Source organism: Puntigrus tetrazona, chromosome 7 (assembly GCF_018831695.1).
Source record: "Puntigrus tetrazona isolate hp1 chromosome 7, ASM1883169v1, whole genome shotgun sequence".
Classification (NCBI taxonomy): domain Eukaryota; kingdom Metazoa; phylum Chordata; class Actinopteri; order Cypriniformes; family Cyprinidae; genus Puntigrus; species Puntigrus tetrazona.
This window is the reverse complement of record NC_056705.1, coordinates 27,256,492-27,363,238: the sequence shown is the minus strand read 5'-3', so window position 1 is coordinate 27,363,238 and position 106,747 is coordinate 27,256,492. Positions and strand designations below refer to the sequence as shown.

Sequence of the window (106,747 nt, the reverse complement as noted above, 5' to 3'; positions counted from 1 at the left end):
TTTTTTTTTACTTTAATTTGCATAAACACATTTTAGATATCCAGAAACATGTCATATATGCTGCATTACCAAAATCTACATCTAAACTCTAGTTCAAATTCTTTAGTGTCATGTCCACTAAAATGAAGAACAAGTTAAGTTTTGTTGTTGTTGTTGTTGTTTTTTTGAAGAAACAAAGAACAAGCTAAGGTCAAACATGTTGAATAACCGATTTGTTTCCTAAGGCACACAAACATATTATCCAACGGCGATTAAAAGTTGGAGGGGTGTTCAAGAAGTGTCCAGCAGTGGCAACCACAGACCACAGCACTTCCGAGAGATGAACTGCAACGAAAGACCCAAGTGACTGTGCATTTGTGCAGAACTGTCAGTTTAAACATTCAAGCTCAATGCTTGCTTTGTATGTCCACAGATCTAGCGCTTCCAGCCCGACCTCACGGCAATTCGTACATATTTTATGAGGTGGCTAATTCATACTAATTCGTATGGCCTCACTCGTACAAATTCATATGATTTTTGCTAAATCAGACATATTTTACGAGGTGGCAATTCGTATGAATTTGCATGAATGACCTACACCTAACCCCGGCCCTAAATCTATCCATCACTGCTTTCAGACAAATCATACAAAATCGTACAGTGAGGTCATACGAATATGTACGAATTAGCCACAAATTTGCCATCTCGTAAAATGCATACAAATTGTTCATGAGACTGTGTCGGCTCTTCTGTTTCCCTGTTTGAATGCTAAATACAGACTTCTGCTACCTAGTTAGACATTGGCTGTCTGTCCATTGTGTTCTAGTGCAATGTTTTTGCCTCAGTTCTTATTTGTGGATATTTTATCATTGACTTGATAACTTCTAATAATGTTTAAACTTTGCAAAATTAGACTAGTAGGTTTTTTTAAATTATATTTCTATTTCTATTTAATTATATTTCTTTGATATCTTAATTTTCATTGAGCCGTGCATTAGGGTATAATTCTGGAAAAAGAAAAAATTAAGACATACATACTGTAATTTTACTAAACAAATGGTTTGCAATGCAATGTGGATTGAAACACTATTACAACAAAAAGTTTACCAGAATACATAACTTACGACTTACAATTACTTTAAACCCTATACAACTTGTAGTAAAGTGTGCGATGGCCCTCCCTGTTGTATGGTAATGTGTATACATAAGCTTTAAACAAACTCAGCATTGATTGGTCAACATTTTTCCACTTCAGTTTAACAGAATATCTTTTTTTTTTGTAACAGAACATTATAAGTAGGCCTAATAAAGAAACACAGAGTGCTTGAACATGTAGAAATAAACAAAACTCAAACAATTTAACAATCTTTTGAATTTTATTAATACATGGTACATTTTAGGAGTCCCTACATATCATGCAAAAGCTGCATTACCAATTCTACATCTACTGTACGCTGTGTTTCTCAACATCAGAATGTGTTTACTGACATGAGTCTTTTTTCAAACATTCATGTTGGATAACAGATTTGTTTCCAAAGACATTTAGATAATAAATGACCATTTTAGCAATCATTTTTATGAAATATTACAGTAACTATGACAGTAACATAACACACAAACATATCATCCAGCAGTGGTTAAAATTTGGAGGGGTCTGTAAGATTATGTTCAAAAAGTGTCCGGCAGTGGCAACCACAGACCACAGCACTTCTGAGAGATGAACTGCTGTGAAAGAAGTGACTGTTCAGCAGAATTTATGCTGTGATCAAAAAGAGTGAGAGATATAATGTGCACGACAAGGGCCAAATGTCTGTGGCTTCTTCAATTTGATTTTGCAAGGCTGAGGAAGATCCCACCCAAAGTGTGTGACGGTGAGGACATTTCCCCCCTTTTTCAGTCCTTATAAGTGCTGAATGTCAAAGCAAAGGCATGGATGAAATTATTTTCTTTACTGTTGCCATACAACCTCACGGTGTCAGTTTGCACACCTCCACCGCGACGCGAGGCAAGTACAGCACTTGGCTGCAGGGAACTTCCATTATGCAACATAGGTTTGAACAACTCTTTGAGGACATACTTGCTTGTCACTGCCAGATCGCCAGTGGCATTTCCTCCTGCTGCTTGTCAGAGTGGAATGTATTGATTCAATTTAATAGTTTCAATTTACTGTGGCTAGGTCTGTCTTCTGCTGCCAGCCGCACAGCGTGTCATGTTCTCTAACCTTTGCATCACATGAACGTACACTTATTCAGACACAACACGCTTTGACGAACGCACCCTTATTTCCAGATTAGTGTCTACAGCCAAATGAATTGTTGAAGGGTAAAATAAATAAACAGAGGAACGCTGAAGAAAGGCTGATACTCGCCTTTGGCAGCATGTTGGCTGCTTGCCCCATTTGAGAGCCAGGAGAGGTCATTTAAGGAAATGGTGTGAGAAAAAAAATAAAACGAAAAAGGTAGCAATCGCTTTTTTATCTTACGCAACAATCTGAGCTCAAGCTGACTTTAAGATAAACATCACTGCATAGTGTTCCTGTAGCTGAATCAGTGCTGCATAGCACTAGGAGCTCAATGGTCATGAGTTTAATGCCTAGTAAATGCATGGACTTAAAAATAACACGTACAAATGCAATTTGAGTCTGTCAAATGTATGAATGTAAATGTAGCATATAGGCCTTCTTGCTGAAGGTCAGTGCCGGAGACCAGAGGGCTTGTAACACTTGCATTGCAGAGAGACTGTATTTGACTTTAATGAGCCAAATGAGAGGAGAGGAAGCTTGGGTCGAGTCCAACTATAACATTAGTCTTCACCATTTGCCCTTTTTCCACTCTCTGTGCTTACATTGAGAAGAAGAAAAAAACATTGCTTGCAATAGGACAGACCATGGGTAATAGGCTTGTTGGGAAAAGTCTAAGAAAAATGAAAAGATTGATCTTTTAGAAAGAAATTTCTCAAGCTAAAGCAAGCAGTAGCTGTTGACACTAATGCCGTGGATATTGTGAGCCCCTTGAAGCAAAAAGATTTCCAACAGAGCTTCTTCCACTGCTTTAAAGGTCACTCGTTACATTGTGATTCAGAGTAACTGACTAAGACCATTCTGACCAATGTATACAGCCCAAATATGACGTTAAAAGTTCATACAAACATGCTATCAGGCTCTAGAACATTCCTCAACAACTGCGGGCAGAGTTTGTACACATCGCACGAAATGTTGGTGGAAGCCTGCTGATGCCAACAGAAAAAAATTCATCAAATGTGCGTAAATGTTTTGGTAACCTGAACCTCAAAGGCTTTTGCATCACAAGGCATATTTTGTCAATTTGGTTTTGTTTGTTTACAGAGGTTTCAAACTAGTTTCAGGCCCCATTTGATTATGGCATTTATGAATGCGAGAACATGAGTGTTATTCCCCTGCTTTTTCGCTAATGACGGCATCGAACAGACGTTGTTTATGTTTGAGCTGTGCGAACGTCTTCTTCGGTTCAGCTGTAATGGTTCTGATATTATTCCAATAATTGTCTCTCGTTTCTTTTTAGAGTGTGGGCTTTGCCATTCCTAGTAGTCAGTGCCCCATGCTTGGGAGCATGAGGTCTGTTTTTTAAATTCTTTTTAAAGAAAATCCTCTGAGGAGAAGGACAGGTTCTCTTCAAGAGCCCCGCTGGTCTGCTTCTTGGAAGTGTGTGTCTGGGGAGGCCAGGCCTCTCATTAGCTCCGGGTTACAGCGCTGCCTCCCTGTTTGGCTTCCTCGAGCGTCTGGGGGTGAGGGAGGGGTTCTTGGAGAGGAGAAGGGGGTGGGGGGGCAGTAATCCCAGAGAGAGGGAATAATAACAACATGTGCATTTATATCCTCGTGTAGAGAGTGGGATTTACCTAATTCAGACCACCTCAGATCCTGCTGTTCGTCTGTCTTCTTCAGCTCTTTTTCTTTGATCATTTGAACGTTTTGACCTGCTTCAAGTGCCACACCAGTTTGCTTTTTGTGTTCTTATAACAAAAGTCATCATTTAATTTCACATCCTGACCAGTTTACAATAAGTAATTTTAATAAATCGTGTTAGTTCCTGCATGTGAACTAAAGTTTTTACACTCAACATGACTGTCATTGGACAGAAAAAAAAACATTACTAAGGAAATTTTGAATGATAATTTATAAATACACTGGTTACCCAGTGGAGAAGCTGTCATTTTATAAAGCGATTAGCTGTTTCTTAAGTCAGTGCACTGATCTTAATTTATTAAAGCCTCTTTTGTTGACGTCAGTCTTGTACCAAAAGGCAACGCAATCCCTTGAGTCCACACTTTCATGATGTAATGCTGCTTTGATGGTTGGGTAGAAGTCTGCTGCAGATCTTGCCTCAGTGCTCAAAAGAAGTGGGCAGTATGGATAGCGGCCCCAAAGTTTGAACTGTTGCAAAAAAGTCAAATGGGACACCCAGTGGTCCTACGGAAAAAACAGAATGTGACAGTATTGATGGCAAATATTACTAAATAAAAGTCATGAGTTTATCTGCACTCAACAATAATAACGCTTTTTGCACAAAAGTCTTGAACATTAAAATCATGTGACTAATGTCATGGTGCAGCATGATTTTCACTATTCATTGCTGTAGTTGGGCGCTGGATACAGATGTGGTGCACCGCCATGCATACAAAAGAATGCGTTAAAATCATATAGATGTGGTACAGCAAAATTATAAACACAAATTTTCATAAAGTTTTGTTTTGCTGGTGTTTGAGGCTTCCTTTAAGGAGAAGGGCTCTGATAGTGATGGCATGCAAAGTCATATAACGTAATTTATGAATCTTAACGTGCCAAATTGGCTAGTGTGTTCTCATGCATTTCCCGCCATGCTTGATTTTCACCCACGTTTGGTGGGTTGGCTGGTGTTTCTGTTACCACTGGTGCGATTTATAGTCCAAAAATGAACAAATTGAACCTTATCTTAATTTTATCTTGAGTTTGGTTTGCTTGCATCACACCCCAGAGAACAAATTCCTTAATGCAGCCACAGTATGTAAAAAATCTGTCATATCTGTCACAGACCTGGAATGATCCAAATATTGCACTTTAAGTTCTTACCACATCGTTAAAATGTACAATATTATGATGCTGAATAAGAGCTGGAGTTGGAGAAAGGTCAAGTCGGGTGCATTCTTGACCGTTCCTTCATCGAAAAATTGAGCTCTGTCATGCGAAAGGGTGTGAGTTTTCTTTCGCCAAACTGTTATAACAATGAATGCATGCAGACTACTCAGAAAGTCGGAGTATCCAGAATCCATCTGGCCCTGAGCCAGCTTGTACAGCTGTGCTTACCCTTGTTGTGAGGTAAAGCCACTCGGATCAGGCGGCAGGGCGTGTACTGGTTGACCCATCGTCCCAACAACCCAAGAGCAGCCGGCCAGCAGGGCTTCCATCCTCTATGTCCCTAATCACCAAGTTCCTTTCCAACAGCAACCTCCGCTATGGAATTGCAGGGCAGCAAAAATAATAATAGCTGTTTTTCCCATTCTGAAAGAGGAGCCTTGCATGAGATTAGGCGATGGGAGTGTAAAGTGATCACAGAGACTCTGGTGCTCTGTTTTTCTTACCCTTGTAATGTACATACACCCTTAGGCCTGTGCTTCTCCTCCCTGACCTAATTCTCAGACAGCGGAAAGGAGGGGGTAGGAAGTGAAGGAGAGCAACGGTAGGTCACAGAGTACAGGCTGAGAGCGACTCGGGTGACCAATGAGTGACGAAAGCATCTTGTGTACAGAGATAGGATGGGCTGGTGTGAAAGAAGAGATCTGCAGACATGGAGAAGATAAGCAGAGTTATCCTTGGTTTCCACACGATGCTTCACCTCACATGACCCTGAGAACTACGCTTGGGTCGATTAGCTGCCTATCGCCTCATACATCGTCTCAGTCGCTTGTGGCTTCCATCCAGGCTGTTTTGTTTCAGATCTCCTCAGACGTTTTGCAAGGGGTTTAGGTCAGACTGGCCTGACAGATGCACTGATGCAGGCTCTTTTCTCTCCCATCCCCTGGAAGAGCGGGAAAGTGACGATGACATATTTAATCCATTAAAGGGGAAAAAGATGTTTACGGAGAACGCGGACAGGAGTGTGTGCTGTTGCAGGGCAACTGCATATGTCAGTGCTCACGCTCACATACGGAGCCAGACAACTTGACGATAGGCAAGTCCTGGGAGATGGAATTCAGTGTGAGGCTGCACGCCTTATTTGGAATCATCAAGTCCTCTGGTTCGGCAGAAAACGTGGAGAAAGTGAGGATAAAAGGAAGAAAATGTTTATTTGCGGTGCTTAGATCCCCAGGCGGTGATATGAGGTGGGGAGGCATTCCAGCAGAATGAGAGATCGTAGGTCAACAAAAGAACATGATGAACAGTGTCCAACGGTTTTACAACTCTGTCAGTGATGCAGGCACAACATAATGTTTAGGCAAAAAGCATACTAGGTGGCAAATACAAAACCTGCTAATGAATACTAATGGTTTTGAATGTTTAAAAAGTATAATGAAGGAAAAACTGAGGACACTACGAGAGTATTGATGTTTGGGGCTTACAAAAAATGTTTTTGATAGAGTAAAGCATACAACAGTTGTGTTTTGAAGAACTAATCTGATATAAACAGAACCGTTTCTGTTAATGAGATCTGGAAATGTAAAGAGGTTTTCTGGGATCTCATTCCTCCTGCTATAATTTTGTTTTGAGTGTTGAGCCGATCTACCGAGCAACTAAGAGAATATGAAGGTTTATTGGATAGGTGCATTATAAAATAGGAGGCCAGGTTAAATATGGCCCACTGGGAGCTGCAACACTTTAAAATGGTTCAAGATTGCATTTGGAGACTCTTAAATGTCTGAGAATGTTGTGGTTTTGCTGTTTAATGAACTTAACATCTTGCTCTACTTCAGGCAGATTTGAGGAAGTGCAGAAAAGAAGTGTGTGACAGAAGCTTTCTCACTGCACTGAAGAAATGTGGAAAAACAATGAGTTTACCCCTGGCTGCTGGCAGCGAAGAAGCCATGTGGCTTATGAGAGAAAAAGTAAAGGTAACAAATAGCTCTCACAACTAATCTAGTCCTTAAGTTAACCATTTCAGCTCGCTCCCCCACAATTTGACAAGATCTACTGCAATTTGGAGTAATTAAAGGAATGCTGGGCCCAGCTCCCCCTCACTCTGATTTGTCTCTATAATCAAGCAGCAAGTTCCTTTGAACTCATTAAGTGCATTTAAATGACCACTGTCAGAAATATGTTTTAAACTGATGGCAGCAAACAAGTGTAAGTACAGTATGAGCATCTGCAACCTCTTCGTGTTAAATGCTAGTGTGATATATCTTCAATCTTCTGGGTTTTTTTGGTTGACCCTAACCCTAACACTTACCTAGTTAAATTCAATAAAAAAATTTTACAATATCTTACACAAAGACAAACATGTAAAACACTGTTGATGGGGCTAAGGGACACTAATAAGAGTGTAAATTTATGCAGAATAAAGACAAAAGAACATTAATGAGAGGAAATTGTCTGTCTTACACAGGACAGCAATGCGCATAAAATATGTTAAATATGTCTTTTTCTTTGACTTTAATTCTGACCGTGTCATTTTCATGTAGCTTTTGCAGAACCAGTGCTCTAGATTGTGTAATAGCAGTGACATGGGAAGTTTGTGATGATGGGTAGACACACACACACACAAAATAATTTATTGTTGAGTAAGATTTATCCCAAGCGTGTATAATTACATAGTATGATTTATATTTAAAATCACATGCAGTACAGTTGTTCGTCTGCTTCTCTCTTCCACTACATTTCTGGTTTACTCTCCAACTGTCCTCTCCAAAAAAAAGAGCAATCTTTAAAATATGCATGTTTAGTGCAAAATTAAGCATGGTTCAGCCCTGTAAAGGAAGGAGAGGGGAAGAGCATGTACACATAATTTTAACGAGCTTTCCTTTGGGATGGGATTAGCTACCAAAATGGCCTCCTCTGACGTATGTGTTTGATTTTGCTCGCTGAGGCGTCCATGTTGCTCTCAAGGCGGAAATGATCGGGGCAGATTAGACTGCCCTGAACAATCAGCTTTAGCTGCTTCAGAGAAAACATATGGGAAAGACTGTGAGAACCTCTTAGTGTGTTCACCCTCGATCACAGACCCTCCAATGAGGTTCACATATAATGTACCGATTCCCAGTTCATTTTTTTCTTGGCACTTTTGACTATATTTGGTCAGCAATCCCCAATTTGACCATTTATTTGACAGCTGTGACATCCGGAGACATTTCATAAGTACATTTTATTGAGTGCTCATTTTTGTCTAAACGAAAAGAAAACATGTAAACAAAATTCATCAGAATACTTGACTATTTGACTTGACTAGGATAAAAACTGAGCTGAGCTCAACAATAAAACTACTGTCTTCTATAGTAGCTAATTGAACTAAATTGAATAAACCCTGAACTGACTCAAGCTGTTAGAGCCTGAATACTCTTTTCCATAATCGATTCTGTTATTTTGCTGTTTATTATAGTGAAAACGTTTTTTTCTTTACTTGGCTGTCCGTTTAGAAAGTGTTTTTGCTTTCAGATAGTGTAGTTATAACATCTACCAGCAGGGCCTAATTAAACTATGTTAACAAAGCTTCACACCTTGGGTGTGTTGGAAATAAATCCTATAGAATAACTAGGCTGTTACTGAAGGATTGAGAGGTCAATTGGATACAACAATAAACCCGCAAGCTGGAATCGTTGTTGCACATTTCTAAATTGAAGAGGGTGTTTATTAAAGACAAAGCCTCAAAAACCGCCTGATTATGGGTCATAGAGAGGTGGAAATTGTGATGAAAAAAAAACTGACTGTTTACACAATAAGTGGACTTTGGGAAAAAAATAAAATGGTAAAAAAAAAGCAGAAGCGATCCAAGTACCACTGATGGCTCAACAGCTAAAAGTCCCATTTGCATGACTGCAAAATTCAGATACATAAATTCCAGTCTGGTGGCAGCCGGGCTTAATTAATGACTCTGAATAAACGTTTTAGCTCTCAACATCTGTGCATGCATGGCTTTGGGTCCCGTTTCAGTAGTCTTTTACATAGCAAGACCTCACTGCACTAAGTTTGACTCTGAATGTGTGGTTATTTTGTCACTCTCTCATCACATGATTTTGATTTAGTTTTACAGCCTTGCAGCCACAAGCCACAAACCAGAAATAACACTCAGGCTGAATGACAGTCATACACCATTGCCAACTCTGATATGACAGCACTTGCCATATGAATAAATAAAAGGTAATTTGACTCAGGAATTATTAACTTTGACAGGCATTCAAACCATTCCAAATTATTTGAGGATGGAAATTACCTTTTAGTAGGCACCCGTAGTACAGTGGGCATGGAAAGTCGAATATCTAAATCAAACACTGCAATGAAAAGTGGGACATATGTTGATTTAAAAAGGGGGACCTAAAAATTAAGAAAATGCACATGATCACTACCGCTTTCCTGTTCCAATATGGCCTTTCGTTGTTTTTACTTTCCTTCATTTCTGTCATTTAATGTTTAAAAAGTAAGCAAACAAGAAATGTATGACATTTATTCAAACATTTACTTTGGAGAACACAAGATATGGAAAAAGGTATTACATAGGCTCATAATACACCTAAATCTAGTGATTTCCAGTGATTTATAAAATCCTGAAAAGCATATTTGTCAGACCTGTTTTGGTTTTACTGATTTGTGTCACAGACAAAAAATGAGACATTCACAACCAGTGTTAGCCAGATATAACTACTGAAAATACAATATATCTTGAAGAGAAATAAATAAATGAATCAATATTTTGGTAAATTCGATCCAAGAGGTCAGACACACTTTAAACACAAAACTCCAAAATAATCCAGTAGTCCCAGTGTAGCTTTCCCATTCCGTATATTCTCCACACGTTAACCAATGATTTTCATCATTTTTCCTCTTTGTTATTTTAAGTCAATACCCACTCCACTTCGCTGATTCACCAAAAACAAACAACTGGAATTTTAATACAGTTGAGTCTCGATGAATCATTTTGCACAAATGATTGAAAAATGAAAAATGTTGTGTAAAGTACCAAGCTATGAGCTGTTTATGCATTTTAATGGTGCTTGAAACGAGATACCCTGTATGAGCCAAAGTTTGGGTTTGTTTTCTGCTGATATAGTTACGTATGACATTGTAGTGCGCTTCTTATTGTTTGGTGGATGGATGCACTGTGCATTATAATGTTAACAGTATCCTCCTCTCTGATTACAACATAAAAAAATGTATGAAAACTCAGAGAACTGTGTCAGCGGAGACTGGGTGACAATAATAATAAAAAAAAAACAAAACGTAGCCTGAAGCAGCGTTACGATATTTCTGCATTGAAATGGCATCTTCTTTCTGACTGTCCATTGTAAAGCGTTCTGTACTACACAGTTAACTGGAATTTTATGAATAATATTCCACACATTTCTTGTTTTTGTCTGATTTTACAGCAGAACTACATGCTGTTCTATTTAGTGCTTCAAAACAACACATTACAATGTTGCATAAAATGACTCGGTTTACATAAAGCGTCGGTTGGAATAAAACCTCTCATCACAGCAAAGCTTAGCATCAACACATTTAAAATATGTCGTTCCCCTTTAATGAAGTAACTGAAAGTCAGATCATCAGTGGCATAAACTTCCCAGTCTATCCATCGAGTTGCCAAAAACATGTTTTTATATGCCATGGTTTTGACAAGCGGGGAGTCTTGTATTGCCATGACTTTTTTTTAATATACACTGCAGCTTGTGGTCAAATTTGTCACTTATTGTGTATTGTATAGAGCGTGGAGGTCCAGCTTGTTTCAATTAGCTGTTGCAGCGGGCTGTTTCTGATTAAATCCTGGCAAAGCCAAGGTGATTCCTTTCTTAATGAAAAGCACTAGGGAGGCCAAATGCAAAAGCCTGGTTATCAAAGAATAATAGCCCGCCTTGAAAAGGTCTCTTGCTCTCATCACACTTCCCAAGGAGTTTCCCTCCATGTGGCCCATATAACAAATGTGCCAAGTCTGTGCATGTCAGATGGATGAAGGGGTTGCTTGGGGTTCAAATGAGGCTGCGCTCTCTGTTTACCTGTTATCTCAGTTACATAGTTACCAAATACTGGCCCGCGTTTCTACACTGCATCATCCAAGGAGTTTTGTTGATTAGGTTTTTTTTTCTGACTCTAGATTTATGGATCATCTCTGTCTCCACGTAGATAAACACGCATGGAAGAGGGAAGCCTTAACACTGACTGTTTCTAACATGACGACTGTAACTTCACTGTACCTCTTCTCAATGATATGTAGTTTTATTATGGGATACAAAGATAGTTCGCCATTTACTGTATCTCCGTGAGCTTCAGGCAAAATGAAACATACAAGCATAAAGATAGTTTCATTACCTCTAGGCTTTAAAAAATAATGTGTCTGCACGATGCAGCAAACCCAGTTTGTTTTTCTTCATGCCGTGCAATGAAAGCAGGATGCATGGATGGCTCGCGTGCAGTCGGTGAGACCTCACCCTGCAGATGAACGGGAAAACAATGAGCTGATCAGAAACAGGATGGTGCCCTGTGCCAGTGCCAGGCCCATGAGGGACCCTTGCCTGCTCGACCGGTATAACAGACCTCCAGTCAGAGAGGTCAGAAGGACGACTGGAGGTACAGCAGTCCTGACACATCACAGGAAAACAGAGAGGGGCAGACAGGAAGTCAAACAGCTATAATAAGAGGGAGATATTTATGAATAGATGAATCAGCAGTAAAAGAAGGGAAAAAAATACATGAATGACGTCTCAGTTAAGGCTATTAGAGTGGTACCCATCATCACACATGCTAGATGTTTTGGATTTATTATTTCCTAATCTTATTTTTTTTGCTGGTTATTCACACCTCTTGTCCAATAAATCTTCACAATTCATTCACACAGGCAAGAAGTTCGTAAAAAGTTACAATTACCAGTGTAGCGACGAGGTTAATTATTGTCTCTGAGACCGCAAAGCATGTACAAACAAATGCTGAATTGTATGAGATTCCACAGCTTTTTGGCTTATGCCTTTCCTTTTATAATTAAAGAGCTCTTCACAAGTCACAACAAACACGTTTTGAAGCATTCGCATGCAAATAGCATGAACCCATTTACCATAATTAAAATCCATTTGTTGTCCACATCCTCCACTAAAAGCTGGCTCGTTTAAAAATGATCCAAAATCGAGAACACAAACACTAAAAAGGCTCTCTTCTCCCAGAGAGGGAAACAAGAGGATGTGCCGGTTCATGCAGTACATACAGCGGTGTGAAACACCAAAAAAAACATCTTGAAACATGTTTTTAAAAGTTGACTTTACACATGGTGCAAGAAACTGAAAAGCTGCAGAGCATGACAAGATGTGCAATTAAAAGTGCAAAAGACATGTGACGGAAAACACTTTCAAAAAATGAAATGCAGTCAAGGGTTTTTGTAAATATGAGGTAGTTGAAAAATTCTGGAACCTTACGCATGAATGTGTTTATGTGAGACTCAGAGCAGTGGAATATTAAAAAAAATATGTTTTTTGAAAGTTTAAATTGAAAGTGATGACATTTGTGGCTGAGTATGGTGTCCTATGTTCAGAATTTGAGTAGTGTGTTTTCAGAAGCAGAACCTGATTTTATCAAGTGCGGCAGCAGAACCTGATTTTGTTGAATTCGGCGTGTTCTTAGATCAACATCGTTGACCCTGGAGCAACATTATGATTAACCAATCAGATTTAAAGAACCAGATTATAGTTTTTCATGATGTTTATGCTCACAGCCAGTGTTTGGTGGCTGTACAGCAGTGTCATTCATCTATCATTTCCTCTGGCATTACTCATGGGTAAGGTTAGGTTTAGGTGTAGAGATATGGTCAAACTCAGCAAAATCAGTAAGTGCAAGTGTGGCATGTTCCTGGATCAACATCTTTGTTGACCCTGTAACAATATTATGATTAATATCAAATTTGATTATTATTTGATTATAGTTTTAATGACGTTTAGGCTTATAATCAGTGTTTGGTTCTTCTTGTACATAAGTACATTCTTCTATCATTTCCTCTGATTTTAGGGAATACTCGTGGGTAAGGTTAGGTTTATGTGTATGGACATGGTAAAGACTAAATTTGTTAGATTAAAATGTTGTTTCTGGGTCAACAATATATGTTGACCTGTGGGAACATCTAACTCCCCAAAATCAGGACATTTTCAGAATGATGTGTTATACAGTACACAAGATGTATACAGTACTTCAAAAGAAAGCAATAGTCAAAAGTAAAAACACATTCTGAGTGAACAGCCCCTTTAAACACCTCTCATTTTTATTTCAGCTTCTCACACATAGGTGCTACTCTCAAATCAGCCTGGATACCCTGCATTTGTTTCCATTCCCTAAAAAATGGATTCTCATGCACAGTTTGAGGCTAAAAGCCTGGACTCTGATTTCCAACACTGCTGTGCACACAACAGATTGTTTTGTGGAGAAAATAAAAAGCTGACAGGGATCGGGTGGGTGATATTTATAAGGTCACGGATGGCTAAAATTACTTTTGTTTAGTATGACAAGGCCAAGAGAAGGTCATTAACTGGAAAGGTTGTTAGAAACATCAAAAATCTACTAGTTGCTCTTGGACTCATTTAAGACAGTGGAGATATTTCACTGTCAGGCACTAAGCAGAAAAACACCTTCAATCATGTTATTTTAAGCATGAAAACAGCAGTAGGTAAGAGTAACATGTTCATTTGTTGAGTTTTCTGAGAACAATGTGAACTTGGCTGAGAAACAAATGTCGTATAAACATCTGAGTTTTAAGAGAGATTGTATTTCATGAAATGCTTAACACGTGCAACCATCTTCATACTTTCATATCTATTTTAAAGTTGTATCAAAACATTGAATACCATCAGTTTAACTGCAACACTGTTGAGGTTTTCATCCAGTTCACGAAGGGGCTCTAAATTCCCTTGAGGTTCTGAACGCAATCAAATCAATAAAACCAAGCAAAAAGGCCTTTAACCTGATTGTAAACATGGTCTAACTCGGCATAGATGCTCAACAGCTGGACTTCCTAATACAGTTATGGTAAACAGTGGGCTGGAATCCATGAGAAAATCCTTTGGCCTGTTTTGTTGCAAGCTTTTATTTAGGCTGAGAAGAAGCCAGTGGTCATGCTCTGGACAACAGCTGCCCTGAACTGCATTACAGTGGATACTCTGTTGTCTTGTCCCTCCAACCAAAATTGGACAAAGAAGTGCTGTTCAACTATAACACAGACTTGATGTGCTAAAAAGTCCCATGGTCACATTCTTCTCAAGTACAGCCAACCGCAATGAGTGGTCTTGTTGCCCTCTCCAAAAAAGCACATTGTTATCTCACTTTTGTTGGACTTTGTACAGAACCCAGTTTTGGACTAGGTTAAAAAGCCATAGCAGGAGGTTTAGTGACGGATGAATTCACCATGACCTATTGAGTTATAAGCCACCGTACTCAGCGTGACTGTTTAAGGATTTATCACTCTCAGCTTCTCTAGAGGGTCTTTTAGTGTAGCGTGTAGTAACAGTACGTACTGAGTGTAGTTCTGCAGTATGAGGGTCATTAGGAACATAAGTTAGTAATCATCATTCATCAAGTTATGTGAGACAAGTGTTCATCTGTATTAGCAACATAAAAATAGGGAACCTTCAGTTTTAGAGAGTAACGTGACTGAAGGGAATTAAACGGGATGAAATAAGCCAGGCAGCGTGTTTGATCTTTACAGTCAACTCACCTCATGCTGGTATTTCCTACATGTAGGAATCGTGATGTCGTTTTCTGGAACAATATAATACAAAATTTACTGGCTTTCTCATTCATTTTTCTTCTCGACCAGTATATCCAAAGCACTTATGTTTGTTATGAATAAACATCTACTCTGCAAAAATGACTTCCTTACTTCGTATTTTCATCAAATACACATAACTAAAAAAGACTGCAGTTTTGCAATTTTGCAAATGTATCTTGATTTAAGCAATTTTAAATATGTTTAGAGGAAAACAAGACCAAAATACGTAATAAAATAATTTAGCTTACCCATTTATAGTAACACTTTATTTTAGGGTCGATTCATTGCTTATTAGCATGCATATTATCAGAATATTAGCCATTTAGTAGTAATTAAACACACATTAATACCTTGTTCTTCACGACCCTATTCTACATCCTTAATCCGACCCAATATGTATTGAGGGAAATGAGAGTCATAGTTATTAGTGAATTAGTGTTCCTAAAGTGTTACTAACTTTATTTTTAAGGTGTCGTTGATGCAATGTAATTATATATTTAAGTGCAGAGGAATATTAATTACCTACATGTGCTTACTATATGGTTAGAGTTAGGATTAGAGTTTGGTTTAGGTTTACTTGCATGTAATTATGCATCATTTATTTTTATTGTACTCCTTAAAATAATGTGTTAAAGTAGTTTTGGGGTCACCCTTTTTTGGGGAACAAATTCTCACTAGTAATAAACTATTAGCTATACACCAATAAACTTGCTGCTTATTAATGGTTGATAAGATAGTCGTTAAGTTATGGTATGTGGTAGAGTTAAGGGAACTAAAATATGGTCATGCAGAATCATCATTAAAATGTGCTTTATAAGTACGAATAAATAATAGTGAGAATTAGTCCCTGAACTAAAGAAATACCTATAAATGTTCAAAGTGCAGATCCACTCTAACGGCTTGCATCGCCCACAACCCCTCGCACGGTGAAGCCAGATTCATATTATGGTTCAGAAATACAAACGCAAATAAAAAGAACGACAAACGTGGTGGATGTGTATAAGCTACTTTATAGTGCCTGTCACGAATGCAATTATCTGCCGAACAACATAGACGGTAGAGTCCTACCATGCAGCATGCAGCGCACGTACAGTATTGATGTGTTTTGATTTGTGCCTCTTCTTCACAGAACCTGACCTTGCAAACCGTCCAAATGTCTGCTCATATGTCTGCACGCTCCTGTCCCTGCAAAACAGCCTCTGCTATGGCAAAAGTCGTCTTATAAACAGCAACCGACACGGGCCAGGAATGAGGGCAGCTTTCTTCTTACACTCTGCATAGGAAGACCGACTTCCATCCTGGACTTGTAAAACGTACACTTTGGAAAGCCGCCATTTAAATGAAGTTGTTTTGCACTACAAAGGAAGGGAACGATTATCATTGGGTTATATATTACATGTCATGTATATACATAATTGCATGCGTGTCATGTGCGCTGTCATCTGTTGAATGAAGTTATCATGCTAATCAGCTCTCCATCAGCTGCTGTGGTTGTCTTGGCTCTTACGCTTCTGCCCTGACAACTGCCGCTATTCCCTCCAGGGACATAAATGTCTGTGTTGAGACTCAGCTACATGCGGTTGAGTGTGATTTATTTGCCATTTACAGAGAGCTCTTAAGGTAAAAGGAGGTGGTGCAGCGGTGCAGAATCAGTGGGACTTTCCTTCGAGGCAGAGGTAATAGTATGGAAAACCACTGTTCCCGCTGTGAGGGCTGAGGGGAAAGCTCTGTGTGAGCTGATGTCATCCACCAGGCATCCAAACAACAAACTGCATCCCGTACTATTGCGCTCCAGCCCAGCATCTCCCTGACCTCATGCCGTGTTGTTTTTATGGAAGAGAATGGCAGAAAATAGCTCAACTAGGTCAGAACACAGGACTTGTTTTCGTCGTGGACTTCCAGCACAGGTCGAGACATCCGATACGCTCGCTTTTTTTTAGCGCATTGTGCCGAACGGAGAAAAGTTTGCAATTAGCAGATGCGTTACGCCACAAAATAATAAGAAAGCTTTATTCAGAACATGTGTGCCATCATATGAGAAAAACAAATGAAGTGGTGGGAAAAAGCACACACACACACACACACACACACACACACACAAAAATGCCAACTTGTCTCAACCGCTGTCTCAACCACTGTAAAAACATATAATAACGTTTTGGTTGAAACGTAACCATAACATAACACACATGTCATATGGTTTATGACCGAATTCAGGGTGAAAAGTGATTCGTTTTGAAGGATGGTTTAAAGAAAGGCTTCTAGTCAGTTCTATGATCAGTGACATCACCGCCTCATTGTTTTCCCATGTGACCCATGTTTCAGCACTGTCCGTCAGGTCTGTGCACCACATGATTAAATAGTCCTATCTTTTCAAGGCCAGTTTCAGAGCAAAGTTTCTTCTCTTTTACTCTGTGCATATTACTGCTAAGCATGTTTCTTTGAACAGCTAAATAAACACCTCTGCATATGTATTTACATGCATTTGGGGAGCAGAGATGACTGCAGTCTTTTATTATTTTGGATAACATTTCCCGACTCTGTGTTTTGGGTCAATCGCTGCCTAGAACTAAAAAGTCCGCATGCTATCAGACATCTGGCTGACCCTCTTATATACAGGGTGCACGTTTAACTTGTGCCTGTTCTGTGTGGATTTACTTCCAGTCCCTACCATGCCTACTTTGAGAGTCTTTATTATTCTTTATTGCTTATTTACCTTTGTAGTGCATCTTCTTCCTTATTTTTTTTGTTCATATACAATGATTCATGAAAATTATACATCATATAAGAGCGGAGCAGATTTACGTAGGTGCAATTATGTGTGTGTGTGTGTGTGTGTGTGTGTGTGTGTGTGTGTGTGTGTGTGTATAATCTAGCTGCTCCGTTCTGCTTAGAAATGCTGCAATAATAGCAAAGTCATGAATTCTGAATTCTGTGTATAATTCACAGAAAGACTGTCAGACAGTCTAGCCTATCAGTATTGCGAAAGTCATCAGTTTTCCTGGGGCCTATCTTTCTGAGGTGAAAATCTGGCAAATTTCCTGAAAAGGATCAATAGGTTCTATTCAGAAGGCTTATTTAGATTTGTTTTAATGACACATACAGAGTGAGAAAAAAAGAACTAGAAGAAATCAGATAATAAAATAATAATAATAAAATCATAAATTAAAATAATAAATAACTGGGGAAAATAGTAAATAAATAAATAAGCAAACTTTAAAAATAGGTGTTGCAGTAAACAAAATTCAATGTATATTTCATTTGAATGTGTTCGGGATGGAAAAGAGTTAATCAGCGAAACTGCACATATATGCCAAAAATGGCTTCCAACATTTTTTGAAAATTTTGAGAAAGATGCACTTCGAAAGTTAATGTTATTACACCATGGAGTCAAAATATTTAAATTAGATCTATTTAGATTTAAATAGTAATGTTATTAAATAGTAATGATTATTTAAAGATTAATTAAAGCACAATTAAGCATAATTTGAGCAAGAGAAATCTATTAAATGCCACTTATGATGACCCCCATAAACCTCATACCTGAAAAGTAGAAAGTGGCTAACCATTATTCTAAGTAGATAATCCTAATTCTAATAATGATGCATGATTTTATTTTAAAATATTACTACAATATAAACCAAGCCCCCACTCACCCGCACACAGACAACATTGGTTTAAAAGCAAACAAGATAAATTCAAATATTGACCTGTCCTTTTCAAACATCCCAGTTCCCAGGCCTCCTCTGCTTTTTGGCAGAGTTATCCAGCAACCCCAGAGTTCATCTTTCTACATTAGTTAATGTTAAACTTACTTTTACATAGTCCAGACCGTCACAGACGAAAGTCAGAAGTAACAAGCAACATTTGTTTATTTTACATCAGATTTATGAAGGCAAGTCATACAACAAAAAGCCAGTTTTTCTCATTTTAATCACTGCCAAATGTTGATTTTAATGATTCTTAATGTACCAGAACTCAACAAAGTGAGATGACACACTTAAAATATATGTTTAACGAAACATAAAGTAGGTCAGTTTTCATTTATTTATGTAATGTACTCTAAAACAAATGGTGCTAAATAGCCCTAAAAGTGGCTCATTGTCTTGTAATCATTGGAGAACCTCTTTAAATACAGTTTAACGTCTATATCTTTAAAGGGCTCATCGGATGCCCATTTTACGCAACTTGATATGACTCTTTGAAGTCTTAATGAAAAGTCTTTGGTTACAATTTCTCTGTCAAAATCAGCTCTGTTTTCATCAAGCCTTTGTAGTCCATGCTACTTTAAAAGCTCCGCGGACCCGTCCTCTCTTCCAGTGATGAGCAGTGCTGTTTACTTTACCCATGAAACTGGCTAACTAGCACGTTGCGTCTTCAGCAGTTTAGATGTCGGGAAGAAATTAGATATATTGACATATTCATTATTACATTCAACAACAAAGACTTTAATCGCTTAATCAGAGATATCTTGTCCTCCCCCTGCACTGGAGTCGACACAATGGCAGACTGATGAAAGCTCACTCAGGACGGGTCTAAAACCGTCTCTACACCGTACGCAAGTGGCACGGCCCAACAAAATACAATACAACCTATATTGCTGTCTATACGAGATTGAGACCTCTGCGGAGCAAAAGTGAGGCGTTTCTCTATTGCTGGCCGTTTTCAAACTGCTGGGCGTTTCTCAATCATGCAGTCGATACGATCCCCCTGAACAAACCCTACTCCTAAACCTACCTTTACTATGACGTCAGCCAAACAGGTAACATGTGGCAACTCCCATTACCTTGCTGCAGAGACCTACGCTTGGTCTGTACTGGATGCGGCGTGGTGCAACAAATTCCCGACCGAAAATTAATGCTGCATTCTTTCTATGACATATTGACACACGGTCATTTTGTTGCGCCCAGTGTAGACAGACGATGCTGTGCGTGACAGTTGTCGCTCCACACTGTTGATATCAGTCTGCCATTCAGTTGACTCTGGTGCAGAGGAGGTGTAGACATGGTGTAAGGTAAGACGGTCTTGTCAATCAACTATCGTGGGAGGGGCCTGTGCGAAACTACATCTTTCTGCCAGGAATCTCAGAATGGACAGATTTGAGAAAGAAGATTTTAAAATAGGCATAAAAAAAAACACTGTGTGGATCATTATAGGATGGATGTATACACACCTTATACCAGACCTTTGTTCATCTTGGAATATATCCTTATGGTGGGCCTTGGTGGTAAAAAGAATGAGAAGCATGTTATCTTCAGGAGATATACTGTATTTTAATGTCATTTTTTATCCTTTCCCCAACTACTCTAAGGGACTATAAGAGAGGTAGAGGACTTTTAAAGATCCATACGAGGCATGACAGGTTCTTTATATATAGAACTTCAACTACCCCAAAGAACCACAGAAGATTCAATTTGTGTGTGTGTGTGTGTGTGTGTGTGTGTGTGTGTGTGTGTGTGTGGATAATGTCATAACTGTTCATTTGTACTGTTAAATTGTCATGTAATCTGTACTTGTAGTTGTACAGAACAGTTGTGATCAGCTAAGTTAAAAATCATCATAGGTTCTGCTTCATTAGTTGAGAAATTTGCTTATTGTCTTTTTATTTTCTTTGTGACTTCATATGAATATATTCCCATAGGAAAACTTTGCTTCCACAGTCTTGTATTTTTTGCCTCACTGAGGAAGATTTGTTTGTTGGTAAATCAATGTCAGAAATACATTAAGAAAAAAATCCTTAACCACTAAGCGTAGTTCATTCTTCATGTTTATGGTAGTCTTTACTCAAGAATGTTATGAGAACTTCCATTATAAGACTTCAACGAACCATTTTTCAGGACCATGGACAGCACACTGAAATCTACCAAGGAAAGGGAAAACGGGAAACGTAATTTATTTGAGATCTAGAAGAAAATTAATAATGCTAGAGCCGATTCTTCCTTAGATGGAAATATGTTTGACATAATACATGCAGTCTTTTAACAAAATCCAAACCTACAGATTATCATAGTGTTTACACCAGCTGCTCTAAATCATCTTAATCACTCTCTCTCTCTCTCACACACACACACACACTTTTTAAATATTTGCTTTATTATTGTTTGGATGTGTTACAATTTAACATACTAATTTTAATATATTGTAAAATGATTATTCATGTAATATCAAAGCTAAATTTTTAGCAATCATTCAGTGTCAAATTATCCTTCATGTATGATGATTTTCTGCTAAGGAAACATTTATTATTATTATCAACAGTGTTAAAAACACTAGTGCTGGGTTGGCTGACACCACGATCAGTTGTGAGTTAGCAAGGTGCAAAACGGCCACAATGCAAGCAACTACTGTCTGATAGTGTGGTTGGAATTAGAAGTAGTTGGCTGAACACAACTTGCTCAAATTTCTTTGCAATGCATGGATCATTCTATAGTTTTGAATTTGTTGGGGTAGTATGTTGTTTTAGCAGTGCAAGGCATTTGGAGAGAGGTAAGAGAGGAGTGGCTTACATACACAAAGGTCAGTAGAGTTTATGATTTGTGCCACCTCCTCTCTGCAGCCCTGAGCCTATAGAGGTTCAGACAACCAGGGGACAACCAGGGGACAACCAGGGGCCAGAGGAGGTGGTGCGTGCTGGTCTGGATAAAAGAGGGAAAAGTTGTCGTAATAGTCAGTAGCTGTACGACACTAAACCGTTGAGCAGTAGCGTGTGCAGATAAAGTCCAATCGGTTACCTGATTCGTGAGTAGCTGTAGTAGACACTCACTTGATTCAAATGAGGCATGCAGAGTGTTGAAGTCAGCAGCCTGGGGTTTTTCTAGGTGCAAGTCACCGAGTAGTACCGGAGTACAAGCTTATTAACGGATGAGCATGAAATAGAGCCTGTGTGACTGGAGCGTGTGACTGTAGCGTGTAGCAACTTGGGTTTGTGAAAACGAAGGAGGTCGATGTAAATGTAAAAAGTCTTTTTCCGAAAGACAGCATGTCATATCCAGAAGGATAAAAATATTAACCACAATGTAGAGAAATGTTAGAGGTGAAACCCTCGAGAAACACAAAACATGATTAGCTGTATAAACCAACTTGATTCGAACGGTTACAGGTACAGACCTCAAATACGCCTAAATACGACCATTACAAAAATATAGTTTTCCTTAGCAAAAATAGACTTCATGGTTCCAGTGTAAAGTTCAGGACTCCATGTTTGTCACAGAAAAGATGATTAGTGTTTCACTGCGCTTACTGTCTGTGTAGCTTTGGTGTTTTGTTCAGAGAAGAGAATGATCCAGATGACTCTATGTCAATTCTGAGCTGCCAAAATGATATTACTGAAGCTATTTACACTTGATTTGACGTTCAAGGACACAGAGTTGTATAAGGATTAAGACAATTTTAAAACAGCTTTAGCAAGGGCTATAGGGAAATAATTAGTACGCCTTATCACAGTTTAATGGAAAAATGGAACGAGTTAAGAAAACATTGCCAAGAATTAATACTTTGTGGCAACAGATTTATTGCCACGGTATCTATTTATTTTTCTCAACACAATATGCATACATGCAAATTTTCTTCCAAGGCTTACATTTTTTTGTTTAGTTTGGGACTGAACCCATTACACTGGTATTGCTCTACCTAAAAGACCAACAGGAATGACTCATAATGCATATTTTTTGGATGCACCTTTAACTAAACTGCAAGAAGTCTTGAATGAAGGGCATGAATCTTGAAGGGCATTTACATTTGGCAGCAACCATGTCAATATAAACGGAGTGACCGAGCGTAGAGATCACTAGGAGTCAGGGTGTATGTGTGCACGCTTTTATGACCGTCTATGCTTGTTACGTTTGTGCAAGTGTATACAAGTGTGCACACGCACATTTGTGTGTGAAAGTTCAGAACCTGCCCCTTTCTATCCACGTCTACTCTATGCACCTTTTCTCATGCACGCGGCATCATGGCAGCTTGCCTTGTGCTGCTGAGATCTCCACCTGTTTGAGTAGACAGGATGTCACATTGAACGTCCCGCATGCTTTCGGACACATTTGGCCTTTTTTTGCGTAATAGGGTTACGCAAGACAATGACGAAGGTAAACGCGCTCATCCCAGTGCGGTAACGAAGAGATCTGTGCACACGCAATATAATACAAAGGCTGTCTTTGTCATTTAGAGTAACAATAATCATTCATAAGAAAGGTTCACATGACCAATTCAATTAAATACAAAAGCTCTGTGTTTGTGTAATGCCTTTGATGACGTACGTTGTAAATAAGCAGTTTCATTCGCTGCAGGATCAATAGATGAAATCTCAAAAGGCCTGCAAGACAAAAGAAGAGAAATATTAGTAAAACATTCACAAAAAGGGTCATTCGTACGAGGGAATTTAAATATGACTTTCATTTCGACCACCTAGTTTGCTGTAAATAACATAATAGCAAAACATCAGAGAATTACTTTGCCAAAATAAAAAAGCTTTATAAAACACTTTAGTTTTATAATGTCAACCTACTTTTAAATGTTTTATGGGTGCATACATTTTATATAGCAGTTTGTGACTCACTTTTTTGCTTCCAGTTTGACTGTGATTCATTTTGATAATGTCAGATCATTTTGCGATCAATTGTTGTCAGCTGTTAAATGCAAGTACACAATTAGATAATACGCAATTAGGTCAACCATTTACCAAGCAGTGCTTTTTCAGCCTGCGGTGTAAAATGGTTTTATTAGCAATTAAAGAAAAACCACTAAACAGGTAAGGTGAAAGCGTCTGAATAATTTTCGATCCCACATTTTTATCAGTTTTACTGCTAGCCCAAAGTATGAAGAATTTTGGGGTATAATATGTCACTTTACTTTATTTTGGTATTCTCACTTGCACAAATGAACTATAGTATCCTGCACACACTAATAAAAAATAGAAAACAATTGCCTAAATCTAGTGTCTGAATAATTTTTGGTTTGACTATATATAAAATAATTGTTCTTTTGTAATCTATTCCCGCTATAAATAGTCTTTATGTTCAGCAGCCATTACTCCATTCTCACATAATCTTTCAGAAATCATTTTAATATGTTAATTCAGTGTTTAAGAAACATTTCTTATTATTTTCAAATTTTAATGTTTGTAGAAGCTGATTTAATTTTTTTTTAATTAATGGAACATTCACAAGAACCAGATTTATTATATATATATATATATATATATATATATATATATATATATATATATATATATATAATATATTTATATTTTTATTTTATTTTTTTATTCTAAATGTCAAAACTGTTTCACTAATTTCACTAATTATTGCTGAGAAATTGCTGAATAATTTCTATTTAAAAAACTCAATTGCTGAACCCAAACGTTTGAATGCCAGTGCATATATTCATATCCATATGTGTTGAATCATTTTGTCGTATTTTTAAGATCTGCGTGGTATATAAGCTGCGACAACTCATCAACACATGCTGATGGGAACCGATGAAAGGTAAAACGACTAAATGTTTTGCTATATTTTTGGAATAGCTATATTTATAATTGCGCAGACTTGTAAAACATTTCACAGCTATTTAGCGGTCGCTTGTTTGCTTGTGTCTGATTTCTGGCTTTGCCTTCACATCAGAGAGCAGATATTTTGCTCAGTGGGACATCGGTAGTTGCAGCCTTCGCTTCACACAATAGACCGAACAACAGGCACACTGTGTCAGTGTGAATCTGTTCTTCCAGACATCTTTTGAACAGAAGCTTGTGATGATCTCAGACACAAGCACCATCATCCCCTTCACAATTAACCTGATTCTGTACACAGTTTTTATACACAACGACCGCAAAGAATATAAATCATCCGGCTTATGTACACAAAAACATCCTTCAGTTCCCACGATTCAACATGTACGTGAACAAGAGTAGCACAACGGATAAACGACAAAGCCGATCGCTGATAGATTGAAGGATGGTTTCAGCTGTCATAGAAAGAACTAAAGAACGCCGGAGCCTTTGAAGTCGAGCCTTCAGGTATCATTCCTGTTCTTTCCCCCACATTGTTAATAGCTTCACAAACCTCAGGCTTTAGAGAAAACAGGCCTGTCCTCGAATCACATCTCAACCCCTCCAAGTCTTACATAAACATCCCCAAGGCACACAGTCAGGCAAATTAATATCTGGCATTTAGCTTTTTGCAAATATTCATAAGGTATGAAGAAGACTGTTAAGAGCAGGTCTGGGCGTGTGGAGTTTCCGGGGGGTTTGGGGTGGAGCGAGACGCGTGGATCAATGGGGTAACAAATTAAAAACGCTGCTGCTCCCGGATCACGGCATTTATCCCCTTCATGTTACTTTAAACCCGTGTGACAAACATACGGAGGCCTGCAAATGACATGAGGAACGTAAATTAATAACCTTTCTTACAAAAAAACCTGAGGCCCATTCTTTCCGTTCGGTAAAATTACACTTGTGTAGGAATTCGTTCTTAAATTATGCCAATTTTATCACCGTTGTGTCTGGGGCTTTGTAAAAAGAAGACATTTTATTTATCGCGTCTTCGGTTTTCACAAATGAAAATGAATGGGAACCGATACTGTTTTGGACCGTACTGGTGTCCATTGCACAGACAAATGCATTTTTGGAAACATCTATACACTCCGCAGAAGAAAGGAGGTCATGCAAGTTCGAAACAGCGTGAGGGCGATTGAATGATTGATATAGGTATTAGTATACTGGTACATTTTTTAAACTGTAGTTGCACACTCTTTAACCACATTTTCCCCACTTGCAAGAGACCAACACCTACAACTAAACCTCGAGGGCACCGAAGATGAGGCTCGCCTTTTCATAATGCACAGGTGATGTATATTCCGCGTGTTTCTGAGCTGACCTATGGCATTTCGTCAAGGTTAGTCAGCAAATCATCAAGAGTTAGTGTTCCCCAGCCTTCACCCTTCCCTTAGGGCAGCCAGGTCACTGCCTGTGTACGTATGCACTTGTTTTGCTGCTCCAAATGCATTCCAAAAGCTATAGACTCATCCACCTATTTTAGATTAGGCAACATGCAGTAAATTAAGCTTTTGAAAAAGTGAGTCAGGACGACTTTAGAAGCTTCCATTGACTTTACTTATAAAAGGAGACATAAAATTTTTTGGTACATAGCATCTACATACATAAGCAGAACAACTAAAAAAAAGATAATATACAAAAAACTGCCAGTTGTGCATGTAATCTTTCATTGGGACTGAATTTTACGGGTTACATCAAAATAAATAACGCCTTAATACAGTGCCATTACTTAAAGAAAATGTTTGGCGGCTCAATTTGCATGACTGGTCATATCAGGGTCAGTGACAACGTCTTATGAGACTATTCATACATATTCAAGTATTTTTTAAAGCAAAAGCACTGGAATACTATGATTGTAAGTTGAAAATATGCAAGAGGTTATTGCTGATTTTCCCTTTAAAAAGATTGTTCGATTTTTTATTTTTTTTTGTGTATATGTGTAAAATACTGTCTAAATAACAGTGAAGACGATTTGCAAAGATAAAATGGCAGAAACTCAAACCAGAAGCAGGAATGTTATGGATACAATATATGACACCTCAAAACATGTCAGACTGCTCTTGCCCAAAGTCCAATTGCAGATGTCCTCAGATATGATATCAGGTTGATATTTGTGTGACGTTTTCTGACTTCCGTTGCAATGCTACGTCATTTGATAGCAAAGGCTTCACTGGCTTCATTCTCCAGGGCACAGATTATGGATCTCGAACAGCCAAGCACAGATACAGTTTTTCCTGGTTGAGCTCATCTCCAAACAACCAGTCTTACTGAATTGTCTTTTGAATACAATCTTATTTTTTTTTCCTAAAACGGAAAAACTCTTTAGCAAACTCCTTTTGAGTCCAAGTTAGCACCATAATGTTATCCTATTTAGCAGTCCATAAAAAATAGTGCTGTTAACATCAGTCCTTGGCTTTGCACAGCCAGCCAACATTTTCCTTACTTTTTTTTTCTGTCTTTATGCCACATGTGTGGCATTTTAAAGGTGCAGGTAAAGGACTCTAACCTCGACAAATTCATTCCTTAAAATATGACATTTAAAATAGGGTGCAAGCGACACAGAACCATAAATGCTTTTGCACATGGCAGACTTTTGACATTTGCATTGTGGCAGCTTCCTCAGCATCAGTTCTGGGCATCCCCGTGATATTCATCAAGACTGCATTCATCTCTCTTGTCCCGTTACATTCACTTTCAACGTTAACTTCTAGTGTTTCGAAGGCTGATAACACACAGAGTGTTCATAATCTGGATTTGAGAAAGACGGTGGGCGAGTGGTATGACTCATGAAAAAAGTGCCTCTACTGACCAAGATTTGGCTATAATCCCTTGTTCGTTCCCATTTGGGAAAGGTGGCCATCATTTGTGGGACGTGCTGATCTGAACGTGCGGAAGGATGGCAGGGTATCTGCTGGGAAGGGTCATGAGGGGCCGGTGGAAGCTGGCTTGCTCCTCGCCTTGGATTTTCTCCACCTGCCTCCTAAACTTTCTGGCAAGCAGGATGGACGGGACCCCTCTCCTTAACCTCTGGGCAGCCTTTCTTTGCCATACTTCGTATTTGGAATACTTCACACCAAGAGGTCCTCCTGGGATGTCCTGCAAAACAGAAGAACTTGCTGTAGATCGTGTAATTCATTGACTCTGAGGTTTTGAAACGCAGGTTGTGCTACCAACAGAACGGTCATGGGCTTAACTGAAGAAACGTGTATCTCGAATGCATGCAAACTTCAGTGCGATTACGAATGAAGGACAGCTAGAGATCGAACGTGGCACAGACATAGGCTACTCCAGTACATTAAACACATCCCAACTACAGATAGGCTGACCTCTTATTTATTGAACAGGGTGAGAGAAACAATGCCCTCCTGGACTTACAGTGTGAACGTGCTGTTTTCAAGTGGGGCTGACTATTGTGTTGTTATCGGGTTGTTTGTTTTTGTTATTTTCAAATCCAAGCCACGGCCAGCTGGCCAACTGTCTTGCCAACGCTTAACATATTTCCATGCCAAGAGCACATGGCACAAAAATTTGCCAGAATGCGGCATAACACTTGTACTTGTTTTGGTGCTTGGAATAATGACATCATTGCACATGCTGTCCAATAGAGTTTTATGGTGTTACCATGGGCTTTTGTTTGTGCAGCTAACTATCTCTCTCCCTCTCTCTCTCTCTGTCTGTGTTGTTCCTACATCATCTTTAATGCAGTCTACACGGCTTTCTGATGATCTCTGACATTTTCTACGCGCTCAGCGGTTCTGAGAGTGGAGACGTGGTTAATATTGATTTTGGCGTGATAAAAACAGGCCGCGTGTCTGACTAGCCTGTCTAGTCTGAGTCTGTGTTTGTGGGTTCAGCAAAATCATTGTGCTGGGCTTTCGACGGGGGGAGGGGGAGATAAACAGCTCCACGTACCTTGTGAAGAGCCTGCGATACCGGGAAGGCCTGCAGCAAGCTGGAGGAAACATCTCGCTCGGACTTCACAGGCTTCGCGCAGTACTGCTGCAGCAGACGCAGCTCGCAGCTCCGAAAGCAGCATTCTTCCACGATTCCTCTCTGAGGACGGCGGCTGTTTGATCTGTTCGGCCTGCCTGGGTGGGTGGGGGGAGAGAGAGAAGGTAAGCGATCAACTCCGGGGATCCCCTGGAAAGCGACCAACGCTACCAATTCACACCCTATTGTTTATATTTCACCAAATCCCACATGTGGCTGCTGGCATGTTCCTAGGATTTCTGAAACCCGAGACTGCATCAACAGATCCCTTCTTTCTTTCCCGTTGTTCGTGACTCCCTCTCTTTTTTTTTTTTTTAATTTATTTCTGGCAATACTGCGAGAGCGATTTAATGAGGACTTTAGAACGTCACAAAGAACAGCACGCAGAAAAGCAAATATTGCTCTGTGTTCCCAAGGATGTGTGAATAACTAGCAAAATGGATCCTCTAACCTTGCCATTTGCCTACTAAACAGAGATAAAAGATAAAGAACAGCAGGAGAGGTACAAAAGGGGGAAGTCCACCGTCATCTGATAGGAACAGGGGACGAAAGGGAGAGAGAGAGACACACACAGAGCAAGAGAGAGAGAGAGAGAGAGAGAGATCTTTTACAAAACAGCTAAATAACTTGCAGACACAAATTCCTTGTTTTCCCAAAACACTGACATTTAACAGCAATTAACAGCACTAATGGCTTTCACTGGGACTACTTGCTAGAAAGCAATAAGAGGCACGTTTCCTCACAACAGCCTCATTGTGACAGTCATTAGTGCACATGTAACTACACAAACAGCGATTCGAGAGACAAGACAGATGACAATGCCAGCCCGTGGCTACTTCTACAAGACAAACAGCGATGCAGACGTTAAGAATTCCCGACAGCCACCGCACGGCACTGTAAGAGTTACACTTACTGATATAAAACCCATCTTCTCCGCACACGAACTGAAGAGTATCCACTAGTTCTCCACCGCAAAGGGTCTCCCCTGTCCTTACGGGGGATGCGACCATGAACAACGACAGAATGAAGAGTATCAGCGAGCGCATCTGTGAAATGAAAACACATTTGAGCGTGAGTCAGTTCATAGATCCGTAGGCAAACCGTATCGTTAAACAGAGGTTGCTGACGTGATTGCGCCGATTTGAATCACGCGAGATAAGAGCGACACGAAAAGTTCAAGTAACTGCGGAGACGCCGTTATCCTTATCAGCGATACAATCAAGAAACGGCTAGGCGCTTAAAACAAAGATGACTCTCTCAACTTCCCTCGAAGTTTTACACGTCGTCATGAATATCCCTAAACGCGCGAACGCGTACTGCAACCTCGGTCACGTCATTGTCACTTTCTCTTACCGTTGTTTGTTTTTTCCCCGTTTTTCGGCACGACGCACAGAATAGATGGTAATCATCCATGCTAGGCGGTTTGCGGGAAACGACGTTTACTAGCTGCTGCACTAAAGAGTTGATTTGATTAATTTCCAGTCTGTTGCATTTCTTTGAGTGATGCTTGTGGCTGTCTCAAAGTTCAGAGGACAGGCAAGGCATATGTAGTGAGAGGCAATTTATACTAACACCCGCCCCTCGCACCCCCAGCTCAGTAGCGATGGCCGATTCGTGAACGAATGATTCTTTTGAGTCGGATCTTTTTCTTTTTTTTTTAATGAACTGGTTGAACCGCTGCACAAAACCCGACCAGAATCAGTACATCGGATTAATAAAGGAGAACGATTCTCGAGTCAACAACTCTCCGACTCGTTAAAGGAGAACTTGTTTTGTGACAGTTTAATAAACATTTAACGTTAGCATTTCAACCAAGATACGAGTTTTACCGTTGTTTCAGAATTCCGCAAATAACACTCAAATCGTATACAAAATGACAACAAACATTCTCATGCAAACATTTAGAATATTGGACGCTTTTATTTGGAACGCTTTACGTGATGACGTAACGAGTCTCTCTCTTTAGATCTTTCTTTGAAATAAAATGTTCAAAAGATCCGATTCGCGGAAATGAAATTCCAATTACTGCCAGTCCGAGCACTGTCCATGTGAACCGAACTGCTCTTCTCTATAATCGGGAGTATTCTGCAGCAAACACTGCCCTTAACCCAAAAATGGGGGGAAAGGGTTCAAACTTAATATTCAGATTTTCCCGAATTGTCTCCATCGCTGGCGCTGTATAAATACGGCAGCACGCGTTTTCCGCTCGTCCGATTCGGACGCAGATGAAAAGCCGTTTTATTAATCCTTCTAATACAGAATATGGCGTTGATGCCAGAACATTGTGAAAGTGTAGCGCTCACTACTGGTTTATGTCTGAACGCACACTCAGCTGATGGAGTACCTGCTCACCAATGACGAGGCGCATTCTTAGTCAAATAGCCGCCGCTTTAAAATACCTTTTGGCAACAGGTCAGCCTAAGGAATTTTAATTGAGGGAACATTCTTCCAGCTTCTCACCATAACAAAGGGGGTTGCAATCGCATTCCAGTGAATGCAGACAGACACAGTGCTGAAATTTCACTCTCACGCGACAACAGCGTTGACCCTTTGTGCGCGCGCGCCATCTCATGCGAAAACCTAAAAAGGATTTATCCTTATCTTTAAAAAGCAACTCGATCCGTTTTACACGCCGATTACGAGCCAGCTGTGAACACAGTGGAACGGATATATTATTTTGGCGCGATAAAAGATGCGCACAGAAATGAACACCAGTATACGATAAATAAAGTGCTAGGTGGAAATGAATGAGCAACATGTCCTGGCATGCCTCAGACTGGACATAAAGCAACTTTGGCAAAAACACATTCATTGTCTGTCTGGAACATCGGACACTGTCATGCAAAATGTGCTCATGTTACCTTCCTCTAAAAGTGGAAATGGCTTGAGCTGGACATATAATTATTTGATATTACAACAACAATAAGCATGTTTAATCTTGTCAGGCATTTATAGCCCACGTTCATAGGTACTATTTTTAAAAACAGGCGAAGCTAAACAGCCTGTTATGATGTATTAGACAGGAGACAACATCCACAAAGAAAAAAAAAACACTTAAACTTAATGCTAGCTACCAATCGATGCAATGTGTGATTTTTATGACATTGTATCATGAGAAGCACACTATAGCACGCTCTAGTGGTCCAAAGTGATAAAGCCAAGGTAAAAAGAGTTACACTCGACCAGATTCCAGTTAAAATGAGGCAATGATTCAATGAAATTAATTATCCTCTAGATAGATTTATGTGATGTTATGTGTGTTTTACAATTACAAGATGGCAATTAAATACACAACCTTACAGTGATCCATGGGGCATGCTGTTTTTGACGTTTGGCATCCTCTGCCATCAAGAAACTTCTCAGGCCTCTGTTTGCATTCCTGTTGTAATTCAGTCACTCTCTAATCCTTACACCACACACCCTCTTACTCACTAGCGTATTACTGGGTCAGCAATGTTTGCCTGCGTAATAAAACCATTACCCTACTTCATGGAAGTTCTGTAAACTGAAAAAAGGAAGAAAGAAAAGCCATCATTCTATCATATGTTACTATGCGATTTTGCAGGTTACATATCTCGCTTGTCACCAATATAATGTTTCATCATAATAAATATGACATCTCATTACGTAATGAGGAACTAAGCATGAAACAAGAGATTGAAACCAAAAAAATGTGACATTACTCCCCCCTCCCCCTAAGTGTGACTCGCGCCGTATAACATCCAATGGGGAGAGAGGGTGGGCGGGCTGCCCAGGAGGCTGATACGGGACAGAGTACCAGGAAGCCTCCAGGGCTGACCAGGAGTCTCTGGGGTGGGGAGAGGAGCCGTGAAGCCTCATTTATTATCCATAAGAGGGGCACTGGGGGCACGTGTCCTTTCGGCCTTCCATACGGCTCGCCGGCGGGCCTGGTTGTGCCGCGAATGGCAGCAAGCTTGCCATAGGCGCAGCAGGTGCTCGTGACTTCGGCATGGCTGCTGGCGCTCTTGACTTTGGCGTGGGCAGGGGAATTGTTGGGTTGAGGAGGATGGTGGAGCTTAGGATAACTTGAGGAGGAGAGGTAAAGGAGGAGAGAGTGGGGAGACGAGCGGCAAACTCAAAACATCTGGGGAACACGGCTGGAGACGAATGAACATAATTAGCTCAATGAGAATGGGAAAAACCAAATAAGGAAACACAGGAACTGAACGTGAAACAAAAGAAACGCACAGAGTCAGTGACAGTGGCAACATGACTGGCATTGTGAAGAAGCCCATGTCATTGATAAAATCCCTGTGTTGTCTCTAAGTTGTCTCCTATACAAGAACCATTTGAAAGAGAACCATATGAGACCTTGTTTGTCTTATATCTGTTTTCCACAACCATACTAGCCCCAACACATTAGCTTGAGGTTGTATGTGATTGCCAGGGCCATGGCTGGTGAGGAGAAAGGTGGCCAGGGTCAGCGGGAACGGCGCTTTGCCTCGTCACAAGTTTTTCATTTGAGCAAGTTTTTAAGGCTTTCTGATTAAAAGCGAAACTTTCAAGTGAAAAAAGACGTCAAAATTCTGTACTCACACGCTATGTTCTGTGTGCAGATTATGCACAGAGAGCTGTCTCTGATAACTGGACATTAAAGCATTAAGCATTGTTTAACCCTTCAGTCATTTCTGACCGGAGAATTTTACATTTAGACATATGTGAACACAAAAAAAAGTATTCGAAAAAGTCTTTTGTCAGAAATGACCGACCATATAGGAAATTAATGGCAAATGGCAAGAAAACAGAAAATGCAGATTTTTTTTGGTTTGTGTACAATCTATAAATCCCCAACACTGCATTCAGAGTGCAAAATCAACACACACACTTGTGCACACACACACACACTCCTATGACCTGGTGGGACTATACCATAGCAACTATGTAAAATAAATTCAATCATTCAACTAAGAATGCAAGTGAAAAAGTGGACAGCAACGAATGGGTTATACTCTTAAACATCAGGAGTGTAAAACAGGTCCATCCGCTCACACACACTCGCAGACACACACATACACAATTATAAAGTCTAATTAATTGGTATGGCTATAACCATACAGCCAAAATGAGTTAGAAGACTAAAATAAGAGTTTAAAATCAAACCAGACACAGAAATGTCTTGTTTAACAAAATGCTTTTGTGTGTGTGTGTGTGTGTGTGTGTGTGTGTGTGTGTGTGTGTGTATGTGTGTGTATACACATATAAAAACCTATATAATAATAATACAAATAAATAAATAAACCTTGACAAAAAGCATTCTTTAAGAATGCCTAAATATATACATTTAAATCCATAACCACAATAAAAGTAAAAAATTATGAGGCCTATTATGGCAACTAGTGGTTACACAATGAAATTACACGTTTTCTCTTTCTTAGCTAGCACCAAGAGGTGCTAATCTGCATTCATAAATTCTATTTTAAAGGCCTAGTGTCTATTTTCATCTGAATTACTGTACAAATTATTAACATTTTTGTTTACAAATTAAAAACACCTTTTGTGCTATTTGAATTAGACAAATTGATCATAATTATTGAATACATATTAGTACCATAAAATGATTGAAAAAAATTCCTCATCACCTGATCATCATATGATGTAATACTATTTCTTCTCATTTCCTTTTCCTTCTCATGATTTTTAAATAATAACAAGTAGTGTTTTGTCTGATATAATGATCTGAAATGCCTGCAAAGTACTAGAGCAGACCACAGTTGCTATGGTTACCTAGTCTAGTCTGGTTCAAACATTTATTTTTCTGAAAAATGTCCCAAACATATTGTAATCTATTTTGAGTCAGGCATTTTCCATGAGTTTAAAACAAATTATCAATTGACAAAGCAGTGTTATTTCAGATCATTTTTAATACATAAGACCTAAACATTTTAATGCACCAGCCTGCATTTTTTTTGTAAGTTTTCTCAGCAATTAATTTTTTTAACAGTCTTCACACACACAAGCATGGTTCTATATTGCTTACGTTTAGGATTACATATTTCAAACTTCACATAACTCTCTTACTCTCACTTTCTGATTTTACACAGTTCTACCATTAATGTGACACAAAAATTAACAGTCATTTTTACCTCTGTGTGTGTGTGTATATATAAAATAAAATAAAAAATCAGTTGAACATAAAAGATATTTTGAAGAATGTGGGTAGTGGTGCTCCTCATTGAATTGTTTTATCATAGTATTATCATTTAAATGAGCATGACATTGGTTAAAGTAAATTTGACAAAAACACAGTTTTCTTTCATTTATCATTATGCGACACGTCACAACACAGCAATTCAGCTTTTTGCCTTCAATGATCAGTAACTCAAAATGTCTGCTTAGCATGCTATGTTAATAAAAAATAAAAAAGAGTGCAGATATTTGTTTTTTATTGACATAGATTCAAGTGCTCAAAGCAAACCACATCCTTAACATATTTTTTTCCACAAATTGTATTCCTGATGTCTTAAGAGATTCATTTTGTGATTGTTTTGTATTATAAACCTATATTTTATACTGTAAAGCTGTCTTTAATGTTAACATTTACACATTTAATACAGTTTACTTACTGTGTATACAAGTTGTTGTTGTTTTTTTTAAATGAACTTACATTTAAGAAATACTGCACGCAATTACATCTGTAATTTATTTCTGTAATTTTATTTCTAATTACACGGTTGACCCTACCCCTTAAATCTATCTATACTACAAAACCTGACATTAACCACACTTGTATCCTATCTCAAAGCAGCAATAGCATAAATACAATAAATACATTGTACTGCATAACTGCACTGTTAATACATTAAACAGGAACCGAGTTTAATTTATGCAGCCGATGGCTTTAATAAGTCAATGACTGCGGCAACTTATATATCAGTGGAAAATAGGAAATGTAATGAAATTAAAATAAAAATTGTTTGTGAAAGTAAGTTATGTTTGTGTTAGGTTTTTCTTTAATGAAGCAAATAAGTATGTATTTATCTGAATAATCTTATCAGAAAATTGTCTGTATGAACCTTCATTGTTAAAAAAAAAGTCTGCGCTATTTTATTACAGACCAAACATGAATAACTGAGAAAAGCAGATTCCATTATTCACATTATTATTGTTGTTGATAGTATGTTTAATGCTTATCCTGAATTTCCAAATAAATGTACATGTAATTTGAGAGGACACCAATGAATTACTTATTAACACATTATTAGGAGTACAAAATAAATAACTAAGTTTAGAATACAAGAGATATTTTTTCCCCCATTTTTTTTTTTTTACAGTGAATCCACTCAAAACAGAACATAAAATATGATGAAGAAATGAAATAACATAAAATAAAAATACATTTACAGTTAATGTGAAAAAGCCTCTGATAAGCGTTAACACAACCCACATTAAAATGTGGTGACCTTTCAATACCGAATCAACACAAAACCAACCCATAGAATTAGGTTAAAGCGCGAGCAAAATAGATCATAAAAGAGTGCACACTTTTGTTAATTCGGACACCTGTCACCCGCACGATCTCATCTTTTCCTTCATTACTTAATACTGAATCTGAACAACTGTAAATATCAGAATGCAAAAGGAAAGCAGCGTACTGCTTGATTTCTAAGCTCAACACTTCAGCCAAGCGTTTTTTATGCTCCTTGTCAAAAGAAAGTCATCTATTGAAATATCTACGAAACTGTACATCTCAGCAAAATATATACTGAAAGCAAAAGCAGTCGTGGCATTGAAATGCAGTTTTACTTCAGATCACCTGCACTGAACTGTTCAGTTAAGACGTATGTTAAGGCACCAGCAGAATGAGATTCTTACGCTCCCTGCCTACTTCTCTCCTTCATATGCTGCATCTCACAGACACATGCAAACAAACAAGACAACACAAGCACAAAAAAAAAAAAAAAAAAAAAAAATTCAAGCTTCTCTCAATACTGCTTATATATAATTAGGGCGACACGAGTCATTAAAAGCGTAATCCTTTCACCAGTCAAATTACTTCAGGTTCTTTGTGTCAAGCTGAAACAGATTCAGCATATCAAGCATTGCTTGCCTGATATTATTTCCAAAGCGATGAGAGTCCTGAAGAAAGACGAGATGGAAAAAAGAAGATTAAAAAAAGAAATCACCAAGCATTCGAGAACAACGCTAGGGACATTATTATTCCAAATGAATGGGATATCATATAAAACCTTTGACAATAAAGTATAGTTTAGATCTTTTATGTTCAAGTGATCAAATCATCGCTTTCTGGGAAACAGGCACAAAGTGTCAATAAATGAAAAAACAAAACAGAAGAAAAAGAAGTCACTGTGGCTCTTTTTGTATAGTTGTAAAGTTTTGGGAGGTAATTAGAGCAAATTATTTTGATTACATACTTTCAGAATGACTTAAAATGCAGTGTGCAATGTGATTGGTCCACTGCTTAGTCCAATTATCCAATCACGTTTTCTGTTGAGTCGAAGTCACATATGTTTTTGGTTGTTTATTCAGTAAACGCGTTTCCATCAGAATTTATGTGCATGCCTTTTCATCAATAAAATTCAAATATTCCTTAATTGAGGACATATGTGGATTTTGACATTTCCACCCAGTTTTATTTTTAAGTGATACTCAGAAATTTGCATTCAATTAAACATATCTTATCACTGTCACTGATAATAAAAAAAGCATCCGCATTTTCTGTATTTTCGGACAGATTCTCTGCTTGTGTGTGTTCTCACCGTCTCTGGACTGGAATGCTTGGAAGAGATGTGGAAATTGACGAGTTTTTCGCCAACAATCACATAGGCCACACCATAACCGTCATCTGCCACCTACCACAGTTAAAAAAAAGAAAGACCTTGCATTCAATCATTTTACCAAAGCATTTTACCACTAGCAGGTCATGAAATCTTTGGCGGACTCACCGGTCCAAAGCCTCCTCCGGTGGTCACATACTCTGGGTGATTCACCAGATCAAACAGCTCCGCCTGCTGAAAAGGAGTCTGACTAGTGGAGAGTCTCCAAGGCTCTGACAGCACCTGAAGAGACAGCACGTGGGAAGTTTTACATTCAAAAAAAATGTTGCTAAAGAGAATCAGCTACATTACTCCTAAGGCAAATGCACTCATGTCTTCAAAAGCAAAAATGTCCGATATCATTAATTTGTCACAGTAAGAATGCTAAAACCCACCTCCTGGAGGAATGGGGAGTCCTGTCCAAGGTACTTAGACACTACGTAGAGGCAAAAGAGATGGCGGTCAATGCCCTGACTAGTCATGGCCAGTCTATACATCTGCTGGTGTTTCTCAGCGGCCTGGGTTAGTAAACGAAGCTTCTCTTCTCTCTACAAAATAACAAGAGAAGAATCAGCAAGCTGTAAAACAGTGACATTTTTCAAACCTTAAAAGCCAGTAGATACATTCAGCGTTGAGGAAAGTTACTCTCAAAAGTAACGCATTACAATACGACTAGTAAAGTTACTTGGTTACTTTCTATAATGAATTGTGAAACTTTAGAACGAACTTTACACCTGAAGGGAGCTTACATATTTGTCTTTTAACAATGAAAATCCCAAAGGTTTTAGTTTTGACAATTTTAAAGGACTTTTCACAACAAGTGAAATACGTAAGCCTTAAGGCTAAAGGAAGTGCTTCTGCACCTCACTCCTAATTTTCAGCAGAGCAGACGTGTCAGTGAATAAACAGAAAAACAAAGGAACTTGCTTTATTTATTTGAAAAAGTAACTTTAAATCAAATTTAAAAGTAATGCGTTACTTTACTAGTTACATGTAAAAAACTATCTGGTTACATAACTCATGTTACTTGTAAAGCGTTTGCTACAGCGTAAAAAAAAAAGCAAATGCAAATGAAATAAACACCTACTGTACTTTTTTGTGCTGGTATAGTAACTAATCTTAATGCTTCAGACCGGACAAGACTGGTCTCAATTTTATAACAAGTTTATTCTTAGGTCAATTTATTCTCGATTGAGGTGTTTCTGATCAGTTGATAAGACTTTTAAATAACTTTATTTAATAAATCATTAATAAACATTTATATATATATATATATATATATATATATATATATATATATATATATATATATATATATATACACAAATATATACATACATAAGGATTGATACATATATATTCAAATAGCTAGAAACCCTAGCTAATGTGCTTGTTAATATTTACTAATAAACTTCTAATCAATACCTAAACAGATTCTTATTTCTAATAAGTTAATATCCTTATAAATGTCATTCAATTTTTTAGTTTATAAGATCACACACTTTTGTAGAGTGCAGGAGTTTTGTAGAGTGACTCTGGTCTTGTCTAGTCTTGAGTGCTATAACACTAGTACATATCAAACTGCCCTCCACTGCAGGCTTTAAGGGATGTTTTTGGCATGGTACCGTTTTGTTGCTGATCATGGCACGGACAAAAGCACAGGATTCCATGGTGCAAGAGCGCACAGTTTCTGTACGGCCTTCTCTGTATAAACGTGTCATAGATGCCTCATACGTCAAGCAGAATTTTCCTTTGTCCTGTACAATGAAAAAACAAAGACATCACGTTACCTGTTCAAGTGAACGATAAGCAGGCATATATATACGTTTCAGATGTTCAGTGATAAGAGCGTTCACCCTATAATGGGCCAGCTGCAGTGCAAGCTGGATGAAGGCATCAGGACTGATCTTGCACTTCTTGATGAGGCCTTTCCCAAAGTCACTGAAGGGGATGATGTGCGAGTCCACATCATCAGCCAAAGCCACGGCCACAGACAGAGAGTTAGCGATCATAGTTTGGCACTGCAATGAAATACAAAGAACTTCAAACAAATCAATGTTCCGGTTCCTTCATATCCACTCAAGCAAGATGAGGAAGTTGAGCTGCTGTCAGCATTTTTACTGCGCAGTGTATCACACCGACCTCAGTTGGGATGCTCCACTGGAGTCTTTGAGGTCCGGGAAGATTAGGGTGAGGTTCTCCTTTACAGTGGCCATCTGCCGTGTAGCCCAGCTTAACAGGGTCCATCGAGAGCACTTGCTTTATGAAAAATGCCATCAAAATTTACATGAAGAGTGGATTAACATTTTAGATATATACATACAAACTAAAAGTGAAATGCAACTGATTTAAACAGTGGAAGCTTAAAGTTGGTAAGTTTTTATGCTCCCCTGCTTTTATGTCATGTTTTATACATTTATTCATGTATTCATGTATTGGCAGAGCTGTATTTTTTATCAGCCATTATTCCAGTCCTCAACGTCACATAATTCTTAAAAAAATATTCTAATATGCTGATTTGTCAATAAAAATAAATCAATAAAAATACTTTTAGTCAGGACAGTGTGATGAACAGAAAGTAAAAAAAAAATACTTATTTGAAAAAAGATTTTTTTGTGCTCAGAAGCTATATACATATACACAAAATATATATAGATTTTTACTTTTTAAGGCTATGGTCTTAAACTTGTGATGGCATGGCACCATTTTTGATAAATTGCGTATTTTCTATTTATTGTCTCTTGGTCCCATTTCGTCTTTTGCCATTTTGAAGCAGTACTTACAACTTGGTCACAATCCACCAGCGTGAAATAAGGCTTTGTTCAGGAGTGTGTATATATATCTTAGCGTATGTGTGCATGTGTACCTCCCAGAGGTGGCCAACGATTGGAGCATCAGCCCAGCTGTGTTCTGCATTAAGGCCCATGGTTCCATTCTTGAAGACAATTAAGTTTATGGACTTATCAAACCACCTAAGGGAAAACGATGGGTAAAAAGTACATGTTGTATAAAAGCTACTCTGAGGTGCAGTCTGACAAAAACCTTTTTAACACATGCTATGGTTTGTATCTCACCTGTCATAACACTTCCCGTGGAGAAGTGATTTAGCATAACGGTCCAGGGTCTCCACAGGATTTGCTGGATCATAGCGCTGCTCTGTGTCATCCAGTGTAACAAAGAAAGCTGCCTTCTCCACGGCATCCAGAGACTTCTTGTTCTTGCCGTGTCTGAGGTAGGCATTACGGGCGCATGCCCAAGGCACTCTGAGGAAGACAGATACAGACAAGCTTTTACTCCATCTAAAATACTTTTGACTGTCTAGTAAAAAGTAGTGAAATAATAGTATAAAAATAGAAGATGTAAAAAGAAAAACGACGCTGAAACTTTACCGTGGTTACATAAAACCAGACAAATGAATGACAGGAAAACGGTAGCGTCTCCTGCTGTCGGGATTGTTGTGAATACCTGTCCCCTGCGGTGAGGGCGGCCAGGGTTTCCTCTCCAGGCTGCGGCTCTGAGGTGTCAGCCAGAATCCTTTCCATCTGTTGCTCTATCTCCCGTGGCAACAATAACCGCCCATCATAAAACATCCATACTTTAAAGTAACGGCCTCTGTGATACACCACAATATGCCTGCTGTCAGACATGTGCTGAACTGTGTCTACAGTTAGATGGAGGGAGGAAAGAAAGAACGAAAGAACACAAGTCACAGGCGAACAACTACTTCGAACGCTACATTTATACATGAAGGTATTAAAAGGTTTTGCACGTAGGCAGTGAGCTCTAATGAATATAAATGAAAAATGTATACCTTTCAAACATTCAGGGTCATTAAATGCATTAAACGGAACATTAATTTGAAATCATTTTAGAGATATTTATATTTCATGTAAATGCTGCTCTTTTGAACAGAAATATTAGGCAGCCCAGCTTTCAACAGTGGTAATATGTATACTAATATGGCAATAATTGATTAAAATTGATTAAAATGTTAAATAATATTTTGAAACATATTACCATAGAACACAATGCTGCTGTTTTACTATATTTATAATACATTCTGCCTCAGTAAGCATAAAAACATTCATCTTTCTGACCCAAAAGGTCTGAGCAGTATACAAAACATTTATACATGCAAAAAATACAACAAATGGGGTAACAAGTGATCAAGGGAGGAAGGGAGGTGAAAGTTAACGCTGAAGTGTGTAATTTGGGTTTCCTAAAAACATCTTACTCTGTTAGACAGTCCCACTGGGATATCAACCCACAAATTACTTATTAGGGGTGTAACGTTTCAAACTACTCACGGTTAAGTTTGCATCCCGGTTTTGGTATAGTTTTGTATGTTTTGTATGTTTAGAGAACAAACTATATTGTCGAATAAAGTAAACCAAAAAGAAATCTAACTAGAGGCAACAGTACAAATAAATACAATAGCACAGATAGCAACATGTGCTGTATGGTTACGGTTATAGATATACAGTATATAAAACTTGAGACTGTTACACCCCCAATGACTACTGAAGTGTCTCTCTCTGCATTTTAAACTAGAAAAGTTTAAAATGCAGGAAGTATTTTAAAATTACACACATCACAAAGAATGGTCCTCTATTCAAAGTCACAGAGCAGGAATGGGTGTGTGAATTAGATCAAGACCTGCATCTCAGTACAATAAATGGAGTTCAGCTAACATAAATGTGAATGTTTTAAAACGCATGCACGAAGTTGAATGCAGATCTGTGGCGCTAAAGGAATCGGTTATTGCATTTCTCAATATAAAGGGCTAAATAAAGGCTTTGTTTATATTAACCGAAGACGTGGTATGGCACATTACACTTTAACCTAATACATTACGCAACAACAATATTCTTCCAAAACAATTAATCCACGCCTCTGGAGTATTTCCATCAGCAATCATAAGCTTGCTATGATAAGCTAGTTATCTTTCTCATTTGCCGGTTGAGTCGTGCACGCCAAGGACAGCTTTGCCCTGTAACTCGAGTCTGCCGCAAAAAACAAACTCCTTGGGCAAAGACCGTGTCAAAGTTCAGTACCTGTTTCTATGCCTGGGATGCGACTGGTGTTGAACATGCGCTCATATTGGGACGAGCACATAGGGATGGTGTTTTGAAGCATAAGCTGCGAAGCAGAGAGGAAGAGGTCAAATAAAAGATGAAGGGAGGAACTAGTGACAAACAATGCCAACGGATGGGAAAAGGGTCACAAACCACTACTAGACCAACTATGCAACCATTAGGATCTAAGAAGACTGGGGAAAAATGACGTTATGTAAAATAAATGGAAGGAAATGGAATGAACTGCAGAGAAATTTTGAGCGGCACAGCCCTGTGTCACCAGCTGGTCATTGCATTACTGTGATTAAGAACAAACTATCAATGGAACTGCTTATGAACATATACAGTAACGTGTCTATTATACACCGCTAATCGAAATTAACTGATGACACATGACCAGTGAAGTAGGCACAAGCTGGTCTATGGTGCACAGACTGGCTATTCTTACCCGTCTCCTGGCCTGGGACGCGGCATGTATTAAATAGCCGCTCCCACTGGGCAGAACAGAGTGGAACGCTGTTCATTAGCGCAAAAAGCTGCACCATTTTGACCATGTGATCAGGAGGCATGAAATATAGAAACATTAACAGAATTAGCTAACTATATCAATCACCTTAGTAACAGGCCTATGGTTAGTTGAGGCTAATAATTCATTTGTGATTGAGGGCAGAGGTTATGGTGTTGGGCCATTAAAGTCTAAAGCTGTAATTCTTTTTTCATTTCTCTGTTATGGGGCAAAATGGCAAACAGACTCATTAATCTAACTGTTTACTTACAAAAACTACAAATTATATACCGTTTTCTTTATAGTAAAGACGCGGTAGAAATGTGGTAGTTTTTCTAACCGGTTTGATTTGAGCCCGGTCCAGCTTCCTCCTGTAAAGCATGATTGCATGAATGACGTTGCCGGCTCTTGCTGATTGCAGATGTGTGGGAAATGCATAAAGAAAGTCCTGTTTGGAAGACAAAAAGTTTCAGAAACCAAAAATGCATGTATAATCTAATTGAGACTTGAACAAAAATACGATCTAGTCAAATTCTGCATACTGCTACAAAATATGCAGCTGAAATGATCTAGCAGACTATTATATACCTAGGTAACATACTGCACCTTGCAGCTGCACATGCATATGAAGCTGGTAAATACTATTTCTTTACCATAACATAATAGTTGCTGTTAACCATGATTGGCCCACGACCTCTCAAGTAGATATACTCTTCCCACCAGTCACTGACCTGAAACACACAGTGACGCAAGCTCAGAGGTGCAAAGGATAAAGCAGTCAGTCCTGTTAAACGGTTCATTTCTAGGATCCCATTATGTTCAGTGGGTCCCCAAAACTGAAGTTGAAAAATACTGTTTACAGTGTCCTTGTTACATGTTACGTGCATATAGTAATAACAGTAAATTATGCATAATTACACGCCACTAACCCAGGACCACACCTATTTCTAACCCTAACCCTATAGTAACTTGGTAATTAATGTTGCTTGGTACTTAAATGTATAATTAAACTAACAATTACACCCTTAAAAAAGTGTAACCCAATTATTTTCAAATCTAAAGCTCAAAAATAAAATATCATCATACTTGAAAACGATATTGCTGCTCAATATTTGAGGTACCCATAATACTTTTTTCGGGAAGTTTAAAGGTCAAAAGAACAGCATTTATTTAAATAAATAAAAATACACAAACCTATACATACATACATACATACATACATACATATACACACACACACACATATTATATTTATGTTTGTGTATATATATATATATATATATATATATATATATATATATATATATATATATATATATATATATATATATATATATATATATATATATATATATATATATATATATATAACTTTCACTTTTGATCAATTCAATGGATCCCCAGAAAAAAGTGAATAAATAAATGAATACTGATCTCAAGCTTTTGAATGGTAATGTTTATAAATGAATAAGCTTGGAAAATTATTAGTATTATATATTAATACATACATTATAGTATAGTTGTGAATTAGAATTTTTCAAATACTTCACAGAAATGTACAAATATTGAAAATTTTTGCAAACTTTGCCAAAAGCCATGTAGTTTGCATCCCTTTGATGCATAAAGGATGAAATAAAACAACATAATAAAAAAATGTGGTAACACTTTATTTTAAGGTGTCCATAATACAGGAGTAATTACTTAGTAGTAGCCATTGTACTTACATGAACTGTTCTTACCATATAAGTACGTTATGGAACAGTTTGTACTTACAGTTTAGAATGTTTATGTAGATATAATGGGCTGCTACTGTTACAGACAGAGTCTGTTATACAGCTACTTATGCAACCAAATGATTGTCATATACGCGTTGCAGACTTTATACAACTTAAAAATAAATTCAAGTACACAGACATAAGCAACTTAAAATAAAGTGTATCAAGACTTCATAAGTATTTAAGTGTACTTCATGTGTATCTGTACAGTACACCTTATCCATGGCTTAAAATATAGTGTTACCGAAATCTTCAACATAATAGAAGAAACTCCTTCGCTTCAGTTCCCCATTAAAATATCATTGATTTACTTACATAATTGGTGGCCCACCAAGACTTCAGCTTGAGGTACCACTGAAGTTTGGGTCCAAGGTTCTTCTCAAAATCGAGTGCAAGACTCTGCATTCGTTGGTGTTCCTCATCGCTCAGCAGTGGTTGAACTGACTCAAGATACTACAGGTCCAGCATTTCAAGAAAACAAGAAAGCACAGCTAAAATTCATACCTAAAAGCAAAATCTCACTGCCAGGGTGGTTAAAAATGTGTATTAACTTAAATGCAAGCATATCCCTAATGAATGCCAGCTTTATAAGTTCAACTCAAAACTAAGCTATTTTTTTATAGTACCATTTTCAAACACCGTGCATGTTTTAGTAAGTTAATTCACTTCATCCACGCTGTGCAACCTACCTCTAAAATCAGTAGATAATCACCTGAGCAAGTTAACTCTGAAAACAAGTGACCAAAATTCACATTGAAAGACTAAATGGAGGGCAGCTATTCCTGTCTCACCAATCTGACTTTAATTTAACAGAATAAATTATCTGTAATAAAAACAATATTAAACTGAGGAAGAGCTCTGATCAGGTTGTAATGACGAATAACTTACTCTTCTCATGGTGTCCTTCACAGATGGCACAGGTAAATGAGGGAGAGAGTTCTGAAAACTGTTCAGCATCGGTGTTTGCATGCCAGAAAAAATCTTCACTAGCACCTGCAATGACGGAGAACAACAAACAGAAAAGTTCAAAACGAGCAAGAAGAGAGCCAAGAATAGCAAGATTAAACTGTCCCAGTAAACAGTTATCACAAATACACACCAGCCATAGTCGAATTTGCCAGGTCATTTTGCCATGGGGAGCAAACATCCAGCCGTGCCAGGAAAGCAAACCTTTCAGAACAGTTCTCATGCTGAATATGACGGCAATCCACAGACCTGTGCCCACCATGACACCCCCAACTAACATCTGCTTTTGTGTTGACATGTACCTGCTGCAAAGAAAAGCATAAAAGCTGGAATGTGCTAGGCATCATACATTTGCCGACTTTGTCAATGGTTCCAGAGAAAAACGGTATCATACGGTAAACAACTGAGAATCACACTACCAGACTTGCAATTCATCCAAACTTGACTTTCTCGTTCTAAAATAGTCTCAAAATCATATTTTAACTTGTTTGACATACCCAAACTGGATGGAATAATAAGCTGCTTCCAAATATGCCTACTACCAATATGATATAAAACAATAACTTATATAATAATGCTATTCACCAGGCCAAAAAGATGTGTGTGAAAAGTGAAGTATGTCTAAATATTACCAAAGCTTGTTTCGAATAAAACAACCGTTGCATTTGCGCAACTGCAAGTTTGCATCTCGCAGTTCAGATGTTTTTGAGTGTTATAAATTCAGAATTGTGAGATAAAGACTTGCATTTCTCAGGATGAAGTCAATATTACAAGATTTACATCTCACAATTCTGTCTTTCTTTCTCATAACTTTGTTCATATCACACTATTCTGACTTGATACCTCATAACTATGAGTTTATATCTCACAACTCTGATTTTATAAATCTGAGAAAAAGGTCAGAAAGTTGTTTTTTTTATTAAGTGGCAGAAATAAGCTTCCATAGAATTCATAGCATTCAGTAGGTGAAAGGTACCAGGATGCCTGCTGATATACTGAACTGCGTATACAATGAGCATGCTATCTTTGTGAAATCTGTCCGACTGCAGATAGCACTTGTTTAGACTGCGGCAACAATCTGTACGAAAGTGCTAGTATAGTGTATTCAGGGTTTTATAGTATAATGTATTCAGAGTCTTATAAAAAACCTCTAAACACTAAAGTAAAGTTTAAAAACATCCTTCCTTATGGCCATTATGAAATACCATGCAACCCAAATAAACCAGACATACCTGACTGGGACATGTCTGCCAAGTTTGACGAACATGCCTAACGAAGGGTCCACTTTTAAATAATGAGCTCTTCCCAAATACCCTGCCAACACCACCATGAACCCTGGTGCACTCCCTGGGTAAACGCCATTCAAAATCCCATTCTGTGGACACAACGAAAAATAATAGTCATTTGACCTTTTATCTTGAAAAAGCAGGTACTTCTCACTTTTGCAAGAAACATAATCCCAGTACCTTAAAGCGGATGAATTTCTTCTTCCAGGAGTGAAGTCCAGAGAGGTAGACTTGACGAAGGGCCTCATGACTGAGCTGAAGGTCAATGCCATCTGGGCCAACAGTGAACTGGAAGGCCACAGCCTGATGAGCTTCTGCCATGCTAAATCACCGATAACAAATCTGTGAAAGAACGTCATTGTTCAATACAAGACACATGAGGTGACCAGCTCAAAGTACAAATGAATGTAGCACGCTGTCATCTTGCCGTTCACAAAAATCATTGTTATAACCTTATTGCTATAACCTGCTTTTGTTACTTGATAAATTACCATCCAATGACTTAATTACCTGCCTGCCTTCATGTCTGACAAGTAAGCACAATACTCTCACGACACCAGTTTCTGAATTATTATAAAAGTCATTCATATTTCTAAATCGGACGTGGCTGAAGACATCGCATCATTGGCTGACCCATTCAAGTTCATTTTGAAATCACACCGGCTTATTACACATTAAGAAGACGATTTCGATCTTACAGCGCTTTTTGAAAACGACTAACTATTTATCTAGAAAGTTGCAGATGTAAATGCACATAGCGATGCATACAAACCTGATGATGTGGCCGCCTCTTCCTCTATGTATCTATCAAACGCGATTAAATCACGTGATTTAACACAGGCAAAGAGACATTGATCGTAACGTTAAACGACTCGCAAACACCTTTGAATCTGGCTCTGCTGATGTAGATTTGTTATCTACATGTGGGTGTTTACTTAGTGAGCTATGGCTAACCCGGTGGACGTACGTAATGACGAGTTTATCTATGACAAACTGCCATATGCCAGACTTACCGTTTCTTTATTTTTGTATTCTCCTAGTCAGACCTATCAACTTGATCGAGTTGACTGTGCGATGGGACATGCATTCAATTAATGGCAGAATGAATCCGGTTTAGGACAGCAACGTTAATCTTGCTAGATTTTTCCCCCGTCTGTTTCTCTAACAACAGAGCACTAGACAATGTAGCCCGCCCACTCTCCAACAAGCATATGGCTAAAACGCTGCACTTATACAATTTTAAAACTGCGTGCTGTTTGCATTATTTAAATATGAAATCAATATCATATACCTTGGATTTTTATTATTAATGATTAGGGTTTGACCTTCACAATCTAAGAACATATGTTGAGAAATGCCGGAAGTAAATAATCGGAGCGCGTCAAAAAAAAGGATCACGTGCTTTACAGCGCGCCCAACACGGAAGTGGAGGCTGAGTGGACCTTCTACCTGCTGTGTAATTTTCTTTACGAAAAACAAAGCGTGTTCATACCACCCCCATAGGGTGTTTACTGATGACTTCTGTTGGGGACAATACGATTACTGAACTGGCCAGTATTCGAAGTTTTTAATGTACTTGAAATTGATTACCCAAAGTGATGCGTAGTGCAGTGCAAACAACTTTACAATTAAACAAACACGCCCACATACTACTGCCGGCGTGACCATTTTTATAGCGCGGGCTATCGATGGTATCGATTCGTTACGTCAGTCGCGTGACACAGCGCTCGCGGCAGATCTTGAAATAAGCGCGCGCGTGAGGAGTGCGCGCGCCCCGCGCCGCTCCACGTTTGAGGATGACGTCAGGAGAGCTAGCGGTAAGAAAGCGCTCCAGGACTTCAAGAAACAAACAGACAGCGGAGCACAAACATGAAGACCGGGGTGCCCACTCGGTCCTGGCCAGTAGTTTTTGTCAGTTTAGTCATTTGCAGCATTTGTACCGTGAACGGTGAGTAACATCTTATATTCTAAGTACTTGTTTTTTTCCAGTTCAAACTTCCTAAAAGTATTGTCACAAAAGGGTGTCACTGTTTCACTGTAGTTAAATTGTTTTGTTTTGTTTTTTTACTTTTGACAATAGTACAGTCATCTTTTAATAAGTTATATAAATATATAAGACGGGGAACACAAGGGATGCTAGTGTTACAATATTTATATGGTGAATGTTTGTAATTGTGGGAAGGAGTTTATTTGTGGATGTTGAACCTTTCACAGATTTGTACTTCATGCAGTGTATCTTCCTCTCTGTCTAGTTTAGACCTTCTTTTACAAAAGGCAGCTGTATTGTTAAATGAACAAACTGGTAGTTTATTATTAATATTATTATTTGAAAACATTTGTTACAATAATAGTTTTCTTTCTTCTTTTTTTGAAACCGTTGTATTATCCTGTTAAATGCAACGCATAAGGATTTAATGTAGGTTGATCTCAATAAGTGTAAACTGACTGAATGAGATGTCCGGTCCGTTGTGAGGACAGAACAAATCTAATCCACTGCAAAGAGGTAGAAAGAGATTTGCGCTCGACTGGATTGTATGACCCACAAGATACAAACTTTTGGATTAGGAAAGTGTAGTATTTTTATATAGAAAAAAGTGCCTTTAATTTGCTGCTCAAGCATAGTCGAAGAACCCCGTCTTAACCTCTACATCTAATCTTAATGAGCTCAGGGGGTAAACATGGCACAAATCTCCCAGCCTTTCAATGAAGCGCATTGTGTAACGTTTCACTCGTGCACCTAAGATCATTTCACGTTCTTACGTTCTGGTCAAGCCTTTTCTATCATGTCGGTCAGCCAGAATGAAGCGCAATGAATGCTGATGCTTCCCAAACAAAACATGATCAGCATTTAATTAGGTGGACGTTTTGTGTTAATGTTTGCCATCTATCTGATTGTTTTGGATATGTTTTGTGCTGCACTCATACACATACTCTTTTTCACGTTAGCTAGAAATATAACACAGCCTTTCCTACTCTTGAGAAGTATACATCTGTTTTTTGAAAGTTAACCATGTGCATTGGCTATGCTGCTCACATCTCTTATCTTTTGTACTCTCCTGATCCTGTTGAGAAGCGTGAAAAGCGTTTTTTTCCCTCTTTACTCCTTTGTATCTCTTGAAGCTTAATATGCAGGACCACTCTGTCTGTTGCCGAATTATAAAATGAGATCTAATTCCAGTCTAATCTTTGTAATTCCATTCACTCCCGCTTATGTGCGTCTCTATAGGAGATTACTGCAAGGTGAACCTGTGTCATAATGGAGGGACGTGTGTGACCGGCATCGGAGAAGAACCCTTCTTCTGCATCTGTGCCGAAGGATTTGCTGGAGATACGTGCAATGCCACTGAGAATGGTCAGAAATGTTGTTTGCCTGAATTTTCCTGGTTTAATGCTCATTTGAATTTCAGATTAGGTTTATATGGATCAGCCTGTTCCCAGTGGAAAGCCTTACTGCTCAGAGCTTGCTCTTTCACAGCTTACTTAATGAGGTTCTCAGTTGTTTAATTTGATTATCAACTTTGTGACTAGCATAGAAATGAGTAAAATGCTTAAAAATGATTTTTTTTGGCAACACGGTTACATTTTTTTTTTCTCCTGAAACGCGGAGACATATTATATTTCTTCTTTTTTTAGAATAAAAATATGAGACATGGGAACCTCATTGCTGTCTAGGAAGAACAATTCAAGTTCTCAAGTAGGCTTTTTTCCAGGATCAAGTCACTGAGGGTGCTTCTGAAACTAGCGAGGGTGTTCTAGACTTAATGCACATCTGTTATGATATCACTGTGTAGCTCGTTGCAAATACGAGAGCGTGCAAAGAGTGCTCCCTTTATAATCCCTAAAAAGCTGACACTCACCTTAGTTCACTGCAATCTCACAAATAGTTCTGTTATAATTAATGAGCTCTCTCCACTTCAGGTTAACACTTTGTTGCTATGAGATGATTCATGAGCGTGCATAACTCACTGAACAAAAACGTTCTCATTTTGAGCAAGATTCTACTTAAAAAGAAAAATGTGTTACAGATATGTCTGTAATTAGCTGCATCCCTCATCACTAGCAAAAGCATGTTATACATAGAAGCCTTTGAAGCTAAAACTTGCTTTTGGTTTTGATTGACGCTGGTCTCTCTAGCACCGATGGAGCTAGTCTCGATCTATTCACATCAGAACTTTTTTTCAACTGTTTTTCACTGCAGGTCCTTGTAGTCCAAACCCATGTAAAAACGATGGTACGTGTGAGGTGATCTCTAACTCCAGAAGAGGAGACGTTTTTAATGAGTATGTGTGCAAATGCCAACCTGGGTTCGAAGGTGCTCACTGCCATATCAGTAAGTTTTTGTATCACTTTTTTTTCAGATTTAGATCAGATCTGTTGCACTGATTAAAACTACATGATGTCCAGCCGAAGCGTTTAGAGGGACATTTATACATATATTAGAACAAAACCGAACAATCACACATTGTGCCTTTTATTCATTAAAAAGCATTTGTAAATTCAGTGTAAATATAATACCAGTTCTTTGTCCCGTTTTAGGAAAACGAGCAACTTCCACACAAAATGATAGAGTTGTGAAGTTATGAAATATGTGGAGTATGATGCATTTGGTGGTTAATTCATGTTAAAACTTTTCCTCTATGACAAATCTTTTTGTGACTGCAGGCCCACAGAAGAGAGGCTAGATTTTAGTTACTGCCTGCTGTTTCATTTGTTCCACTTTGTTTCATTGATCCCATGCTTACAAATATTCTGGATATACAATGGTACTGGTGTAAACAGCAGACACACCCAGGATGTTGAGCAGTCAGTGGTTAAAGAGAGCTGTAACCATAGTGAGCTTTAAATAGACTTTGTTAACGTTTTCCAGTCCGCACAAGTTCCTTTCCATGTATGATTTAACTCTCTGCTGCCTGAGGTCCTCTACAGTGGACACATCTATTAAAGCCATTTTAACCCATTACAACAAAGAATCCATGCTCATAATTTTATATGAATAGGTGTGTTCATTTCATGTCAGAATTATGTAATTACTGTTGTAACAACTTGACCATGTCAATGTCATGTGGACATCAACAGTAAAACATAGTTAAGTAGTGATTTCAAAATAGACCCCTTTTTTGTTGACATTGTGAGGTTTTTTTAAATTGCTATTACTGTTAATATTTTAATGATTTATTTCTGAAACTAAAGACCTAAAATACAATTTAATGTAGCTAGCACAGAGTTAATTGAAGCTAACTGTATGTTTATTAATAAGGTATTTGCATAATGTCTGTTACTGGTTGCCATAGTAGTTTACAGTGTTGCCATAGAAATTCATATTCCGAGGATGCGAGGACCGCTCTGAGTAGAATGTCCAGGGTGTCATCTAGTAATTATGGTAATTATGGCACGGCGTGAACACACCAACTGTCCCCTTCATATGGCTGTGTGGTTTCTATTTATGAAAAATTAAAAACGGCTGATACACCACACCTCTGAACCCCTCTAATACTAAACTGCAGTGGACTAAAGCGTAATACATTTTATTTTATTTTTTTAAGCTAAAAAGGATATTAGGAATATTTATATTATTGTTTTGATGGAAAAAGAAAGAAAGAAGAATTACTTGGGTATTTAATAATTCATGCATCAAAGGAGTTAAAATCCAAAAGTAAAAAAATACAGATTTTACAGGTATTAGAATAGCATTCTTACTAAAAGACCCTCAAATGCAGCCAGGAACATTCCTGACAGACAGCCTCAGTGCCATTAGGCAAGACTTAATCAAGCCAAAGAGGTTTTATATTTGGGGATTATGGAGGTACTAAAATATTTTCATCTAATATCTTGGCCAAATTATTTTGCAGGCTGTTATGTTGCTTTCTAATTATGTCCCTTTTCTTATGTCTTTGATTATTTGGTTCAAAATGATGCTTGGATATTATGCAATTGAATAGTATAAAGTTGAGTCCTCAAGACACCTTCTTCAGCAGCACATCTGACCTAGATTGATTGAGTCTATGTGTGTCCAGACATACAGCAGAATGATGTTTTTTTGTGTTCTTCAATCCTCTTAACAGTTTAGCAGCAAAACAACTTCTGTTGTTGGGGCATGAATATGGTGTTTTCTTTTCTATTACAGCTGAACAAAAGAATAAGAAACACAATGTTTCTGCATGTATCAGCTAGGCCTGTTGTGTAATACTTTTACAAGACCAAACAAGGTAAAAAGCAGCTCACTGAATAATATATACGATGTTCAAATGTTTTTATTTTTAAGTCATCTGATTACCAAGGCTACATTTATTGGCATGAATCAGAAGTAGTGTAAAAGCAGTAATATTGTCCAACACTACTGGCATTTTGTTTTATTTGAATGATATTTTATATAATGTAATTTTATTCCTGTGATGATAAAGCTGAATTTTCAACAGCCATTACTCCATATTTTTTCAGAAATCATTGTAATAAGCTGATTTGCTTGGTCAAGAAACATTTATTATGTTGAAAACAGTTGTGCTGCTTAATATTTTTATGGACGCTGTGAAACTGTAGTTTTTGTTCATCATAATTCTTTGATGCATCAAAAATTCAGAAGAACAGCAGTATAATATATAACATTTAAATATAAATAATACCATGTATTTCTTTGTCACTTTTAATAAATGTAACGCGTTATTGGTAGATCAGTGTTTTTATTTCTTTAATAAACAAATGAAATGACTCACCCCAAATTTTGAGTGGTCATGTAAACAGAGAAAAATTCTATTGTATATATCCTCTTACATGTTATATCATTTATACTGAGAGAAGAAGTTTGCCCCCTAGTGAAGGTTTATAATAACTGCAATTAAAATGTTTTTTGTAATGAAAAATTAACTTTGCCGTTAAGAAAATTGTAAAAAAAACAAACATCCTGCAAAGTGTTTAATTTCAGTAGATGTGCTGTGGTTACAGTCTGCAGTAGTTTACTGGAAATGCAGGCCATCCCATCCCATCCCACCCTGTGCTCCACACAGAACTCTTTGTGCCCTTTGAGGAGTATTAGAGATCCTGCAGCCACCTGTGTGAGTGCACAGGCTGAACATTGTGCCACCCCACACCTCAGCCTCCACACTTATTATTATTATACATACATTAGCTGCAGTTACACGACAGCTCCCTTCCTCTGCAGAGAGTCCCATTGCTACATTTCCAAATGACTGTATACTTACTGTATTATTTTTGGTGTTCTCACACAGATGTGAATGACTGTGCAATCCAGCCTTGTAAGAATGGAGGCCTGTGTCGTGATCTGGACGGGGACTACACCTGCCACTGCCCTTCTCCATATGTTGGGAAGCAATGCCATCTACGTAAGTTTTTCTGGTGGCAGTGTTTAATTTCAGTTTCGAATGCCATAACAGACATTTTAGGGTGCCTTATGGAGTGTTTTGTTACAAATCCAAAGTATCTGAGGTATAGCCGCTTAGTGACTATAATAAACCAAGAAGAAGTAAACCGGACAAGACAACATGATGTAGACTTAATGGTACTTCCACTATTTTGTGGTGCAGGTTGTACATCTCTGTTGGGGATGGAGGAAGGTGGAATCGTAGAGTCCCAGATCTCGGCTTCCTCTGTACACTCTGGCATTTTAGGGCTGCAGCACTGGGGACCCGAGCTCGCACGCCTCAACAATCAGGGCCTTGTCAATGCCTGGAGCTCCGCACCCCAAGACAAGAACCCCTGGATTGAGGTTTGTCATATATGGGTTTATATGCATATAATACAAAAACAACTTTCTAATCTCACATAAATCATTTAAACGAGGTTCAGAATAGGACAAAGTGATTCAGTTTCTGAAAAGATGTGCACACTTCCTGTCCATGGTTTTCTTGGTTTTAGGTTAACATGCAGAAGAAGATGCGCCTCACTGGAATCATAACGCAAGGAGCCAGCCGCATGGGGACAGCTGAGTTTGTTAAGGCTTTCAAGGTTGCATCCAGCTTTGATGGAAAATCATACAGAGCGTACAGAGCTGAGGGCCAGAGAAGAGACAAGGTAAGAAACATTACAAATCTGTACAAATTGTAGTCCTTTGTTAACAGGGTAGTTAACCAAAAAATGAAAGTTTCAAGACCCAGAAAGGTAGTAAGGGCATCATTAAAATAGCCCATCAATGGTTCAACCGTAATTTTATGACACTACAAGAATACTTATTGGAGGTACACGGGAGATAATAAATTGTTGGAGTCATTGGTGTCTATGCAGGCTCAGAAAGCTCTTGAATTTCATCAAAAAATGTTAATTTGTATTGAAGATGAACAAAGAAACTTACAGGGTGAGTAATTAATGACAGAAATTTCATTTTTGGGTCTCTTCATTATGTGCTAAACGTATATGTGTCTATATATATATCTCATGACCCTTAATTTTTTCAGGTGTTTGTGGGAAATACAGATAACGATGGAACTAAGACAAACATGTTTGACCCTCCCATTGTGGCCCAGTACGTTCGAATCATTCCTGTTGTGTGCCGTAAAGCATGTACTCTCCGGATGGAACTTGTGGGCTGTGAACTTAATGGTAATTTCAGTTGAATTAACTATGAATCGTGTCTGTGTGTGTGTGTGTATATATATATATATATATATATATATATATATATATATATATATATATATATATATATATATATATATATATATATATATATATATATATATATATATATATATATACTCTTAGCCATTTAACACTCTTATTCTCCCTAACATAACAGTGCACTCCAGCACAATTGGTTGCACCGATCCGCTGGGCATGAAATCCCGTCTCATCTCTGATGTGCAGCTGACAGCATCTAGCAGCTTCCGCACCTGGGGTATTGATGCCTTCACCTGGTATCCCTTTTATGCTCGCCTGGACAAACAAGGCAAGACTAACGCTTGGGCTGCAGCGAACAACAACCGCTCAGAGTGGCTCCAGGTGAGGCTGTGAGATGTCGTCTAATTGTTTTAAACAAAACTGTCAAATAATGCCAATAGTCCTTGAACTCGTTATGATTTAAATGTCACAAAATGACATGCATAGACCTATCAATAGACAATAACACTCTAAGTTAGTCAGTTTCACTAACCTGTTTCACTTACCTGCAATTATTTTGTTAATTGTGGACTGCATGTTTGTGTCTTATGTTTTAATGTCACAGCTGGATTTGGAGAAACCTAAAAGAGTTACAGGCATCATCACTCAGGGAGCAAAAGACTTCGGAGTAGTGCAGTTTGTTTCAGCCTTTAAGATCGCTTATAGTGATGACGGACTATCTTGGAGCATCGTGAAGGATCAAATAACAAGAACAGAGAAGGTTACAGCAATGACAACTTCTTTATTTTAAACATACACTACTGTTCAAAAGCTTGGAGTCAGTAGGGAAGAGATTGTATGAAAGATTGTTTTAATGTTTTTCAGTATCTAATGCTTGACAAAGCTGGTCAAAAATAGAAACGGTGAAAATATTTGATATAATATTGCAATTTTAAAATAACTTTTTCAGTACATTTTAAAGTATAATTTATTCCTCGGATCGCAAGCTGAATTTTCAACAGTATTCAGAAAGATGGGATCCTTCAGAAATCGTGTGCTGCTTAAACTGTAATAAAAAATTTTTCAGGATTTACTGAAAAGAAGGTTCAAAAGGACAGTATTTATTTAAAATGTATATTTTTGTAACAACATGCAAAGAACCACTTAATGTATCCTTGCTGAATAAAATAATTGACTTCTTTAAAAAAAAAGTGTTTTATTTTTTTTTTGGGTGTAGGGTGCAATATCACATGGTTTTGTTTACGGGGTACAGTAAATCTCTCTGTATTAACTTCAAGCTCTAGACACTGGCATCTAGATACTCGGAGGAAATTAAAGAATTATCAAGCTACTAAGTCAGCTTTAGTTCTTCTGTGCATGTAACAAAGGCCTCAAAGCACATAGGTCTTCCATTCAGTTATAGTCATTTCATCTGACTAATTGAAATGTTTTTCGTTTTCTCTTTCTGCAGATTTTCCAAGGCAACATAGACAACAACGCACACAAAAAGAATTTGTTTGAGCCTCCGTTCTTTGCTCGATTTGTGCGGTTCCTGCCCTGGGAGTGGCATGAGCGCATAACTGTACGTATGGAGCTGCTGGGCTGTGATGATTAGTGGACGGGCTGAAGGCTGCCTCTCTCTGCACTGGTTTCACCTCAAGTGTTTCTGCTGGTTGTAGGTGATGTTTTGTTTCAGTATACATTAGCCTCTGTAATGCTTTGTATTTTATTGCATCAATGTCACCGTTTTGGTTTCGTTTGAAAATTTAAGTTGATCTCAACCAAAAGAAACTTCGAAGAATGTTGGTAACCAAACAGTTGACTTTCGAGGTATTTGTTTCGATACAAAGTCAATGGCTACGATCAACTTTTGGGTCACCGACATTCTTCTAAATATCTTTTTTTGTGTTCAACAGCTGAAAGAAACTAATACAGATTTGGAACAACAGATTTTGTAATGTCAGACTGTCAAAATATTACATAATCCCAAGAACCATTAACACGTCTGGAAAAATTTGACAGAGTCAAATTTTTACTAAAAATATAAGTTTCAACCACTGACCATTCTTGTATTTTAACATGCATGTCTTGATTGACAATGAAATATACTGTCTTTTACTGTTATTCCTCGTCTTTGGTAATCTGGATGAGTAAAACCTATCCTTTATTCAACCTTTCTGCCTTCTAGCACATGTACAGCACTGATCTGTAATGGAAAAAGGTCAACTTTTTTTTTTTTTTTCCTTTTTTGGGGGTAAGCTGACAAAAGCTGTCTTTTTTTTAAATAATCTTGATTTATTCGTCTGCCAGAAACTCTGCTGTAAATTAGAAATGAATTGAAACTATTATCCTTTTTTTAGTTCTCACTGTAAAAGTGTAGAATAAGCGCGGTAGAGCTGCTCAATCAGTTGACCTGTTTGCACTGCAGTTGCTCTACACTTTACGCTGCGGTTTATATATTTTATAACTCCATTTTATTTGTCAACCAAATTTGAATAGAATTGTAAAGTTGTGCAAATATTGAGTATTTTTATCTTTTGTAAGAACGTTGTCTTTAACAATATTAATAAACATGTTAATATTTCCGCTTTTCTTTAAATAATTTTGGCATAAACTAAGAAATTCAAAATGTGCTGTCAGAAATAAAAATGTGCATGAGACTAAGCGATTAGTCTTCAAATCTTGTAAAGGCCTGAAAGAATTGACTCAAACTCAAAGAATTGGCTAAATGAGATCTGCAGCTTCAAATTTTCTTCTTTAGGTCAAAAGCATTGGATATTCTGCCACATAAATATTATGTACCTGGGCTAGTAATGGATGTGTATTTTATCCTAAAAATACATTTTAAACATCTTTTATAATTATCTTTATTAGCAGCAGATATTTTGGAAAATAGTAGTGTTATTTAAAAAAAAATTAAGTGATTTAATATTTAGTTAATTCACATGAAACAAATCATTTGTAAGTTTAAAGGCGCAGTGCTGTTTTCTAAATGCTTTATTCTGCCATTTGTAGACGGCAAAAATCTACCAGAGAAGATGTCATGCTTCAGATCAACCAGAAGATGGCAGAAGGCTTTAGGCGTCATAGTCTATAACAAGGTTCACTAGGCGTCATGGGAGAAACAGGTTAGGACATCACAAACAGCCTAAAAGGGGTCCATTCAGTCACAAGGAAGTAAATTTCTTCCACTCCACCCAATTGAGTAAACATTTTATCCGTTTAAAAACACTTTAAACAGATTCTAGACTGGGTCTGGTGAGGTAGAAACCATTTCCTTTCCATTACATGCCTGTACATTGTGAATAACCTGAGTACTCTTTGCCCTTCATTCCTGCTCTGTATGACAGGCTGCCAGCCAACAAACAAATCAGTCCTGTTTTAAACATGATGTATGGAATGTTTTAATGGCACGTTGTTGCATTTGCTGTAATACAGGTATTCAAACACAAAGTTCATCTGACGACATTCATGGATTAATTGAAATTCTGCTACTAGAAGACAACAGATTCTCACTAAGACAGTATCGTCTCATATTTTCCCGTGTTTTCACTGTTGACTTTGGTCACTCATCCATCTCAACTAAAGAAACGATTTTATGCCACACAGTAACAAACCGCTTGCAATTCATGAGAAAAAAAAATGCTTTTCAAGAAATGTTTGTGCATTTTCTGCAGTTCATGCTGCATTCGTCATTTCAGCTGCATCAGATGAAAATAAAGCTATGCTGTGTAAAAGAGAGCTCCCGCTGCCTTTGGGATGAAAGAGGCACAGCCCCTTGTACTAAGTAAGCAGTCTCATCACAGAAACAGGCAAAATGTAAAATATTCACAAGGCACTTGTCATTAACAGTCCTATCTGAACTATTGTTATAAAATAAAAGCTGTTAGCTGATCCAGGGTCATTCTTGTCCCCATGTAGTACTATGCCCTGCACAGTCTTGGGCGACAGACACAGTAACGTCTAACAAACAAGTACATTTTCATTGTTGGGTTTACATTCATAATCTGACTGGATTTGGCCACCTCTGTCTGATGTTTAAAGGAATAGTTTATTTCAAATGAACATTCGCTCACTTCCGGGCTATCTGAGATGTAAATGAGCTTGTTTCTCTGTTTCAGAGCGGGTTTAGGATCAGTGAGTCAGGATGCAATGCTACATTTGTCCAAATCTATTCCGATGCAGAAAAAATAAACTTTATGGATGGCATGAGGATGAGTAAAGTTCAATAGTAAACTATTCCTTTAATTACATATGGCTTTTGTGAGGAAAAAGACGGACACACCCAGTCAAAGATGGATGTACTATGTGTTACGCTGTGAGGAATAAATAGATCTCATTTCACATTAGGTTTCAACTCAGACATAACAAATTAATGACATCCTTGTGCAAGTTGCTTTCTCAATTTGTCTGGTTGGGTATTAGAAATAAATACTATATTTTTTTGTAAACGTCTTTTATGGCTATAGGCTTTTGTTTTAGGTTTGCATCTCCTCTCCACAAACTAGACGAAAATAATACTTCACATTTCCTCCCATCATTTATGTAGTGTGTGTACCTAAAATTTGGCTTACTAGCAGAAAAAGACAAAAATCATTTCATTGCCCTTCAGAAAGGAAAAACTGGGCACGTCCAGCCCTTCACAAAAGGAAAACCTGCACATATTTACAGACATCTTTAAGAATGCTGCTGGTCTTTGATCTTTTGGTCTCTGATCTTTTGTTGAAGGGACGAGATGAATTGCTCTATCATGGCTGAAGGCCAAAAACTGACACCTGATGTATAGGAGGCAGCGATATACAAGATGGGCACTTATCTTGAAAATAACACTTTTTAATCATAAATGCTTCATAATTCAGTGTCTTGGAAAATAAATATAAAACTTGTACTGATTTAAAAATGAATCTCTTGCTCTTCAAATCTCCTTAGAGATGTTTCTCCGATGTTGTTGTATTAGATTTATGAGAGTGATGACCAGAAGATTCCTTTTGCAGTCCGGATCTGACCTCTATAAATATACGAACAAGAGAAATCATGTTAGTACCTTTTGCATAGTAATGTATAGAATATTTTAAAGCATTAATTACTCACCCTCATGTCGTACCAAACTTGTAACCTTTGTTCATCTTCAGAACACCAATTAAGATGTTTTTTAATAAATCTGAGAGCATTTTGAACTTGAACACAGACAGCAAGGGTCCTACCACAATCAAGGCACAGAAATGTAGGGTCAGAATGCTCTCTGATTAAGAATAAAATTGATGTTCTAAAGATGAACTAAGGTCTTACGGTTTGGTTTTGGTTTACTATATGAGGGTGAGAATTCAAAGGGGTCAAATGATGCGATTTCAAGCTTTTCTTTCTCTTTGGAGTGTTACAAGCTGCTAGTGCATAGATAAGATGCCGTACATTGCAAAGACTAAAGTTTCAAAACCAATAAGATATTCTTAAAAAAATTGTTACTAGTTCACACCCCCCTAAATCTACTTTTCTAACGTCATTGTGTGGGTTTATTTTATAACGCCGCCCAAATATGCACACAAAGAAAGAAAGTGGGGCTATTATTCTTGATTCAGTGTTGTTATTGACGCCATGTTCTGGAGACGATGCTTGTCATAGTGAAAGTGAAACTACCTTCCAAAGAGGACACAACTAGAAATCAGTGGTTAAGTTGTATTTACAACGCTGTTCTCAACTCTTTAAAGGTTTAGTTTACCCAAAAATGACAATCAGATTGATTATGTTTAGTAGAGGGCACAAGCATATTAAATGTAAACAATGCTCATTACGTTGATTACATTCTGAGGTACTCATTTTTGGGTGAACTATGCCTTTAAAATATTTTGGATCAGTAATTTTTTGAAGAATATACATTTATTCATCAATGATAATTTTAATTGATCAAAATATACAATAAAAACATTTGCATTGTTATAAAAAAATGAACAAATGTAAGCAACAGAACCATTTACAACATCGATAATAGCATCAGCAATTCATTAGAATGATTTCTGAAGGATAATGCAGTAAAAACTGCTTTGCCATAACAGTAATAAATAGCATTTTAAAATATGTAAAAATCGAAAGCAGTTATTTAAAATGTTAATATTTCAGTATTACTAATAAATAATGATAAGTGGTGCGCATAAGACATTTAAAAATATAATAAAAAAAATAAAAAAAAAACTAACCAAGACCAAATGGTAGGGTAATTGTGATGTTTTCAGTAATGCTTGAGTAGCTTACTGGCTATGCATTGCACTTGAGGCTTCTCCCACTGTCCATCTGCCATACAACGGATCACAGGTAGGTGGCGCTGTGTGAAGTTTTCACTGCACTGGTATCTGATTATAGAATTCACCTGATAACGATCTTTCTTATTGCCAAACATCCTGGCATTCTCCACTTTAGGAGGTTGGTCACATGTCACTGGAAGAAGAGGAAGTCCAATTGAGAGGGAATCACTAGTGATGCGATTTGTATGTGTTTGGTGGTGAGCATACCTGGACCTGTTTTGCACGTGAAAGGTAAGTGATAGTTGCAAGGCACGTCATTCCACTGGCCATTTTCATGCCAGATCATTACAACACAGTCTTCACCAGAATTAAAATAATTGTCAGGCTGGTTAGGCCTCCAGTTCTCATATTGCTAAGGAAAGGAAGAGAAAAATCAAGCATTATTCTGTATCTCAATCAAACGGTGATGCAGTTTCTCAGAGTCAGAGTCAGGCTTACCAGCGGAGTCCCATCTGACCAACGGAAGTCATTTTCCACCGTTTTATCGTTCAGTCCAATCCACTGATAGTCTTGTGCATATGCTGTTACAAGAAGGTGATTGTAATCAGAAGAACAACACAGATATTTAGGAGCTTAAACACACAGACACACACTCACAGTTGATGAAGGCCTGCTCCTCTGGAGTGATAATGCTCACCAGGTGAGCGTTTATGTCTCGACATTGCTGCTCAGCCTCCAGCCACGTCATTCTCTCGGAGAAATGCAAGTAACAGTTGCCCTGAAACTTAGTCCAGTTCTCCTCACAGCTGTTCACATCTGAAGCAACATCACATGGCATATTTACCACTGTTTCACCAGATATCTTCTCAGACCACTATTGCAAGATGTGTAGTCCTGACGCAGGTTTAAAAGGTTAGTTCACCCAAAAATGCCGTCTCTATTTATTCTTCCTCATTATGCAAACCCATACACAAAAACAAAGATATCTTTAAGAAACCTGAGAATTTTTTGGCACTCCATCAAAAATCTACAAATTAGACAATTCCAAAAGTTCATAAAGACATCATAAAAGTAATCCATGTCAATGAAGCAGTAGTCTCATGAAGAGACAAAACCGCTTGACAGGATGAACAGACTAAATTGTACTTTTCAAATAAGGTCAACAGAAGCTTAACTGATGATTTAAAAAAAAGCATCACTGATTCTCATGCATTTTGTAGAATTAGTGGAATGAACCGAGGCACAGAAATCTCATTAAAAATATCTTAGTTTGTGATTAGAAGATAAATGGAAATCTTATGGGCTTGGACCAAAATGAGGGTGAGTAAATAATGACAACATTTTCATCTTTGGGTGAGCTATCCCTTTCATACTTGCTATACAGGCAAATAAGAAACAAATGTATGATGGAATGTGCTGAGGATTTGGATAAAGTCACTTTATCTTTCAGTGTTTAAAACCAGTGTTTTAAGCAACAAATGCCTTTAACGTGGCATAATATCAGCTTATCAGATAAAGTGATTTTCCACAATCATGTGAAAGTATTCCAGAAGACCTGCAATTATATTCCAGATATTACGCCAAGAGAAACATCCAAATGAGATATTTCTAGTCGCTGCTTAGATGGAAAATATGAACATTTTCTTTTACCACAGACCTTTCCTGTCTAAATGCCTTTGCTTTCCATGTCTTGCTAAATGGTTATAGTTTGTCCTATATTTTTACAGTAAGTGCATCTTTGCACCCTAAATGACACTGATGTTTAATTGCAACAGATTTCCATATGGACAGGCAAAACTCACACAAACACCCCTCACCAATCCCTACTTGACACACATAGGTGTCCCTTTTCCAGGGACTTTCATTCCACTACAGCAACATCTAGCTGTGTGTCACCTTTAAGGTTGTTTTTGAAAGACCGTTAGTAGAATTAGCTGAAGCAGCCTCATACCAATCTCACAGCGGACTCCTTCGTAGCTGGGCAGACATAAGCATTTGAAACTCTCCTCCACCTCCACACAGGTGGCTCCATTGGCGCAAGGGTTTGAATGGCAAACATCAACCTCTGCAAATAAACGTTTAGCAATTAAAGCTGACTACTATGAAGATGCCCTGAGGAAGGCCAAGCTTGGCAGAGAGAATCATTGAATCAGAACTCTTGAAGCTGCTTCGAAATTAATCTCTTGCATAATTATACCATCAATATTTAGATAAGCTGAGAAGAGACACTCAGTAAATTGTGGTAAATTGAAGGAGAGATCAGAGTCAGTTGCAGTCGCTGTAGGAGTGCTGACCTGGGATCAGTTATTAGCCTCTCACCACGTGGTGAGCAGATGAGCAATCTTACAGTACTAGAAACGGAAGCAGAATTTTGAGTTCAGATTCATATGAAGATGGACAAGAAGTATGAGCATGTACCAGGTGTTAGCAGGCGTGCTGATTAAACCAGACTGCAGCAAAGGCACAGCTGAACAAAAACAACACAGGTGAACAGTCACTGAAAAGACATCAGGACACAAGAGCTGAGTAGGTTGAGAAGTACTTAACCACACACACATGCCACATAACCTGTAAAATGGACTGTAAGGACATTAATCAGGCAAGAGCAAACTGAAAAGAAAATGCAAAACAGTGAGACACTTAGAGATAATAATTTGATTCATTTGAACCCAACTAGGAGCCTAAAAAGCAGCAACAGCTGTTAAAGCTAAACAGGATGGCTATTAATAATAAGAATGTTTATAAAAAGGTCCAATATTATGTGAATGATTCAATAACTGAGTCAATTCAATCTGACTCACCAAACTGGCACTCTTTTCCATGCAGTCCAGGTGGACAGTGACAAATGCTGACTCCATCCTTCACCAAACACACCCCAGCTCCGCAAGGGTTGGGTTCACACGGGTTAAGAGAAGCTATTATGATTTTTGAGAAAGAAACAGAGCAAAAGGCACAATGAAAAACCATAATAAAAAGGATTTTTTTTCTCAAGAGTTGAAAATCTACAAATGAGCCACCATTACTTTCATGCTGTGAATGATAACAAATAGGCAATATGAAAAATGTTATATATGATACATAAAAAATCATTAATACTATACAGTAACGTATAAGAAACTTGTCATGTATCTTTGTTCTGTATTTTAACAAATTTTATGCAAAAGGAATCTCACCATTTCCAACAAGTCCTTCCGTGACAAATGGGCTCTGTAAAGAAGTAGGTTCTGTGGTGGAAGACAAAGCTGCAGAAGTAAAAGTGTCAAGTTTACTCAGGATTCCCTCTGGTTCTGACAATGGAGGTCCTGCAGCATCACTGTACAGGCCAGATGGCCCTTGAGCATGTAGTACATCTAAAGGAGTATCAGTGGTGATTACTGTTGCTGTATTTTCAGTAACTGGGATCCATTCATGTTCTTGTCCACTAGCAAAGGCACTTTGACCCTCTCCACTCCCTGAGGACAACCTGACGGTGCCACTGTACTCCACCTCCCCCCGTCCTAGCTCCATGCCTTGGAAGGGCTTGTTGGACATTTCCACCATTCCATTATTGGAGAAGAAGATGATATCACCACTAGCTGATTCCCCTGATCTTTCCCCTGATTCAATGGCATAGCCTCCAGATGTAAATCCACTTCCCTCACCAGACCCAAACAGCAAAAGTCCAGAAGCTTCCTGCTCATGAGGTTGCTCTGTTAGATCAATGAAGCCCGATCCCAAAAATGTCAGACTAGAAAACTCTAAACCATTTCCAGAGCTACTGCGGACACCGCTAACTCCAGATGCATCACCACTCATCCCAGAGATATCACCGCTCATCCCAGAGATATCACCGCTCATCCCAGAGATATCACCACTCATCCCAGAGATATCACCACTCATCCCAGAGGTATCACCACTCATCCCAGAGATATCAATGCTCACCCCAGACCCTGAGATATGTCCTGAACCACTGAAATCCACATGGCTTCTCTCCAGCTCTTGAGCAGTGGACACCTGCACCCAAGGGTTTTCCACCATGATGTCACCACTGCCATCAATAAATGAAATGCTACTGGATCCTCCAGAGGGAAAAAATCCTGATGGGAAGCCGCTGAATCCTGAGGATTCCTCACTAGAACCTGATCCTGAGGAGATGCCAGAAAGGTCTCCACTCTCATCGCTTTCTCCTGAGCTGCTGGAAAAATCGGAGGTAGATCCACTCTCTTCAGAGCTATATCCTGACCCACTTCCTGATCCAGATCCAGAGGTGTCCAATCCAAAGAGCCCTGAGCCCTGACCAAAGGGAAAGGTGAGGATCTCTGGGCCTGCTTCCCCAGCTTCCTCTGGTCTTTCTGAAGCTGATCCAACTCCTGATAAAATGGAGTCACTTCCTGAAAAGGTCACTAGGATATCTAAGCCACTGCCAGATCCTGAAGAACCTCCAGACCCACTTGGCAGATCCCCACTCCCACTGGCCACAGAGGAGTCTCCACTTGTAACAAAAGACCCACTCAGCTGATCTCCGCTTCCACTGCTGAAAAGATCATCAGTGCCACTGATTGCAGAAGAATCTCCACTTGAAACAAATGACCCACTCAGATGATCCCCACTTCCACTGCCTGACAGACTGTCAATGGCACTGACCCCAGAAGAGTCTCCACTTGAAACAGGTGACCCACTCGGCTGATCCCCGCTTCCACTGCCTGACAGACTGTCAAAGCCACTGGCCCCAGAAGTGTCGCCACTTGAAACAGGTGAGCCACTCGGCTGGTCTCCGCTTCCACTGCTTAACAGATCATCGGTGCCACTAGCTCCAGAAGAGTCTCCGCTTGAAGCAGGTGACCCACTCGGCTGATCCCCGCTCCCACTGCTCAACTGATTATCGATGCCACTGTCCCCAGATGCACCAGATTCAGAGTGTTCCTCAGAGATAGTAGTAGTAGTAGCTTCTTCTGAGGAAACACAGATACACACAGAATCTAAGATACTATAGATTCTAATAAATGAACACTTCAAAATCAACACTAGAATATATAAAAAAATACATGGGATAGTTCTACTAAATTCTAAAGTTCTACTAAATTCTAAATTCTGACATCATTTACTCACCCTCATGTAATAATAGATCTGTATGATTTTATTTTGAAATCTCTGCTTTTGGTCTATAAAATATAAGGCAATTATGGTTACCAACATTCTTTAAAATATCTTCTTTTGTTTTTCTCAGAAGAAAGAAAGTCATACAAGTTTGGGGTCAGATGATGGTACCAGATGAGTGTACATTTCCATTGTTGGGTGATCCTGACATTTTGGGAGGAGTCAGAAAATGAAGATGATAAACATCCGGAAAATGTAATTAATCCGGAAATAAGAGGACCTTTCCAGAGCCTCATAAAATATCATTAAATGTTCACTGATCAGACAATTTGGCTGTGATTTCTCAAATAATATTTATGAATTACTTTAAGATATATTTTAAGCATTTTATGTAATAAATTGTTTGCCATTCTTCATTAATACAATTACAAACCTCATTGCAAAATACTCCACACCACAAATTGTCTTACCAGCAAACATAAACTCCTTCATATCCTTCTCTAGACTGTCCGAGGCAGAAAACCTTTCCAGTCATCTTCTATTAGAAAAGCACTTGCCTCCCTTACGTTCACTAAATGTCGCGATTACGAGAGTTGTAAGATAAAACATTATTATTTTCATTTTTACATTTTCATTTAAATTCGCCGCTCTCATGTTTACAAAAATTAGATTAGAAGAGTGATTTATTTCTTGATTTGTTCTTTCAATTGTAGTTTCAATGAATCAGTTCAAAAAAACGATCCACAGAATATTTTATGGTGACACTGGCTTATATTGAGCGGTGCCTGACAGAAAAGATCATAACACGATCAAGGTGTTGGTCTAATTTCCATCTAAAATTGTATTTTAAAACTTGAAGCCCTGAAGCCTCTCAGTCTGAATGACAATACCGTTTTGTCCAGTGACTGAAGCCTTTTAGTCTGTGGCATGATGCCTTTTCATTTCATCACTGAGGTCTGAGAATGTTTTAAAATGTACAACTGAGGTTTATTATTTATTGGACAACTCCTCTCCCTTTTATCTACAAGGTATCACTAGGTTCTGTCATTCAGTAATATCAACATCTTGATGATCCAACGATAGCTGCTCACATCTCAGCATGACTAACAAAAATTTCTTGCTGGAGGATGGACCATCACCTTCAACTTAACCTAGCTAAGACAGAACTACTTGTAGTTTCAACAAACCCATCATTTCACCCATCACTTTCACCTTCCAGTCATGCTCAACAACCATAACTCCTTCAAAATTAGCCAGAAACTTTGGAGTTTGATGATGAGCTGAATTTCTATGACTACATTGCTAAAACTGTGTCTGCTAAATGAGTAAATGTAATATCAAATATCACAAAAATATATTTTCTGCATATTATTCAGATTATTCAAATTAATTATGCAGTTGTTTCTGTCTTTTTTTGTTACTGACTCATATATGTATCAATATATTACCAGGTTTGAGAAGAGCCGGGAGAGATGTCACGCTCACTATATTTTCCTCTGTCACCGTCATATTTGGTTCACTTTCATTCAGAGACAGATCCAGATCCACTATATGTAGAAAAAAAGGTCAAATATGTAAAGAATAAGAATATATCTAAAGACTTTTACATTTAAAAGAACCTAAAATGTATGACCTGTATATAACTACACTGTAGATGCATTTACCCTTAATGCAGTATGCATCAAATTTGGAGTGCAGGTCAGGAGAGCCAGTCTGGTTGGGAAACTTGTAAACTGTGTGAACTCCAGCCTTTCCTCCACCACACTGCTGCCGCGGGTTATTGATGGAGTAACGTACACTGCGGTCAAGAAGCCACCCAGCACGGCACTTATCAAAGCCCTGCTTCCAAGCAGCATATAGGTCTCCTGTGGAGGCTAAGGAGGCATTCTTACTCTGGCAGTAAGCCACTGCCTCACCATAAGTGAATCCCTCGAATGAACTTGCATAGACAATTTCCCCTGTAAATGTGAACACGGAGAGTGATTCAAAATTATTATTTTTTCCATGAGAGAATGCAGCATTTAATTTTTTTTTTTTGTTTTCTTTCACTCTAAGAAATGTAAAATAAAAGTTATATATATATATATATATATATATATATATATATATATATTTTATATGCATTTATGTAGAGCCTCTTACCCCGTAATTTGTCCACATAGCAGTATACATCATAGCGTTCATCAGCAGAACGTAGTCCATAAGACCTCACACCAGGAACATGTTCCAAATCACCAGAGCATTTCTCACGTGGAGACACAATGGGATACCTGCATAACCGTAATTTACATACATTTGAAAACAGATTTTCTTGCAGTACGAGGCAGATAATTCCAGTAAGTCTACACTGTAATTCATCAAATAAAATGAAACACTTCAAAAGTTGAAATATAATTGAACACATAATTGAACATTTCACCATAATGTTATAATTGTGCAATGAATCGGACCTGACAGTCTGATCTAACAGCCAGCCGGCGTCACATTGATGGTAACCAGACTCATAGGCTGCCTGCAGTTGCTGGGCACTGGCAATGACTGCACCAATGCTCTGACATGCCAGTTGAGCCTCGGCAAAGTCAAAAGCATAACGACCGGAACTTTCACGATAAAGGAAGACCACCCCTGCAGAGGCAATTAGTAACAATTAATTAACGATAGGTGTCAACAAATTGATCTAAGTTAAATATGTTTAACATCTGAAATGCTTAATTGCGTTTTTTGTAATAAAAAAACATTTACTCCATTGCAAGATTCTTACATGCAATTTACATTGTCTGCTAGATTAAAAAAATCTAGTTTTTAAAATGTTTTGATTTTACTGTTGGAGCTGTTACTCCATTTTAATATACTAAATGTATTCGTCTAATTCAGCATCTTTGTTCACTGTGGCTGCGATGTAAATACATTGTTACTGATGTCAATACATAAAAACTTTTAAAAGATTTTTTCCTGATTTAACACCATGATTAAACTGCCATGAATGGGATACAAAAAGAATAAATAATAATCAACATATTAACATTAACCATGCATTATGGTTATTATTCAGTCAATACATGCATATGTCAATCACAAAAAAAAACACAATAAAGCTTCACATTCATTTTTATGGTAACACTTTACAATAAGGTCCGTTAGTTAAAATTAGTTAACATGAACAAACAATAAACAATACTTCTACAGCGTATATGCATTTTACTAACTAGCTTTTGCTAATTTCAGCATTTGATAATGCATTAATAAAATCAGAAGTTCTGTTTGTTAACATTAGTTAATGCACTAATTAGTTAGTGAGCTAACATAAACTAAATGTATTGTTGATTAACAAATGACACCTTATTGTAAAGTGTTACCATTTTTACTGTATTGTTCTCATACTGATACATACCTGTCGCAGACATGATAGCTTTAGTTTCATTCACATGGGATAAATCAGAGGTGAGATCAGTCCTATCAGTGACCCCTTCCACAGTGTCCACAGAGCTGGGGGGTGGTGAAAGGGGCATCTGGGAAATATTTAGTGCAGTATATGGGAACTCGACACTAGTGGTCACCGATGGCTTGTATGTTACAACTTTTCCTTGTAGTTCACTTTCTGTGGAGGTGGGCTTTAAAAAGACCTGGGGGCTTTCTGTGATCGTGCTCACGCTCAGGACACCACTGCCTTCTGTGGGCTCTTCTACCCCAGAACCTTCTTCACCCGTTTCTAGATTACAATACATGAACAACATATACCCGTCAGTACCTGATCAATTAGCACTAGCTATTGAACACACGTTATTGTGTATCAACGCCAATAAGACAATCAAATAACACATATTTGTACCAGAGTAGCAAAATGCATCATAGCGGGAGTCTGAGAGAGGGTAGCCAGTCTGATTGGGAAACAGATAGACGGTACGCACTCCCAGCAGGCCACCCCCACACTGCGGTCGGGCGATGTTGATGGGGTAACGGACACTCCGGTCCGCCAGCCAGCCTGCATTACAAACATCCATACCACCCTTCCATGCCAGGTACAGCTGTCCTGTGGTGGACAACTTGGCACCCAGCTTCGCACACTCAGCTTCTGCCTCCTCAAAAGTGAATTTGCTAGGAGCAGTAGTGTGGAACACTTTTCCTGTGAGATGAAATGGAACGTTTTTTAGCATTTCAATGTTCTTCAAAGAAGGCATTTAGTTCTTTGCCATCTCAAACAAGTACCTGTCATGTTCTCAGCAAAGCAGTACACGTCATACGTCTCATTCGTATCTCTTAATCCATATGTCCTCACTCCTGGAAGTTCATACTTGTCTCCATAACAAGCCTCACGAGGATCATGAATAGGGTACCTTTATTCCACAACAAATGACAGTACTTTCATCACATTTTTCTTATACATTTTAAAAATACAGTATATTCTTAATATTGGGTTTTTATGATTTAGATCATACATACTATTATACCCATCCCTTACCAAAATCAACAATAGTAAAAGTAGGCTATGTTGTGTTTTGGGGCATTTTTAACACCAGTTGTAACCTTTATATACACAGTTCAAATACAAGGTTTAAACTATGGTTAGTGTAAAACATTTAATTTGTTTTTACCATGGTTTACCTACAGTAACCGTGTTGGGATATTTTCATAATATTATTTAATCGTCGTATTTGGTCGGTCTCTTAGATACAGAGAGTCCGACCCAATACAAGTCTTGTTCCATTGAATGGCAGAAATTATTTTATGTAGACTATTCTGGTTAAACACTTCTGGCTTTTCCAATGAGGGGGAAAGGACTGTTTTCCCCCACACCGACTCCGCTCCCACACAGCTTTGATGCGACCAAGTCAAAGTGGTAAAGTAACTGTAAAGTAACTCTTTTCATCATACGCTGGTATGGAGGCTAATTTTCATTCAACGGGCCTTTAGGGTGTTTTGTGTTATACTTTCTGTTATCTAGTTAATGTTTGTTATCTAGTTAATGTAATTTGTCCTGTGCATCATTTACATAAAACCATTGTCCACTTACAATACATTATGTGGCTTTTTATTGAACTACCTCTGTTATTATCTGTGTATTTTCAAGGTTTTCAAGTAGACTAATATATATTATTCACATTACGTGATGTGCAGAATTTGTAAAATATACATCCACCCACATGCCATCTAGTTTAGTTTCTGGACACCACAGCCAGTTTTACAGTCAATTTAACAGGATTGTTTACATTAAAGGTAACCGACCTGACGGTCTGATCTGCGAGCCAGCCAGCATCACACTGATGGAAACCCTCATCGTAAGCTGCTTGGAGTTGCTCTGGAGTAGCAATCACTGCACTGTTTTGAATGCAGGCTGCCTTGGCCTTCTCAAAGTTAAGGGTATATCGTGTGGTGATGGCACGATAGTGGAAAACAATACCTAAGCAAAAATAAAAGTACATCTATGGCACATTTCTGAGAGAAAAAAAAAGCACACACATACATATAACTTTATATATTTTCTTTAAGGATTCTCGCAAACAGTACCTTGAACTTGAACGTCAACAATATCATGACCGTCCTCTATCCCGTTCATAACTTCACAGCGGTACACTCCTGATTCATTGGAATGGAGCTCAGTGATCTTAATGGAGGCGTCTGTGGGTGTCATTGGGTACTGAACCATGGTGATCCTATCCAGATACCTTTTGTCGATGCTTACTACTCCTTCAGATGCCACTAAGAGGTTTGTGGTCTTTTCTTTGGTGACCAGGCTCCATTTGATCCGGTGAGACAAAGGGGCGATGGTGGGGGCACCGGGGTCATTGACTGTGTTGTCCTGGAAGTAGCAGGGCAGAACTAATGTGTCACCCAACAGAGGCCGGAGAGGAAGCTCATTGGGTATGCTGACGCTCAGTGTGCTTTCAGGCTCTGTGGTAACATATACAGGTTATGAGGTTTTTCAAGATAATTAGCCATTTCAATTAGTAATTTACACAGTGAATACGCACCAGTGTAAACGTAATCGAAAGACGCTGTGGCTGAGAAGACCCACAAGCTCAGCACAAGCAAGGACAGCATCGTTCACCTAAACGTTTAACAGAACGTTATGACCATCATATTTGCATATATATTCAGCAACAACCATTACACTAAGCGTAACATCCAGTAGAAGGTGACTTTTATACTGTGCTTCGCTTAAAAGATTTTATTCTGACAGCATATACTGTATCAGATGGAGCAAATGTGGTTTTCCAAGTTCATAACAAAGGCTTGGTAAAATAAGAGGTTTTTGAAAGAGAAAACCAACATGTAATTTTCCGTTCCCAAAATTACCACAGCAACAGTACAGTTCTCATGCCAGTACAAGCTGGTCGTATCTGCACCAGGCGGTTTGGGGATTAATTTACCGTTAATTACTGAATGTCCGCCGTGCATGGATAGAAAGAGATATGCTGTTCTTCTAGTTCACAGAGATTGGGGAAAAGGAATTTTAAATGTTTGCCCTTGCTTCATACATCATTTAGAAATCTTTGCCAGTGTTGGCCCGGTTTTAGAGGTGACGCTATATTTATTTGACTTCCTGCAAAGCATTCAACAGCGCTTCCCGTGCATAGACTTATCTACACATACTGCTAGAGCAGAGAGCCGTTTATTCATAGCTAGTTAAACTAGAGCTTTTTTTACACTATTCCATATCGAGTTTGTCCTCACCCACCTCTCCTTCTAGTTCAACCCGAATCTAATCTTGTAAAGCAAACAACACGAAAAAAAAGAAAGCAAGCATACATGCTTACACTCTGTGACAACAGGCCATTTTTAATGTATGAGCTCCCTCGAACTGCTATAGCAAAACAAATTATGTTAAATCTATTTTGAAGTATTATGTCATTTTATAAAAAGCACTGAAAAACAATTAAGCTATTTGGAAAATGTGTGCAGTGTTTTTGTTAAAGTGCTCTGGACTGTGTTTAGAGAATGCACAAAGGAAAAAGACAGATAAGATAAAATCAGTTGCCAAAGTTGGTTTCATGGGAAAAGGGCTTAATGGCTTATGTGTTGATTTAATTTTTTTTTCTCCTTTTAAGTCCATCTTAAACTGCAGCGTTTGTCCCAGTTAAAGCTTAAATTGAAATTATTCAAGATTTAGAAGGTCATAGAAAGATAAAAGGCTCATGAAAATATGAATCATTGCTCAAACGTTAAACATTAAAAGCTGTGCGTGTTCCTGTAAAACTCAGCAAACAACACATGAAACAGAGATTTAAAAACAACATTGTTCCTATAATAAGTGTACAGTAAGTCACATATAGTGCGAGTTAAATGACATCATCATTTAATATTGCAACAGGTAAACTCAGTATAATCCCTACAGACACCGAATATGCTCACATTACTTTTAAGCAACTCTTAGAACAACATGTGGATGCCAAAGGGTCAACAACAATATACGGTATGTGAGATGAACATACTAATATGTCACTACAGTGTGCTTTATTTCTATGCCTGATCATGTACAGTTTGTGAGCATGGCACAAACAATGCAATGGTTGAAACATATACATTTTGATGCATTTCATCGACGATCTTGTCATTCATAGAGCCATTTCACATAGCCAGTGACATTATAGGAGTAGGAAGAATCAGTTAAATGGAAAACATCTTTTGGACAATGTTGGAAAGAGCTAAAGACAGAACATTTCATCTGCAATAGCAGCTTCAGCAGATACTTTAAGGCAATACGGTATCCAGAAGAAATAATAAAAGAAAACTTTTTAGTGGACGTCTCTGTACAGGCAAAATATTTGTGCCTTAATAAATGATACATAATATTACCTTTTTTAAGGGTATAGGGACACTTTTTCTAAAAGTTAAATTGAGAGTTATTTGTCACTTCAGGTCAGGAAAGCTACGTAAAACAACAGCCTCTAAAGAAGATATTAAACTATAAACCGTGTTTCTCTGTAATTAATCATATAATATAAGCATATAACTATATGAGATGACAAAATGATCTTTAATTCAACTCAGTTAAGACAAAGGTATCTGACGTAGGTCCTATTGCAAAACCGCCCTCAGTCGTTATTTAAAACGTAACGTTTGTCTAACGGTCATTTGTGGCAATTTTTCACATTTATTATGATTATTACCATTCATATTAACATTCGTCAACCACAACCAGCAAAAACACCTATAATGCTCCAAATGCTCACCTTTCCAAATCTGATTCACCTTACTCTGTCAGACATTTTAGCGCTTAACATCAGCACAGTTTCAAAGAATGACAGGAGATTCACAGCCTTTGGCGCGCGATCTCACAGGATTTGAACCATTATCCACCCTGAACATTTGGCTCCATGCAATTAAGCCAGATCTGCAGTGACAGCGCTCACCTGTATAGCCAGCGAGAAACCATCACCATAAAGAAAGCCAAGCCGTACTTCACCTGTATGATGCGGCGTCCCTCTCGAACTCCTATATTCCTTGATTGCAGATGCTTTCCGGCTCTCTGATGGCGCGCGCGTAATAAAAGTGTCGCGTGAGCAAGTAAAGTTCAGAGCTTCTGGCAGAAGATTGAGAAGCAGAAAGAAACTCTGTTCACAGGGGAAATACTTTAACTGAACAGGGGCTGAAAAGGGGGGCTAGGGAATGAGAGGTGGAGTGAAGGCGCACATAAAATTTCCACGCATGATGTAATTTGCCTATGCACAGAGCCTCCGACACTTTTGCGGCTTACATGCGCAAATCTTGCCGATATTTACGTGTCAACGGTCCTCTTCATTCGAGTCGAGCAATAATAGCTACATCATCGGACGAAACAAAGACGGCCTTTTTGCTAATATTTATATGATGTCATATTCCTTTTTGAATAATGCAGTGCTATATTGGCTTGGTTCAAACACCTTATTCAAAACTTTACACGGATTTTGTCCCTCGAATTAAAATTCTAAACGCATCACACTTTTGCTTAAAAATAATTAGCAGATTAATAAAATGTTACCGGCATTAGTGTAACAATTCCAGTTCACTTAGGCTACATATTGCATTTAATGTATGCTATTCATTTTATGAAATTACAAAATCTAAAAGGTAGCCTATATCTTTGTACCTTACACCTATAAGCTACATATTAGCTTTTTACTTTAAGACTGATAGACTTGAGTCCTGTGGACTACTTAGTCTATAGTAATTTATCAGCTGTGTGGACTCTCATTCTGACGGCACCCATTCACCGATCCGTTGGTGAGCAAGTGATGTAATGCTAAATTTTTCCAAATCCAGAAACATAATCATCTACATCTTGGATGGCCTGAGAATGAGTAATTTATGGCACATTTTCCTTATTTGGATCCTATATATTCATCAATTTAAGTAAAAATCCACCGGAGTAAACTATTACACCAGCTCTGTGTGCTGCACATTTTATTCTAAATCAGTGATTTATTTCAAGATCTGTGTCCTTTTTTCTCAGTTTTCCCAAAATCCCAAGTTCTGCTTTCAAATATTGTGCCTCTTGGTCACAAACATCCATCATATTAATTAGTCCTCCGGAGCAGCAACATTAACACGAGTGGAAAGCAGAGACACAAGGCTTCATTCAGCAGCCTGGCCCACCCCGTTGTTCCTCTTAAACTTTCCTCTCAGAGGAACATGACAACGTATCCCATTGAATAGAGCCACTATTTGAGAACCTTGTAATGTCTCACAAGACATAGGTATAAGAATACAGAGTACCTAATAAAGAGCGCTGTGTGCTTTGTGTCAGAGTTTAGGGGGGCTGCGGCATGACATTTAAGATCTAATTTGAATAAATTCTTTAATGTGTGATTTGCATGCTAATACATCTTCTCGACTGTCCTTCTCTCCATCATTAGCATACCGATTACACAGCAGACCTACAGAGAGAACCAATCATGAGCTGGCGATTAAACTCAGTTTAGGTTTAGATGGGAGGGACGTTCTCTGTTTCCTTTGGATGGTGATTAAAAACGGTAACTGAACTGCTTGGAATGGACTTCAAAGAGGAGGTTCCTACTGTGAGTTTGTGCGAGTGCTTTGTCCTCATTGCTTTTATTCTGCAGTTTGCGCGTATGAAATGAGATGCAAAGGTATGTTTGAAATTTGCCTTGGTTTGTTAACCTGCTCAGGTTAACCTACGTCCCTTGACACCTTTAAAGAGACACATTACCTTGAACCCCCCTCAGAATACTAAATATATCTTCAAACTTCAAAGAAAGCAATTAAAAATGATTTCAATTATTGTTACACGGCAGTTCGCGTGGGCGTGCTTCAGAAGAATTTGAGTAGACTGGAGAGCTGACTTTGAGCATTGAAGGTATGAAGTCTTGCAAGCTTAGCGACAGCGTATTCATCAGATTTGAAGCAATCGAGCTGACGTTTGGTGATTGACGTTGACAACACGCACCGTTCCAAGTGAAGCCTACAGGGATCCGTGGACATTTGGCCGTCCTGAAGGGCTCTTTTCATCAAAAAGGCCAAACTATTGAAAGACATCAGGCGTTCTCCTCACTGACAATCTTGTTTCTATAAAGGAAGAGAAAACTCGGGTCTCTGGAGAGATACAAAAGCTTCTTCACAAGCCTGTGTGAGGAAACAGAATTCCTCAGGGCAGCTGTCACTCCAGGTGCTTTCTGTCATTCTGTGTGGTGCCATTGGACTACTACCTACTTTCCCTACTACCTACTGAGAACAATGAGGAGTGGTAAAGTACTGTCTCACCTCCAATCTAGGAAGACATTACACACCTTTGAATTTTACAGGCATATATATAAATACACGTCTTACTGACTTACGAAATGCGTTTTTTCTTTGAGTTTGAATCTGATATAGACCAATGACTGAATGAGTTTTTGCTACCGCTGTATGTAGCATAATCTGACCCAAGATGTTTTGCACTCAGTGGCTCCCTGCTGTCTGGAAATAGGCTTTCTTTCACAGGGAGCGCCTTCACATGGTATTTTTGGACAGCGCAGAACATATTTATTTTCCAACTGGAACTGAACAGTGCATTGTACGCCATAGGTTTCTAGAGCAGCGTGTAAGTCCCAGGGCTGAGGAGGAGGACGCCAGCTCTCCCTCAATAGTGTCCATTTACACCCCTCCCTTAAAGCTTACGCATGCCTCATTAAATCTGTTAATTGTCACTGTTTAATGCATCACCCACATATTTACTGTCATTTAAATAGACACAAACATGTACGTCCTTTAGAATTGATTAGCTTTAATTGCATCCCACAAGCCATAAAAGTTAATAATGGTAATGTAAATATTTTATTATTTTCAAAATGACTGAACGATTTTCAGTCGAAAGCGCTCCAAAAGATCAATTAAGAAATAGTAATAGATTTAAAATTAATAATTAAAAAAATATTCCCCATCATAATGCAAGCAGAATTCCAGAAATTCTGAATTGGGTCGCCGTTATCCACAACCCACCACCCACCATACTTTTTAAAGGGTAGATTTCACAAATTGAAATGGTCTTTGCATGAATTCAACCCACTCCACACGTCCCATAAGGAATTTAGAGCGGACGCAGTTCCTATGCAAGCATGTGTGTTTGCTTAAGTGTGTGAACGTTTAAGGGGAGACCTAGAACAGTATTTCCTTATCCACAGGAACAGACCTGACATTATTCTTGCAGTTCAACAGTTGATTAAAGCCTCTATCCACAGCTGAGATCATTGCGTGTTTCACATACCTATACGTGTCAACCCCACCAGCTACTTTCTGTATATTAAATGGAATATCGCTTATTTTATAAAAGGAAATAAAAACTGGAGCGCTCGTGGTTTTTTTAATGCACGTGCACTCATTAAAGCACTTGCATTTGAAGGTGGACAACAAGAATGATTCTGCACAAAGTCTGCATCAGGAAAGAAAGAAAGATTTCAAAAAGGCAAACACCTTTTACGGTTAAAAACCGGTGCTGGCTTTAGTTCAGCATTGCTGCAAATACAGCATTTGTTTTGATTATGACTCGACGACATTCCATGCATTTTAATGCGTCTGTTCATTCAAATAAAAAAAAAAAATCCATCACTTCTTTGTAGTTACATAATAACCCATTTTCTTTTTCGCCAGCGAGTAACAGAAAAAAGACAATGTTAAAAAGACAATGATCCGATGTACAATAATTATGAATATAAAATTATAATAGCACTGATTATTAAGAAGTTACAGGAATGTAGAAGTTACAAATCACTTGTTTAATTCAACTGATTACATACAAATACACCTGTAACTATAAAGTGAGTCACTATTTGGCAGAACAAACAGCTGAGAAAACACAGCCATCCAAAGACAATCCACACAACTCTAATCTACCAATTAAAGTCTTGTGAAGTTAAAAGCTAAGTAAACAAATCCACCATTAAGACTTTTTAACTTTAAACTGTTATTTATGGCCAAAATAGGAGTATATATATGAGATCATAATGCTTTTTTTACAGTGAAAAAATCCTATTGTCCTATCATATTAAAATCAACTAACATTTGTTTAGAACATAAACTGTGCTTGATCTAAACATATTGTTCTCCTGATTAGTTTGAAGTTAAAAAATGCCTTATTATTATTTCAGTAACAAAAACACAGATTTCATTTGATTGGACTGGAGTCGCTTGGATCACTCGCGGAATATTGTTTTACCCTCATGCCATCAACTGTATGATTACCAATGCTCTTCAAAATATCTTCTTTAGCAAGGAAAAGCTTTACGTAAAATGAAATAAAATTAATCTGGAGTAAAATTAAAAATAATCACAATAGGAAAAAAATAGAAAAAGAAACTGTTTATACGCAAAATACAGTGCCATCAGTTGGAATGAGTTTTAAGTCCGGATCTAAATGTGTCTAATGTTTCAGCACATCTGATCCGATTAACATCTTGTGTTCAAAAAGAAACGCATAGGTTTGGAGCGACGTGGGTTTAACCAAAATGGTTTGGTAACATTCTACAGATTCTTCTTTTGGAACAACATGAGGATGAGGAAATGATGAGAATATTATTTAGCAGTAACTTTACAGCAGTTTAGCTCAAAATCAGCACTTTTTTGTCAAGTGCTTTTCTGTGACAAAATGGGGGGTCAGATAGCAAATTCAGTCCAGCACGCCTAGCGATGGCCCTCGCGCGAGGGTGAGTAAATGATGACAAAAATCTACCTTTTTAAATGAGCTATTCTCTTAAACTCAAGCGTAGACCGTTAAGTGCTAGCTGCCAATCATGATTACGACCACACGTAAATGCATGCGTCTCTCCAAGGGGCGACATCAGTCATGCGATTAGGTCCAAAAGAGGAGGACAGAGCACTTTTATAAGGGAGCCTATTGTTCTATAATCACTCAATCAGCAGCTCACTTGGTTTGACTAAATAAGGAACATATGTAAGGTGCGTTCCAACAGAGACGCTTTTGTCAAAATGAGTGAGGGGCTAAAGTGATGAAATCTGCCAAACTGTAGCACTTGAACACACAGTCCTGCCCTCTGTATGTTGAGCCCAGGTTGAAAGCATCAGATCTGAATTTTCTGAATGGTTGCTTGTTGGTTAGAAGCTTATCGGATGTGTGTGGTCAATATGTGTATGTAAAAAAATATTAAAAAGCAAATGAAATGCCGAGCGGCAAAAGAATAGGAAGCATGAACAAGGCGGAGTGTGTTAATGGTAACATTCATATACGCTTATATTCTCGTTTTCTGTTTACATATAGACATTGCGGCGTATCTGTGATCGAAATCATGTTGCGGTTTTCCCAAATTGCACTTAGCTGCTCAAAACAAAACTGGAAGTCTGTTAAAAGAAAAGGTCTGTGTAAACATTTGCACAGATTTCTGTTTGAGCAAGAAGGTGTGCTCCGCATCCCGAGGCTGCTCAATAAGGAGCCTTGTTACATGCAGGTTGTTGACCTTGCTGTTTATAAAATGTGCTTTTCATAAGTGACATAGAAGCTCACTGTGACCCCCGAAACTAGCCAAACTTTAACATACTATGTGGGCTGTGATCGGGCTACAAACAGACTGGCAAAAATGTACTTACAAGCCAATGCTCAGCAATCAAAGGAGCCTCTGAGAAAAAAAAAATAGCGCTGACATCAGTCGTAATATCTTTGCTCGGGAATGGTGTTTGCTTATCGCGGCGTATTTTCCTCTCAGAGTTGAAGACAGGGCTCGCATGAATTAATAAATATCTCTGAAACAACCATACGCATAACAATGGTAAATTGCGTAAAGCTTTCTAGTAATAAATAAATAAAGGCATCAAGTAAAACTTGTAAACAGAAACATGTAAAAATGCATTGGCCGCTAACTTTTCACAGCAAGCTATATTTAAAATGATCAGATAACTAGAAAGCCAGAACAGACACTTCACCAAATTCTCAGCCAGTCCACCTTTTCTGAACTGTGCGTCACACGTCTGAGACGAACGAGAGTCCTTCCTCACTGGCAGGAGTGACTGCATGATCTCAGGCCTGGGTGTTTCTTCAGCCCTGTGTAGTTTAAGCAAATAAAGGCACTTAAAACACACTTTTCACACTCCCACAAACAAAGCCGAACATGGTGGGCATCCAGCATACATCAATCCAAGTTATGAACATTTCTACCACAGTCTAATTTTTTTTTTTTTTTTATGGCTCGAATTAGTGGGTGGCATCTTCCTGATCGAAAAAAATAAAGACAAAAAGCATCTCCTCTGTAAAACCACTATCCCCACTTAACATCCCCTTTGGATTATTGGATTATTAATTTTGTGTATTACTTAAAACTTATCATGCACATAAAATGTAAAAATCGTCTAGTTATGTTAATTCACGAACTAAATAATGACGATTGACCAATCAGAAGTCGGTACTATAACAAGCACAAACTCTGAGCTAAAAAAGAATCGACTGATTCAGTGATTGAACCGTCCATTTAGATGAACTGACTCTCTGTGTCCAGTGAGTGTAGCCTGCTATCCAGCCTCCCTAAATAGTATTCAAAACCACTACTATCACATAGCATTTAAGATGGCTAGTATGCACATTGGGACGCAGGCATTTGTTTCGTTTTTTATTGAATCGGCCGTTCTGAATGAATCGTTTGATTTGAATGATTCATTAGATAATTTATTAAAACAGGTACTTCCTCCCACCTACTGCCGGTTTTGTTGCCATTAATTTATCCACGGCAGACCTAAACCAGCCAAAAGCACATTCAGTAAAATATTCTTTATTTATCAATATTGCCCATAATTACTTCATTTCGGGCCCCAGAAGAAAAAAAACCGTCCAAATAATAGCTAAACAACAAAACGTTTAATACGTAATTTTTATAAAAATGTAAAAATGAGACATATTTTGCACCCCACACACATACACAAATACATATACATGTATGTACAAACAAACACACACACACACACACACACACACACACACACACACACACACATTATCTAGGAAGCATTATCTAGGAAGCAATCTAGGAAGCAATCTTCTAGACAGCATTGGTTGTCATTACTTGTTACACTGCTTAGTAACTGTGACAAATTTTCTACTTTTCTGTCACGTGAAATCGTTTTGCCTGATCCTTTCAAATCAGAGGCCACCGCGCCATCTTGTGGACGACATCGTTCAGTATCGCGGCAAAACCCGGTCTCAAACGCGCCTTGTGCTCTGACCGAAGCAGCGCCGATCTGAGAGCAGCGGACTCATCGGGCGCACGGCGAATCTCGCGAGGACTCGGCTGTGAGAACTGATCTGGGGTCAGAGTAAGCAGGGGAATTTGAGCCAGTGACGTCGAGCCAACGCTGATGTTTGGATACAGGAAGCTTGTAGTAGACAGCGAGGCCGGACCGAGGTAAGGTATGTAAATTAAACCGATTACAAACAATGCTCATCTGCAATCGAATCGTGTGTTATATACCACAATGTTCGCGATCCTAGAGCAACGATGCCAGATTGAAAAGTTCGTTTCTATGGGCTACGTCAGGAAAGTTGCTGATGTAACGTTAGCCGTCGGTCGTGACTTCTGATTTCGCGTTTTAACTCACTTTAACCATGGATTTAGTTCAGGATTTACATTTGAATAAAGTTTGACCTCGTGAATTGTGTAGATATACGTTCACGCCGTGTGATACGGGTATTTTGGGCTACGATAAAGGTAACTTTCCCGTTGTTGAGCGAGAGAAGTTTGTTCAGCCTCAGTTCAGCCTCGCCCCGCCCAGCAGACCTGCGCGTGGGGAAACAGCAGCCTGCAGATCAATCCATCATTAGGCCCGTGCTTTTTCATCCTATTCCTTTTCACTTTGCATTTAATATTTAATATATTTAACAAGACGGCTAACGGATGTCTGAAAACCTAGAGGTCAGTTTCTCAGGGGCAGCCAGGTCATATGAGGAGCAGCGTGGGTTGGTTTGTCGCTGCTGCTGTACGTGGTGTATGTATGTTGTGATCGTGTGCTATTTTCTCATCAGCATAACGCTCTTGATGTCAATACAGATGGCGTGCAGTGACATGGAGAAGCTCAGCCTTGATGAGCCCTACTGTGACGGCGAACTCTCCGGTTGTGCGGCAGCCATGGAGAAAGAAAGGGAGTCCTATCTGAGCCCGACGGAGAACCCCTCCACCATCAGCGTCTCCGCTAGTATCCCTCCGGACCAGCAAGGCTATGACGTGGAGTTTGACCCTCCGCTGGAGAGCAAGTATGAGTGCCCCATCTGTCTGATGGGTCTTCGCTCGGCAGTCCAGACTCCATGCGGACATAGATTCTGTAACTCATGCATCAAGAAGTCCATCAGGTAACTTTTCAGTGTAACTTTCAAAATTCTGCCTGTGCTTAACCCTTCTGTGTCAAATTAGAAACTTGCCATTCAAAGGCTGAACTGTCGCCGTAATCAAAACAAGCTGTACGCAGTCTTATATTCCTTCTATATTTTTATATGTAGTATAGACATTAGTAAAGGGACTTTTAGTATAATAACAAAAATGCCTTCAGGTTTTGGTTTGAAACCTTATAAATGCTTAAATTAAATAAAAGATTAATATATTATTAGTAATGTTTTTAAGGACTGAAGAAATGTAGGTTTACTTGATTATACATCATTTTTTAAAGTCATTCAAATAAAAAAAAGATTTTATTTATTTACAGTTCATCTCTGTTTATATGTACATTTTAAAAATAATTTAAAATTTTTTTTTCTGTTTTTCCTTGGTTATATATTATGATGACGATGATAATAATAGTTTTGTTAATTACATATATTTGTCTAAAGGTGCAATAAATTGCTCCGTTTTGTAAAAAAAAAAAAAAAAAAAAGAATCAAACTATTTATATATAACATTCTATTTCCTGGCAGGGACACAGGGCAGAAATGCCCAGTTGACAACGAGGTGCTGCTTGAGGAACAGCTCTTCCCTGATAACTTTGCCAAACGAGAGATTCTCTCACTTACTGTCCGGTGTCCTAATGTCGGATGCAGTGATAAAATGGAATTGCGCCAGCTGGAGGTAAATTTAAAGGTTTAGTGTGGTGAAAGTATTTAAAAATACATATTATTTGTTATTATGGTAACTTGCAGGCAGCACATTCAATGCAGCTTTTTTTTTTATTGATCAGAAAGTCTTCAGCAAGAACCGCCGTACCATCTTATGATGCCAAATGGCTTTTTAAAACAAACTTACCTTTTAAAGGGGTCGAGAGCTAAGAATCCAACCCTGATCGAACACACCTGATCCAGCTAATCAAGGTCTTTACGTATGCTGTAAACTGTTAACCGATAGCATTTATTTCCAAGTCACACCTATTCAAACAGCTTTCTGATGAGAAGGGTCATGAACGGGACAGAAAAGAACTATTTAGAAACCGTATGATTTTCTATATAAAAATGTGCTAACTTTACCTCATGACCTCAGAGAAAAGTGCAAAATAAACAGCAGGGGTGGTTCATGACCCCTTTAAGAATATTTTGAAAAACATGGCCCTAGGTTCTTAAATATAGATCGTATGGGACCCAAGATATAATTAAACTTAAAATCTTGTTAATTAAAACAGGCGACGCCTCAAGACCTTTCAAGAATGCCAAACTCATTACTGTGGAGTCATGAACAGGCTTGCTAAATCACGCTTGTCGTGTTTAATTGTGTTGTTATGTGCTCTCTTCCTCAGAAACACTTGTCTCAGTGTAAGTTTGCCACAGTGCAGTGCCCTCAGTGCCTGGAATCTGTTCGTAAGAGCCATCTGGATGAACACAAGAGCGAGCAGTGTTTACAGCGGCTTATGACCTGCCCTGACTGTGCTGGGAGCTTTGTGTATGCTAACAAACAGGTGAAAACCTTTCCACTTCCCGTTCACCTACAAGATGTATAACATTTGGGTTCAATTTGGTTGAAGTGGTTGGTTTTGAAAGATTCTATTATACTGTATAAAATATTTGCGTGTTATTTTATTATAGTGACTTTTCCGTTTAGTTTTCTAACATTTCAGTCTTATTTTAGTCAACATGGAACATTTCAATAGTTTTAACGGTCAGTAATGCTGTCTAGCATTAGGGTCTAAAACATTTGCTTTCTTTTGTGTAGATTCATGAACAGATTTGTCCTTTCGCCAACACAGTGTGTGAATATTGTGAAATGGAGCTTATTCGGGATCAGGTTTGTCAGATGATTTGTCACTAATGTGCACATTACATGAGTCGCAGCAGCAATTTATTCTGTTTGATGCTTCAAATTATTCATTGAAACTGAATGAATCTGTTCTTCTTGGTTTCAGTTGGCATTGCACTGTGACACCGACTGTCTGAAAGCCCCTGTAGCCTGTACTTTCAGCGCTTTTGGATGCCATGTAAAGGTGTGCTATGAGATTCCTGTTGCATAACATTCCAAAGAAACATGCCTTTCTTTTTTTTTCTTTTTGAATAAAGTGAATTCTGGAGACAGTAAGACTTATTTTGTAAGGAACAAATACTTGTGTTCAACAAGGATGCGTTAAATTAAACAAAAGTGATGGCAAAGACAGAAAAGTTTGAATAAATGCTGTTCTTTCGAGTTTTATATTCATTCGAAAAAAATTATTTTTAAATATTAAAGCAGTGCAATTGTTTAACAACTTAATAAACACTTTTTTTTATTTTAATAGTATTTTAATCACACAAATGCAGCCTTGTAGGACTTGTTTTAAAACCTCTCACTTGAATCTCTGAATGGCAGAACATAACACAGATATTTCTTTGGAAATATTACAGATGCCAAGAAATGAACTGGCCCAGCACATGCAGGAATTTACACAGATGCACATGCGTTGCATGGCTGAGTTTCTGCGCAGCCAGACTTTCAATAGCTGCCCGGTGTCCTCGGTTGCCACCCACTCTCCCTCAGATGAACGTGGGGCCACTGCCCGGGCCCCAGATTCTTGCCAGTGCAGACAGGAGCTGATGAACCTGCGTGAGACGGTCTTGGAGCTGGAGGGTCGGCTGGTCCGTCAAGATCAACAGATCCGCGAGCTCTGCATCCACAACGAGACACAGAAAAAACAGGTCATGGAGCTACGCCATAAGCAGAGCTCCCTGGAGGAGGCCACCCGAGAGCTGGAAGCCCAGCAGTATCAAGGCATCTACGTGTGGCGCTTGGAGAACTTCTCACTCCACCTGCGCAACCAAGAAGCCGGTCAGCCTATAGTTCTCCATAGCCCGCCTTTCTACACGGGCCGGCCGGGGTACAAACTGTGCCTGCGACTGCATCTGCAAACTCCCAGCGCCCCTCGCTGCTCCAACTACATCTCGCTTTTCGTGCACACTATGCAGGGTGAGTTCGACAGCCAGCTCTCCTGGCCCCTGCAGGGCACCATCCGGCTGGCGGTGTTGGACCAGGTCGAGGGGCAGCATCACGTGGAAGTGATGGAGACCAAGCCGGACCTGCAGGCCTTCCAGCGGCCCACTGTGCAGCGCAACCCCAAGGGTTTCGGCTACGTCACCTTTCTGCACCTACAGTCTTTGCGGCAGCGAGGGTTTGTGAAAGACGACGTGCTGCTGGTGCGCTGCGAGGTCACGCCGCGATTCGACGCTAGCCTCAGGAGGGAAGGGGTCCAACCTCGGGGGTCCGAACCATCACTTTGAGTTCTTGCATCGCTCCTGCACTCTTAAGTTCTCATAGACACTTTGCTGAAATGAACATGTGGCAAAACTCGAACTTTTTTTTTTTTTTTTTTGACTCTTTGGGATACACCAGCCTTAGTAATGATGGTTTTACAAAGTTTCGTAACCAGTATGTCTGTTGTGAAGTGTTTTATATACAAATGTTGTTTCTCAAAAACCTTTTAATCGGTGCAATTAATAGACAAACCTACTCATGATTAGCCTTCGAAAATTCACTGAATGTCCTGTCAACCAAGCTAGGGAGTGTAAAACTATAGTTTTAATGGTGCTGCTTGTGCAAAGTGTTAGCTTTCACCGATGCTTTTTACAATACTACATTCGACTGCTCATTTTTGCTGCCTATTCTGCCTACTCAACAGTATGAAAAAAAAAAATGTTGCCTTTCATTTTTTTTATATCACAAAATACGTACTTATTTTTCATTTATTTGATCAGATCTGACAATTTTTAGCTTTTAGTACAAAGCAGCACTATTTACTGTGATTATACCAAATGTGCATTGTCTTAAGGTGCGGTTACGTCTTTAAAGTGTTAGCGACGCAAGCGCAGCTCACAAAGAAAAACCAGACAACTAATGGAGTGAATTTAACTGGGTAAATTTTTCGCCTCTTTACGAAACTCACAGTCACTTGGATAACAGTTACTGGATTTTACACAAGAAAATTTGCCAGTAAATGTGATCGCACCTTAATGCAGACGATTGTCTTGACAAAGCTGCTTTCCATTTCTGAAAGGTGCAGTACATAACAAGCTTAGCCTATAAACGTACATTTTTTTTTTTTTTTCCAATATTGCTAATGTGTTCATGCTTCACCGAAAAAGACTTTGACATGTACGAATACCTTTCCTTTAATCAGAGGGGCTAATATATGCAAGTTAATCTGATAATTGTATTGACACTGGAAATCTGACAATACTTTATTTCATGTTTTTTTTTTATATTGCAATATAATATTCTGATGTATGTCTTTATAAATTATTGAAGGTCACACAGTTTCTGTATTTCTTTCGCACTCTTACAGATGCTAACATGGCGTGTTTTATTCAGATCCAGTTCCGGTGCTGTCATCCATCCCGGAGTAGACCTGACTAGTAACAGCGAGCAGCTGAATGTCAGAATGAGCATTTGTCACGCTGTGGCGGCGTAGGTTTCCCACTCTTTCGAGGTACATCTCCCCTTCATGTTCTACTACAGGGGACAGCAGAGAGCCTTCAGAGATGTGATGAGTAATCCTTATCTCAGGATGACTCACTTGTGCTCTTGTGGTCCTTTGTTCAGTGCAACCTACAAGATTGTGAGATTTGTCACAGATTTGTAGCCAAAGTTAAAGGGGCTGCAAACTTTACGACGTCCCAATCCCGCAGAACTTCATTGCATGGAACTCAAAAAGGTTGATTTAAAAAAAGAAAGCGCAAGACAGTTTTTTTTTCATGTATTAAGTCAATTTTTAACCTACATGGGGCAACTTTTTTCAGCAGTGCTGCTTGGGCACTTTACCACTGAACAGGTAACAAATTTTATATATAATAAGTATAATATCATCAACCTCGGTCTTCCAAGTCATGTGAATTCAGAAAAAAACGGGAGTGTATTTTTGGGTGAAATGACACTGTTGTTTTGTGGTTGGGATTGTGAAATCATGTTGAGGTGGCAACAGAATAACTTTGATTTAAGTTAGATTAGACAATAATGAATTAGTGTGGCTTTTCCTACTTGTGTGTCTGCAGTTCCATAAGTAGGGTTCGACCGCTAGCGCCAGAAGACTCTCAAGTTGGCAATATTGCTTTGAGGGACCTCTGGATTCCTGAATCCCCTGCACAGACAAGAACATCCGTGAACAACAGAGACGCGTAAACGGATTCGGCGTGGGTTCGTGGGTTAACGTTCACCTGCAGCACAAGAAGCATTTGTGTGATGGATGCTGGGATGAGAGACCGATTCTTGCAGAGCAGGTCGCCCAGCGAGAGCTTCAATAGGACCAGATCCCTAAAACCGAGAAGAGCCATCTGTCTGACTGTCAACTCCTGCCCCTGCGTGTAGAAATATTCATATAAGTTCAGGCAGAATCAAAATATACTACAATTATATCATCCACGCTAGTCCGTGTCTTTTTGCGTTCAAAATTTATATAATAATCGAGTGCACCATCAATTTATTTTCCAAATCATGTTTTTGGCTTGTCCTGAATCACTGCGGTACACCTGTAATAAGTGTTTATACTCGGACTTTTTAGCCTGGTTCAGATAGGTACCGCTGCAGAGTAGCTCGGTATCTGCGTGATTCGTAGACATAAACAGAGAAGTAGCTACAAGATGTACGCAGTTCTGTTTATTAACAGATAGATCGTGAAAACTTACTGCCTGCAGCTTTAACATTGCTGCACAAAAATGAAACACTTGTTCTATACTCCCCTTAGAAGCAGTATTGGTTAGTTTTAGTTCAGAAGCTGCAGAATAATGGCCGCTGTCCATCCGCATTAACAAGCTTGGAAGAGCCAGGATATATAACACAGGAAACTCTGTGTTGGTCTGAAAGAAGAAAGTCACATACACCTACGGTGGCTTCAGGGTGAGTAAAATGGGTCGTTTTAATTTTTTTATTCTTCAGATTTCACAAATTAGAGAAGGAGAAATCATTTTAGGATAGGCTTAGAATGACGCGTGCATCCTCCAGCCTTGCTGTGACATGGGACGTCTCAATTAAGTGCAGACCTCACGTAACTGTTTGAACCTGTTACACTATGTGCTAAGCAATGTCAAGTTTACAAGCAGTTTTACCTGCAGAGGACACAAAATTGCCTGCAACGTGGGCAGAATCTCTGTGAAAAACCTATCCCACACCTGGGCCAAAACAAACAGCTGCCTCTCTCCTAAGAGAAAGAGATCGTGTTAAAGACCTGTTTCAGTGATGGACTCTTAAAACGATGGGCACGAACAGCAGACACCTTCATGCTTCTGAATCTCATCCAAAATGATTGATAGACCTTTGGTCAAAATCTGATTCTGCAGAAAAAAAAACATATGAAGCAACATTAGCGTGTTTTTTCTTTTACCAGTAATGCATTTATTTAGTTGAGACGCTAAAGCACCTGAAAATACTCTTTGATGAAGAAGCCCATATCTGTCCTTAGAAGCCACCTGCATGGATTATAGCAAATAGTAGTCTAAAGTAGTTAATAAACATTTAAAATTTACGGCTGGTTTAGTTCATATACCTGGTATTTTCATTCAAGCAGTACAGTTCATTGGGCTGTAGCTCCTCTGTCTTGAACACCTTTATAACAGCAGCATAAATGCTAAAAAAGGAAGGCATTCATCTCTTTGAATATTAAAGTTGTACTCGAAGGCAACAGAAAAACAAACAAACCTTTACTGGAGGGAAAAAAAGGAAAACCGTCATTTAGACAATGTCTATACTTATTTGTAAGGGCAGTGCTGGGACCCGGCAGGACGGTGTCGGGGGTGAACGGAGCTGAACGGAGGTCTGTTAGAACATAAGAGTTTGATAAATAAGTTTAGGAATGAATTTAAGATATAGAGCTTTTTTATATAACAGCCAACTGCTGTGTCAGTTCACAGCAACCAGGCCATTTCCAGGTTTTTAGAGCTATGTGAAAGCAGACAGGTGGATCTGACACATTATCTACTTCCTGTGGTAAACCAGCTTCCTGTTACTAACTGCCCTGTTCTGTTTACATCTGTTCACTCATTAACCTCAAAACAACACTTTTTATAACTTGTTCTTTTGAGGGTCTAGCACACTGGAAATGATACTGAACGATGTGTCTAAACGGTACTTTGCTTTCAGAAAACTAGTACAATGCAAACGCTCGAAAGAAGTCAGAGCTGTGGCCAAAGGATGCAAGGTTCACCGGTGCCTCGGTGTGAGTCATGTCCTGATCATCTGAGCATGTTCATACTCCACCCACAACTCATACACCTCTCTCTCTCTTTACATATACATAAACTATTATTTGGACTTTATTAAGATATAAATACATTACTAATAATGAATTTTTTTACATATGCATTTGAAACCAAACACACACACGCACAGATTTTCACAGTTTTACTACTGAACTCTTTATTCCCATTCATTGTTGCAACAAACGATATGAATATTACAAAAAACGAGTAAGAAATCATATGTGGTATTGTTGACTTTGCAGCACACATAAATCGATTTATCTCAAACAGCTGAAACCGAAAGAAAACTTTGTTCCAATAGCACAAAGGGACACAGAAAGTGTAATACGTACCAAGCCTGTCCATCACAGTGCAGAAATAAATATATTCTTTATAGTCCTTTTTTTCAGCTTCCTTACGTAATCTAGATCAGACTTTCTGCGTTAGAAAAATCCCTGTGGGTTCGTACGCGGTGAATGAGTCTTCTTTTAGTTCTGGTAATCTTCCTGAAAACAGACTTTGTTAATTTGTGCTCCCTCAAGGCTGATTTTGACGTCCCTTGAGCACACTGGGTAAATCTGCCTAGTCAACTGGTTACTGATTCATTACCTATGGGAACGGTATCGGTCGCTCTTGATAATGAATAATCAGTGTTTTACTGTGTAAACCTGAAATGCGCACTGGAATATACATTTTCAATAAATTGATATTTTTACTCAAAAAGGATGCACTGATCAAAATATTTTTAAATTGCTACGCAGACAATTTTAAATCAGTGTTTTTCTTTTAAACTATTATAATAATGTTTCTGGAAAAACTGCAACAATGAAGACTGGAGTAATAGCTTTGTCTTCACATTAATAAATTACATAAAAAATACATTAATCAACATTTGAAGTGGATCAAAAACCAAAAACCAAAATGCATTCTTATCTTCTTCAAATGTCGACTACTGTATATTAAAAATAAAAATATCTTTTTTTTTTTGCTGTTGTACTGGGGCTTTTTTTCATTGAATAAATGCATCCTTGGTGAGCACAAGAGACTTCTGAATGGTAGTGTGCATATTAGTTTCAGTAGGCTTTCACAATTAATAAATATAAGTAAAGGACTTTGTAGCATACATGCAATGCCTTACAAAGGTAATTCAATCAACAGAGTTAATTTTACTGATACAGTTTGGCCAGGTTGCGATAGAAGGCAAAAAGAAAATTAATATTCTTCTAACTACAAAACAACAACAACTATAATAATAATAATAACAACAACACAATTTCAATTAACTGAAGTGCATTAAATTATAAAATGAGAAAAAAATGCTATTTTTATAGACTTTTTAAATAATAATTATAATTCACAAACATTTGAATGCACAAAGAAATAACTCAAAATCAGAATAACTAAACAAAGTGTCTCTGGTTTTGAGGCCTAGAGTCTCAATTACAATAACCTATACTAAATTACCAGATCACTGATCAATGTAAGGCAGTTTCTTGTCTGCGCCATATCCTGAATGTGCCGATGGCTGCTGTCGCTTGGCTTCCTGTGGATGTGGATTTCGGGAGCTGGCGATGGACCCTGCAAACACACACACACACAGCATAGCGTTACCTCAGGAGAGAACAGGGATAAGGAAGTCAAAAGAAGAGCCATTACGGAAAGCAACGTAATACTAAAGAAAGCCTCACGTGGGGCTTTAGGCGCGTCTCGGTCACACTTCAGAGTACTTTTGTGGAAACACTCCGCAATCCAAGACAGCACCTCTCCGCAATACCTCACCTACAGATGAAGTTTTATTCAAGTCATGAACTTAAGTGACACGTCTCAGTACGTTCGGTCAGCAGCTACTCCTTCACCTCACCTCGGTCTCCACTGTAGACATGCGCTTCTCTTGCTCCTTGAAACCCCCAACCATCCTCAACAAACTCTGCACCCTTTGAAGTGTTACGCACACACACAAAAAAGTCGATTAAAACGGTTATACACACACTCATTCCGCATAGATTCGCTGCAGCCTAAATCCCATCATAAGAAAATGGGTTAATAAGACATGTGAGTGTAACTGACTTAGAGGAAGTGTATCTGAGTCTCTCTGCACTGCTCTCCTTGTGCTCATGCTCCAGTTTAGCCAGGTAGTTCTCCTTCTGCACCGTCTCCCATGTCATCAGCTTCTGGTCCAAACCGGCCGACAGTTCCCTCTCTAACCATGACAAGAAAAGAGGAACCAACGTTTAACCACAGTTTCTTTAAATAATTTCTTTGCTTTTATCCTGTTTAGCCATCATGTCATGTGTTCCTTTCGTGGTCATTTTTGTAACTTAGTTACAAAACGGGTATTCATTGTGAATTATCTGAATAATCTGTACAGGAAATGCACACACACACACACACACACACACACACAGGGTGTGATTTAGTTACCCAGAAGATCCTGCTTGGTTTCTGTAGTTTTGAAGAAGCTGAGAAGAGCTTGAGTGATGTGGCTGATGATGATGAAGGGCGGAGCTAACGCCGGGCGGCTGTGGTATTCAACAATCAGGTTGTAACGCTGAAACTTCCAGAAGATGTCTGCATTCTCCTGCACCACCTGGAAGGTGTAGCTGTGGAGAGAGTTTCATGGCATTTATAGCAAATACATAAATATTTACAGTGGTACATTTACAACACCTGACAGAAAATATTGACCTTTTTGCCTCTAAAACAAGATTTCATTTCATAATATTCATGAAACATGCAGATGGTTGCACTGAGCACAACAAATGAACAACATATGAAGTGAGTCATAACGTTTTTTATCCACTTTTATCTTTAAAATTTGGCTTAATGTCTCTGGAATAATGTCAATATGCTTCCTGTGAACTTCAGCACTAATGTTATCCCATGCTTTCTGCAACTCAAGCCAAAGGATTTCCAACTCTCCCCAAATTTGCTCGCTGGGGTTGATGTGCGGACTTTTAGGGACCAGTCCATCATTTTCAATGTTCTTGCAGGTTCCTTTGATTGCAGGTAGTTCTGGCAAATCGTTTGTTTTATGGGTATGGTAATGGACAATTCAACAAAAAAACAACTGAAACCTGTTAAACATGTCCAGTGTTTTAACAAATTTGTCTACACACACACAAACACCTAACCTATAAATGCAAATACATGTGAAACTGCAGTTACTACTTTAAAATATCCTCAAAAGTTTCTTAATATTAGCCAGACTCTGACCTGAACATGGCAATAAGAAGGTTGAGCAGCAGTACGTTTGTGACCAACAAATAGATGACGAGCAGCAGAATGACCAGCCAGTTGGCGTAGATGTTTGGGCAGGGTGGCAGAGTGCCTGAGATGATCTCCTGCACATCAGTGGTGCAGTTATCATCTGGCATTTTCGCCGCTGTGAAGATACATGGACAAATACAGTCAAGAATAAACTGCAACAGCGCCACCTAGTGTTCAAGTGTGACTCAACACAAACAGATACTGACTAGAGTAGACCCACTGAGAGCAAAAAAAAACCTTGACATTCTAGGTCAAGACTGAATCTAGGTCAAATAACTCAACAAATGCATGTGTGTGTGTATGTGTGTGTGTGTGTGTGTGTGTGTGTGTGTGTGTGTGTGTGTGTGTGTGTGTAAGAAATATTGCCATGGCAACTACAAACAAACAAATAGGTTTAAGCTAAAATTTTGTTTAAAAGTTTAAACATTTAACATGTAATTTTTTTAAAATACATTTAAATTGATTTAATTTTTGTTAAATAAAACAAAGTCATATTATAAAATAATATTAAACAATATAATGTAGATAAAATAAAAAACAGTATTAAAATATAAAAGATATGTATAATAAAATATTACAATTAAATTAAAACAGAAAACACAAAAAATAAAAACTAATTCAAAATATTAATAATAATATTTTATATAAATTATCTATATAGTCAAACCAAAAAGTATTCAGACACCAGATTTTTTTTCTGTTTTTACTAGTGGGGGCAGGACACTGTATTCATTTATGCAAGTGAGGATATAAAAATAAAGTAAACTATGACATATTATACCCAAATATTCTTCATTCAGTGGACTACTTAACTGAGTACTTAAACAGCTGACAGTTATTCAACCTAATTCATAAAATGCCTTCTATCAAAGTTCTTTTTATATTTTATTACCATTTTCTAAACTATAGCGAAGAAAAATGATAATATGAGAAATTTTAGTTCGACATTGGCAGTGTACCATCTATTTCCTCCAGAGGAATCTGTCCAAATATATGCAGGTAAGGGCGGTACAGCGCTCTGCGGAAGACCCAGTCAATACGAGGGTCATTGGGGTGCAGAAGGGCTTGTGTCGTCACTCCATAGGCTATCAGCCACACGCTCAGGAAGAACAAGAAGAAGAACACATCTTTGATCTGTAAAAAAACATAATGAACGGTTAGGAGGTTAAATTGACGTTTTCTCTGACTATGATTAATGACATTATAATGTTAAATGAGATGGTCATGTTTTACCATTCTCTCCACAATAATGATTTTAGGCCCGAGTTGCTTGTGGATGGCAAAAATGTGAATTAGTCTTAAGGTGAAAACCATGAAGTCCAAAGCTAGTACAGTGCGGCCGGCCTCATATGTGCTTGTGGCCATCCTTGAGAAAACAAACGATTCACATTAAGCGCATTGTTAATTTAATGCGACCCAAAAGCACTATATGTGATCGTAATACCTGCATGACAATCCCACCACGAAGAGAGAGATGGCCACCATGTCACATTTGTTCCAGTTATCCTCTACATATAGCTTCATCTTTTTAAAAATACTCATGTCCTCATCCGTGAAGAAACTCTGTGGATCAGAGGGTTTTAAAAAATTATTGCATACACCGCATTGCAATAAAACTGCACTGTGCAGTTCATGGGAATAACAAAATAATTTCCCCCAATAACATCCAGAAAGTCTCAAAAATGAATTTGCTGTTTGAAATGCTTAATGTTATTCCTCCACCAGCCTTGATCAACCTGTTCTGTACCATCTGCCCCCATCTCATCTGTAACTGTCTGGTATCGCATATTTTTTTTCAACACACATGAAGCCACACCTCTGCACATCACAGTCACCTGTCAGAAAGAATCATTGGCTACCTTCTACCCCAGCCATCTAATGTGTCAGAGTCCAGGGAAAGGAGATCATAAATAAGTGCATAAACCCTGATTAGCACATATTTGAATCTCTACCCTCAAAAGAATCCCATCAAAACAAACTTTGATGTCACTCTTATGAATAACTTCCCCCGAACTAGATGTGTTCCTTAACCCTTCTCCCATTTTTGCCGGCACTGTTTGTTCAGCTGCTTGGGCACACTGGCCACTTCACTGCTATACTGCATTTATACTTGTTATTTTAGATGAACCCTACGCTCCACCCTGCTCCGTGTGTGTTAATGACTTGTATTGTGTATTGTATATTGTCTGTATTTTCCTGTACTGTATTGTACTGTATTATAGATGGCATGTTACATTGTGCTGCGTTAAATGACAAATCGGCTGTGCTCTGTTGCATTGTATTTTACTGTATTTTTGTAATCCTTCTGAAAGGCAATTTCTAATGTTCTAATGTCTATGTTAATACAAAATATTTTGAAAAGTATACTGTCTGTATCAAAATGTCAATGGTTAACTATCAGAAAATGAAATAAGGTAATATTAAAATGTAAAATTTATTTTAAATGTACCTCCTTAAATTCGCATTACATCAGTGTTATTTTAGTATTATTTATTAAATTATTATTTTAATATTTTTTCCTGCACTTCTGTGTAGCTTTTACTAATTGTACTAAAGTACTAAGGCATATTTTGAAATTAAATGTAACATTTTTATATACTTTTTTTGTTTCAGTTAGTTGCCATGAAAACACTTCTAATTTTTCATCTAAAGGCCAATTCATACCAATTCATAAATAAAATCATATCTACCATATCTCTGCTCAAAGTCATTTCAGCAGAGATCCACAAGATCACTGACATTCAGCCTTACCTGACGGATCTCCTCCAGCACCAGGGTAAAGACCCAGAAGTAGAGGATAATTTCAGCTGCAGACGGGCCATGCGGCGGTGGGGGCCTGAAGTCCAGAAGGAGCACGTAACTGAACAGAATGAGGAAGGCAAAGTACATGATGACGTTCCCCATGAACACAGTGACGGGAGCGCACCAGAAACGATTCCACTTCTGCAGCATCACATAAATGAAAGTTGCATTGCAGTTCTGCGCTGCAGAATCACTGCCACCATCAGGAGAACTAAGAAAAACAAAACAGAGGTCTTCAAAAAGAGCTTTCAACTTCACTGTAGTTTTTTTTCCGTTATGAAACAGAGACTTACACTGGGTCCTCGTCTGTGAGTAACAAGGCCTGCTCTGTTTCCAAACTGTCCAGCTCAGCAAACGGCTCTCCTTCACCTTTGTTCACTTTTTCCTCTGCACTGTGACACATACACGCACATATTGACGCATAAGGACTCAATAATCAGTTTAAATGTCACACACAGAATTCATTATGACAAATAGCCCCACTTAAACTTGACGAGGTTGGTCCAAACGAGGGGAGGCATGAAGAACGTGAGCACGAGTCTAGAGATGGAAGTGTCTGTCCTCATGGCTCCCCACCAGACTTTGGTCAGCAGGGCCTGTGAAAGGGAATCCTTATAGATATGCTTGATCGGTGCCAGGATAATGTAAGAATCGGACATACGCTGTTACCTGGACACCATCGTGAGCAAAAAAGCATTTGGCATCTGCCAAAGTGGCGAGATTCAGGACCGTTGCTTTGCTCCAGCAGCATGTTTTCCTGACCAGGAGCGAATAGGCTCTGTCTTCACTATTTGAATAACACTCGCTGAACAGATCTGTCAAAACAGTGCAGGGATCAGGACAGTTCTATATCAGGGTATTTACACTTAATACAGGCTTAATGAAACATTTCATCCAGAAATGAACATTTTGGGACATTTACTCAACCCAACGGAACTCTTATTTTTTAATTAAAGAGATGGTTCACCCAAAGCTGAAAATTCTGTTATTTTTACTCACCTTCATGCAATTTCAAACCTGTACAATTTTATTCCTTATATGAAACATAAAAAAGATATTTTCCCATACAGTGGAAGTCAATGGTCACCAAAACAGTTTGGTTGCCACCATTCTTCAAAATCTTCTTTTATGTTCTGCAGCCATAATGAAGTCAGACAGGTATGAAACAACATAGGGATGAGTAAATGATGACAGGATTATTTGAGGTGAGCTATGACTCCCGAAGGCTTGCAACACTGAAATGCTTTCCAAAATATTCTTGTATTTAAATAGGACAGACAATTTTTTTTACTATTCAACCATGAGTTAACATTTTTAACAGGTTAAGGCCCCTTTGGGAATGTTTAAAAGTCATTAGCATTATTTCTGACCCTGATATGAACTACAGCGCCAAAGACTTACAATAAAAATAACTGATTATGACAGGATTATTATGACATGTACCTCGACCAAGTCACTAACTTTTATTGCAATTTCTAAAAAAAAATGCCTTGTACCTTAATACTGGATTAGCTACTGGATCAAGTGGTTTAAAGAAATGTAAAGAAAGAAGAAATCTGTTCTCCGCTCTGCTGAGCAAAGAGCCTGTTGCTTGAAGGTGGTGTGATTCTCACCCATAGCAAACTGCTCATATTTGGCATTCTTCATACTGCGAGCAGTCTCTGCTTCAGTAGCGAGATGGGCCATCTCCTTCATTATCTTACAACCCACCAGAGCGGCTGCCACAGCCTCCCGGCCCTAAAAAACACAAACAGCTATAAAAAAAGTACCATAATGCATTGAAAATTGACATGCTCTCTGCTGTCCTCATACTTCATATTTAGACATACACTCCCCTCCAAAAGTAGGACAGTGAAGCCAATTTCTTTATTTTTGCTGTAGACTGAAAACATTTGGGTTTGACATCAAAGGATGAATATCAGACAAGAGATTTGCATGCCAGCTTTTATTTCCATGTATTTATATCTGGATCTGACAAACAACTCAGAAGATAGTATCTTTTGAAGAAGCCATGCAAGCTCAAGCCATGACATTACCTCCAATGTTTCACAGATGAGCTTGAGATCTGTGTTTGGGATGATGAGGAGATTCTTTAGTTCTCCAAACTTTAGCCTTTCTGTCACGTCAGGTTAATCTTTGTCTCATCAGTCCATAAAACTTGGTCCAAGAATTTTTGATGCTCATCTCTGCACTTTTTGGCAAATTCCTTCCTATTCTTCTTGCTAATGAGTGGTTTGCATCTTCTGGTGTAGCCTCAGTACTTGTGATCATGAAGTCTTCTGCAAACAATAGTCTTCTGCTGCTGCTGATCTCACTTACAATTGTTTAGGGTCTTTCCTGACAGCTCTCACAATGTTTCTGTCATCAACTGCTGTTGTTTTTATTGGTCCACCTGTTTGCACCTGTGTAAACCAGTGGCTTCAGGACATTCCAAATAGTTAAAATGGCTATGGCCAATGTGTGTGCAACGGCTCTGATTGATTTCCCTTCTTCTCTCAGCTTCACAAATGCTTGTTGTTCACCCATTGACAGTTCTCTGGTTTTAATGTTAGTTAACATCTTAACAATAAATGCCGTTTTAACAGGCAAAACCCAAATCTGAAACTAAGCGTAGACATTCATGCTAATTATTGTTTGAATAATCATTGTGATAGGACACACCTGGGCAACTAAATTCACCTGTCAGACATATGTTCCAATACTTTTGCTCACATTAAAAATAGGTGGGTTTAAACAAAGGTATTTTCTAAGTTGTTTGTCATATCCAGATGTAAATACATGTAAATCTCTTGTCTGATATACATCTTTTGGTGTCAAACCCAAATGTTTTTAGTCTACAAAAAATACAAATAAAATAAAAAAAGGAATTGACTTCACTGTCCCAGTACTTCTGGAGAGGAGTGTATCTGCATTGGTTTGACCATGCTCTACCTCAAGGTAAACTTTCTAACAATCCTCGATTTGTCGATTATCACACTATTGGTCAAATGAAAGATTTTTTTGATAAAATCTTAGAGCTCCCTGATCCTGCATAGAGAGCAATGCAACTAGTTCCCAGACCCACAAACATAATAAGAACATCCATAAAACCGTCCATGTGACCTCAGTTGCTCAATTTCAATTTTATGAAGCTACTTTTGTGTGCAAAGAAAAATTAATTTATGAAATTATTTAAATATTCATCCCTTCTGTCATTTTTGGTTGAACTATCTCTTTAATTTAAGATTTTCCTATGGGTTATTGATTTTATTTTTTTCTATTATTAAGCAACATATGGTCTATGGTAAACACAACTTGATGATAATTTAACGTTTACAGCAGCACTCCATTGAAAAACAAAGTTAAAACCATTTTAAGCAATTTACAAATTCTAGGCCAAAATTAGCTCTGGGAAGAACATATGATTGTAATAAGCAAGAATTGTAAACCACAAAAATGCAAAAACATAAAAAGTAAATTAATTCAGTAGCCTATTTATTCTTGGCTTATCAGCATTTTTGTTCATGCAAATTGCTCTTTGTTCACCCACACTTCACCCACTAAGGTCATTTGTGATACTCAACAGCAAATGACTGGTAATCAATGGGACTTAGAATTGTGAACATGTAAATGGACTTAGTTTATGAAAATGAGCTCATCACTGATATCGGTTTATTGACTCACCATTGCCCAGAAGTAGTTTGCCATTTCCTGCCTATTTTGCAGGATAGCCCAGAGGAAGAGGTCTCTCCAAGGGTGATCACAGCGACGGTCCATGTCTGGGAGGTTTTTCTGGCTGTGGAAAAGCCGGCCTTTGCCCATTCTCTCCTGCAGTGGACAACATTTTATAGCAGACTGTAACACTGTGGGTTACTTCTAAGTGCATGTTAAAGTCCTACTCACTGCTGGAAGTTTTTGATAGAAACCCCTACAGGTGTCATCAAGAAAGTCTTTGAGGACTTTGGAGACCTCATGGAAGGTGAAACGAGGCCTACGGTCACCAGGTTCAGTGTGAGGGTGTCCTGACATCCGTTTGCCAGCCAAATGAACCTGATGCTTTTTCAGGAGAAGGGTGTGAAGGAGGTTTTTTTCAGAAACAGAACAGTAGAGTTCCTGAAGACGGCCATAAGTTAGGAATTCATTTATGTTCACGCCGTTATCCACAAACAAACGCACAAAGTCAGGCTTGTCATTTATCAATGCCTCCATCATCACCTCCTCCAGGTCCTGTGCCTAAACGTACATAAGGAAATAGTGCATATGAGAATCAAAACAAGTGCTGAAAATTTTAACTCATTTTAAAAAGTCAATTCTCACACTCCATGCCACGTCTCCACTGAAGATCTCACTTTTAGCAATGTCCACCCTATTCCAGGCCACAGCCAGTTTCAGCTCATCCAGGAAGTCTTGTGCTTCCTGACTTTGGCTCTTACAAGCTGAGCCCAGACAAGAACATTTATGAACTCTCTGATATCATTACATAGAAATATGTCACTCCTAAAAGCATTCAAATAAGAGAACGGTATGACTGCCACATATGTTTGCTGGAGTTAGTAGAAAAATGGTTACGCACCTTTAACCAATGCTTTGAGAATTACTGTGTCCAGTTCTGAGTCCTGCTCTGGGTCATGAACTGTCAGCAGGTGACCGTGGTCCAGTATTCTCTGGATCTAATGGACAATATCTTTACATAAATGACTTGTGTCTAAAACAAAAGTATGAATCTTTGCATAAAATCACAGTGTCTAATTATGTTTAAAAAAAGATTTTCCATTACCAGTTTGACCCAGGAAGTGATTTCAGTGCTGTGTAGGCCATGTGTGAAGGTGTTTATCAACATCTCTTGGACTACGTCAGCATCCCAGCATCCTCTGTCCATCAGGGTCACTAAAATGTCGGCAACTCCCCCTGAGCCAGCTAAAATCAGCCAGGGTATTGAATTCTGAATATTCTTGTACATTTTCTATAAGAAAGGATTGAAAGTGGATATTACTATCATGCTACAACAAAAGATTTCATTAGATGTTAAGAGTCAAATGTTAAGAGTGACCTGTAATATCCTTGGCTCTCCATGTACCAGAAGACATAAGACAGGGATTTCTATACTGCCTGTGCCTATCAGAACAATAAAGCCCTTTGAAAATGCATGCACAAGAACATAAAACATTGAGAGATTTACAGAGACATTCAGAGAAGAAAAAAGGAATCTCAACTCACCCCCATATCCCGTGCGCTGCAGAGAGATGTGTTTGAGCATCTTGACTCGCATCTCACCAGTAGCTCCAGGTCTCTGTGGGTCCTCATCCACCAGAATGAAATGAGAATGATTGCAGTCCAAAGAGTACACTGCACCGTGGGGAAGATCCTCAGATGGGTATATCGCTGGATGATCAGGCTAAACAAAATACCAAATAAACAATGTTTAAAGCAGCAGTGCATAACTTTTGGCTTGTCCTGAATCACTACGGTACACCTATAAAAAGTGTTTTTAATATTTTGGACTGCTGCGGGTAGGTACCACTGCGGAGTAGCCCAGGACCTGCGTGATTCGGCATAGATATTGAGATAGAGCTACAAAAGTTATGGACTTTACACAGCTTTAACAACTTATAAACACAATTTTTATTCTTTTTTTAATGTGTTTGTACACATAAATATTTAATGACGTTAGACAGTACAAAAGCCAAAATAATTTTTCCCCTGGCTTAATTAATACAGAAAATAAACTCTGTGACCAACAAACATTCTGCAGCACTCTTGTGTAACGAAAAGTGCACATGCTTTTTCCATGCAACTCAATCATATAATTTGAACATAAATCACATAATTACATAAAAATGTTTCATTTAAGAACACCTTTTAATTCATGTCAGCAAGTAGTCCTCACCCTTGCAGCCAGAAGCAGATCTCTGTTCTGAATCATGTTCCAGGGAGCAATTCCAATGGCCACCACTCTCACCTTCGGGGAAGTGCTCGCTAGCGAGTGGTCCCTTACAGCCTGACCCAGGTTCTTGGTGATGCCAAAACGCAAACCACTAGTGAGGATCCATGCCCCTGTGTGGATCAAGAGACAGGTCAGTAACGCTCAAAAAGAGGTTTTTATTTTTTTTAATGACCCATAAATTACCCACCTGTGCTCCGTGCTGCCTTCACCAGGCCTTTCCTAAGTGTATCCCTCAACCAGGGCTTCATCTGAGCCACTTCATCACCTCCCATCAGTGCCACCACCAGATGAGGAGGGGCCAGGCCCCACTGCTTGGTCAACATCTGGTAGATTTCAGCTGGATCTGTGGAGCTGGTTACCCTGACAAACTGTACAGACAAATAAAAGTCTGTGAATAATGTTCACAAGCTTTTTCCACTCAACAGTGGTGAACTCGACTAAGAAAAAGATTCTGTAAATATCTGTCCTTATGTACCCTGCCTCTGGTTCGACTGACACCAACAAAATCAATATCTCCCAAACGTCCAGCTGCCCATTGTGTTTTTTCGAATCTCTCATTGCCCTTCTCGCCCATTTGAACAACAGACTCTGTAAGCGGGGTGTAACACCGACATCCTGGTAGAGAACTGTGAATATTGACACAAAAGGTCAAGCATTTTGAACGGCATTTAGTGGTAATAAGTGGTGAAATTAGTCTCACCCGTGTTCTTGGGACTCAATCAATAGTTCCCCACATCGCAGACACCTCCGGCCCTGCCGTAACACCCCCTACAGACAGAATTAAAATGCATTTGCATCACAGTCCAGTCAGGTGCAGCCACAGGAGCTGCTGATTTGTTCAGCGAGGCACTTCGGGTAGTTGGAAATGTTTATGTAAAGCAGAAGCGATTTTCATTTTCATTCTTTACAAGCATGCAAACCTGCCCTCCCCTTTTGGTAAAGGCCGAGCCACGCATGAACTGAGAAACTGATGCGCTTTTTACCGACCAAAGGTAGATAAGAGTCAGAAATCCAAAAAAAAGCAAGCAAGCGGAAGGAAAAAAGAACAAGTTAAAGATAAAAAGAAAATACTCTACTACGCAGACTTCAGCTTCATGGAGTCTGAATATATGGAATTATTGCTGCCTTGGAATTATAAGCTTCTATCTGACATTTTTGTGGAGCTATTCACATATTCTTATTCTGTGACATTCTATTTAGATTATGTGATGTTTCTTTTGTAAGCTGTGTACATTTTTGGCCTTTTTTTAGAAAACAAAAGGGGTTCTATCTACACAAGTCTTGAAACCTTGAAGCTCGATATCTCAAAACCGCTCAGAATGCAGACAGAACCTTATAATTGTAAGGCGACAATATGCATTAACACAATATATCACCCATGCAAACTTACATATGCCATTATAAACACAGATAGCAGCCAAAATTGATCATCCACAGAAGCTTTCTAGATTCAATTGACAACTATAGCTTATTTGCATCCTGGTCAACAAGTGATTATGAAGTCAGTTTCCTCATGTGGTTGAAGAGGCACGGGCAGAAACGGCCATAGTAAAAGCAGTCAGGAGCGGAAGCACAAAACATTTCAGGCAGCTGACAACACGTGATTGATGTCATCAGATGTGAACGGGCTTTGATTAATCTCTTTTCAATCAATTAGCTTTGATTCAAATGCTGTCAGGAATATCTTTCAGCCTGTCGGCTTCCTGACGCCTTTTTAAATGCTTTGATCAGTTAACGTGCACAGAGAGCTGTAAAGCTGTAGTTTTGGACTACAAATAAACGATTACGTAAAACGTGGATTAAATAATAATTGATTCTCGAAGGGAGGATTTGATTATTGAAAAAAAGTACCAATGACATCTATGCAAACGTGACTGATGTGTGTGGAGAGGTGCAGGAGCTGCTCGTGATTTGACTAGGGGATGAGATGGGGTGTATGAGAGAGGAGAAAGCCATAGACGGTGCAGCACACGAACACAATCATTTGCATTAAAGGTCACACATAGACATTAGATCCATGAGGAAACAGACCTCTAGTAATTACACTTTATCAATTGATCGTTTTTAATATTTTTCTACAACATCGCTTTATCTCTTCATTTTTTGTTGTTGTTGCTTAAGAAAATCTATTTTCTTGAGGGTCCAGCTGTGCACGTAAACAAACAATAAAAAACTAAATAAAAGTAAAAGGTCCTGAAACCAGTATCTTGATATTCAAGAAGGCTGTAGAGTTATATCAACAGTCGTTTTAAATGCTAAGCTTCACAGAGTAGGCTATAATTCACAAAATGAAAATATTTTCTATGTTAATGTGGCTGCATCTTTACATATGATCTTGAATCTCACGCCATTGTTTTTTGCTAAAAGATCTGACTTACCAGTGGAGTATCCTGATGCCCCAGCATATCTGAATGTTGGCTTTGCTCTTGGGTCCTCTAGGCCACTACGAGCTTGGGCAGCTCTAGAGTGTCACCAGGAAGTGAACCGAAGGGTTTTTGATGACAAAACCACTCCCTAACCAACCACTGCTACCTACGTTCAACCGCTTACCTGCCTGCCTCCACCATAAGCATTCATTACAGTAACAGGGACATATTTTTCCTCTACTAGATTTATACATTTGAAAGTTTGAAGATTTTAAGATACTTAAAATACTTGGAGGTCTTTTTACAAGCACATCATACATTGCCAGGTGACTAATTGCTAAATATACAGTTTATCTGTATTAAGTTTTGTGAAATGTTATGTTTAGATATGCAAATAAAGCATTATAAATAAAAGTCCATAATAGAATCTGAGCACTTTTTGTTGATGATCTCTCTCTCTCTCTCTCTCTCTCTCTCTCTCTCTCTCTCTCTCTCTATATATATATATATATATATATATATATATATATATATATATATATATATACATTTAAAAATGTAATTGAAATCTACAGATGCAAATAGAAGTTAAAATGTCATAAATGTCTGTCAGTGTAACTCTCCCTGCACTCACTAGTCTAAAAGTTAGTCTATAGAAATGAATTTTGTCATGAGCTGAGGACGAGTTTGTCTGACGTTAGTCTGCAGTTGCGCGAGTTAGCCGCTAGGCGTCAGCAACTCCTAAAGGAGGAGAAGAGGACGTGGAAGGCGTCCTTAAAATGTGTGTCAATCTGTGCCACAGGTTCTGCCCGAAGTATTAAAAAAAGCTGCCTCGTGAGGCAGTATTCGGTAGCAGGAAGGCCGGTCTGAATTAAATCAGGTTAGGCCTACTTCAGACATGTGCTATCACCATCTTGCTGACTAACTACGCAGCAGACCATAACATGTAAAAACACACTTCCATATAATCAGGGTGAGTTAGGCCTAAAAATAAAAAAAAACAAGTTGCTATCTTTTAAGCAGCTAATGCATGTAAGTCAAAATATTACATGTGGAATTGCTAGCCTCCAAAGAAGCGCCCACGCGAAACGGGCTCGGCTGATCCTACGAAACCTAACATATTGTGTATAATATACAATTTATTTAAGACTTGGCATGTTTTGTTTGAGTGGGCAGCTGCGGCTTGTGTTAGTTTCGGATTAGGCCTTTACGCAGAGTACCGTGTTTCTTATCGTTAAGCGGAAATCGTCCGCTCAAGTTCTTGACGACTTCGCGGACATCGCGGCCATCTTTGAATGCGCTCGACGTCATGGTCGCCCGAGCGACCGGTTGGCTGAGCTTCGCGCGCCTTCGGTCGACCCCGCCCACCGGCGTCGGAAAGAGCGCGAGTGTGAGAAGCGTAATTTGGATTCAACGTTTAGATTTGTATGTGTCAGTTCGATTTCGGCATTATATTTATGTTCCGTATTTACATTCAGCGCTTCTTTGACAATTAATACAACAGGCGTAAATGTAATTTTGAGGCGCGGCTTTTGAAAACACGCCGCTTTAAATATTTGTTCGAAATAAATGTCGCGTTTTTCACGCAGTCGGTGCCCGGGAGCATTTGCTAAACTATCATTTACTGTTTAGAAATACTGTATAAACTGAACCAACGCGAGTACACACGAGAAGGAAGACAAACGCTGTTGTTAATGAAATACTGCAGATT

General features: G+C 38.5%; 7 protein-coding genes across 15 annotated transcripts; 2 read left to right on the top strand and 5 right to left on the bottom strand.

The window, feature by feature from the left end:
* Positions 1-25,952: 25,952 nt before the first annotated feature.
* Positions 25,953-29,953, bottom strand: igf2a (insulin-like growth factor 2a). Its single transcript, XM_043245560.1, has 4 exons — positions 29,758-29,953; positions 29,318-29,450; positions 28,327-28,502; positions 25,953-27,510 (listed from the first exon to the last, which is right to left on the bottom strand). Exons 1-4 carry the CDS (start codon positions 29,815-29,817, stop codon positions 27,274-27,276), a joined length of 606 nt encoding a protein of 201 aa, XP_043101495.1. The 5' UTR covers positions 29,818-29,953; the 3' UTR covers positions 25,953-27,273.
* Positions 29,954-35,510: 5,557 nt separating this feature from the next.
* On the bottom strand, positions 35,511-48,136 carry cpt1aa (carnitine palmitoyltransferase 1Aa (liver)). Of its 3 annotated transcripts, none has more exons than XM_043245535.1 (19): positions 47,820-48,136; positions 46,987-47,148; positions 46,753-46,895; positions 45,654-45,825; positions 45,443-45,547; positions 44,870-45,007; positions 43,433-43,510; positions 43,120-43,227; positions 42,723-42,810; positions 40,665-40,860; positions 40,274-40,462; positions 40,066-40,171; positions 39,342-39,458; positions 39,056-39,220; positions 38,825-38,956; positions 37,595-37,747; positions 37,329-37,442; positions 37,143-37,235; positions 35,511-36,501 (listed from the first exon to the last, which is right to left on the bottom strand). In XM_043245535.1, the coding sequence occupies exons 2-19, from the start codon at positions 47,125-47,127 to the stop codon at positions 36,415-36,417; spliced, it is 2,325 nt and encodes a 774-aa protein (XP_043101470.1). In that variant the 5' UTR covers positions 47,128-47,148; positions 47,820-48,136; the 3' UTR covers positions 35,511-36,414. The 3 variants fall into 3 exon arrangements, with proteins under 3 accessions (XP_043101470.1, XP_043101472.1, XP_043101471.1); XM_043245537.1 differs by lacking the exon at positions 42,723-42,810 and adding an exon at positions 42,254-42,338 and having other exon boundaries at positions 47,820-48,124; XM_043245536.1 differs by lacking the exon at positions 47,820-48,136 and adding an exon at positions 47,579-47,718.
* Positions 48,137-48,392: 256 nt separating this feature from the next.
* Positions 48,393-57,938, top strand: mfge8a (milk fat globule EGF and factor V/VIII domain containing a). The gene is made up of 10 exons (XM_043245548.1): positions 48,393-48,754; positions 50,033-50,158; positions 51,005-51,136; positions 54,030-54,143; positions 54,345-54,526; positions 54,676-54,831; positions 55,212-55,356; positions 55,553-55,755; positions 55,979-56,134; positions 56,825-57,938. Exons 1-10 carry the CDS (start codon positions 48,676-48,678, stop codon positions 56,966-56,968), a joined length of 1,437 nt encoding a protein of 478 aa, XP_043101483.1. The 5' UTR covers positions 48,393-48,675; the 3' UTR covers positions 56,969-57,938.
* Positions 57,939-58,741: 803 nt separating this feature from the next.
* Positions 58,742-75,278, bottom strand: acana (aggrecan a). 4 transcript variants are annotated; one of them, XM_043245515.1, is made up of 19 exons: positions 75,070-75,278; positions 72,635-72,711; positions 72,171-72,554; positions 71,889-72,063; positions 70,872-70,999; positions 70,495-70,788; positions 70,057-70,374; positions 69,116-69,290; positions 68,808-68,935; positions 68,330-68,623; positions 68,114-68,212; positions 64,763-66,520; positions 64,391-64,504; positions 63,541-63,654; positions 62,247-62,405; positions 62,088-62,170; positions 61,857-62,001; positions 61,545-61,782; positions 58,742-60,361 (listed from the first exon to the last, which is right to left on the bottom strand). In XM_043245515.1, the coding sequence occupies exons 2-18, from the start codon at positions 72,702-72,704 to the stop codon at positions 61,577-61,579; spliced, it is 4,644 nt and encodes a 1,547-aa protein (XP_043101450.1). In that variant the 5' UTR covers positions 72,705-72,711; positions 75,070-75,278; the 3' UTR covers positions 58,742-60,361; positions 61,545-61,576. The 4 variants fall into 4 exon arrangements, with proteins under 4 accessions (XP_043101450.1, XP_043101448.1, XP_043101449.1 ...); XM_043245513.1 differs by having other exon boundaries at positions 61,600-61,782; XM_043245514.1 differs by having other exon boundaries at positions 61,600-61,782; positions 64,763-66,517.
* Positions 75,279-82,343: 7,065 nt separating this feature from the next.
* traf6 (TNF receptor-associated factor 6) lies at positions 82,344-87,132 on the top strand. Of its 2 annotated transcripts, none has more exons than XM_043245546.1 (7): positions 82,344-82,480; positions 83,123-83,421; positions 83,980-84,130; positions 84,789-84,947; positions 85,202-85,273; positions 85,392-85,469; positions 85,864-87,132. In XM_043245546.1, exons 2-7 carry the CDS (start codon positions 83,123-83,125, stop codon positions 86,731-86,733), a joined length of 1,629 nt encoding a protein of 542 aa, XP_043101481.1. In that variant the 5' UTR covers positions 82,344-82,480; the 3' UTR covers positions 86,734-87,132. The 2 variants fall into 2 exon arrangements, with proteins under 2 accessions (XP_043101481.1, XP_043101480.1); XM_043245545.1 differs by having other exon boundaries at positions 82,381-82,485; positions 85,864-87,131.
* Positions 87,117-91,485, bottom strand: LOC122349494 (proline-rich protein 5-like). Of its 3 annotated transcripts, none has more exons than XM_043245555.1 (10): positions 91,032-91,485; positions 90,190-90,256; positions 89,988-90,068; positions 89,862-89,910; positions 89,718-89,775; positions 89,551-89,642; positions 89,185-89,301; positions 88,663-88,803; positions 88,487-88,586; positions 87,117-88,057 (listed from the first exon to the last, which is right to left on the bottom strand). In XM_043245555.1, the coding sequence occupies exons 1-10, from the start codon at positions 91,042-91,044 to the stop codon at positions 87,813-87,815; spliced, it is 963 nt and encodes a 320-aa protein (XP_043101490.1). In that variant the 5' UTR covers positions 91,045-91,485; the 3' UTR covers positions 87,117-87,812. The 3 variants fall into 3 exon arrangements, with proteins under 3 accessions (XP_043101490.1, XP_043101491.1, XP_043101492.1); XM_043245557.1 differs by having other exon boundaries at positions 88,025-88,057; positions 88,667-88,803; XM_043245556.1 differs by lacking the exon at positions 89,185-89,301.
* Positions 91,483-105,127, bottom strand: trpm5 (transient receptor potential cation channel, subfamily M, member 5). The gene is made up of 26 exons (XM_043245518.1): positions 105,049-105,127; positions 103,371-103,438; positions 103,146-103,296; positions 102,858-103,038; positions 102,614-102,780; positions 101,944-102,121; positions 101,777-101,841; positions 101,504-101,689; positions 101,300-101,396; positions 101,044-101,162; positions 100,630-100,959; positions 100,411-100,554; positions 98,361-98,484; positions 97,417-97,562; positions 97,231-97,343; positions 97,041-97,139; positions 96,697-96,958; positions 95,390-95,508; positions 95,179-95,311; positions 94,905-95,079; positions 93,892-94,060; positions 93,100-93,278; positions 92,746-92,878; positions 92,540-92,612; positions 92,367-92,457; positions 91,483-92,256 (listed from the first exon to the last, which is right to left on the bottom strand). The coding sequence occupies exons 1-26, from the start codon at positions 105,073-105,075 to the stop codon at positions 92,147-92,149; spliced, it is 3,639 nt and encodes a 1,212-aa protein (XP_043101453.1). The 5' UTR covers positions 105,076-105,127; the 3' UTR covers positions 91,483-92,146.
* Positions 105,128-106,747: the final 1,620 nt, after the last annotated feature.

Bases quoted from the DNA above. Each gene is read 5' to 3' on its own strand.
- mfge8a (XM_043245548.1), top strand. From the start codon at position 48,676: ATGAAGACCGGGGTGCCCACTCGGTCCTGGCCAGTAGTTTTTGTCAGT. The intron at 54,527-54,675 runs GTTTGTCATATA...TCTTGGTTTTAG, and splicing joins ACAAGAACCCCTGGATTGAG to GTTAACATGCAGAAGAAGAT. The intron at 55,756-55,978 runs GTGAGGCTGTGA...TTAATGTCACAG, and splicing joins ACCGCTCAGAGTGGCTCCAG to CTGGATTTGGAGAAACCTAA.
- cpt1aa (XM_043245535.1), bottom strand. From the start codon at position 47,127: ATGGCAGAAGCTCATCAGGCTGTGGCCTTCCAGTTCACTGTTGGCCCA. The intron at 40,172-40,273 runs GTGAGATACAAA...GTTTTCCCTTAG, and splicing joins CACGGGAAGTGTTATGACAG to GTGGTTTGATAAGTCCATAA. The intron at 39,221-39,341 runs GTCGGTGTGATA...ATTTCATTGCAG, and splicing joins AGTGGAGCATCCCAACTGAG to TGCCAAACTATGATCGCTAA.
- igf2a (XM_043245560.1), bottom strand. From the start codon at position 29,817: ATGGATGATTACCATCTATTCTGTGCGTCGTGCCGAAAAACGGGGAAA. The intron at 29,451-29,757 runs GTAAGAGAAAGT...TTCATTTCACAG, and splicing joins CGGGGAAAAAACAAACAACG to ATGCGCTCGCTGATACTCTT. The intron at 28,503-29,317 runs GTAAGTGTAACT...CCACCCACCCAG, and splicing joins AGAAGATGGGTTTTATATCA to GCAGGCCGAACAGATCAAAC.
- traf6 (XM_043245546.1), top strand. From the start codon at position 83,123: ATGGCGTGCAGTGACATGGAGAAGCTCAGCCTTGATGAGCCCTACTGT. The intron at 84,948-85,201 runs GTGAAAACCTTT...TCTTTTGTGTAG, and splicing joins TTGTGTATGCTAACAAACAG to ATTCATGAACAGATTTGTCC. The intron at 85,274-85,391 runs GTTTGTCAGATG...TCTTGGTTTCAG, and splicing joins TGGAGCTTATTCGGGATCAG to TTGGCATTGCACTGTGACAC.
- trpm5 (XM_043245518.1), bottom strand. From the start codon at position 105,075: ATGCTGGGGCATCAGGATACTCCACTG. The intron at 97,344-97,416 runs GTAACAGCGTAT...TCCCTTTCACAG, and splicing joins TTGCTCACGATGGTGTCCAG to GCCCTGCTGACCAAAGTCTG. The intron at 95,312-95,389 runs GTATTACGATCA...TGTTTTCTCAAG, and splicing joins GTGGTGGGATTGTCATGCAG to GATGGCCACAAGCACATATG.
- acana (XM_043245513.1), bottom strand. From the start codon at position 72,704: ATGCTGTCCTTGCTTGTGCTGAGCTTGTGGGTCTTCTCAGCCACAGCG. The intron at 69,291-70,056 runs GTATGTATCAGT...TTGCCTCTGCAG, and splicing joins AGCTATCATGTCTGCGACAG to GGGTGGTCTTCCTTTATCGT. The intron at 63,655-64,390 runs GTGAGTCAGATT...GTTTATTTGCAG, and splicing joins TGGAAAAGAGTGCCAGTTTG to AGGTTGATGTTTGCCATTCA.
- LOC122349494 (XM_043245555.1), bottom strand. The intron at 89,302-89,550 runs GTAAAACTGCTT...TTCTTCTTTCAG, and splicing joins CAATTTTGTGTCCTCTGCAG to ACCAACACAGAGTTTCCTGT. The intron at 88,058-88,486 runs GTAGGAAAAGCC...ACAATCTTGTAG, and splicing joins ATGGAACTGCAGACACACAA to GTTGCACTGAACAAAGGACC.